This window comes from Anas platyrhynchos, chromosome 33 (assembly GCF_047663525.1).
Source record: "Anas platyrhynchos isolate ZD024472 breed Pekin duck chromosome 33, IASCAAS_PekinDuck_T2T, whole genome shotgun sequence".
Lineage (NCBI taxonomy): Eukaryota > Metazoa > Chordata > Aves > Anseriformes > Anatidae > Anas > Anas platyrhynchos.
In genome coordinates, this window is record NC_092618.1 from 7,003,948 (window position 1) to 7,142,106 (window position 138,159).

A 138,159-nucleotide genomic window follows, 5' to 3' on the forward strand; every position below is an offset into this window, starting at 1 on the left:
CCCTGCCAAGAGGAGGGGACAGAGGGTCTCCTTCCCAAGGCTGTGCTGCTACCTCCCAACCTCTGCTGCTCCGCAGGCCTCTGGGGAAGCTCTCGCCGTGACTGCAGAGTTTCTGCGATGCAAGGAGCTGAAGCGCTTGGCCCAGACAGAACAGACGTGGAGGATCGGGGAGTGCTTGGTAAGGACCCAACTTGGTTTGCCCCAGCTGGGCAAACGTGCCCGGCCAGAGCCCGCTGCCTGCAGCCGCATCCTCGCTCCCTTCCTGCCAGCACAGAGCCCCAGGGGGCTCTTCTGCAGGCCCCTCTGCCCTCCCTGCCCCCAGGATGCTGGAGGAGACCCTGGAGAGGGTGTGCAAGCCCCGTGACCCTGCGTTCTCTCTCTCTCCAGCTGCAGCAGGACAGAGGCAGAGTAGAAGAATACCTGCAGCAGAGCCAGCCCTACCTGCAGGCCACTCAGACCGACTTGCGACTTGAGGCCGTCAGATTCATTGGTGAGCCCAGCCCCTGGGTCCCTCTTGGGGCAGTCTTTGGCAGCCCCAGGCACTGCCCTGTTGCCCCCAGAGCCCCCCGACTGGGCCCTTGCTCCAGGGTGCAGGAGGGGGCACAGCCTGGCTGGCCAGGCCAGGGGCTGCGCTGCTGGGAGCGTGCTGGGGAGCGGGGCTCTGATGGGGTCTCTGTGTCTAGGTCTTGCTGCGCGCTACTGCGAGGACCAGAGCGAGGAGAAGCTGAATGAAATCCTCAGAGGTGAGTGAGGGCAGTGGGGGGTGTGCTAGGGCTGGGGGGACAGCGGCAGAGGCCCCCGTGCCTTGCCCTGCTCCAGGGAAATGCTTCGGGGCGGAGGAGCAATGCAGCCATAGGAACGAGGGAGAGGAGACGGGGTAGCCTGTGGTGTCAGGGAATGGCCTCCCAGCCTGGAGCTGGGCAGTGCCGCTGAAAGGGTTGAGTGTCCCTGAGGAAGAGTCAGGGGAAAGGGTGACAGTAAGGCTGACAGAAGGTGGGAGCCTGTTGTAGAGCACGCAACCAGGACGAAGAGGGAGATGAGACAGCCTACAAGCAGCTAGGAGCAGGGTCACGATTGCTAGCCCTTGCTCTCATGGGGAAGCACAATAGCGAGAGGAAAGAGTCCAGGAGATTCCTGGAGTGTGTGAATCCTCCCAAGGGATGGAGGCAGGTGGTGAGGGAACCAGCTTGTGAAGGTGCCCCACTTGACCTGTGGTGCGCAGGTGGGGAAGGACTGGTGGCTGCATTTGGGACATTGCTGAGCAGCAGCTTTCAACGGATTCCTTTGTCCCTCTTGCTCCTCCTGGCCTGGGGAAGAGTCAAGTGGGGCTGGCATGGTCTGCAGGGGATGCCTGGGGATCTCTGCAACGAGTGGGTTTTCATCTCTGCTCTTCTTTCTTTTGCAGTCCTCCGGCCTTCAGAGAAAGACCCGGAACCCATGGTCCGTTCCGGGGCAGTTGAAACCACCGTGATGCTGACGTCAAGGCATACCGCAACGTCAGGACGGAGATTTCCACTGCCGTGTTGCCGCTAGCCCCGCAGCAGTCCTCAAAAGAGCAATATATATATTTAATAGAACTAGGTTGTTGTCTCGTTATTCCAGCAGCTCCTTCACAGTGACTCGGTGCCATGACGCTGAGCTAACTTGGAGGCCACCATGGACGTCTTTTCCCTGGGCCCGGTGACTGCATGGTGCCTACTCAATCAGTGAAAGAGTCACAGAACCCTTGCGCTTGGAAAAGGGCCTTCAGCTCAAGTCCAAGCGTCAGCTAACACCACCAGGCCCACCACAAAACCACGGCCCTTAGCGCCAAGTCCACGCATTTCTTTAATAGCTCCAGGCCTGGGACTCCAGCAGTGCCCTGGGCAGCCGGTTCCACCCTTTGCATGAAGAAATTCTTCCTGACATCCCATCCTGTGAGTCCACCTGTGGTAGGTGCGCCCAGGTAGAAGAACTGCTCAGCCTCCTGGCAGAGCTTCGGGAGGAGGTGGGCAGGCTGAGGAGCACCAGGGAGTCGGAGAAGGTTGAACTGTACTGTGCCAGCCCTGGGACAGATGCGTCAGGCAGACACAGCAGAGGAAATGGAGGATCCCCTACCCTCTGGCCATCAGGCAGAAGGAGTGCATCTCAGTGACGAAGGGATGGAAGTTTAGATCTGCTCGGGGCAGCAGGCGGACCCCTCCTTGCCTACCTCACCTTCCTTTCAGGTGCCCTGAAACAACAGACTCTGGAAGTAATGGACACACAAACGATGATGTGCATGAAGGTCCATCCAGGTTGGAGGGGTTTTCTAGGGCAAGTCAGCCTTCCCCAGTATCACGACCACCTCCATCAAGAAGAAGAGAAGGGTTACTGTCATAAGTGACTCCCTTCTGAGCAGAACAGAGGGCCGCATATGCCGGCCTGACCCAACCCATGGAGAAGTCTGCTGTCTCCCAGGAGATCAGGGTAAAAGGTGTTTCTGGAGAGCTCACTCGCCTCGTAAGGCCCTCTGAGCATCATCCATTATTGTTCTGTCCCCGGGGTTTTTCGGGGCCCGGTGGCAGTGCCGTCCCCTCTGTGTCCCCCTTCGCGCAGGTGACACCTCGGTGCTGGCCGGGCTGTACGGCCCCGCGGAGGTGCGGGGCTCAAAGGAGAGCCCCGAGAGGGCGACGCTGGAGGTGCTGCTGCGCCCCAAGTTGTGGCTGCCAGGTGGGGGCCGCCTGGGGGGGGGGGGGGGCTCGGGAGGGAGATGGGGTCGGGGCCAGGCTCCGAGGGGCGTGGGGGGGGCCGAGGGGGTGGGGTCCGGGAGTGCTCTGAGGGGTCTGGGGGTGCTCAGGGGGATCCTGAGGAACAGGGGGGAAACGGGGGGAGCCCTGAGGGGGGGCTATAGGGGTTTATGGGGCTCCTGAGGTGCTCAGAGGGCTCCGGGGGTGCTCAGAGGGGTTTGGGGATGCTCAGGGGGATCCTGAGGGGACAGGAAGGTAACAGGGGGAGCCCTGAGGAGGGCTACGGGGGGGCTTAGGGGGCTCTGGGGATGCTCGGAGGGGTTTGGGGGTGCTCAGGGGGATCCTGAGGGGTGGGGGGGTAATGGGGGGAACCCTGAGAGGGTCTTCGGGGGTGTTCAGGGGGCTCTGGGGGTGCTCAGAGAGCTCCGGGGGTGGTCAAAGGGCTCCCGAGGGATGTGGGGGTGCAGGGGGGAGTCCTGAGGAGGGCTCTGGGGGTGCTCAGGGGGCTCCTGAGGGGCAGGGGGTGTAATGGGGGGAGCCCTGAGGAGGGCTTTGGGGACTCTGGGAATGCTCAGAGGGGTCTGGGGGTGCTCAGAGGGCTTCAGGGGTGGTCAAAGAGCTCCCAAGGGATGCGGGAGTGCAGGGGAGAGCCCTAAGGAGGGCTCTGGGGGTGCTCAGAAGGGTCTGGGGGTGCTCAGGGGGCTCCCGAGGGACGTGGGGGCACCGGGGGGAGGGCCTGAGGAGAGCTCCAGAGGGGAGCCCCCTCCTTGGGGGCTATTTTGTGACACTTTGGGGACACTCTGGGGATAATTTGGGGACAATCTGGAGGCACATTGGGGACACCTTGGGGGCTATTTGGGGACACACCTTGGGAGCTATTTGGGGACACCCTGGGGACAATATGGGGACACTCTGGGGACGCACCTTGCAGGCCCTTGGTGACGTAGTGGACGTCGATGTTGTCACCTGTTGTCACCCTGTGCCCCCCCCTCACCGGCGTGCAGCCCCCACTTGCAAAAGAGGCTGCGCTGGGGGAAGCCGCTGGCCCCCACCAGCTGCCTGATGACGTGCAGCTCCGCCATGCCCTGCGGGGACACGGGGGGGGGGGGACATGGGGACACACACACACGGTGTCACCCCACCCCAGAGGGGGGGTCCATGTCCCCCCCCAGGGGTTTCTGCACCCCCTCCAAGGAGCTCCCCACCCCCTTGCACTGCACATCCCAAGCCCATCGCAGCCCCCCCCACCCTCTTGTTCCCCCAATTGCCCCGTCTGACCCCCCCAATTGCCCTGTCTGACCCCCCCTATTGCCCCACGCCCCCCCCACTGCACCCCCGCCCCCCCTTTTACATCCCCTTACTCCCTTCTCCCCCCATTGCCCCCCCAATTGCCCCATCACCAATTATTACCCCCCCAGTCCCCCAATTGCCCCCTACAGACCCCCCAAATTGCCCCCCATCCCAAATAATTACCCCACCAGCACCCCCAATCGCCCCCACCCCAATAATTACCCCAACCAGTCCTCCAATTTCCCCCATCCCCACTAATTACCCCCTCCAGCCCCCCTCATTAACCCCCACCCCCAATTGCCCCCCCAGAACCCCCTTCCCAACCAGGACCCCCCCCCAGCAGTACCCCCCCCTGTCCCAAAAAGACCCTTTTCCCCGGGCCCCTTCCCCGCGTCTCCATCCTGCACCAGTCCCGAGACCCCCAAGTACCGGGGCTGGTGGAGTTGGGGGGAGGGGCGTCGGTCTTGGGGGTGCTCGGTGCTCCCCTGTGTCCCCCCCGCGGGGGGGGGGCTCAGCACTGCACCCCGTAGCGCTCGAAGTGGCCCAGGATGACGCCGAGCTCCAGGCGCACGGTGCCGGCGGCCCCGGTGCGCAGCCGAATGCGGTCGCCGTAACCGGGGTCGGGGGTAAGCGGTTGGGGGCCCCCCCCCCCCCAGCCAAAATTGGCTCAGGCGCTCCCGCCAGGTCCCCTGGGGCCGCCAGGTGACGCAGGTCAGCGCGTGGCACCCCGGGGTGCTGGGGATCTGGCAGGAGCTGAAGCCCATCAGCTCGCTATGCCCCAGGGAGCCCTGGTGCCACACCTCGAGGTGCAGCTTGGGTCAGCCTGGGGGGGGCGACAAAAGGGAGGGGACAGGTTGGGGACACTTTGGGGACACCTTGGCGGCTATTTGGGGACACTTTGCAGACACCTTGGGGGCACCTTGGGGACACTCTGGGGACGCACCTTGCAGGCCCTTGGTGGCGTAGTGGATGTCGATGTTGTCACCCGTTATGACCCTGTGCCCCCCTCACTGGCGTGCAGCCCCCACTTGCAGAAGAGGCGGCACTGCAAGTATATATAATCCTCTATACCTAGAGGATTGGTTATCTACTTTGATCAATCAAATTTGATGTATGTGATGCTGCTGGGGATGATTAGTATACATTGTGTGGAACAATGAGTTGGGTGAAATATTCTAGATATGGGAGTCCAATAATTGCTAAAAACTTGTTTATAAATCTTGCAGAGAATATTGTGAAAGCATTCTCTTCTGGTTCAATTGGCCTTGGCCAAATCTGAAAACAAGACACGGATTAATGATACTCAAAAGAAGATGAGGGATTGTGATATATGGAGTGGTAATTCGTGTGGAGAAAATGGTTGATATTAATAAAGAAGGGGGAGATTTGGGAGTGTGGCCATGGGGCTTGGAAAGCCCTGTGGTTGAGATAAAATTAGACCCTTAACGAGGAGGCCATCAGGAATGTAAAAGAGTTTAGAGGGAACCAAGAAGGGTGATTCAGGAGACTCCATGCAGGCTTGGGTTTCTTGTTCTCCAGCCAGTAAGGCATGGAAGCTCCTGGGTGTTTGCTGTTGTTGTTACATTCAAAGTTGTTTGAGCAATGAAAAGTTGTTTTGAAAAGAACTGCTGTGGAGAGAAGGGGATAAGAGGGGAGCCTGCCCTCAAGAAAGAAGAAGAAAAAAAGGCAACACGATGAAGTTACATCAATAAAGAAGCAGGAAAAAGAAGTGAAGAGGAACAGGCTGGCAGAATGGAGACCAGGACGGGAACAGGCATTTTGATTGCCTCATGAAGATAGGTTCGGCCAAACTCAGCAAACTGCTCAGAGAAGCTCGTACTGGAAACAGGCGCGCCAGAGCTGGAGAGAAGCTCGAGCTGAGAGAAGCGGAGCCAGCACACAACTGCCCCTCGCTGCTAAGCAGCTGCGCATTATGGGGAATCATACGTCCTTAGGAACAAAGACTGTCCTGGTCACCTCACAGCTTATTCTCCTTATTAACAATCGGACAGTTTATGATCCTGAAACATGGGACCAAACTGAGGTCAAGGTGTGGGACTCTGCAACTAGAAACGACAAGGTTGCAGTGGGATTGCTCGGCACCTGGCGAGCAGTCTCTGAGGCCTTAAAGAGCCCTGTGGGACCACAGTCAGAAACGTGTGGTTTGCCAGACTGTGAGGGAGCTGCGGGCTCCTTTACTGCTCCTTCTGCCACGCCATCGGCCCCTCTGCTGCTACAGCCATCGAAGGCTTTTGCTGTTACGCCCATGGTGACCTGGATGTGCCTTTTGGCCCAGGCCCTATGGCCTTGAGAAGGAGCTGGATATGCTTGTCTTCGATTTGGGAAGAACGGGATCCATAGGGCCTGAGGACCGAGTTGCTTGACAACATAAAGCAAGACATATTGTTCAAAAGGAATGGAAAACGGAGACTTGTTAGTAATCAGGAAAAGGAGTGGAAAATGGAGACAGTTGAGTCGTGGAACTTGGAGGATTGTTTGTTACCTTTCCTGATTGTACGTATGTATAGGCATACTTGGGTTTAGTATGTAAAGCAATGTTCTGTATATTTAGAATGTTTGATGTTCGTGTGTGCGTGCTGGTGGAGCGTAGACTCCCCGCACACCCAGCGCTGTTTACTTGCCTTTTATACCTTTTATAGCTTTTATACCTTTTAGAAATATTTGTTTTATAAATATTACAAAGTTCAGATTGAGTTGAGACCTCATGTATAACAAGGGGAAGAGCAGAGCTAAGAGCAGAGCTGAGCGCCTCCAGCCCCCATTTCTCGCCCCCACCCCACACAAAACAGCACCGGGGGGGGGGTGGTCCCAGAAAAGCTAGGGGCTGCTGGGGGGAGTCGAGGTGCTCTAGGGCAGGCGCAGAGGGAGCAGAGCAGCCCCTGAACCCCTCAGGGGGCCGATCCGGACCCTGTCCCGGTTACCCCAGAGCCAAACCAGCAGCCAAGCCCTCAGGCCCACCCCAGTGCTGGTGGAGACCCCAAAAACGAGGGGTCCAGACCCCTCCTGTCTCACAGGAGACCCCACACAAGACCTCAAAGACATCCCCTTTTGGGGACAATTCCACCTCTCTTGGCAAAACTTCCCACTTTTTGTAAACAACTCCCACTTTTTGGGAATGACTCCCCTTATTTAGGTAACAATGCCACCTTTTTGGGGAAAATTCCCCCGTTTTTGGGGAACAACTCCCCCCTTTTGGTAATAATTCCCCGTTTTTTGGCAACAATTGCTCCCTTTGTGGGAAAAACTCCCCCCTTTGGAGAAAAAATCTCAATTTTGGAGAAAAACTCCCCCTTTTTGGGGAAAAAATTTCCCCAAAAAGGGGGAATTGTTCCTAAAAGTATGTTGTTGTTACCCAGAAAGAGGGAGTTTTTCCCCCAAACAGGGGAATTTTCCCAAAAAAGGGGGAAATTTCCCCAAACAAGGGAATATTTTCCCCAAATGGGGAGTTGTTTCCCAAAAAGGGGAATTGGTCCCAAATAATAAATTAAATGTTAAGTTACAAAAGTTCACAGGCCATGAGATTAGAAATAAATCCCTTCTCGAGCTAAAAGATCTCTTTTTTTTTTTTTTTTTCAGGAGCGGCCTCCCTGAATCTAAATAATCCTCTCACAGGCAGAACAGAGTGTGTCCGTTCTAACTCTTTATCAGATGTGGAAAAAGAGATCGAGATGACCAGTGCCTAAAAAAAAGAGGCACTCTCTTTTTAAGGCAGACTGATCAGCACAACACATTTTATCTGTTCTTAAGCACAAGCAACTCTAAGATAAATGGGTTCAAGGATCTTCAATGTGAAGAGTGAATATCCAGCGTATACCGGGAACACCTGACTTGGACCATGGACGCCTCACGCAGATTTCGGAGGAATTCGGACAACTCAGAAATCATCTTTTACAGGAAGAGACCAGAGAATTTGACTCAGTGTAAAACTGGCACAGGCAGAAATCTCCCCAGTTACAGATGCTCAAGCGCATTAGTTAAAAAGAGATTAGAGTGTGACTAGAGAGAAGTCTCAAACTCTTGTTATATACTTAAATTTCTCTCCAAGGATGGAACAACCACTATCACCGTGCATGACTGGCTGTAGAGGGAGAGAGCAAGTGAAAGACTTAGAAAAGCACCTTCCCTTCATAGTCCTCCCACTCCCAAAATGGTTCTCAAGGAAAACTACTGACAGACTAAAGTTAACTGCTTTGAAAGGGCTGTGTGGGTGGACCCGTTGTCTTCAAGTTCAAGCTTTTTCCTGCAGAAACTGCCAACAATTATGCCAAATACAACAATGGTTTTGCAAGATGGATAAACGTCTTCCAGACTGAAAGGGAGAAGTCGTACTGTTGTTGTTGTCTGTGCACAGACACCTAAGCAGTAAAGAGCAATGCTAAACAACCACGATATCCCAGAACACACAAATACTGCGTAACAGTGACAGAAAGCGCTAGAATTCAAAACAAAAAGCGGCTGGTGGCGAAAGTGGGGTGGCTGGCGGGCAGCCTGCGATGGCAACCGATTGCGTTGCCCTTCACGGGCACCAGGCCTTGCAGCTGCCCCTGAGCAGCTCCTCTGGGAAGGATCCAGCGCTGAAGCATCTCACAGTGCTGGGAGCTCCCTTCACATCAGCCACGCTAATGCTGAAATTCCTCCTGTCCTGCTCCCTGCCAGGCATCCAGCCAGGTGCGGGAGCACTCCATTTGCCTCTTCCAAGCCATGGTGGAGGATGTGCTGCGGCAAAGGAAGAAGGAAATGAAGAGGACAGTGCACAGGAGCCTTCTCCCACTCTACTTTCACATGAGAGACCAGAGTGAGAGCGTAGCAAAGGTACAGATCTCAGAGCTGAGCAGTTATGTGGGCAAGGGTGTGCTGATGCCACAGGGTTGCTCTGGGGGATCACAGAATTTCTAGGTTGGAAGAGACCTCAAGATCATCGAGTCCAGCCTCTGATCTCTGGCTGTGATCTCTGGGATCTCTCTCATTGTGAGCTGCCTCCGATAGTGGCAGTCCCGTGGCCTTGCCTTGGCCACTGAACCCAGTGCACGCTGTCCGAGCCACGGCTGCACTCGCGTCAGGCAGCACCCTGGGGTGTCACCAAGTGACGTCACAATGGGTGCCCACCCAGCCCAGGCGCGTGTCACAGTGGCACCCATTGTGACGTCACTTGGTGACACCCCAGGGCTCCGCCTTATAAGAGCGCAGCCGTGGCTCGGACCCTCAGTGTCGGTGCACGGCAGTGACGGACAGGGCAGGAGCACAGGGCCTTCGAGGAGTCCCCGAGCATAGCCCACGTCCCACAATGCCGCAACCGCCCGCCCGGAGGAGCCGCCGGTTTCTATCTGAGAACTCTCCCACTCCAGAGGCTGCTTCTGAAGGGGATGAGGAGGGAGGCATGCCCCCCAGGCAGCCCAGGCTGGCCTGGCAGGAGACCTGGTCTTCTAGGGGCAGCAACCGGCCAGCAGAGGACAGCTTGCTGGCAGTGGAAAGAACCCCAGTTGAGGCCTTTTTGCCGGAAGAGGACAGCAGCCCGGCAGACGCCATTGCTCAGGCAGCGGGCAGCAGCCAGGTAGAGGAGAGCCAGGACGACGTACAGTGGCTGGATCCCAGTGAGTCAGGGTCTTCGGGATGGGGTGGGGAGGGTTGGGGACACAGAGACCCCTGCCTGACTCCAGGACTCCTTCCCTGGGTAAAGCGGCGCTTGGGCTGACGGGGCCGAGCTTCCTCCGCAGCACCACAGAATGCCAGGACGCTTTGGGCTGGGGGGGACCTCGGCGATCACGATGCTTCCCCCCAGCCCAGGCTGCCCAAAGCCCACCCAGCCTGGCCGTGGGCAGTGCCAGGGAGGGGGCACCGCAGCCTGCGCCAAGGCCTCACTGCCCTGGGCGTGAAGGAGAGAAATCCCTGCCTGTCCGAAAGAAACCTGCCCTCTTTGAGGTTAAGGCCGTCACCCCTTGTCCTGTCGCTGCAGTCCATGATGAAGATCCCCCCCCAGCTTTCCTGGAGGCCCCTTTGGGCACTGGGAGGCCGCAGCGAGGTCCCCCCGCAGCCTTCTCCAGGCTCCACAAGCCCAGCTCCCTCAGCCTCTCTTCCCAGTGGAGCTGCTGCAGCCTCTGGGCATCCCCACGGCCTCCCCACGGCCTTCTGGGGCTGGGGCCCTTCCTCTCCTCACCCCTGCATTCAGCCCCTCTCTGCAGCACTCTTTGCTTTCCTCCTTTCCAGGTAAGGCATGGAAACTGTGCAGAGACAAGGCCGTGGAATTCATCAGGGCGTATGTCAGAGGCACAGAAAAGGTAATGGCAGCCGCTTGCATCACAGCTGTGCTCCTGGCGCTGCCCTCCAGGGGTCCCACACAGCCCCAGACCCCTCAAGGCTTTGGTCCTGCTGGCCGTGGGTGTCCCCCTAATGCTCTGTTGGTGTCTTTGTGGCTGCCAGGACGACGAGGAGCAGAAGATGCTGTTCCTCAGCAAAATCTGCGATCTGTGCACATGTGTCACAGAGAGGGGTGTGCCGATGAACTTGCATGGCTTCTGCAGCAAACATAAGCTGGTGGAGAACATCATGGTGAGAGGATGCGCAGCGGGTTGGGGAAGGGGCAAGGCCCCCCGGCACCAGCCCCCTGGGAGGCGAGGGCTGGGGCAGCGCTGGCTCTGCTGCTGCTGGGTGCCGGCGGCTCCAAGGTCTCATCCTGCTTGTGCTCTGCAGGCGCTGCTGGAAAAGGAGCCCATGGACAGCTTGCGCACAGCATTCCGGCAGAAGGCCATGGAGACTGTCGCCCTCCTCAGGTGCGTGCCCAGCCCCTGGTGGCAATGTCCTGGTGGCCCTGAAGCTGGCAGGGAGGCTGCCCGTCCCTCCCAGGGATGCCTGGCCAAGGGAGGTCCGTGTCCTCCTTCATAAGCCTCGAGGCACTGCGTCCAACAGGCTCCTCTCTCTCTTTTCTTCAGCAACACCATACCAACAGCACTGTGTGGCAAAAAGGAGAGTCTCCTAAACATGTGCTGCAAGAGCATCTTCTTTCTGCCTCCGGAGTCGGATGTGCCAGAGACAGGAGTGCTCTACGCCAAGGTATGTGCTGGGTGAGGTACCAGCACCCCCAGTCCTGCTGAGCTGCTGCCTTGCTTCCCCGTGCTGACACAACCAGAGACCAGTGCAGGGCCGGGGCCCAGATTTGCTTTCCCAGCCTCGCCCCTTCCCCGACCTGATCTTGTGCTGCAGGAGGTCTGCACACAGCAGCTTTTTAGCCCCAAAGCCACCCCTGAACTCCCGAGGGGCTCAGAGCCAGCTCCTGGGGGTGAGGAGGGCCACAGAAATAATTCGATGCTCTTCTGTCCTCCCTGCAGACTATGAAAGCCATGGACACCATGCTGGAGGGCTTCGTACGCAACTGTGCCAACACCAGTGTCAGCATAGAGTTGGAGAATATGTTGAAGGTTTGGCATTTGCAAAGAATTTCCAAAGAATCCTCTCAGGTCTCATTTGCAGACCACTGTCAACCCAGCAACTTCTCTCCTCACAGGTGATGCTGGACTTTGCTGTCTCCAAAGACTCAGCTGTGCGTGAGAGCGCTGTGAGGAGGATTGAGAGGCTGGGTGATTTCATCATCAGTTATTTTGTGAGCGAGGTAAGGCACAAGGAACCCTCCACCCTTTCCTGCATCCCAGAGCATCCTGCCACTCAGGGGTGCCTGTGAGGCAAGCCTCGATGCACGTGAGTGCCTCAGAACCGTGAATCGAGGGTCTTCGTCCCTCCTTCGCCCCTGCTCTTCCCTCCCCAGGCCCTGCTATCTCAGGGGCTGGCTCTGCCTCCACTAAGCCCTTTGTCTCTCCTCCCTTCCTCACCCAGATCACAGATGACTATGAAAACTATAGCGATGATGAGCCCACAGAGCTCTACATCCCCATCCTGGGACAGCTGCTGGGCATCCTCTTCATTTTCACCAGTGACAAAGATTCCATCAGATTCACAGCTTTAGAAACTCTTTCTCACATATACAAAATCATCAGAAAAGGAAGAGGTAAGAAGGTGTGGTGGGCAGCGTCCGTCTGCACACAAACATCTACTGATTTGTCTACTTGTTTTCCCCGAGTTTAGTGGGGACTGTTAGTGTTAGGTTAGAGGTTGGACTCGATGATCTTGAGGTCTCTTCCAACCTAGACATTCTGTGATTCTGTGAGTATTGTGAAGGATTGTTTTTGTGCTTGGTGGAGGCTGCCCACGGAATTCTGCCAGGTTCCCTGGCCTCCTCTGCTCCTCACAGAAGCTTCCCGCAGCATTCTGGCTATCGTTTTCCGCAGAAGCTAGACGCTCACCTGCCGTCCAGGAGCAGTTCTCTGCTGCTGTCCTTCCCAACCCTCCCCAGATCACCTACCACGCTGTTTTGTGGTGTCCCCCAGTCTAAGCCATCGATCGATGAGCACTTCCCAAACGGCATCTTCCCCGAGGAGTGAACAGCAGAGCCAGCCGTGCATCACCAGGGATGGTGACGCCCTCCAGAATGCTCCCTGACTGTTTGCTCCCTGCCGTCTTAAAGGCAGGTGTCAGGGGGCTTCCTGCACATCCTGACCCCGAGCAGAAGGGGGTCTGTGACACGCTGCTACCCCCACGGCACCCAACGCCATTGCTTCTCCTCCTTCTGCATCATCCCTGAGGTCCCTCTTGCTCCCAGCACTCCTCACCTTGTGCTTTACATCCCTGCCCACCACTCTCCTCGCCGTGGGTCTGAGCCTCCCTCCTCAGCCATTCCTAGTGAAAGTGCTTTTCACCATTTGGCAAGCTTGTTGGCAAAGATGCTCTTCCCTACTGACTCTTCGCTGTTGCCCCCTGTTTAGAATGCATATTGAGAGAGGACATGCTATATTATGCAGTGAGACACAAGAAATTGGAGTATGCAAAACTTCCATTTTCTACAACATCAACTCCGTGTGAAATTGCCAAGGTAATGAGCTCTGGCTTTGCTGGGGATCTTGTCCGCAGCATCAGCAGGCATCTCGTGTGAGCAAAGGGGTCCAGAACCGGTGGGGCTGGCACGGCCTCACTCGCCCTGCTGAGAGGGTTCCTCTTGTCCCCAGGCTGGGGCTATGCGAAGGCTGCTCCCCTGTGTCCCGGCAGCAGCTCCACCCTCCTGGCCACCAGCAAGCCCTGGTTACCTGCAGGGCCAGCACTCTGGCCCCATATGCCCCATCCTCACCCCTTCCCCCGAGGGCCCTCTCTCCAGAGCTGCCCTTGCTGCTCAGCTAAGCAGCACCCTTGGGACACTCAGTGAGGCATGTCTTCGCTCCTCCTTCTTCCCACAGGGGTTTGGAGGACATCTCTTCCCTGATGAGAGGCTGGACATCATCCTCACAGCCCTTGAAGCTTTACAAGACTCCAGCATCCATGACAAGCAGGGGGCCTGCAGCGTGCTGGACGCAGCCTTGGAGGACCCTTTCTACTGGCTGAAAGATGTAAGTGGCCTGTGGCCATGGCCCTGCCCTTGAGCTCTTCCAGGCGTGGTTCCTCTCTCCTTCCCTGCCTCCCTCCCTGCCTCCCTCGCACATCGGGGTCTCTTGGGCTCCAGAAGCCACCTGAAGCCAGCAGAGAGCAATGGAAGGGGCCAAAGTTTGATTGGCAGCTGTGACAATGGCTGCTGTCTGCTGGCAACACCATTCCCACTTTGTCCCCCAAGGTGCCAAAGACCATGGAGTGCATCAGGAGAAACCTGGGCAGCATCCACACGGCATTGGCGCGGCAGTGCCTGGACTCCCTGCTTCTCCAGATGACCAAAAAGATGTCCAGGGAAGAAGTCAAGAACCTGCTGCAGTTCTCTCCGCCACGTGACAGGTCCTGGCCTTAACATCCTTGAGGGCTTGTTCCGTGTTGGGAGATGCACCTGGAGACTCTCTGCTTGCCACACCAATGGCAAAGAGCAGGACATCCCCAAGGAGCACAGCCCTCCTTCCCACCAATGTGTTCCAGCCCTACTGGGCCAGCCAGGGCTGCAGCAGCCCAGCTGTCCAAGGCAGCCCAGAGTCCCCCTGCCCCCAGGGAACACCAGCTCAGCCCCCTCCTGCCTGCCCAGGCTGGGCCCTCAGTGCTCCCCAAGTCACAGGGGCTGCAGTACAGCCTGGGTCCTCCGGGGCTGGCCCAGTTTGTGGCCCTGCGGCTGAGGCAGCCTCACTGACAGAGTATTCTGGGCTTGCAGCACTGACCTGGCCATGTGGGAGGTGATCCTGGCCATGCCGCAGACCTTGGAGAGGGTTTTAAACATCATGATGCAAGACTTGCCGCTGCGCAACTGGTGCACCGAAGTCACCAAAGACACCTGCATCCGTCGCTTGGCTGTGAGTTCCCAGATGAAACCTTGCTCACAGCAGGGCTACGTGTGCCCCTTCAGGCACACAGGCACAGCCCTGTGCCCATCTACCCCCAAACTGCCAGCTCCCGCAGGACGTACGGACACATGGTCCCTGGGGCCGGCAAGCCCCCGTAGCTCCCCGCGCCTGGTGCCTCTTTGGTGCCAGCTGGCGCTGCCCCATCCCTGCCCAAAGGTGGGAGAAGAAGAGGCTGCAGGGAGCCCTGCAGGCCCTGCCAGGCTCTCACTGCTCTTTCTTGCAGATGCTGGCCCAGAATCACATTTCTGAGGAGGACTTTGTTAACCCAGTGCACCTCCAGAGCTACCTGAGGCACCCAAGACCAATGATGCGCTTTTTGGTTCTGAAAGGGCTCTGCACCGTGTCAGAGAGCCCTGAGAAGGTGAGCGGGCCATCGTCAAGCAAAGCCATGTTGGCAGCCTGGGGCTTTGCTCTTCTGCCCTCCCGTCCCTCCCCGCTGCCAGGAAGCAAGGCAGGAGGCTGGTGCTCAGGAACCAGAGCCCTTTGCCCAGGGTGGTCTCTCACTGCCTCACGGAAGGGAAATGGTGTCTTTCCTACAGGCAAGGGAAATTCAGGTCTTGCTGCCAGACATCCTGGAGGCCCTGCAGGACACCAACACACACGTGGTGCTGAAGGCCCTGCTTGTGCTGAAAAACGTGATGGCTCATGTGGAGAGGAGGAAGGCCAGTGGCCCGGCTCTGCAGCTGGCTGAGAAGCTCCTGCCATTCTTTGACCACGTAAGTGTGCTGCGGGAGCCCGAGCCCTCAGCTGGGCCCCCTGTAACGAGGGCTGCCCTTCAGCCCGGCCCTGTGGGCAGCACTCAGGCAGGGCCTTCCCAGTCTCCTCGTCAGCCCAGGCGCTGGGGAGCTCTGCTTGGGCATGGCTGGTGCGGCTGGTGGCGAAAGTGGGGTGGCTGGCGGGCAGCCTGCGATGGCAACCGATTGCGTTGCCCTTCACGGGCACCAGGCCTTGCAGCTGCCCCTGAGCAGCTCCTCTGGGAAGGATCCAGCGCTGAAGCATCTCACAGTGCTGGGAGCTCCCTTCACATCGGCCATGCTAATGCTGAAATTCCTCCTGTCCTCCTCCCTGCCAGGAGTCCAGCCACATGCGGGAGCACTCCATCTGCCTCTTCCAAACCGTGGTGGAGGCTGTGCTGCGGCAAAGGAAGAAGGAAATGAAGAGGACAGTTCACAGGAGCCTTCTCCCACTCTACTTTCACATGAGAGACCAGAGTGAGAGCGTAGCAAAGGTACAGATCTCAGAGCTGAGCAGTTATGTGGGCAAGGGTGTGCTGATGCCACAGGGTTGCTCTGGGGGATCTCTGGCCGGCAGCATGAGCTGCCTCCGATGGTGGCTGTCCCGTGGCCTTGCCTTGGCCACTGAACCCAGTGCACACTGCCCCCCACCACAGCCTCCCATAACGCGCTGGGAAAGGCTCGCAGCCCTGCCAAGAGGAGGGGACAGAGGGTCTCCTTCCCAAGGCTGTGCTGCTACCTCCCAACCTCTGCTGCTCCGCAGGCCTCTGGGGAAGCTCTCGCCGTGACTGCAGAGTTTCTGCGATGCAAGGAGCTGAAGCGCTTGGCCCAGACAGAACAGACGTGGAGGATCGGGGAGTGCTTGGTAAGGACCCAACTTGGTTTGCCCCAGCTGGGCAAACGTGCCCGGCCAGAGCCCGCTGCCTGCAGCCGCATCCTCGCTCCCTTCCTGCCAGCACAGAGCCCCAGGGGGCTCTTCTGCAGGCCCCTCTGCCCTCCCTGCCCCCAGGATGCTGGAGGAGACCCTGGAGAGGGTGTGCAAGCCCCGTGACCCTGCGTTCTCTCTCTCTCCAGCTGCAGCAGGACAGAGGCAGAGTAGAAGAATACCTGCAGCAGAGCCAGCCCTACCTGCAGGCCACTCAGACCGACTTGCGACTTGAGGCCGTCAGATTCATTGGTGAGCCCAGCCCCTGGGTCCCTCTTGGGGCAGTCTTTGGCAGCCCCAGGCACTGCCCTGTTGCCCCCAGAGCCCCCCGACTGGGCCCTTGCTCCAGGGTGCAGGAGGGGGCACAGCCTGGCTGGCCAGGCCAGGGGCTGCGCTGCTGGGAGCGTGCTGGGGAGCGGGGCTCTGATGGGGTCTCTGTGTCTAGGTCTTGCTGCGCGCTACTGCGAGGACCAGAGCGAGGAGAAGCTGAATGAAATCCTCAGAGGTGAGTGAGGGCAGTGGGGGGTGTGCTAGGGCTGGGGGGACAGCGGCAGAGGCCCCCATGCCTTGCCCTGCTCCAGGGAAATGCTTCGGGGCGGAGGAGCAATGCAGCCATAGGAACGAGGGAGAGGAGACGGGGTAGCCTGTGGTGTCAGGGAATGGCCTCCCAGCCTGGAGCTGGGCAGTGCCGCTGAAAGGGTTGAGTGTCCCTGAGGAAGAGTCAGGGGAAAGGGTGACAGTAAGGCTGACAGAAGGTGGGAGCCTGTTGTAGAGCACGCAACCAGGACGAAGAGGGAGATGAGACAGCCTACAAGCAGCTAGGAGCAGGGTCACGATTGCTAGCCCTTGCTCTCATGGGGAAGCACAATAGCGAGAGGAAAGAGTCCAGGAGATTCCTGGAGTGTGTGAATCCTCCCAAGGGATGGAGGCAGGTGGTGAGGGAACCAGCTTGTGAAGGTGCCCCACTTGACCTGTGGTGCGCAGGTGGGGAAGGACTGGTGGCTGCATTTGGGACATTGCTGAGCAGCAGCTTTCAACGGATTCCTTTGTCCCTCTTGCTCCTTCTGGCCTGGGGAAGAGTCAAGTGGGGCTGGCATGGTCTGCAGGGGATGCCTGGGGATCTCTGCAACGAGTGGGTTTTCATCTCTGCTCTTCTTTCTTTTGCAGTCCTCCGGCCTTCAGAGAAAGACCCGGAACCCATGGTCCGTTCCGGGGCAGTTGAAACCACCGTGATGCTGACGTCAAGGCATACCGCAACGTCAGGACGGAGATTTCCACTGCCGTGTTGCCGCTAGCCCCGCAGCAGTCCTCAAAAGAGCAATATATATATTTAATAGAACTAGGTTGTTGTCTCGTTATTCCAGCAGCTCCTTCACAGTGACTCGGTGCCATGACGCTGAGCTAACTTGGAGGCCACCATGGACGTCTTTTCCCTGGGCCCGGTGACTGCATGGTGCCTACTCAATCAGTGAAAGAGTCACAGAACCCTTGCGCTTGGAAAAGGGCCTTCAGCTCAAGTCCAAGCGTCAGCTAACACCACCAGGCCCACCACAAAACCACGGCCCTTAGCGCCAAGTCCACGCATTTCTTTAATAGCTCCAGGCCTGGGACTCCAGCAGTGCCCTGGGCAGCCGGTTCCACCCTTTGCATGAAGAAATTCTTCCTGACATCCCATCCTGTGAGTCCACCTGTGGTAGGTGCGCCCAGGTAGAAGAACTGCTCAGCCTCCTGGCAGAGCTTCGGGAGGAGGTGGGCAGGCTGAGGAGCACCAGGGAGTCGGAGAAGGTTGAACTGTACTGTGCCAGCCCTGGGACAGATGCGTCAGGCAGACACAGCAGAGGAAATGGAGGATCCCCTACCCTCTGGCCATCAGGCAGAAGGAGTGCATCTCAGTGACGAAGGGATGGAAGTTTAGATCTGCTCGGGGCAGCAGGCGGACCCCTCCTTGCCTACCTCACCTTCCTTTCAGGTGCCCTGAAACAACAGACTCTGGAAGTAATGGACACACAAACAATGATGTGCATGAAGGTCCATCCAGGTTGGAGGGGTTTTCTAGGGCAAGTCAGCCTTCCCCAGTATCACGACCACCTCCATCAAGAAGAAGAGAAGGGTTACTGTCATAAGTGACTCCCTTCTGAGCAGAACAGAGGGCCGCATATGCCGGCCTGACCCAACCCATGGAGAAGTCTGCTGTCTCCCAGGAGATCAGGGTAAAAGGTGTTTCTGGAGAGCTCACTCGCCCCGTAAGGCCCTCTGAGCATCATCCATTATTGTTCTGTCCCCGGGGTTTTTCGGGGCCCGGTGGCAGTGCCGTCCCCTCTGTGTCCCCCTTCGCGCAGGTGACACCTCGGTGCTGGCCGGGCTGTACGGCCCCGCGGAGGTGCGGGGCTCAAAGGAGAGCCCCGAGAGGGCGACGCTGGAGGTGCTGCTGCGCCCCAAGTTGTGGCTGCCAGGTGGGGGCCGCCTGGGGGGGGGGGGGGGCTCGGGAGGGAGATGGGGTCGGGGCCAGGCTCCGAGGGGCGTGGGGGGGGCCGAGGGGGTGGGGTCCGGGAGTGCTCTGAGGGGTCTGGGGGTGCTCAGGGGGATCCTGAGGAACAGGGGGGAAACGGGGGGAGCCCTGAGGGGGGGCTATAGGGGTTTATGGGGCTCCTGAGGTGCTCAGAGGGCTCCGGGGGTGCTCAGAGGGGTTTGGGGATGCTCAGGGGGATCCTGAGGGGACAGGAAGGTAACAGGGGGAGCCCTGAGGAGGGCTACGGGGGGGCTTAGGGGGCTCTGGGGATGCTCGGAGGGGTTTGGGGGTGCTCAGGGGGATCCTGAGGGGTGGGGGGGTAATGGGGGGAACCCTGAGAGGGTCTTCGGGGGTGTTCAGGGGGCTCTGGGGGTGCTCAGAGAGCTCCGGGGGTGGTCAAAGGGCTCCCGAGGGATGTGGGGGTGCAGGGGGGAGTCCTGAGGAGGGCTCTGGGGGTGCTCAGGGGGCTCCTGAGGGGCAGGGGGTGTAATGGGGGGAGCCCTGAGGAGGGCTTTGGGGACTCTGGGAATGCTCAGAGGGGTCTGGGGGTGCTCAGAGGGCTTCAGGGGTGGTCAAAGAGCTCCCAAGGGATGCGGGAGTGCAGGGGAGAGCCCTAAGGAGGGCTCTGGGGGTGCTCAGAAGGGTCTGGGGGTGCTCAGGGGGCTCCCGAGGGACGTGGGGGCACCGGGGGGAGGGCCTGAGGAGAGCTCCAGAGGGGAGCCCCCTCCTTGGGGGCTATTTTGTGACACTTTGGGGACACTCTGGGGATAATTTGGGGACAATCTGGAGGCACATTGGGGACACCTTGGGGGCTATTTGGGGACACACCTTGGGAGCTATTTGGGGACACCCTGGGGACAATATGGGGACACTCTGGGGACGCACCTTGCAGGCCCTTGGTGACGTAGTGGACGTCGATGTTGTCACCTGTTGTCACCCTGTGCCCCCCCCTCACCGGCGTGCAGCCCCCACTTGCAAAAGAGGCTGCGCTGGGGGAAGCCGCTGGCCCCCACCAGCTGCCTGATGACGTGCAGCTCCGCCATGCCCTGCGGGGACACGGGGGGGGGGGGACATGGGGACACACACACACGGTGTCACCCCACCCCAGAGGGGGGGTCCATGTCCCCCCCCAGGGGTTTCTGCACCCCCTCCAAGGAGCTCCCCACCCCCTTGCACTGCACATCCCAAGCCCATCGCAGCCCCCCCCACCCTCTTGTTCCCCCAATTGCCCCGTCTGACCCCCCCAATTACCCTGTCTGACCCCCCCTATTGCCCCACGCCCCCCCCACTGCACCCCCGCCCCCCCTTTTACATCCCCTTACTCCCTTCTCCCCCCATTGCCCCCCCAATTGCCCCATCACCAATTATTACCCCCCCAGTCCCCCAATTGCCCCCTACAGACCCCCCAAATTGCCCCCCATCCCAAATAATTACCCCACCAGCACCCCCAATCGCCCCCACCCCAATAATTACCCCAACCAGTCCTCCAATTTCCCCCATCCCCACTAATTACCCCCTCCAGCCCCCCTCATTAACCCCCACCCCCAATTGCCCCCCCAGAACCCCCTTCCCAACCAGGACCCCCCCCCAGCAGTACCCCCCCCTGTCCCAAAAAGACCCTTTTCCCCGGGCCCCTTCCCCGCGTCTCCATCCTGCACCAGTCCCGAGACCCCCAAGTACCGGGGCTGGTGGAGTTGGGGGGAGGGGCGTCGGTCTTGGGGGTGCTCGGTGCTCCCCTGTGTCCCCCCCGCGGGGGGGGGGCTCAGCACTGCACCCCGTAGCGCTCGAAGTGGCCCAGGATGACGCCGAGCTCCAGGCGCACGGTGCCGGCGGCCCCGGTGCGCAGCCGAATGCGGTCGCCGTAACCGGGGTCGGGGGTAAGCGGTTGGGGGCCCCCCCCCCCCCAGCCAAAATTGGCTCAGGCGCTCCCGCCAGGTCCCCTGGGGCCGCCAGGTGACGCAGGTCAGCGCGTGGCACCCCGGGGTGCTGGGGATCTGGCAGGAGCTGAAGCCCATCAGCTCGCTATGCCCCAGGGAGCCCTGGTGCCACACCTCGAGGTGCAGCTTGGGTCAGCCTGGGGGGGGCGACAAAAGGGAGGGGACAGGTTGGGGACACTTTGGGGACACCTTGGCGGCTATTTGGGGACACTTTGCAGACACCTTGGGGGCACCTTGGGGACACTCTGGGGACGCACCTTGCAGGCCCTTGGTGGCGTAGTGGATGTCGATGTTGTCACCCGTTATGACCCTGTGCCCCCCTCACTGGCGTGCAGCCCCCACTTGCAGAAGAGGCGGCACTGCAAGTATATATAATCCTCTATACCTAGAGGATTGGTTATCTACTTTGATCAATCAAATTTGATGTATGTGATGCTGCTGGGGATGATTAGTATACATTGTGTGGAACAATGAGTTGGGTGAAATATTCTAGATATGGGGGTCCAATAATTGCTAAAAACTTGTTTATAAATCTTGCAGAGAATATTGTGAAAGCATTCTCTTCTGGTTCAATTGGCCTTGGCCAAATCTGAAAACAAGACACGGATTAATGATACTCAAAAGAAGATGAGGGATTGTGATATATGGAGTGGTAATTCGTGTGGAGAAAATGGTTGATATTAATAAAGAAGGGGGAGATTTGGGAGTGTGGCCATGGGGCTTGGAAAGCCCTGTGGTTGAGATAAAATTAGACCCTTAACGAGGAGGCCATCAGGAATGTAAAAGAGTTTAGAGGGAACCAAGAAGGGTGATTCAGGAGACTCCATGCAGGCTTGGGTTTCTTGTTCTCCAGCCAGTAAGGCATGGAAGCTCCTGGGTGTTTGCTGTTGTTGTTACATTCAAAGTTGTTTGAGCAATGAAAAGTTGTTTTGAAAAGAACTGCTGTGGAGAGAAGGGGATAAGAGGGGAGCCTGCCCTCAAGAAAGAAGAAGAAAAAAAGGCAACACGATGAAGTTACATCAATAAAGAAGCAGGAAAAAGAAGTGAAGAGGAACAGGCTGGCAGAATGGAGACCAGGACGGGAACAGGCATTTTGATTGCCTCATGAAGATAGGTTCGGCCAAACTCAGCAAACTGCTCAGAGAAGCTCGTACTGGAAACAGGCGCGCCAGAGCTGGAGAGAAGCTCGAGCTGAGAGAAGCGGAGCCAGCACACAACTGCCCCTCGCTGCTAAGCAGCTGCGCATTATGGGGAATCATACGTCCTTAGGAACAAAGACTGTCCTGGTCACCTCACAGCTTATTCTCCTTATTAACAATCGGACAGTTTATGATCCTGAAACATGGGACCAAACTGAGGTCAAGGTGTGGGACTCTGCAACTAGAAACGACAAGGTTGCAGTGGGATTGCTCGGCACCTGGCGAGCAGTCTCTGAGGCCTTAAAGAGCCCTGTGGGACCACAGTCAGAAACGTGTGGTTTGCCAGACTGTGAGGGAGCTGCGGGCTCCTTTACTGCTCCTTCTGCCACGCCATCGGCCCCTCTGCTGCTACAGCCATCGAAGGCTTTTGCTGTTACGCCCATGGTGACCTGGATGTGCCTTTTGGCCCAGGCCCTATGGCCTTGAGAAGGAGCTGGATATGCTTGTCTTCGATTTGGGAAGAACGGGATCCATAGGGCCTGAGGACCGAGTTGCTTGACAACATAAAGCAAGACATATTGTTCAAAAGGAATGGAAAACGGAGACTTGTTAGTAATCAGGAAAAGGAGTGGAAAATGGAGACAGTTGAGTCGTGGAACTTGGAGGATTGTTTGTTACCTTTCCTGATTGTACGTATGTATAGGCATACTTGGGTTTAGTATGTAAAGCAATGTTCTGTATATTTAGAATGTTTGATGTTCGTGTGTGCGTGCTGGTGGAGCGTAGACTCCCCGCACACCCAGCGCTGTTTACTTGCCTTTTATACCTTTTATAGCTTTTATACCTTTTAGAAATATTTGTTTTATAAATATTACAAAGTTCAGATTGAGTTGAGACCTCATGTATAACAAGGGGAAGAGCAGAGCTAAGAGCAGAGCTGAGCGCCTCCAGCCCCCATTTCTCGCCCCCACCCCACACAAAACAGCACCGGGGGGGGGGTGATCCCAGAAAAGCTAGGGGCTGCTGGGGGGAGTCGAGGTGCTCTAGGGCAGGCGCAGAGGGAGCAGAGCAGCCCCTGAACCCCTCAGGGGGCCGATCCGGACCCTGTCCCGGTTACCCCAGAGCCAAACCAGCAGCCAAGCCCTCAGGCCCACCCCAGTGCTGGTGGAGACCCCAAAAACGAGGGGTCCAGACCCCTCCTGTCTCACAGGAGACCCCACACAAGACCTCAAAGACATCCCCTTTTGGGGACAATTCCACCTCTCTTGGCAAAACTTCCCACTTTTTGTAAACAACTCCCACTTTTTGGGAATGACTCCCCTTATTTAGGTAACAATGCCACCTTTTTGGGGAAAATTCCCCCGTTTTTGGGGAACAACTCCCCCCTTTTGGTAATAATTCCCCGTTTTTTGGCAACAATTGCTCCCTTTGTGGGAAAAACTCCCCCCTTTGGAGAAAAAATCTCAATTTTGGAGAAAAACTCCCCCTTTTTGGGGAAAAAATTTCCCCAAAAAGGGGGAATTGTTCCTAAAAGTATGTTGTTGTTACCCAGAAAGAGGGAGTTTTTCCCCCAAACAGGGGAATTTTCCCAAAAAAGGGGGAAATTTCCCCAAACAAGGGAATATTTTCCCCAAATGGGGAGTTGTTTCCCAAAAAGGGGAATTGGTCCCAAATAATAAATTAAATGTTAAGTTACAAAAGTTCACAGGCCATGAGATTAGAAATAAATCCCTTCTCGAGCTAAAAGATCTCTTTTTTTTTTTTTTTTCAGGAGCGGCCTCCCTGAATCTAAATAATCCTCTCACAGGCAGAACAGAGTGTGTCCGTTCTAACTCTTTATCAGATGTGGAAAAAGAGATCGAGATGACCAGTGCCTAAAAAAAAGAGGCACTCTCTTTTTAAGGCAGACTGATCAGCACAACACATTTTATCTGTTCTTAAGCACAAGCAACTCTAAGATAAATGGGTTCAAGGATCTTCAATGTGAAGAGTGAATATCCAGCGTATACCGGGAACACCTGACTTGGACCATGGACGCCTCACGCAGATTTCGGAGGAATTCGGACAACTCAGAAATCATCTTTTACAGGAAGAGACCAGAGAATTTGACTCAGTGTAAAACTGGCACAGGCAGAAATCTCCCCAGTTACAGATGCTCAAGCGCATTAGTTAAAAAGAGATTAGAGTGTGACTAGAGAGAAGTCTCAAACTCTTGTTATATACTTAAATTTCTCTCCAAGGATGGAACAACCACTATCACCGTGCATGACTGGCTGTAGAGGGAGAGAGCAAGTGAAAGACTTAGAAAAGCACCTTCCCTTCATAGTCCTCCCACTCCCAAAATGGTTCTCAAGGAAAACTACTGACAGACTAAAGTTAACTGCTTTGAAAGGGCTGTGTGGGTGGACCCGTTGTCTTCAAGTTCAAGCTTTTTCCTGCAGAAACTGCCAACAATTATGCCAAATACAACAATGGTTTTGCAAGATGGATAAACGTCTTCCAGACTGAAAGGGAGAAGTCGTACTGTTGTTGTTGTCTGTGCACAGACACCTAAGCAGTAAAGAGCAATGCTAAACAACCACGATATCCCAGAACACACAAATACTGCGTAACAGTGACAGAAAGCGCTAGAATTCAAAACAAAAAGCGGCTGGTGGCGAAAGTGGGGTGGCTGGCGGGCAGCCTGCGATGGCAACCGATTGCGTTGCCCTTCACGGGCACCAGGCCTTGCAGCTGCCCCTGAGCAGCTCCTCTGGGAAGGATCCAGCGCTGAAGCATCTCACAGTGCTGGGAGCTCCCTTCACATCAGCCACGCTAATGCTGAAATTCCTCCTGTCCTGCTCCCTGCCAGGCATCCAGCCAGGTGCGGGAGCACTCCATTTGCCTCTTCCAAGCCATGGTGGAGGATGTGCTGCGGCAAAGGAAGAAGGAAATGAAGAGGACAGTGCACAGGAGCCTTCTCCCACTCTACTTTCACATGAGAGACCAGAGTGAGAGCGTAGCAAAGGTACAGATCTCAGAGCTGAGCAGTTATGTGGGCAAGGGTGTGCTGATGCCACAGGGTTGCTCTGGGGGATCACAGAATTTCTAGGTTGGAAGAGACCTCAAGATCATCGAGTCCAGCCTCTGATCTCTGGCTGTGATCTCTGGGATCTCTCTCATTGTGAGCTGCCTCCGATAGTGGCAGTCCCGTGGCCTTGCCTTGGCCACTGAACCCAGTGCACGCTGTCCGAGCCACGGCTGCACTCGCGTCAGGCAGCACCCTGGGGTGTCACCAAGTGACGTCACAATGGGTGCCCACCCAGCCCAGGCGCGTGTCACAGTGGCACCCATTGTGACGTCACTTGGTGACACCCCAGGGCTCCGCCTTATAAGAGCGCAGCCGTGGCTCGGACCCTCAGTGTCGGTGCACGGCAGTGACGGACAGGGCAGGAGCACAGGGCCTTCGAGGAGTCCCCGAGCATAGCCCACGTCCCACAATGCCGCAACCGCCCGCCCGGAGGAGCCGCCGGTTTCTATCTGAGAACTCTCCCACTCCAGAGGCTGCTTCTGAAGGGGATGAGGAGGGAGGCATGCCCCCCAGGCAGCCCAGGCTGGCCTGGCAGGAGACCTGGTCTTCTAGGGGCAGCAACCGGCCAGCAGAGGACAGCTTGCTGGCAGTGGAAAGAACCCCAGTTGAGGCCTTTTTGCCGGAAGAGGACAGCAGCCCGGCAGACGCCATTGCTCAGGCAGCGGGCAGCAGCCAGGTAGAGGAGAGCCAGGACGACGTACAGTGGCTGGATCCCAGTGAGTCAGGGTCTTCGGGATGGGGTGGGGAGGGTTGGGGACACAGAGACCCCTGCCTGACTCCAGGACTCCTTCCCTGGGTAAAGCGGCGCTTGGGCTGACGGGGCCGAGCTTCCTCCGCAGCACCACAGAATGCCAGGACGCTTTGGGCTGGGGGGGACCTCGGCGATCACGATGCTTCCCCCCAGCCCAGGCTGCCCAAAGCCCACCCAGCCTGGCCGTGGGCAGTGCCAGGGAGGGGGCACCGCAGCCTGCGCCAAGGCCTCACTGCCCTGGGCGTGAAGGAGAGAAATCCCTGCCTGTCCGAAAGAAACCTGCCCTCTTTGAGGTTAAGGCCGTCACCCCTTGTCCTGTCGCTGCAGTCCATGATGAAGATCCCCCCCCAGCTTTCCTGGAGGCCCCTTTGGGCACTGGGAGGCCGCAGCGAGGTCCCCCCGCAGCCTTCTCCAGGCTCCACAAGCCCAGCTCCCTCAGCCTCTCTTCCCAGTGGAGCTGCTGCAGCCTCTGGGCATCCCCACGGCCTCCCCACGGCCTTCTGGGGCTGGGGCCCTTCCTCTCCTCACCCCTGCATTCAGCCCCTCTCTGCAGCACTCTTTGCTTTCCTCCTTTCCAGGTAAGGCATGGAAACTGTGCAGAGACAAGGCCGTGGAATTCATCAGGGCGTATGTCAGAGGCACAGAAAAGGTAATGGCAGCCGCTTGCATCACAGCTGTGCTCCTGGCGCTGCCCTCCAGGGGTCCCACACAGCCCCAGACCCCTCAAGGCTTTGGTCCTGCTGGCCGTGGGTGTCCCCCTAATGCTCTGTTGGTGTCTTTGTGGCTGCCAGGACGACGAGGAGCAGAAGATGCTGTTCCTCAGCAAAATCTGCGATCTGTGCACATGTGTCACAGAGAGGGGTGTGCCGATGAACTTGCATGGCTTCTGCAGCAAACATAAGCTGGTGGAGAACATCATGGTGAGAGGATGCACAGCGGGTTGGGGAAGGGGCAAGGCCCCCCGGCACCAGCCCCCTGGGAGGCGAGGGCTGGGGCAGCGCTGGCTCTGCTGCTGCTGGGTGCCGGCGGCTCCAAGGTCTCATCCTGCTTGTGCTCTGCAGGCTCTGCTGGAAAAGGAGCCCATGGACAGCTTGCGCACAGCATTCCGGCAGAAGGCCATGGAGACTGTCGCCCTCCTCAGGTGCGTGCCCAGCCCCTGGTGGCAATGTCCTGGTGGCCCTGAAGCTGGCAGGGAGGCTGCCCGTCCCTCCCAGGGATGCCTGGCCAAGGGAGGTCCGTGTCCTCCTTCATAAGCCTCGAGGCACTGCGTCCAACAGGCTCCTCTCTCTCTTTTCTTCAGCAACACCATACCAACAGCACTGTGTGGCAAAAAGGAGAGTCTCCTAAACATGTGCTGCAAGAGCATCTTCTTTCTGCCTCCGGAGTCGGATGTGCCAGAGACAGGAGTGCTCTACGCCAAGGTATGTGCTGGGTGAGGTACCAGCACCCCCAGTCCTGCTGAGCTGCTGCCTTGCTTCCCCGTGCTGACACAACCAGAGACCAGTGCAGGGCCGGGGCCCAGATTTGCTTTCCCAGCCTCGCCCCTTCCCCGACCTGATCTTGTGCTGCAGGAGGTCTGCACACAGCAGCTTTTTAGCCCCAAAGCCACCCCTGAACTCCCGAGGGGCTCAGAGCCAGCTCCTGGGGGTGAGGAGGGCCACAGAAATAATTCGATGCTCTTCTGTCCTCCCTGCAGACTATGAAAGCCATGGACACCATGCTGGAGGGCTTCGTACGCAACTGTGCCAACACCAGTGTCAGCATAGAGTTGGAGAATATGTTGAAGGTTTGGCATTTGCAAAGAATTTCCAAAGAATCCTCTCAGGTCTCATTTGCAGACCACTGTCAACCCAGCAACTTCTCTCCTCACAGGTGATGCTGGACTTTGCTGTCTCCAAAGACTCAGCTGTGCGTGAGAGCGCTGTGAGGAGGATTGAGAGGCTGGGTGATTTCATCATCAGTTATTTTGTGAGCGAGGTAAGGCACAAGGAACCCTCCACCCTTTCCTGCATCCCAGAGCATCCTGCCACTCAGGGGTGCCTGTGAGGCAAGCCTCGATGCACGTGAGTGCCTCAGAACCGTGAATCGAGGGTCTTCGTCCCTCCTTCGCCCCTGCTCTTCCCTCCCCAGGCCCTGCTATCTCAGGGGCTGGCTCTGCCTCCACTAAGCCCTTTGTCTCTCCTCCCTTCCTCACCCAGATCACAGATGACTATGAAAACTATAGCGATGATGAGCCCACAGAGCTCTACATCCCCATCCTGGGACAGCTGCTGGGCATCCTCTTCATTTTCACCAGTGACAAAGATTCCATCAGATTCACAGCTTTAGAAACTCTTTCTCACATATACAAAATCATCAGAAAAGGAAGAGGTAAGAAGGTGTGGTGGGCAGCGTCCGTCTGCACACAAACATCTACTGATTTGTCTACTTGTTTTCCCCGAGTTTAGTGGGGACTGTTAGTGTTAGGTTAGAGGTTGGACTCGATGATCTTGAGGTCTCTTCCAACCTAGACATTCTGTGATTCTGTGAGTATTGTGAAGGATTGTTTTTGTGCTTGGTGGAGGCTGCCCACGGAATTCTGCCAGGTTCCCTGGCCTCCTCTGCTCCTCACAGCAGCTTCCCGCAGCATTCTGGCTATCGTTTTCCGCAGAAGCTAGACGCTCACCTGCCGTCCAGGAGCAGTTCTCTGCTGCTGTCCTTCCCAACCCTCCCCAGATCACCTACCACGCTGTTTTGTGGTGTCCCCCAGTCTAAGCCATCGATCGATGAGCACTTCCCAAACGGCATCTTCCCCGAGGAGTGAACAGCAGAGCCAGCCGTGCATCACCAGGGATGGTGACGCCCTCCAGAATGCTCCCTGACTGTTTGCTCCCTGCCGTCTTAAAGGCAGGTGTCAGGGGGCTTCCTGCACATCCTGACCCCGAGCAGAAGGGGGTCTGTGACACGCTGCTACCCCCACGGCACCCAACGCCATTGCTTCTCCTCCTTCTGCATCATCCCTGAGGTCCCTCTTGCTCCCAGCACTCCTCACCTTGTGCTTTACATCCCTGCCCACCACTCTCCTCGCCGTGGGTCTGAGCCTCCCTCCTCAGCCATTCCTAGTGAAAGTGCTTTTCACCATTTGGCAAGCTTGTTGGCAAAGATGCTCTTCCCTACTGACTCTTCGCTGTTGCCCCCTGTTTAGAATGCATATTGAGAGAGGACATGCTATATTATGCAGTGAGACACAAGAAATTGGAGTATGCAAAACTTCCATTTTCTACAACATCAACTCCGTGTGAAATTGCCAAGGTAATGAGCTCTGGCCTTGCTGGGGATCTTGTCCGCAGCATCAGCAGGCATCTCGTGTGAGCAAAGGGGTCCAGAACCGGTGGGGCTGGCACGGCCTCACTCGCCCTGCTGAGAGGGTTCCTCTTGTCCCCAGGCTGGGGCTATGCGAAGGCTGCTCCCCTGTGTCCCGGCAGCAGCTCCACCCTCCTGGCCACCAGCAAGCCCTGGTTACCTGCAGGGCCAGCACTCTGGCCCCATATGCCCCATCCTCACCCCTTCCCCCGAGGGCCCTCTCTCCAGAGCTGCCCTTGCTGCTCAGCTAAGCAGCACCCTTGGGACACTCAGTGAGGCATGTCTTCGCTCCTCCTTCTTCCCACAGGGGTTTGGAGGACATCTCTTCCCTGATGAGAGGCTGGACATCATCCTCACAGCCCTTGAAGCTTTACAAGACTCCAGCATCCATGACAAGCAGGGGGCCTGCAGCGTGCTGGACGCAGCCTTGGAGGACCCTTTCTACTGGCTGAAAGATGTAAGTGGCCTGTGGCCATGGCCCTGCCCTTGAGCTCTTCCAGGCGTGGTTCCTCTCTCCTTCCCTGCCTCCCTCCCTGCCTCCCTCGCACATCGGGGTCTCTTGGGCTCCAGAAGCCACCTGAAGCCAGCAGAGAGCAATGGAAGGGGCCAAAGTTTGATTGGCAGCTGTGACAATGGCTGCTGTCTGCTGGCAACACCATTCCCACTTTGTCCCCCAAGGTGCCAAAGACCATGGAGTGCATCAGGAGAAACCTGGGCAGCATCCACACGGCATTGGCACGGCAGTGCCTGGACTCCCTGCTTCTCCAGATGACCAAAAAGATGTCCAGGGAAGAAGTCAAGAACCTGCTGCAGTTCTCTCCGCCACGTGACAGGTCCTGGCCTTAACATCCTTGAGGGCTTGTTCCGTGTTGGGAGATGCACCTGGAGACTCTCTGCTTGCCACACCAATGGCAAAGAGCAGGACATCCCCAAGGAGCACAGCCCTCCTTCCCACCAATGTGTTCCAGCCCTACTGGGCCAGCCAGGGCTGCAGCAGCCCAGCTGTCCAAGGCAGCCCAGAGTCCCCCTGCCCCCAGGGAACACCAGCTCAGCCCCCTCCTGCCTGCCCAGGCTGGGCCCTCAGTGCTCCCCAAGTCACAGGGGCTGCAGTACAGCCTGGGTCCTCCGGGGCTGGCCCAGTTTGTGGCCCTGCGGCTGAGGCAGCCTCACTGACAGAGTATTCTGGGCTTGCAGCACTGACCTGGCCATGTGGGAGGTGATCCTGGCCATGCCGCAGACCTTGGAGAGGGTTTTAAACATCATGATGCAAGACTTGCCGCTGCGCAACTGGTGCACCGAAGTCACCAAAGACACCTGCATCCGTCGCTTGGCTGTGAGTTCCCAGATGAAACCTTGCTCACAGCAGGGCTACGTGTGCCCCTTCAGGCACACAGGCACAGCCCTGTGCCCATCTACCCCCAAACTGCCAGCTCCCGCAGGACGTACGGACACATGGTCCCTGGGGCCGGCAAGCCCCCGTAGCTCCCCGCGCCTGGTGCCTCTTTGGTGCCAGCTGGCGCTGCCCCATCCCTGCCCAAAGGTGGGAGAAGAAGAGGCTGCAGGGAGCCCTGCAGGCCCTGCCAGGCTCTCACTGCTCTTTCTTGCAGATGCTGGCCCAGAATCACATTTCTGAGGAGGACTTTGTTAACCCAGTGCACCTCCAGAGCTACCTGAGGCACCCAAGACCAATGATGCGCTTTTTGGTTCTGAAAGGGCTCTGCACCGTGTCAGAGAGCCCTGAGAAGGTGAGCGGGCCATCGTCAAGCAAAGCCATGTTGGCAGCCTGGGGCTTTGCTCTTCTGCCCTCCCGTCCCTCCCCGCTGCCAGGAAGCAAGGCAGGAGGCTGGTGCTCAGGAACCAGAGCCCTTTGCCCAGGGTGGTCTCTCACTGCCTCACGGAAGGGAAATGGTGTCTTTCCTACAGGCAAGGGAAATTCAGGTCTTGCTGCCAGACATCCTGGAGGCCCTGCAGGACACCAACACAGACGTGGTGCTGAAGGCCCTGCTTGTGCTGAAAAACGTGATGGCTCATGTGGAGAGGAGGAAGGCCAGTGGCCCGGCTCTGCAGCTGGCTGAGAAGCTCCTGCCATTCTTTGACCACGTAAGTGTGCTGCGGGAGCCCGAGCCCTCAGCTGGGCCCCCTGTAACGAGGGCTGCCCTTCAGCCCGGCCCTGTGGGCAGCACTCAGGCAGGGCCTTCCCAGTCTCCTCGTCAGCCCAGGCGCTGGGGAGCTCTGCTTGGGCATGGCTGGTGCGGCTGGTGGCGAAAGTGGGGTGGCTGGCGGGCAGCCTGCGATGGCAACCGATTGCGTTGCCCTTCACGGGCACCAGGCCTTGCAGCTGCCCCTGAGCAGCTCCTCTGGGAAGGATCCAGCGCTGAAGCATCTCACAGTGCTGGGAGCTCCCTTCACATCGGCCATGCTAATGCTGAAATTCCTCCTGTCCTCCTCCCTGCCAGGAGTCCAGCCACATGCGGGAGCACTCCATCTGCCTCTTCCAAACCGTGGTGGAGGCTGTGCTGCGGCAAAGGAAGAAGGAAATGAAGAGGACAGTTCACAGGAGCCTTCTCCCACTCTACTTTCACATGAGAGACCAGAGTGAGAGCGTAGCAAAGGTACAGATCTCAGAGCTGAGCAGTTATGTGGGCAAGGGTGTGCTGATGCCACAGGGTTGCTCTGGGGGATCTCTGGCCGGCAGCATGAGCTGCCTCCGATGGTGGCTGTCCCGTGGCCTTGCCTTGGCCACTGAACCCAGTGCACACTGCCCCCCACCACAGCCTCCCATAACGCGCTGGGAAAGGCTCGCAGCCCTGCCAAGAGGAGGGGACAGAGGGTCTCCTTCCCAAGGCTGTGCTGCTACCTCCCAACCTCTGCTGCTCCGCAGGCCTCTGGGGAAGCTCTCGCCGTGACTGCAGAGTTTCTGCGATGCAAGGAGCTGAAGCGCTTGGCCCAGACAGAACAGACGTGGAGGATCGGGGAGTGCTTGGTAAGGACCCAACTTGGTTTGCCCCAGCTGGGCAAACGTGCCCGGCCAGAGCCCGCTGCCTGCAGCCGCATCCTCGCTCCCTTCCTGCCAGCACAGAGCCCCAGGGGGCTCTTCTGCAGGCCCCTCTGCCCTCCCTGCCCCCAGGATGCTGGAGGAGACCCTGGAGAGGGTGTGCAAGCCCCGTGACCCTGCGTTCTCTCTCTCTCCAGCTGCAGCAGGACAGAGGCAGAGTAGAAGAATACCTGCAGCAGAGCCAGCCCTACCTGCAGGCCACTCAGACCGACTTGCGACTTGAGGCCGTCAGATTCATTGGTGAGCCCAGCCCCTGGGTCCCTCTTGGGGCAGTCTTTGGCAGCCCCAGGCACTGCCCTGTTGCCCCCAGAGCCCCCCGACTGGGCCCTTGCTCCAGGGTGCAGGAGGGGGCACAGCCTGGCTGGCCAGGCCAGGGGCTGCGCTGCTGGGAGCGTGCTGGGGAGCGGGGCTCTGATGGGGTCTCTGTGTCTAGGTCTTGCTGCGCGCTACTGCGAGGACCAGAGCGAGGAGAAGCTGAATGAAATCCTCAGAGGTGAGTGAGGGCAGTGGGGGGTGTGCTAGGGCTGGGGGGACAGCGGCAGAGGCCCCCGTGCCTTGCCCTGCTCCAGGGAAATGCTTCGGGGCGGAGGAGCAATGCAGCCATAGGAACGAGGGAGAGGAGACGGGGTAGCCTGTGGTGTCAGGGAATGGCCTCCCAGCCTGGAGCTGGGCAGTGCCGCTGAAAGGGTTGAGTGTCCCTGAGGAAGAGTCAGGGGAAAGGGTGACAGTAAGGCTGACAGAAGGTGGGAGCCTGTTGTAGAGCACGCAACCAGGACGAAGAGGGAGATGAGACAGCCTACAAGCAGCTAGGAGCAGGGTCACGATTGCTAGCCCTTGCTCTCATGGGGAAGCACAATAGCGAGAGGAAAGAGTCCAGGAGATTCCTGGAGTGTGTGAATCCTCCCAAGGGATGGAGGCAGGTGGTGAGGGAACCAGCTTGTGAAGGTGCCCCACTTGACCTGTGGTGCGCAGGTGGGGAAGGACTGGTGGCTGCATTTGGGACATTGCTGAGCAGCAGCTTTCAACGGATTCCTTTGTCCCTCTTGCTCCTCCTGGCCTGGGGAAGAGTCGAGTGGGGCTGGCATGGTCTGCAGGGGATGCCTGGGGATCTCTGCAACGAGTGGGTTTTCATCTCTGCTCTTCTTTCTTTTGCAGTCCTCCGGCCTTCAGAGAAAGACCCGGAACCCATGGTCCGTTCCGGGGCAGTTGAAACCACCGTGATGCTGACGTCAAGGCATACCGCAACGTCAGGACGGAGATTTCCACTGCCGTGTTGCCGCTAGCCCCGCAGCAGTCCTCAAAAGAGCAATATATATATTTAATAGAACTAGGTTGTTGTCTCGTTATTCCAGCAGCTCCTTCACAGTGACTCGGTGCCATGACGCTGAGCTAACTTGGAGGCCACCATGGACGTCTTTTCCCTGGGCCCGGTGACTGCATGGTGCCTACTCAATCAGTGAAAGAGTCACAGAACCCTTGCGCTTGGAAAAGGGCCTTCAGCTCAAGTCCAAGCGTCAGCTAACACCACCAGGCCCACCACAAAACCACGGCCCTTAGCGCCAAGTCCACGCATTTCTTTAATAGCTCCAGGCCTGGGACTCCAGCAGTGCCCTGGGCAGCCGGTTCCACCCTTTGCATGAAGAAATTCTTCCTGACATCCCATCCTGTGAGTCCACCTGTGGTAGGTGCGCCCAGGTAGAAGAACTGCTCAGCCTCCTGGCAGAGCTTCGGGAGGAGGTGGGCAGGCTGAGGAGCACCAGGGAGTCGGAGAAGGTTGAACTGTACTGTGCCAGCCCTGGGACAGATGCGTCAGGCAGACACAGCAGAGGAAATGGAGGATCCCCTACCCTCTGGCCATCAGGCAGAAGGAGTGCATCTCAGTGACGAAGGGATGGAAGTTTAGATCTGCTCGGGGCAGCAGGCGGACCCCTCCTTGCCTACCTCACCTTCCTTTCAGGTGCCCTGAAACAACAGACTCTGGAAGTAATGGACACACAAACGATGATGTGCATGAAGGTCCATCCAGGTTGGAGGGGTTTTCTAGGGCAAGTCAGCCTTCCCCAGTATCACGACCACCTCCATCAAGAAGAAGAGAAGGGTTACTGTCATAAGTGACTCCCTTCTGAGCAGAACAGAGGGCCGCATATGCCGGCCTGACCCAACCCATGGAGAAGTCTGCTGTCTCCCAGGAGATCAGGGTAAAAGGTGTTTCTGGAGAGCTCACTCGCCCCGTAAGGCCCTCTGAGCATCATCCATTATTGTTCTGTCCCCGGGGTTTTTCGGGGCCCGGTGGCAGTGCCGTCCCCTCTGTGTCCCCCTTCGCGCAGGTGACACCTCGGTGCTGGCCGGGCTGTACGGCCCCGCGGAGGTGCGGGGCTCAAAGGAGAGCCCCGAGAGGGCGACGCTGGAGGTGCTGCTGCGCCCCAAGTTGTGGCTGCCAGGTGGGGGCCGCCTGGGGGGGGGGGGGGGCTCGGGAGGGAGATGGGGTCGGGGCCAGGCTCCGAGGGGCGTGGGGGGGGCCGAGGGGGTGGGGTCCGGGAGTGCTCTGAGGGGTCTGGGGGTGCTCAGGGGGATCCTGAGGAACAGGGGGGAAACGGGGGGAGCCCTGAGGGGGGGCTATAGGGGTTTATGGGGCTCCTGAGGTGCTCAGAGGGCTCCGGGGGTGCTCAGAGGGGTTTGGGGATGCTCAGGGGGATCCTGAGGGGACAGGAAGGTAACAGGGGGAGCCCTGAGGAGGGCTACGGGGGGGCTTAGGGGGCTCTGGGGATGCTCGGAGGGGTTTGGGGGTGCTCAGGGGGATCCTGAGGGGTGGGGGGGTAATGGGGGGAACCCTGAGAGGGTCTTCGGGGGTGTTCAGGGGGCTCTGGGGGTGCTCAGAGAGCTCCGGGGGTGGTCAAAGGGCTCCCGAGGGATGTGGGGGTGCAGGGGGGAGTCCTGAGGAGGGCTCTGGGGGTGCTCAGGGGGCTCCTGAGGGGCAGGGGGTGTAATGGGGGGAGCCCTGAGGAGGGCTTTGGGGACTCTGGGAATGCTCAGAGGGGTCTGGGGGTGCTCAGAGGGCTTCAGGGGTGGTCAAAGAGCTCCCAAGGGATGCGGGAGTGCAGGGGAGAGCCCTAAGGAGGGCTCTGGGGGTGCTCAGAAGGGTCTGGGGGTGCTCAGGGGGCTCCCGAGGGACGTGGGGGCACCGGGGGGAGGGCCTGAGGAGAGCTCCAGAGGGGAGCCCCCTCCTTGGGGGCTATTTTGTGACACTTTGGGGACACTCTGGGGATAATTTGGGGACAATCTGGAGGCACATTGGGGACACCTTGGGGGCTATTTGGGGACACACCTTGGGAGCTATTTGGGGACACCCTGGGGACAATATGGGGACACTCTGGGGACGCACCTTGCAGGCCCTTGGTGACGTAGTGGACGTCGATGTTGTCACCTGTTGTCACCCTGTGCCCCCCCCTCACCGGCGTGCAGCCCCCACTTGCAAAAGAGGCTGCGCTGGGGGAAGCCGCTGGCCCCCACCAGCTGCCTGATGACGTGCAGCTCCGCCATGCCCTGCGGGGACACGGGGGGGGGGGGACATGGGGACACACACACACGGTGTCACCCCACCCCAGAGGGGGGGTCCATGTCCCCCCCCAGGGGTTTCTGCACCCCCTCCAAGGAGCTCCCCACCCCCTTGCACTGCACATCCCAAGCCCATCGCAGCCCCCCCCACCCTCTTGTTCCCCCAATTGCCCCGTCTGACCCCCCCAATTGCCCTGTCTGACCCCCCCTATTGCCCCACGCCCCCCCCACTGCACCCCCGCCCCCCCTTTTACATCCCCTTACTCCCTTCTCCCCCCATTGCCCCCCCAATTGCCCCATCACCAATTATTACCCCCCCAGTCCCCCAATTGCCCCCTACAGACCCCCCAAATTGCCCCCCATCCCAAATAATTACCCCACCAGCACCCCCAATCGCCCCCACCCCAATAATTACCCCAACCAGTCCTCCAATTTCCCCCATCCCCACTAATTACCCCCTCCAGCCCCCCTCATTAACCCCCACCCCCAATGGCCCCCCCAGAACCCCCTTCCCAACCAGGACCCCCCCCCAGCAGTACCCCCCCCTGTCCCAAAAAGACCCTTTTCCCCGGGCCCCTTCCCCGCGTCTCCATCCTGCACCAGTCCCGAGACCCCCAAGTACCGGGGCTGGTGGAGTTGGGGGGAGGGGCGTCGGTCTTGGGGGTGCTCGGTGCTCCCCTGTGTCCCCCCCGCGGGGGGGGGGCTCAGCACTGCACCCCGTAGCGCTCGAAGTGGCCCAGGATGACGCCGAGCTCCAGGCGCACGGTGCCGGCGGCCCCGGTGCGCAGCCGAATGCGGTCGCCGTAACCGGGGTCGGGGGTAAGCGGTTGGGGGCCCCCCCCCCCCCAGCCAAAATTGGCTCAGGCGCTCCCGCCAGGTCCCCTGGGGCCGCCAGGTGACGCAGGTCAGCGCGTGGCACCCCGGGGTGCTGGGGATCTGGCAGGAGCTGAAGCCCATCAGCTCGCTATGCCCCAGGGAGCCCTGGTGCCACACCTCGAGGTGCAGCTTGGGTCAGCCTGGGGGGGGCGACAAAAGGGAGGGGACAGGTTGGGGACACTTTGGGGACACCTTGGCGGCTATTTGGGGACACTTTGCAGACACCTTGGGGGCACCTTGGGGACACTCTGGGGACGCACCTTGCAGGCCCTTGGTGGCGTAGTGGATGTCGATGTTGTCACCCGTTATGACCCTGTGCCCCCCTCACTGGCGTGCAGCCCCCACTTGCAGAAGAGGCGGCACTGCAAGTATATATAATCCTCTATACCTAGAGGATTGGTTATCTACTTTGATCAATCAAATTTGATGTATGTGATGCTGCTGGGGATGATTAGTATACATTGTGTGGAACAATGAGTTGGGTGAAATATTCTAGATATGGGAGTCCAATAATTGCTAAAAACTTGTTTATAAATCTTGCAGAGAATATTGTGAAAGCATTCTCTTCTGGTTCAATTGGCCTTGGCCAAATCTGAAAACAAGACACGGATTAATGATACTCAAAAGAAGATGAGGGATTGTGATATATGGAGTGGTAATTCGTGTGGAGAAAATGGTTGATATTAATAAAGAAGGGGGAGATTTGGGAGTGTGGCCATGGGGCTTGGAAAGCCCTGTGGTTGAGATAAAATTAGACCCTTAACGAGGAGGCCATCAGGAATGTAAAAGAGTTTAGAGGGAACCAAGAAGGGTGATTCAGGAGACTCCATGCAGGCTTGGGTTTCTTGTTCTCCAGCCAGTAAGGCATGGAAGCTCCTGGGTGTTTGCTGTTGTTGTTACATTCAAAGTTGTTTGAGCAATGAAAAGTTGTTTTGAAAAGAACTGCTGTGGAGAGAAGGGGATAAGAGGGGAGCCTGCCCTCAAGAAAGAAGAAGAAAAAAAGGCAACACGATGAAGTTACATCAATAAAGAAGCAGGAAAAAGAAGTGAAGAGGAACAGGCTGGCAGAATGGAGACCAGGACGGGAACAGGCATTTTGATTGCCTCATGAAGATAGGTTCGGCCAAACTCAGCAAACTGCTCAGAGAAGCTCGTACTGGAAACAGGCGCGCCAGAGCTGGAGAGAAGCTCGAGCTGAGAGAAGCGGAGCCAGCACACAACTGCCCCTCGCTGCTAAGCAGCTGCGCATTATGGGGAATCATACGTCCTTAGGAACAAAGACTGTCCTGGTCACCTCACAGCTTATTCTCCTTATTAACAATCGGACAGTTTATGATCCTGAAACATGGGACCAAACTGAGGTCAAGGTGTGGGACTCTGCAACTAGAAACGACAAGGTTGCAGTGGGATTGCTCGGCACCTGGCGAGCAGTCTCTGAGGCCTTAAAGAGCCCTGTGGGACCACAGTCAGAAACGTGTGGTTTGCCAGACTGTGAGGGAGCTGCGGGCTCCTTTACTGCTCCTTCTGCCACGCCATCGGCCCCTCTGCTGCTACAGCCATCGAAGGCTTTTGCTGTTACGCCCATGGTGACCTGGATGTGCCTTTTGGCCCAGGCCCTATGGCCTTGAGAAGGAGCTGGATATGCTTGTCTTCGATTTGGGAAGAACGGGATCCATAGGGCCTGAGGACCGAGTTGCTTGACAACATAAAGCAAGACATATTGTTCAAAAGGAATGGAAAACGGAGACTTGTTAGTAATCAGGAAAAGGAGTGGAAAATGGAGACAGTTGAGTCGTGGAACTTGGAGGATTGTTTGTTACCTTTCCTGATTGTACGTATGTATAGGCATACTTGGGTTTAGTATGTAAAGCAATGTTCTGTATATTTAGAATGTTTGATGTTCGTGTGTGCGTGCTGGTGGAGCGTAGACTCCCCGCACACCCAGCGCTGTTTACTTGCCTTTTATACCTTTTATAGCTTTTATACCTTTTAGAAATATTTGTTTTATAAATATTACAAAGTTCAGATTGAGTTGAGACCTCATGTATAACAAGGGGAAGAGCAGAGCTAAGAGCAGAGCTGAGCGCCTCCAGCCCCCATTTCTCGCCCCCACCCCACACAAAACAGCACCGGGGGGGGGGTGGTCCCAGAAAAGCTAGGGGCTGCTGGGGGGAGTCGAGGTGCTCTAGGGCAGGCGCAGAGGGAGCAGAGCAGCCCCTGAACCCCTCAGGGGGCCGATCCGGACCCTGTCCCGGTTACCCCAGAGCCAAACCAGCAGCCAAGCCCTCAGGCCCACCCCAGTGCTGGTGGAGACCCCAAAAACGAGGGGTCCAGACCCCTCCTGTCTCACAGGAGACCCCACACAAGACCTCAAAGACATCCCCTTTTGGGGACAATTCCACCTCTCTTGGCAAAACTTCCCACTTTTTGTAAACAACTCCCACTTTTTGGGAATGACTCCCCTTATTTAGGTAACAATGCCACCTTTTTGGGGAAAATTCCCCCGTTTTTGGGGAACAACTCCCCCCTTTTGGTAATAATTCCCCGTTTTTTGGCAACAATTGCTCCCTTTGTGGGAAAAACTCCCCCCTTTGGAGAAAAAATCTCAATTTTGGAGAAAAACTCCCCCTTTTTGGGGAAAAAATTTCCCCAAAAAGGGGGAATTGTTCCTAAAAGTATGTTGTTGTTACCCAGAAAGAGGGAGTTTTTCCCCCAAACAGGGGAATTTTCCCAAAAAAGGGGGAAATTTCCCCAAACAAGGGAATATTTTCCCCAAATGGGGAGTTGTTTCCCAAAAAGGGGAATTGGTCCCAAATAATAAATTAAATGTTAAGTTACAAAAGTTCACAGGCCATGAGATTAGAAATAAATCCCTTCTCGAGCTAAAAGATCTCTTTTTTTTTTTTTTTTCAGGAGCGGCCTCCCTGAATCTAAATAATCCTCTCACAGGCAGAACAGAGTGTGTCCGTTCTAACTCTTTATCAGATGTGGAAAAAGAGATCGAGATGACCAGTGCCTAAAAAAAAGAGGCACTCTCTTTTTAAGGCAGACTGATCAGCACAACACATTTTATCTGTTCTTAAGCACAAGCAACTCTAAGATAAATGGGTTCAAGGATCTTCAATGTGAAGAGTGAATATCCAGCGTATACCGGGAACACCTGACTTGGACCATGGACGCCTCACGCAGATTTCGGAGGAATTCGGACAACTCAGAAATCATCTTTTACAGGAAGAGACCAGAGAATTTGACTCAGTGTAAAACTGGCACAGGCAGAAATCTCCCCAGTTACAGATGCTCAAGCGCATTAGTTAAAAAGAGATTAGAGTGTGACTAGAGAGAAGTCTCAAACTCTTGTTATATACTTAAATTTCTCTCCAAGGATGGAACAACCACTATCACCGTGCATGACTGGCTGTAGAGGGAGAGAGCAAGTGAAAGACTTAGAAAAGCACCTTCCCTTCATAGTCCTCCCACTCCCAAAATGGTTCTCAAGGAAAACTACTGACAGACTAAAGTTAACTGCTTTGAAAGGGCTGTGTGGGTGGACCCGTTGTCTTCAAGTTCAAGCTTTTTCCTGCAGAAACTGCCAACAATTATGCCAAATACAACAATGGTTTTGCAAGATGGATAAACGTCTTCCAGACTGAAAGGGAGAAGTCGTACTGTTGTTGTTGTCTGTGCACAGACACCTAAGCAGTAAAGAGCAATGCTAAACAACCACGATATCCCAGAACACACAAATACTGCGTAACAGTGACAGAAAGCGCTAGAATTCAAAACAAAAATTACCTCCACCAAATCGGTTTTGTCGTAGTCTTCTCTATGGTTGTAAATACACTGATTAATGACGCCATATACTTTTTCCAGGTGTTAAATGTCAAATCCCTTCGTTATCTTAGTGACAAAGCATAACAGTTTCTGAAGACAACAATGGAGCAAAACAACAACTTTAGAATAGTATAAGATCCTTTGAATACGCTCTATATGTTTTCAGAGGTTGAACAGTAACAATACAAGTGACAGCCTACTTTTTCTTACGCTATTAAATAAAATGTGACACTTCAGAGAACAGATTAAATATCCCATAAGATTTCAGCAGGGAAAATATGAGTTAATTTTTCATATTTCAGAGAAAGGAAAGGCTGAAATTTCGGACAATCTTTTACTACTAATCAATCACATCAACGGTTGTAATTGCAAGTCGACTGCTCCCAAAGCAGCAGGGAATGACACGATCCTCTTTGTAGGACAGCTGCTGCCACAGCAAAGCCACTGTTGCATTTCATTAGAGAAGCGTTGCAGCAGCGCGGGGCACTGTAAAAAGGCTGCAGATCTTGTAGATACAGCTGTGCCAGCTGGAAAAGGAAGCACCCTTAGGTGATTACCTTTACCCACGTGTGCCATGCCTACAACTCTGCTGGCAGAACAGATTGCTCAAACGCCCAGAGCAAAGGTGGATTAGTTTGCTCAGTCCTACCTTTAAATTCAGGGGTGGGTAAATAGCAAAGTGACTGCTTGTAGCAATCACCTCTCTCTCACACAGCCATTTCTATTACCAAAGATGCAGAGATGATAATCTCTGGCACAGCAACAGTGACAAGCTAGTGGCAGCACCTTCTTCCACTGCCACAGCTGTCCATTAGCAGTGTGAGCCTGCGAGTATGTAGCTTTAGGGAGCAGCCATACCAAATGGAAATACTACTGCCCCCTGGAAATAATGCTGCTATCATCTAATCAGCAAACTCTGCCTCCCTCGTGTATATATATACACACACACACACTATAAGAACTTCTAATGCTGCACTTTCAAGGAATTTCAGAAAAGTAGTCACTTCTCCATGGCTAGCTAGTTTACGTCAACCTGCTAACTTCAGGTTTAAAATCATCACTGCAAGAAATAAAGATCCTTTTCAGGTTCTTAATACATCAAAGCATGAAAAAAAAATCCCCAAATAAAAGCCCTCAAACCCATCATTAAAATTACAAATCATTAAATGATATCCATAATAGTGCTAGCAGGTTGTCAATGTGGTATTTTAAAATTCAGCAAGGCCTTTTATCTTAAAAATTAGGCAAAGAATCTGTCTCCTAAACTACAGATGACCAGAAGCAAATGGTAGCCTACAGAAATCTACACGAGGTATGGAAACTAAACAGTCACAGTGCATATGTCCTATTTGAGCATCAAAAAAAAAGCTGAAATTAGACATACTTTGAGCTCATAGCGATCCACGATAACTATGTAGTCTGTCTCTGTAGGAACTTGTACAGGGTTCTCATCACTTATCTGTTGCTGGTCTTCTTCCCAAGAATGTTCAGGAGTCACTGCTTGAAATGCCCAGGAATCTGGAAGGACACAAATTTCTTCAGTCAGGTTTCCTGTTTATCTAGAATACAGTCTCAGTGAAGTATCCTGTACCTGCAAAACAGTCTCTCTCTACAAATACAGAGACAGAATTGTTATCGTCTGCACTGAGAAATACTTGGCTTCTCCCTTCTTTCCAGCTAAAGCCACTGCTCCATAAAAAAACAGAAACTAAGACAAAAAAAAGCAAACAAAAATACCCACAAACAAACAAAAAGCACTAATGAAAAGGTTAATAGTGAAAAAAAATAGTCATGTTGCCAATTCAGGTTAGGGAACACATCTTAGAGTACAACATTAGGGCTTAAGTCTCCTATTCCACATGTTACTCTGGATCCACGCATCTTGAAGTGCTGCTTTTTCACCTAAGCTGCTCGTTATTGGAAAGCACCTCGTACAATAAAAGAGTGTCAGTGACTGCCTGCTTTCAGTTAGGTACCATTAGAAAAAAACACACTTTAGAATCAAAAAAACAGCACCTACAGAAACATGTGGGCTAGGCTTGCACAATTAGAGGAGCAACATCGTTATGGAATAAACTGTGTGATGATTTTTGAGAGCTGTAACAGAAAAAATAGAGTGAAATTGAAGGCTAAAGCTAATAAATAGTGCAATCCTCCTCAGCAAGAATAGGGTGCTAAAGGATCTGATGGACTTCTCCCTTACCATTTGAACTTGGATTTCCATTAGTTATAGTTCCCCATCTTGGTGTTGAATATCCACAAAGCTTAGCACTTTCCTTTTCAGTGTTAAGTTTAACTTGACATACGTCAGAAACATGTTTGTCCACAAACTCTTCTCCATCACTATTGTTTTGGTCATCTGTTGGTACTCTGTTCTCTGTATCGAATTGAGAACTCCTCTTTGCTGCAGCACGCGCACAGTTGTTCCTTCTGCGCTTTCTTTCTGACGCACCTACAAAGAGACAGCATAAAAAAATAATCCAAAACATAACCAAAAGAATTCTTTCTTCAAAATCCATTATCTTCATCTTACTCAACTGACAAGGAAAACAAAGGAACTGAGCTACCACTGCCTATATCCCTACATATGCTGAGAAAAGAGTTGAAAGTTAATGGGGTCAGTTTGCTATTAAGATTAAAAACAAGCAAACAAACCACACACACAGCTACGGAATTTCATTCACTAAACAGTCACTTTCAGGATTTTACATGCTGAGGATTCTTACTTTGGATGGGCAGCATTAATACAACGTGAGGTTATTTGACAAAGTCACTGTCTTACTACATGAACTAATACAGATGAACATCATAAAAGCCTCTGGAAATAAGCTCTCCTTCGAGTCTGGTATCAAGCTGAAGACTTCAAAAGCTGAATACGTGTTTGGAAGAGATTAATTAATGAGACAATTTTAAGGGAATATTCAAAGGAGAAAAAACATGAAGACTTATACCTCGTACGCTTCCTGATTTGGTAAACCTTTTGTGAAAAAACAAACTTTGTGGTTTTGCCCAACATTCGTAGTATTCATATAGTATTGCAAAAGGATATGGGTGGAGTCCATGGCAAAATTCCCACTCTCACTAGTTAGACTTCCCTCCTTCAACTGGGAATCACAGTATGAGGTAGCTAAGATTTTAGCATTTGGGGAAGGGAGGGGTGGAGTGGGGGTAAAAATGCCATTTTGCATAATTAAAAACTAGTTAAGTATTCAGAAACTGCCATCCACAACATTTTTTACCTCAAGAATTAGCAATTTAGGGGCGGCTAAATGTCAATTGGGCCATCAAAGTTGTTTTTGTTTGTTTGTTTGTTTGTTTTTTATGTTGTAAACCAACTTTCTTTGAACTTTAATTCATCACTATATTGAATGAATGACCTCTGGATTTCTCTCTCACATTTTGAAGTAAATTTGAAAACAAAATACCTCTGGCATAAAGAGCCAGGCATCAGAGACACCTGTTGCGCCTCAAGAACAGAGAAGGTATGAATGACAAGAGCAGCTGAATAAAATGCAACTTACCATTAGAAATGGGTGTACTGGCATCTACAGGTGCCGCTGTCATCTCCTCATTTTCATTACTCTCTTCCTCTGGTTTGTCGTCTTCAGTAGCAGGGTTCTGCTGTGGTGACTTGGAGTCGTCCCATGGAGACCACGCTGGAGAGGTGCGACCTTGCAATAAAGAATAGATACCAAAGATCTTCGTCGTGCATTTTCAGTTACAAATGCAGAGACAAGTCTTAAAATCCTTAGCGTTAAAGCACGTACCTCTTTTCTCACGAGATTCTTTAATTTGTTCACAAAGTCGTCCAAACTCTGTATCCATTTCGTTCCTCACCATTGAATATGCAGTGTCTTGCAAAACATAGGCTCTGTGACGATCTGAAATTTTACAGACTTTAACTGAATGTTGTCTACCAACCAATGAAACTGTTTTGATCACAGAAAAAAATTGCTTTCTTCATAGGTTGGTTCCAAAAGGTTATCTCAGTGAATATTTTCAGCATAACAACGTAGAAGTTAATTAAACAAAAGCACTAGTTCCTTGGGAACACTTATATCACAATTCCATGCCCAAGTAGCAAAATGGTAAAATAGTTACAATGTGGTAAGAGATGTTCTCTGTGGATGTCCAAAATCATCTAATCCATCTGAAGTCTACTGTTTGAACACAGCATTTATCCATCTATACGTTTGACCGATTTTTTAAACTAGGGCTAAAAAGCACATCCTCACCTGTAGATCTTTGATCCGGGTAGTACTCTAAGGCATTGTTACAGATTAGATCGATGTCCTTCAGATAGTCTCCTGCAGTGAGGTACTGGTGCGAGTCAATTTGAGTCAGAACTGTTAAAAGATCCATCGGCTCTTTAATCCTTGTGGCATAGTCAGGTACCTGCAGATCAAATACAAGCATTCAGAGGTTTTCTTAACCTTGCGCACTGTCTACCAAATTATTCTGAAAACTTTAAATAAACGACTTCCTAAAAACTCTGAACATTTGCGATGCATCAGAAGATGCTGAAATTAACCAGTTTGCTTCTCAAAAATGGAAGGGCTCTTTCAACTGGCATTAGAGCTGCTAGGAGAGGACAACAAGAGGTAGGGCGGTCAGAAGCACGTGCATGGTAGAGAAGAAACACTGAGGGTGGGAGATTCATTTCACTTTGCTTCAGAAAATCACAACAGTGAAAGCTGAGTAAGCCATCCGACATTCTCTTTGTTGTCGACATTGAGGAAAAGGTGCATGCATTGCACCTGTGAAGTACCTATTGCAGGCATCTACTTTAGAATGAGGTAACTGGGCCCAGAGGTGCCGAGTTCTTCCCTCAGACCGTAAGAGGAGCCTAATAACTAGTTCAGATGAGGACATACGTATCTGTCTGGATTTTTCACAGCTCAAGAACCTAGGAGAAAAGGGGAAGAAAAGCCAGTGGATGCCCACATGAAGAGGCCTTTGCTGATCCGCAGGTATATTCAAGTTACATCTGTCTTTGAAATATACGCCCCTAGTTTAGACTTATCTAATCAATTAAGGAGAAAAAGGGATCTAAGCAGCCAATTGGAGGAAAAAGAAAACACACTGCACTTATGGTTGATTCCTATTGAGGAGTTCCAGATGAAACAGAGAACAGGATCTCAAAACTTACTTTTACAAACGGCTGCTCCTATTCCTGTTCCCACAGGTACTGACAGTCCAATAAAGGGCTTTAGACTTCATTAAAGTAGTCCTGTAAATACTGTTTGTAATTATAAGGGAGGATCTCTGGGCTTTTCAGTGCTGTGACATGCCTACATACCAAAGCCTTTTCACGAGCAAACTGTGTTGGCATTTGGACTGGCTTTTTAGAATGAAACCAGGGCTTTCAGCGAATAATCCAATAAGAGACGTTTGAGAGTCAGCAGAAGTAAAAGCACTGCCTCTGCTTCTTGCAAAATCCTAATAGCGCAGCCCTAAAAACAAAGTTGAACCTTCCCCAAAACGCTGAGAAATACGAACGCTGAGAAGTTACAGACACACAGATCAGCACTAGTTTACCTTCTGTGGGTCAACGGGCTTTGCAAATTCCCTGAAACGTCTGTCAGTGGCAAGTCTGTGAGTAATGTCCCTCAAGAAAATTCTAAGTTCACGCAAGGTATCCTCCTCTTCCTCCTCCAGCATCCCTACTTCTTCCTCTTGTGGCTTCTGAGGCTCAGCTGGTGGTGCTACAGGCAGGACTTCCAATGTCCGATCAACTTCAATTAATCAGGAAAAATTAGCCAATTTACAGTACTCAAATTCAAGCATATGACAAATTACTGACAGAAAATGACCACCAAAGCAAATCCCAAAGAGCTAGTAACTTCGATAGGAAAGTTTTAGATGTACTTCTTATATCCTCCTCACCCGTTTTCTTTACAGGAGGCTTAGCCACTTGATTTAGAATTAGGTCCTCAAAAAAAGCTGCTCTCTCTGCCCTACCAGGCACCTCAATATTGCACACTTCTCCAAATTCCTTATTAAATAATTTTTGGATCTAAAGCAGAAGGAGGAAAGACATTTCAGATTTAAGGCCACAAAAACTCATCTTCTATTCCAAAAAGACGAGTACCTTTTAAAATTAATAATAACCTGAAGAACACAAACTGAAAAAAGTTATCTTCCTGGCCTTAAACGGCTACATTTTCACAGGCTGGCACGGCAAATTCAAATATCACCTTTAAGAATCACCTGTAGAATTAAAGCTCGGTGAAGGGATTGTACGCTACACTGATAAAGTAATGCCTTTCACCACATCCAACATCGCTTCCTTTGTATTTACTTGCCTTGCTGCATCCTTTACTTAGAACCTTTATGGCTATAGAGGGAAGAGAAAGGCTTCAGCAGACAAGTGAGGGCTTTTTGCTGAGTTTTTATTTCTCTACCAAAAGGTGTCTGAAGTAGCTAGTACCTCTACGTCTTCCTCCATTTTCAATTTCTAGTATTAAAAGGTAGGTAAGGAATTTCACTACTTATTTTAGAAGGAATTTAGAACCTGCACAAAAACTTCTGTGGGAACTCAAGCACTTTCAAAGCAGTTGATAATAAACACGTCTAGGTAAGACCCGTTCTCTTCCCCCAATAACTGAGACAAAATAATCAGAACGAGAACAGCGTGTTCCTGTTTTGGGCACCTTCCCTTAATGTAAACTCTCAGAAGTCAATGAAGTTCTGCATGTACTTTTTTTACTACAGTTTATTTAGGAATACAACTAGAATTCCATTCCAAAGTTACTTGAGCAGAAATTGGAACTCAGCTTTCCAGCTTGGAAAGCTTTGGCCTATATGAAGAAAGAAACTGATTTTTTTTTTTTTTTAATCAAAGTGTTTCAATTCTCTACTAAATTGCATTATTAGCAGTTTACCCAACATAGCATGGAATGACAGACTGTCAGAAGAAGTCTCTTCAGTAAAGACATCCTCTTGTCATTTCAAGCACTGCATATTCTTGACTGAACCACTTTGTAGCCACCGGAATTATTGTATTAATTTATTATTTGCATGCGTGAGAAGGGGGTGAAAGTCACTTGCTTGACTCAGAAAAAACTTTAAGCAGATGCTTTCACAGTATTCCTTTTCTCTAAGCAAATTTTAAGTGATTTGTTAGGGTGCCTGAGTAATAACAGTATGCATTTAACAGCACAGCATTTTGATGCTGGAAGCATTCAAAAATTACAAGAAACTGAAGAAATAGTAAGAAAAGTATTGAAAAACACCTCTTCTGGGAGATCTGAGTGACGTACATCAGACGTAGCAAGCAGCAAAACTGGCGAAAATGCTGGAATGTTACGTAGTAGAGTTAGAAAAGTAAGTTTCAAGGCAGGTCCAGCGTTGTCCCACCATAAATGGATATCTGGGACATAAATTATGCTTGGTGCTGTCTTCTGAGCATTTCGGATCAGCTAGTGAAAAGGAAAGCTTGGGTAAGAAAACTAAAACACGGAGAATAACCTGTTAATACATAGCTACATAGCCATCTGACTGCCCCATGAAATGAAACTATGTGAACAGAGTGGCAAGCATCCTTTCACATAAGGAATTTCTCTGGGCACCCTTTCAGATTATCAGTATTCGGAGAACTCTAGTCAGAAGATGGGAAGGATATATTCAGGCAGTGGCTAGACACCGTAGCTATATGGCCACAGCCACAATCAACGCATAACAAAGAAAGGAAATGTCCCTCTTTTGGGACACATCAGTATTCAGTAGTGTAACATGCCTGTTCTTACTTGTATAGCTCTCAAATGTTTCCACTAAAGGTAAAAATATTTTAAGGTAGTGATGCCAAACAGTAAAATGGATTTCCTGCCTAAAAGTAAAAACACCAAATCTGTTCATTTTTTCTAGCTAAAACCACATCAGCGTGTTAATGCTTTTATTGCACACACTGCAACAGCACAAGTTGTGTATGTCCGTGTGAAAACAAAATAAACAGAAGCCCCAAACCTTGGTTGCCTTACTAATATAATTTAAAAGAAGGCTACAAAAAGTAGCCGACATGCAGTCTGGTACAGAGCCATCTACTGGGAGCACACAGTCTTAGGAGGCAATGAGAACTACTTTCTGGATCCCAGGGAGATGAGCAGCATTTCTTTCCACAAAGAGATGTTCATTAGCAATACCGCCCAGCTTCCTGAGCTGCTAGCAACATCCTCACTGTAAAATTGGGTATGGAAAACGTGGACATGTACAACATCCAGATTGTTTGTGGTGCTGTCTAAAAGAAAAGGGGATTTTCAGACAGAAGCAAACATCCCAGCACATTAAAAGAAGGCCACCTCCATTACCAATGAATTTTGCTCACCTTACTTGCAACTCGATTGATCCTCTACATACAGTCAGTGAATCCGATGAGAATAAAAAGAAAAAAGGTACCTGTCCGCAGATTTCTTCTGGCGGTGCAATGTTTGTAAGCAGAACAGAAAGGTCCAGGGTGTGAACGGGAAACTTCTCCAAAGCGTGCAACACCACGGGTGCCACGTAAGAAACCTGGCCGTACCCTTCTTTTCCTACTATTAGCAGACGGGGCCGGCGTGATGTTGGTTCGCAGAAAGCACTCCTAGAACAAGAGTTAAGAAAACAAGCTTATAAATGAGGTGCTGAATAGACACACAGATGTTCCAAGTACTTTTCCTATAGATTTTCTTTTCCCTCCCCAAATAATCCCAATGGCAGTGGTACATTAAATACATGTAAGATTTCCAGTTAAGTTATTCAGTCATTCCAATTGTTTCATCTTCTTCCCTTGTGTTTCCTATTCTTTACTAAACCAAGACTGCAAATTAATATCCCTGCAATCTTGCCTTACTACTAGGAAATAAATTTGCAATGAGCATTTGTTTCCCCACTACAGTCAGGCTGTACCTTTGCTGGCTTAAATCAAAGATGCTAGAGACTTAGCCTTGCTCTAGAGGACAGAAAATCTTCTGGACAGCACAGCAATAGAAACTGAGAAAAATAACTGATCCAGCTGCGACAACATGATCTAACTTTCCAACCGTGGGCTTGCATGACTTCCATACTAAAATACCACAAGATTAACACAACTTGGTGGCTTAACAAATAAAGACACCATTCAAATTTTTCTCAAGGTGTTTTAACAAGCCATTTCTCAGTGTTCTTTCTACTACAAAATTCACTACTGGTTTAACAATCCTGGAAAACAGAAGGGCAAAAGGTGGCAACACAAACCCCTAAAGTTGGGGTACTTTTAGCTAAAAGGACAGATAGGACATGTATGCGGTCTTGAGTCTTTCAAAGAATGCCATGGATTAAGTCAACGTGTTCTGGTAGTCTACGGATCACTTTGGCTTAGGAAGAGAAGCCTGGGCATTTCAATTGGGTCATTCAGAGCAACTTCATTACAACTTTAGTCCCTTCACCCTTTCTTCTTGTGAATACCAAGCACCCCTTCTACACACTAACTTGATGTTACCCCTTCGTCTACCACCCCTCACACTTTTAACAGCTGGAACTGTTTACAAAGACTCATCAGACCTGAGAATTTAAACATAACAGGGATCTATCTTTCTTTACCTGCTGAAACAGAGGAGTTTTTTCTCCGGTCCGTCAGGCATTCCATCTTTGAATTCATCTCCGGAAACCAAGGATGCATCGTCATCACTGTTGAACATACCATCTTGTAAAATAGGATTTAAATGGTCTGAAAGGCAAAAGAGGTTTGTTAACTTCCCTGAATAGCCTTTGTCTCTTTCTCTTACATTAATACAGCTTCTAAATCAGTGCCAAAACCCTTTCTTCATTTGAGAGCACACACTGAAAGCTATTTCCTAGAGTTCATCCCACCACAGATCTAAGCAGATGGCACAAGGCCCTACAAAGCTGTACCAAGTCCCACTGATGTGTACGTATAAGGTACGCTACTCTTGGTGATTTTTTTCTCTCCCTTAGAATAAAGGAGCTTACGAACAATCTTTAGCAGAATTATAAAGAAGTGGATGCTGTGGTTATACCTTGCTGTCGGTCCTCCTTTAGCACTAGCTGTGCCTGCGGGAAGATCTTCTGCACAACTTGTAAAATATTCGCTACTGATCTTTTAAAAAGTGGCTTGAAAATGGGTGATAGTGCTTGTACGGGTGAAGCCTCGATCCTGTTTGATGCCGGAACAACCTTCTTCGGAGCCATGAAAAAGTCCTTTGCTTTTATTTTAATAGAATTAACGTCTAGTTGCAATTTCTCCCTACTTGCATAAATCTGAGGATAGCATCGGCGCAGAGAGCACAGAGCAGCTTCAGTACATAGGGATTTGATATCTGCACCACAGTATCCTAACAAACAAAAATCAAACGTTACATCAGTCAAGGCCCAGGTTTACAACATGCAACATTTAAAGAATTTGTCATGTCAAAACCAAACAGGTTAACAGGGAATTCAAAGTGCTACCGCTCTGCAGGGAAGTTTCATGTTGCTCACTGCCTGATATCCTGCGCTTATGCAGCTGAAGCAGACTCCTCATCAAAAACTATACTCTTGAGGCAGATGCCCCAGAACCATTTAATGTTCTCAGACAACAAGAGGAACGACAACAAAGAGTAAATAGATGAAAGCATCTAACTCTGATTGCTATGAAGGCGTGCCAGCTGCCTCGTTGACTAGTTGTGCAGCAAGGCACAAGAGCTTGGGTACTGCCTGGTACAAGCTAAGGTTCTTTACAACTTGGTCACAAGCAAGAATCCATTTTGGTTTCAGTCTTACCAAGGCATTTCTCAGCTAGTTCATCAAGCAACATGTCCGGTGGCTTAGGGGTCCAGTCACGAGTATGAATCTTGAAAATTTCTTTTCTAGCCTGGAAGCAAAATCATTGCATTTTAGCTTGTCTCAAGTTTTCCTTAGAAATACCAACAAGAAACAAACAAACAAAAAAACCAAAACAGTCCTCCCTCAAAAACCCTCATCTACTAATACGCTTTTCTTACTTGCTCAACTTTCAAGTATTTTACAGTTATTTAATATACACTCTGCATTGTCAACCAGGAAATTGAATATTTCTTATTTGTTACACTGGACTTTTTTCTAGGAACCTACAGTGAAAGAAAAGGCATTTATAGCTTCAATAACAAGTTTCCAAACTATGAGACCTAAGGACCCAGAGGAAAATACTGCAATGAAAAATTTATCCAGAAACATTTCTTTGTTGTCCAAAAAACTTCTCTAAAATTTAACAAGCTTTCATTGTGACAGTCTCATTACTTCATCACATTTGCTTTTCAGGCAGTAAATTCACAGAAAGCACTTCTGGCACAATGTTTCAAATTGCTACAATTACTATAAAGAAGAAAATAATTATGACTCAAACTACTACCACTGATCCGGGGCACAATCAAATGCACACACGTCCCCTATTCATTCAGAAGTGAAGGATTGAGACCAAAAACACAACTTCATGATGAAAGGGCCCAAGTGGACTAAATAATTAAGCAAACAGGTACAACTTTGGGAATGAAAGGTTTGATTACAGAACTAACTACTTGGTGGTATCATCTTGACCATATATATTCAGTACCAGATTTGCCCTCCACGGAACAACGCAGTGTCTCCACATATCACTCTCTTGTTCAAGTTGTCAATTTTTTTTTCCTATAAAGTTGGACTTTGCCATGGTAGCGCTAACGTTGAATTTCAGTTCTCACCTCTTTATTTGGCAAGTTGAAGAGGAACTCTCTGTCAAAGCGTCCTGGTCTTCATAAAGCAGGATCTATAGAATCCAGTCTGTTGGTAGCTCCGATTACCACGATCTCCCCTCTGTTAACTATGCCGTCCAGAAGCGTCAGAAGAGTTGAAACAATGGAACTAATAGAAAAATATAATTTTTACTTACTGGTTCAGTAAATTTTGTCACATTCCATATGACTTTTTTCCATGAGTAGTCAAAAAGGACAAGCTTTTTAAGGACAAGACTCATTTTAAGACATAAACAATAGGTAAGTTAACACAGACCACAAGCTGATATCAGGCTTAGTAAACTGGTTTCAACTATCATTTAGAAGCACCTGTTTTGGCATTGAGTTACAAGTTTTCAGGATAAATTAATGTGTTCACAGTAAATTAAACAGGTCATCATCCTTTTTTTTTTTCATTCCCCAAAGATCAAGCAGATTTTATGTAGGTGCAAAACTGTAATACCTATGAATGTGGTCTTGTTTACTAGAGCGCACAGGAGCGAGACCATCTATCTCGTCAAAGAAAATAATTGAAGGTCGCATCTGATAGGCCTAGCACAAAAACACAGAGTAAAACACCATTATCTAAAGGAAAAATACACAAAAACATCATGGTTGGAATGTCATCTAAACTAGATTTTTCACTTCAGCCTCTGGGACCTCTACTGATAGAGCTACTGGAGTATCTGGCATGACTAACAGAAGACAGCAGTCTGTGTCAACCCACTGTATCCGGGTGACAGGAAGCAAATCGTTCCAGTAGTTCCTACAGCTGACATTCACAGCAGAAACACTGGCATTTCCATTTCAGTGGGAAAAAAAAAAAATAACAAAATACAAAAAAAGCAAGTTCTACTTAAAAACGTTGACCACAGAAAATAATGGTTTCAACTCTGACAGAACACACTGTGCATTTCAACCTTACCTGTTCAAATAACACACGAAGTTGGCGTTCTGATTCCCCCACGTATTTTCTCATGCAGTCCGAAGCACTTCTCATAAAAAATGTTATTTTTCTGTCACTTCGGCTATATTCATTGGCAAGTGCACGAGCAACTAGTGTTTTCCCTGTTCCTGGGGGGCCATAAAATAGACAGCCTCTGCAATAAAAAAAGATCCAGATAGGAAAAAAAAAACATCATGATGAGTACCTCCTACAACCATCATCTCTAGAACAAGCGTCTTTCCTAACCAAAACACATCATGTACAAGACAGCAGTAATAGCTGAAGTGTGGGTAGAGTCAGAACAGATAGAAGTTCTGCATTTTTACAACGTTTCACAAGAAAATTCATTTTTTTCACCCAAAGAAATGAATAAGGGGGTAACTCAAGTGTATAAAACCTTCAAAAGAGAGCATACTGTCCCAGAAGGACACTTCCAAAACTGCTGACAAACAGTTTGATCACAGCAAACCAGAGCCAAACAGGCAAACTTCAGCACAGAATCTGAGAATGGGCTGAATGGTGAATCACCACTTCATTCTTCAGTGATAAACTGCATATTCTTGCTTTCACAATATGCAGAATCTGATAGTAAAGCATTTAATGCTCCTCTCAAAAGCATTAAGTTACTGGGTTTGGTCTCTCAGACCATCTATTGCTGATGGCACGTGAGGAAGCCTAAAGCCGGAAGGAAAAGCGATGCCTTAGCACTCAGAGGGAAAAAAAAAGAAAACAAAAGTAGGCAGGAAAAACAATTGGGCTTCCAGGCAACATATTACAATTGACTTCCACTAGATAATCCCTTCTTGCCTACAAACTAATCAAGCTGACTTGTACATAAAACTGAGAACAAAACCACTCCAACCCAACTAACCCAACTTTTTAAAGACACCAGACGGTAAAACTTAAAATTTTAAGACGTTGCTTATATTTTTAACCTACAAATATTCTGGATTCTATCCATTTTTAAGAAACCACTTTTTGCCACTACTAAAACAAACGTTCACCGCTGCCAAAATGTTGAAGCATGGAAGCATATTGATACCTTAATTGAACTTTCTCCTGAAAACAGCTGACTTACGATTTATCACTTTAATGAGTTACCCTGGGGACTGAATATTGAACCGCTGAAAAACTTCTGGATACAGGAGGGGAAAAATCACCATCTCTTTCAAAGCTGCGATGTGTTTGGAAAGACCACCCACATTCTCAAATCCAATCTAAAGAGAAATTCAACACAACAGAGTTTGTATGTTAAAGAAAGCAGCAACCTAGATCAAGGTTTCATCAGAAATTATCTCAGCACAACGGAAACATTCTGGGCAATTTTTGAAGTTGCTTTAGAGAAAACCATCAACAAAGGTAGTTGTAGATGGCACACTGAGATCTTTCATAATCCCTGGAAACACTCGCTGACACGATGATTAGTTTAAGACTTACCGCACTATCTATTTGCATTGCATCTCCCTGACTTCTGCCAACTTTCTTCTGATCCCTCTGAACTCTCTTTAGGTCCTGTTTCTGAAGTTTCACTCAAAAAGTCCTGATTTGAATTAAGGAGAAGTTATAGGGCTTCTTTTTCTTTAAGATGCAACTTGAAGATTTTTGTTTTTCATAATAATGCCAAGCAAATGTAAAAAACATTAATTAATATACAGAAGACCTAATTAATTGACATAAACTCACACAGTTAAATTTAGATAAACTTAAACATGGCTAAATATTCATTTGAAGGAGATTCATCCCTCCCCTGTTCTCTAATGACAGCAACCTTCTTGGAGATGTGCTCTCGCTGTCCTCACTGCTCTCACCACTCTCCTCCGTATCACATGTGCTAAGCAAGGGAGATGAGCAAGAGGGTGTAGAATCACTGATGTCATCTGCATGTCTCTGTCTGCAAGCAAGCATATAAACCAGAAAGTTAAAAAGAAAATAGAGCAGATACTAAGTAACACCAAAAATTAAGGGAATTCTATCTCAAAATTTATTCTGAGATCTATTTTCCAGTCCATTGTACTCCTTAGCAATCTGATTTCAAAGGCCATGACATGATTTTCCTCGTGACAACTGTCTGCTTTCAAGAATGCTCAACAAAATATCTGGCAATCAACAGCATTCTCTACGCACTAACTGCTTACAGAATCCAAGAAGCCTTTATCACCACTAAGGCAATTTATGATTTCATTTAGATCTTTTATTGTTTAAGGTTAACTTCATATAGAAACATTAGTTGATTCCAAACAGAAACTAGAGTCAGTATTTGAGTGATAACTTTTTTTTTTTTTTTAATCCAACAAAACTTCCATAAAGCCTCTCCCTCTAAATCGAATAAAATTATTTTTGGTTTTAAGAAAATAATTTGTATCCTTCAAGATTAAATAGTGTGACTAAGATTTTTAAGGGGGGATTCTGGCTTCAGTTCCAGAACCAAAGAATTTCAGTTACAGAAACTCAGACACTACCTCCATAATCATCTTATCAGCGACCCACAAATATTGGATTTAAAAAAGAAACCAACTTAAAAGTATCCACCTCCTGCCCTCCAAATATTTCTTTCCTCTCTATCCTCAGACTACCAAAGTACCGATCATAAACTTACTCTGTAATTACCACTAAACTGAAAACCCTTTGAAGCATTATGCAGTAAGGAGACTGACAGCTCTACGGATAAGTAAGAGCTATCACTAGCCATACACCAACCTGGCACGTCTTCTACATTTTTGTGACCCAGCATTTTCAAGTGACTCTTTCTGTCTGACAGAACAGGGCTGGCCCGAGTTAGTCCTCTCTCGATCTCTTTGTCTTACTGAAAGGAAAGAATTTAGAATAATGATACAGATACATTTAAGAGAGGAGGAAATCAAAAGATAAAGAAAATGCCACGTGTTTCACTCATCCCTAATTCCAGAAGAATTTTTAACCGTTTTTGCTTTTCATCAGTGCATGGTACAAGTGGAAAACTACGCCCTTTTTAAAGGTGAACTGAAAATCACAAGAGCAAGACTATGAAGTGTGATTAATTACTGTCATATCAAGGATACATAGCACTAAGTACGCCAAACAGCAAAGAAATACAATGGGCACAGGACACACGTGTCTGATAAAAACAGCGAAGTTCATGTGCAGAATGAAGGTACAGAACTGAAACAGAACTGTGTGCGCAAACACATGTATTTGCATTGAAAAAAATTATCTCACTTATGTGCAAGAAATAAGGTTTTAAGAGAAACTGTGCGTTCAACCTACTTTCCATAGGAGCTTGGTAGCGGTCAACAGGTTTCCTCCGTCGAAGGTTGTAACGCCTTGGAACATCTTCACCGTCATTTTCTTTGTTCTCACTTCCTCTTGCTGTTTGTACTGTACCACAAAATGACACCGAATCGTTAAGTACTTTTGCAAATTATATGAAATCCAAAATGCATTACACAGATGCCTGTAAGTTTTATTATTATCATTATTTTAATGACACAGTGGATCCTGCAAAACCTTAAGATGAATTTATGCAAGTCACGTTTCAGAAATCACAAATCCTAGCAGATGAGCATGCATCTAGACATTGTCTGTCCTCTCTGAAACTGCTGATGGACTTGTCGTCAGCCTCAGTGTTTAACAACAGGCAAAATTCTGTCATATTGCTTAGCTAAGATGCAGATCTTCTGAAAACAGCTATTTCAGAAAGTCACTTCTTAGTTTGAGAAAGTGTTTAATGGAAAGGGTTTTAATAATCTGTAGTGCTAAGACTAAGCACAGTAATCTAAGTCCAAGTCTAGCTCTGCCACAAATTCTGTGAGCAATAATGGGCCAGACACAGGCTTGAAGCTCACCAATGAGAAAACAATGCCAAATGCACATAAGCTTAGGCCATTAGCTTCTGTCAAGTAACCTGAAGTTGTTTCATGAAAGATGGTAAAAAACACAAAAACCAGAGTGCAATTATCTACTGGGTTCTGGTGAATATCCTCTCACGTTAACAGCAGGACACCGAGGAAGGAACGTACATACTCCGTTCACCTACCTGTTGGCCAAAAGGACTTATCTTTTTTTCTTGGAAAGCACCGCCCTCTTTGGTTTTTATTTTTTAACCCCAAAGGTTGCATTGCTTTCTGAATGCAAGGTAGGTGCCATGGGGTATACAGACAGCACACGGAAAACTGAGCGATCAGTAAATGAGTTTGTGATCACTACCATCTCCAGTCCTTGGTGTTCCAACACTTCTATCACAAAAGCATGAATTTCTCTGCTTTATTGCTCCACTAACCCTTTCCTTTGTTCCAGTAACTTCCTTTGTAACAACACTGACACTTTCCTCACTCTTTTCTGGCGTATTTTTCATTATAAAAGTATATTCTAGCTCTTTCCTGATTTAAAATTGTAGTTTGCATTTTGATCATCAATTAATTGCCCCGGGCTCATTTCCCATTCAACGTGCTATTTAAAATTCCTCTCTACAAGCCTCTACTGCACAGCTCCCTGAAACCCACACACTTTAACCAAGCTTCTCCCTCTAGACTGGCCCCCGCCTTGTATTCAAGCTACTCTTATTCAGACTTTGAGCTAATGTTTTCCTAACTAAACCTCCAAAGGAGTCAACTCTGCTTCTCCCTTACTAGTCCATGGCCCAGCCATTCTTCCTCCGAAGAACTTCCCTCGGGTTCCCACCTGCCACTGTGCATCTCTCTGCTCCTCTGGGCCTCTGAAGGGAGGAGCAAAGTATTTTCTGGGGCTCAGCCTCCTGTCACTGTCTCTCTGAGCTCCTTTGCAGGTGTGCAGGTGAGCTCTCTCACATAATCTAACTTGTCAGCTCATCTACTGCAACACCCTTTTCGGTCCTTAAGTACAGTCTTGCCCTGTTCTGATCTGTTTAGAAAGCTCCTACGAGGATGATCTAATTTACTGCCTTAATCACAACTAACATTCTTCTTAAAAACTGTAAGTTTTCCCATCACTTCCAAGTTAATATGGCCTTTCGTGGCTTAACCTCATTCCACAAATCACTGAGTACCCAGATGACAGCTCCTAATTACAGGCCCTGACAGCAGCTTACGGCGACTGCCTCCTAAACGCAGAAACGCACAACGCTATCCTCCCTCCTGCTGAGCTTCACGCTTGGGAGGAGCTTTTCATAAACATCTGGCAGCCTATCTACCTTGCTTCCTGAAAATTCTTGCTGTGCTGCTCAAAACCATGAAAACTGTCACGCTCCTGCTGTAGCGGTATCACCGTTTCGCATGCTGAGTAATAGCAATGCTGTCCATTTCTTTCCATTCCCACCTGTCTACAACCATCTGTTGCCTTTTATCTTGTAAGCAGTTTGGAAAAGCGCTGTTGTTTTTGGTGTTTTTTTTTTTTTTTTACCTGTTCTGAGCTCACTACAGTACAGCCCTAGAGCTCATACTAAGGCTTGTGAAGTCAATAGCAACACAGAATTTTTACAGAAGACAAATACCCTGTAGATTAGCTTCTTTCAATTGTTTAAGGCTTTTGGTTAGAACAGAGTAAAGAAAACTTAAAACCAGAACTCACCAACCTCATCTGGACTGCCAGGTCCAGTTCTTTCAAAGTCTGACTTCACTCAGGTGAAGATATCAAGGTTCTCCTAATTCCAAGCAGCAAGAAAGATCGGTCACAAACGTGCAGAAAAACAGACGTGCATACACGTACATCCACTGACAGACACGTCTGTCTGTTGATGCTTACACAGTAACATTATCGAGGCACCCCGTATACACACAAAAAATAAATTATTGCACAAGAGGAGAGAATGGGAATATGATTGCGTGCACCCACAATCAGCAACAAGAGTTTCTGCTCTAAACCAGGGCTCAGTACATGCAGTGGTTAAATACTTGCCCAGATACACAACTGAGTGCATTAGTTAATCAGAGGTTAATAACCTACAGCGTGACAGAACCAAGGAAAAAGAACTACCTTTCTAGCAGACATACCAAAAGAAATCATACAGGCGTGTGAGAGATGCTAATAAAAAGTACTGTGGACAATTCTGGATTCATTTCACAGCCCTGGGCAACCAGCTCTAGGTGTCCCTGCTTGAGCAGGGGAGGGTTGGACCAGGTGACCTCCAGAGGCCCCTTCTAACCTCAACCATTCTGTGATTTGAGAGAAAAAAAAGGGAATTCAGAGCTAAACTAAAAGCTATGAAAGTAGGTTATCGGGAAGTTTTAAAATGATGTGCCTATCATTCAAAAGAACAGTAATTTAATAAAATAGTTGAATTTAATAGAGCAAAACTAAGACAGAGGAAGTATGATTGCTGCATACAACTTTAACAGGGGTTCCTCTAGAGACAGGGGTTTATTTAAGCTCTCAGGCAAGGCCAGCACACAAACAAATATACATAAAGTAGCCATCAGTTCATTCAGCTGGAAATTTGAAAGGCTTCAAGTTCCTGAAAACTCTGGGAGCAGTTTGCAACCAAGGAAGAATTCTAAAATGCAAGTTAGGTCAATTAAAGAAAACAGCTCCATTTGCCTGTAACAGATGATTAAAGCTACATGATACTGGAGATTCTTTGTGAGCTCTCAGGAAAAAAAACGTTAACAGGAATCAAAATTCGAGTGAGTGACCAACACAGGAAGCTATGCACTGCCTTTTGTTAAGCTTTCCAAGTAAGTGCGTTCCTGAGCATGACGAGAAATATGATTTAGGAGTTAAGGAGAAAAAGCTAAACAGCTTAAACTGCCAAGCTGATGGAAAGCACCAGTCTTTTTGCATATTCAGTCCCCCAGGCAGAGCTTTTAGTAACATTTGGAGTAAAAACCCAAGTCCGAAACAGCTGTTTGTAAACAGCGTCCATTCAAAAAGCAGAAGGCAATTCAGAAACTGGAGTGGAAGACATGCATTTCAGCATCTCCCCGTTATCCCACATCTTCTGCAGAAGATGCTTCCTCCACTCTGAAAAGATATCTGGAGCACAACCCTATCAGTAAGACATGAAGATATAACCAGAGAGCAAGACCAAATGGTAGTTTAGACCACACTATTCTTTGGAAGGAAGTTATTTCAGTTCAATTAAAATTACAACTAAGTTACTTCCCTACGTGAAATACTCTACAAAAATGGCAAACTGACAGAGTATTTGCTCTGTCATTTGTACCTCAACATCTTCCCAACATCTTTGGCATCTACGCATCTGCTCCATTTCATCCATTTTTTGTAGCACAACTTCCGCAGTACTAAGATACAAACTTGACATGTAAGAGCAAAGTTAGGTATGTATGAAAAAAATAAAACAGCACACACAATCAATAAGAGATTTTAATGTAGTATGCACAAAGCAAAAGTCATTGACACTTAGCCAAGACTTTAGACATTACCAAAAAATTAGGTCAAATCTTTAGTTTTGATAGAGATTTAAGAACAAGCTTTTGAGGATTTGCAAACATACGCTGTTTTCAGGTTTATTTTCCCCTCTTACTGAGCACATTTAAAATATATATATATTTAAATGCAGGAGGAAAATAAGAATTCTGACATCCTAGTAAGATGATATAAAAAAATTATGTCAACTTTTAATCCTACTTAAGTTGCTCTGCACAGTAGCATTAAGTCATTTTTTGTTAACCAAGGAAAGGCTGTTTGTTCTTCTCTACATGAGAATCTAAGTTTCGTGTTGTAGAAAATGATGAAATGAAAGGAAAGCAAATTCTGAAGCAGAAAACAATTTTGGCTTCAGAAACAGAAATAAACCATGGACAGAAATGCAGAATCGCTAGGACTACTTTGCTTTGACTGTATCAAACCGTCCTCAGTTTCTTAACCAAGCATTACATTCACTTTTGTGAGTATGGAACAAAAAGTTCATTAAAAATGACGGCACTTCTGATGCTAAGAAAACTGCCAAATGGGGAAAACTCAACAAATTGAACTCTCAATGCCAGGAGCAGCCATACCTCTTTGCTGTCAAAAAAAAGAGCAAGTCAAGGCCAACATCATGCCATAGTGCAAAGGCTTGCTAAGAAAGATCATTTTAAGAGGTCTGCAAGAAAAGATGACTTACTTTGTTATAAGTTTGTCAAATAGAATGGACGAGTTAGTAGTAGAGTACCGACTGCGTTGGACTCTACAGCTGCGGCGCAGCTCCAAGTCCCTGTTTTCTCCATGGACTCGTCTCATAGTTTTTGCACCAGCTCTACTCCTCAATGTTCTGGTGACTGAAACGTGGAAAAAGTATTTTGAAACAGTCAAGATGGGATTCTCCTTATTTCACCATTGCTCTTGTAAAATGTAAACAAACAAAAAAGGCACCCTAAAGTGGATTGATTTTTCTTTAAATTTCAGATCAGAAGTTGTTGACACAACCGCTGCATTACACTTATTTATCGCTCTGCACGTTTAAACTGTCTACTTAAAAACTGTGACCTGTAGAGAAATTTTAAAGAGACTGAAAGCTAGCCAGACAAAAACAAACACACAACTTTTGTTCCATGCAGGAGGGAAATTTACTCCAGTTATTTCTGTCTTGGAAAAGTGAGAACAATCAACACCTTTCTCTAAGGTGTTTTCACTCCATTCATGTCAAACTGTATCTAACAGTGCTCAAAAAAAACACTATTACATTGCAAGCCTCTTCCTAAGAGGTGTATGTTTTATTACTCTGTTTATGCATGCAGCACTTTCATTTCCTGCATTATGATCTAACAGCTCAAGGAGGTAAGAATCGTTTCAAGAGAAACACCCAAACACCAGATAACTCAAACTCGTGCTTTTTAGAAAAAAGCCTGCCCATTGTTTACCGTACAGCACCCTTTGGCACAGGTTTGTTGCTTGCACTGTCATTAAAAGAGCCAAGAGGACAAGGGGAAGGGAAGAGCTACACCACTGTGGTGGTAGGATCACAGCTAAGGTTTAGTTTTGTGGTTGCCACCTATAAAACTAAGTTTAAACTTACCAAGTATCAATTTACTTTGCACAATTAGAACAGTTTGCTTTGTGCCTACGAAGCTGCAATTCACACTGCTCCCTCCCCAAGGAATTCATAAAATCTCCTATTTGCACCTACCTCTCTTCACAGAAAAGTCACTGATGAGTGAATTCAGCTGACTACAGAAGGCTTTGGGGCCAAATGAAAGCGATGGAGTGACCAAGTGCCATCCTCTTCAGTAACCAGCATAAATCGGTATCCCGGGGAGTTACAGCCACTTACCTGTGTTATATTCTTTTTTTTGTTCCAATTTCGGCTTTCTCAACTGCCTACATTAAGAAAGAGGACAGGGGAGAGAAGGGAGAAGAGACTTTTTGTATTAGACCCATCAAGGATGGGAAATTTCACCATGTTTACAAGCCAGTGCTCCATGGTATACAAAGAGAAGCCTGTAGGCCTCACGGAGGATCCAGATCCCAAGTCTGCTGTGTACCATATACATGCGGTTCTGTATGTACCCACATTTCCTAGCTTGCTCATGTTGAATTCTCAAATTTATGAGCAATAGCACCCAAGTGGAAAAGATACATGTCCTGGTTTCAGTTAGGACAGTTAGTTCTCCTAGTAGCGGGTACGTTGCTATGTTTTGGCTTAGGATGTGTAAAAGGATGTTTAGAAGAGTGCTGATACCACCCCGATGTTTCAATTGCTGCAGAGCAGTACTTACAACAAGCCAAGGACCTTTCGGTGTCTCACTGTCCTACTAGCGATCAGAATTGGCACACAGCAACAGCTGCAAGGGGACAGATTCAGGATGGCCGACCCCAACTGGCCAAAGAATTCCATGCACACAGAAATCACACACACAATTTCTAGGTTGGAAGAGACCTCAAGATCATCGAGTCCAACCTCTGACCTAACGCTAACAGTCCCCACTAAACCATATCCCTAAGCTCTACATCTAAACGTCTTTTGAAGACTTCCAGGGATGGTGACTCCACCACCTCCCTGGGCAGCCCGTTCCAGTGCCTAACAACCCTTTCGGTAAAGAAGTTCTTCCTAACTGTAATACACAATAAATGTTTGTTCATTGTCTTTTGTAAAAACAAGGAGTTCTGTTTGAGGAACAGGAGTGGTGAAAACTCCCTGCTGAAGTAAGGAGCTGTATAATGCTTAGCTAGACACTATGAAAATTCCTTTGCTTAATGTAACAAAAAAAAAGAACCCTCTCCCCTTTTCTCCTTCTGCATCTCAGTTGCCTCTTTTGTTCAAAAAACACTGCTGCAAAGCTCATGTAACCATCTCCTGATAAGTTGTTAAACTAGTGTATCAACATCTTGCCTTCCTGTCTCACGCTGGGCCAACATGACCAAATAAAGAAAGAAGTTGAACCACAACGCCGAGGAAGACTACGGCCTTCATCTTCACGACCACCAGAGGGACAGAGACGACCCCCTAGCAACAGTGCGCACAGTCGCAGAACATACCCGGACGTGCTGCGTAATCCTGAAATCACCAAGATATAAAAAGGGACCCTGGCGGGGGTGAGGTGCGCGCCGTTGGCGGAGCCGAGACTCCCCGGCCGCCCAGCGCTGTTTTGCTTGCTGTTGCTTACTCAATAACTTCCTTTCTATTATTAATGCAATGCTCTCCGAAAATTAATTAAGGGGGCAACTTATAACAAATTTGGTGCCGTGACTCGGATGAAGGCAATCTGATTGAAAGACCTTCGGAGGGGGCGCCCCGCTGATTTCAGCGGCCTTCGCTAGGACTACTTTCATTCAAATCCTTCACCGACGAACCCTAAATTCGGCAGCAAGCAAATAAAGCCGGCAACCCCTAGTAATCTTTGTGCACGAAGACCGAACGAAGACTCAGGAGTGAGTAAGTATAGGCCGGTGATCCGTTCGGTTGGGGTTGGGTATCCTGGAGCGTAGCGTTGTGAGACGTCCAATTGCGGACGAAGCGAGTGCGGACCCCTCGGTAGTGCAGTTCCCACATCCCGCGAGGGACTGGGCCACGAAAAGGGGGAAGCGATTTGTGTGTGTGTGTGTGAAGGCCCTCCAGAAGATGGGACAGAAGAGTAAGCCTTCTGGTCCCATGGGCAGGGTAACGTCTGATGTTAGGTTACCCTGGGATTAATGATTAAAAATTGGCAGGATTCCCCTTTTAGGCGGGGAAGCAATAAAGTAAAAATGATACATTATTGTGTTGAAGTTTGGGGTGGTAAACAGATTCGAGGAGACCACCTTTACTGGCCCGTATTTGGGTCCTTTGAAGATTGGGTTTGCCAGGCCCTAAATATTTATGTAAACTCAAAGGAACCTTTTAGTTTGGAAGAAAGTGAATATGCACATTTGTGGATCAGCTCAGAAACTCGAGCCAATTTATATCTTCTAAAAGAAAAAGGAGGGAATGGGAGGCACAAGAAAAACCGAAAATTAGAGATCCCAGCCCCACTGCCTCCCTATATTTCACCACCACCATCTGCAGCCCCTCTGACTCCCGGGCTTCCTAATCCGCAACCCCAGGGAGACTGATAGCGACTCTGACTCTAGCGTTCAGGGACCAGTGACTAGGAATATGTGGCTGTCCCCATTAACTCTGGGGACGTCCGAGATTTTAAGAAAGACAGGAGGAGGGTAAGCGAGCTTTAATGGCAACTGGCACAATGTTTCCAGCTGCTGAGGAATAATTCTAACTGGAATAATAACTGTACATTGCATATTGTATATATAAAAGCCCGGGCATTTTTGTTAAAGTGTTCTTTTATACCTGTGTTAATATGTAAATATGTAAATATAAGAACTGCCATTGAGGTGTATGTTTAAGGGAACAAAATTTTCCCAGGCATATTATCGGCTCATCAGGTTTAAATGTTCCCAGTGTAATTGTCTACAGGCAGTTAATTTACAGTGGTCTGATTTTACTTGTGTATCTATATATTGTGGATTTTGGAGGGATTGGGATTGACTAGTAAAGAGCTTCTAGGAAAACGGTGGAATATTAACCACTGTAGATTACAATAGGAAAAGTTCAAAGCAAAGAAATCCCGAGGAAAAGCCCCCTAGGATGTATACTAACACATTGGAGGGATATAGTGGGATGAGAGGGTACAGAGAGTAAAAGAACCCTTATCAAATATTGTAATCAGTGGTGGCCACTTTATAAACTAGAGGATGGAGCGGAGTGGCTCCTAAATGGAACTACTAATTATAACACCATATTACAGTTAACGTTGTTTTTGTGGAAAGAAGGAAAACAGGATGAAATGTTGTATATTGATGTTGTTTCAGCATCTTGGAGGGAAAAGGTACGGAATTAAGTTGGCCCCTGACTGAGCCTTTGATGTCGGCATTAGAAAAGTAAAGGCTAGAGAAAGATAAAGGAAGTGTTCAAAGGTTTGTTGAAAGTGTTAAAGGTATTCGAAGTTGAATGAGCAGGGAAAGGTGATGTAGGCATTATCTAAGTAACAGTCTAGAAGTTTTGGTATATTTGCATATTTGCTGTGGTGTTTGTTCAGTTTCCCAAGCATCGGGGAGGGGGGAACAGCCTGCTCCACCAGGGGCCTCTCCAGCGGCCGCAGGGGGGCTTCGGCTCCAGCGCCTGGAGCGCCTCCTCCCCCTCCTTCTGCACTGACTTTGGTGTCTGCAGGGGGGGTTTCTTGCTCTCCAAACTGCTGTTGAGCAGCAGGTTTTTGTTTGTTTGTTTGTTTGTTTGTTTGGATTGGCTCTGGGCAGCAGTGGGCCCCTTTAGGGCCAGATGAAATTGTCCCTTATCTACCACGGGGAGGTTTCTGTTTTTTGTTTTTGTTTTTTTTTTTTCACGGGGGCTGCCACTGCAGTTTCCCATCCCCACACCCGTCACACCCCCCCCATACCTTGCCATCAAACCCAATATACTGGGGCAGCTAAGTGATTACTGACTTGTAAAGTATCAGGGATTAAATTAACTAATGAAACCCTAAATGTGATGGGGGTAGAAGGGACTGGGATAACAGTGCCACTTTTGGGGGATACCAAGCTGAGACTAGGGGATAAAATGATCACTGGGCAATTATTGTATGTATCCAAGGCAGAGACTAACTTGTTGGGAAGGGATTTGATGATTAAATTGGGCATTCAACTAGTAAATTGTTAGACTGGAATAACAGTGTTATTAATGGAGTGCTCTCTGGCCCTGAGAGCAAACATACATGTATATTCACCTCTGACTGGAAAGACCCTGAAATGGGGGCGGAAGCAACAATATAGGTGGACAGTTTTACCTCAGAAGTTTACAGGGCCACCTATCTATTTGGGTAAATTCTAAAAAAGATTTTGGAGCAATTACAACCTCCCAAGGAGGTATTAATGTTACAAATATGTGGATCATTTTAAGGAAAATTGATACTCCCTGATGGGAGAGAAATGCTGAATAAAGTGATAATGAGGCAAATATTAACTGTTTTACATCAGAAGAGTCATTGGGAGGTGCAAGCAATGTGTGATGTTGTTCTAAGAAAGCATGTCTGTGTAGGAGAATATACTTTAGAGAAGCACACATGCAGAGGATGTACTATATGTCAAAAGGTAAATAAAAAGGTCTTCTGTAACCTATCTAGAGGGGGACGGGAGCCAGGGCTTTGACCTTTCCAAAGTATACAGGTAGACTTTACTGAGTTACTTGTTTGTCCTAATTGACCACGTGACTGAATGGGTGTAAAGCTTTACTGCAAGGGTTAAAGCAGGCCTTAGAGATTGAGTGGGATTTTCACAGCCCCTGGCACCCCTCCTCTTCTGGAAAGGTAGAGCGAATGAATGGTGAAATGAAGAAACAACTAACAAAACTTGTGCTGGAAACTAAGGCTTCTTGGGTAAAATGCTTACCCCTTGCACTGTTAAACATATGGACACAGCCCAGAACTGATGTAGGAATTTCTCCTTTTGAAATGCTATATGGTATGCCCTACGACTTGGAATTGCCACTTGATCACCCTCAATTCTAATTAAGACTTGGAAAGAGACTGCTTTAACACCACGATGGGGAAGGCCCCTATGTTGTTTTGCTTACCACAGAAACGGCTGTTCGAACTACGGAGAAAGGATGGACGCATGCCAGCTGTGTGAAAGGACCAATCCGGGAAGGTAAATGGGAGGCAGCTCCAGGCCCTGACGACTTGAAGCTGACACTAAGACGGACTCGGTAAGTATTGTATATTATCTGTGTATCGTGGGAAGGGGAGGAGGCCCTGTTTCAAAGGCTCCCTAGTAGGTTCCCCTGAAGAACACTGCTGCTGCCAAGAAGAACCGATACCTTGTAGTTCGCTGCAACCGAACTGACAAGCGAGGCAGAGAAGTGAAAACGGTGGGGGACTGAGGGGCCGACAATTTAGATGGGCTCCGACCACCTCCTACGATACATGGGAGTCAGTATCATCGCTTTGGTCAGCTATGGGTCTGCGCATCCCCATCAGCCTTTTAAGTGGAGCTTGATCAGATGGGAGGATTAATTCATCATCCAGCAAACAACGACAGCAGGTGCTCCCAGTTTCCGCATCACATTATGTGACCTGGTGTCAGTGCAGCCATGCTTTAACCGATCAGGATTTTATTTCTGCCCAAGTTCTAACCCAGAAAAGGGGTGCTGTAAATGCCCGAACGTGTATTATCGTGCATACTGGGGGTGTGAAACCATTTCTACGGACTGGACACTCAGGGCTGGTCGGGATAAATTTTTACAAGTGGGATATGGGCCACAAGGTTGTAACCAACAAGCAGATCCCCGTTACAGGTGGCGAGGGCATGGTATAGGGTATACAGGAACCTTCCACGGAAATAAAGAAATTTGCAAGGTTCTATATATAAATATAACAAACTTGGATGATACTAGCTGGGTACTAGGAAAAATGTGAGGTGTCAGATTTTACAAACACAGAACAGATAGGGGAGGACTCGTACTAATAAAAAGGAGGATGCCGATAGGCCCCAGGCAGTAGGACCAAATGAGGTATTGTCAGAAAGTGTCCAGGGAATCCAGCCTGTGGAAAATACTACAGTGCCAACCCTCGGCAGCCCTACGAGCTCAGGTAAAGCCGAGAATGATAACATAGCTGAGAATAACATATGGGGGGGTCGTGAATGCCAGCTACCAATTATTAAACAAAACAAACCCAAATGTAACAAAACATTGTTGATTATGCTTTAGTATAAGGCCTTCATATTATGATGCTATCGGGAATCCTGGGGAGCCCTCCCGCACAAATGAGAACAACCCTCTACAATGCAGTTGGGGAAAAGACATAAGGGTAACACTAACACAAGTCACTGGAGGTGGTAGGTGTGTGTGCATGGTTCCTAGTGGGAAGTGTCACCTATGTAATATCATGGAGAATGGAAAACAATCAGCCGAGTGGTTAATCCCAGCCAACAACGCTAGGTGTGTTTGTGTGTGAGTGGGCATAACTCCTTGTCTATCACTAAAACTCTTTAATGCGTCTTGTGATTTTTGTATACAGGTGATAATTATACCAAGGATTCTATACCACCCTGAGGATTGTATGTATATCCAGCACACAGTGGCAAGGCATCATCTGGAAAGACGGGAACGGTTCACGGCTCTAACTTTGGCCACCCTAATAATCCTGGGAGGAGCTGGAGTGGGGACCAGGGTAGCCTCATTGGTTAAACAAAATCAAGAATTTACTTCCTTATGCATTGCTGTGGATGAGGACCTGACCCAAATTGAACAATCCATCTCGGCCCTGGAAAATCTATCAGGCCGTTTTCAGAGGTAGTGTTACAAAATCGTAGGGGATTAGATTTGGTATTTTTTACAACAGGACGGGCTGTGTGCAGCCCTGAAAGAGGAGTGCTATATGTATACTGATCACACTGGAGTGGTAAGAAATACAATGGCAAGACCCAGGGAAGGGTTGGAAAAAAAAAAAAAAGGAAACAGGAGAATGAAGCCCGACGGAGCTGGTATGAATCTTGGTTTAATTATTCACCTTAGCTTACTACTTTATTATCAACAATAACAGGACCTTTGTTGTTATTAATAATAGCACTAACTTTTGGACCATGTATTTTTAATAAATTGATTGCGATTGTAAAGGGATGTTTAGAAGCGGCACACTTAATGCTCATACATGCCAAATACGAGCCAATAAGTACCAGCGAAGGAATCGAGGAAACATTAGTTCTTAGTAGCCAGGCATTGCAGAGCTTCAATGAACAAAATGAGTAACTAAAAGAAAAAGGAGGGATTGTAATACACAATAAATGTTTGTTCATTGTCTTTTGTAAAAACAAGGAGTTCCGCTTGAGGAGCGGGAGTTGCGAAGGCTAAATGGTAGCCTACAGAAATCTACACGAGGTATGGAAACTAAACAGTCACAGTGCATATGTCCTATTTGAGCATCAAAAAAAAAGCTGAAATTAGACAGACTTTGAGCTCATAGCGATCCACGATAACTATGTAGTCTGTCTCTGTAGGAACTTGTACAGGGTTCTCATCACTTATCTGTTGCTGGTCTTCTTCCCAAGAATGTTCAGGAGTCACTGCTTGAAATGCCCAAGAATCTGGAAGGACACAAATTTCTTCAGTCAGGTTTCCTGTTTATCTAGAATACAGTCTCAGTGAAGGATCCTGTACCTGCAAAACAGTCTCTCTCTACAAATACAGAGACAGAATTGTTATCGTCTGCACTGAGAAATACTTGGCTTCTCCCTTCTTTCCAGCTAAAGCCACTGCTCCATAAAAAACAGAAACTAAGACAAAAAAAAGCAAACAAAAATACCCACAAACAAACAAAAAGCACTAATGAAAAGGTTAATAGTGAAAAAAAAATAGTCATGTTGCCAATTCAGGTTAGGGAACACATCTTAGAGTACAACATTAGGGCTTAAGTCTCCTATTCCACATGTTACTCTGGATCCACGCATCTTGAAGTGCTGCTTTTTCACCTAAGCTGCTCGTTATTGGAAAGCACCTCGTACAATAAAAGAGTGTCAGTGACTGCTGGCTTTCAGTTAGGTACCATTAGAAAAAAACACACTTTAGAATCAAAAAAACAGCACCTACAGAAACGTGGGCTAGGCTTGCACAATTAGAGGAGCAACATCATTATGGAATAAACTGTGTGATGATTTTTGAGAGCTGTAACAGAAAAAATAGAGTGAAATTGAAGGCTAAAGCTAATAAATAGTGCAATCCTCCTCAGCAAGAATAGGGTGCTAAAGGATCTGATGGACTTCTCCCTTACCATTTGAACTTGGATTTCCATTAGTTATAGTTCCCCATCTTGGTGTTGAATATCCACAAAGCTTAGCACTTTCCTTTTCAGTGTTAAGTTTAACTTGACATATGTCAGAAACATGTTTGTCCACAAACTCTTCTCCATCACTATTGTTTTGGTCATCTGTTGGTACTCTGTTCTCTGTATCGAATTGAGAACTCCTCTTTGCTGCAGCATGCGCACAGTTGTTCCTTCTGCGCTTTCTTTCTGACGCACCTACAAAGAGACAGCATAAAAAATAATCCAAAACATAACCAAAAGAATTCTTTCTTCAAAATCTATTATCTTCATCTTACTCAACTGACAAGGAAAACAAAGGAACTGAGCTACCACTGCCTATATCCCTACATATGCTGAGAAAAGAGTTGAAAGTTAATGGGGTCAGTTTGCTATTAAGATTAAAAACAAGCAAACAAACCACACACACAGCTACGGAATTTCATTCACTAAACAGTCACTTTCAGGATTTTACATGCTGAGGATTCTTACTTTGGATGGGCAGCATTAATACAACGTGAGGTTATTTGACAAAGTCACTGTCTTACTCCATGAACTAATACAGATGAACATCATAAAAGCCTCTGGAAATAAGCTCTCCTTCGAGTCTGGTATCAAGCTGAAGACTTCAAAAGCTGAATACGTGTTTGGAAGAGATTAATTAATGAGACAATTTTAAGGGAATATTCAAAGGAGAAAAAACATGAAGACTTATACCTCGTACGCTTCCTGATTTGGTAAACCTTTTGTGAAAAAACAAACTTTGTGGTTTTGCCCAACGTTCGTAGTATTCATATAGTATTGCAAAAGGATATGGGTGGAGTCCATGGCAAAATTCCCACTCTCACTAGTTAGACTTCCCTCCTTCAACTGGGAATCACAGTATGAGGTAGCTAAGGTTTTAGCATTTGGGGAAGGGAGGGGTGGAGTGGGGGTAAAAATGCCATTTTGCATAATTAAAAACTAGTTAAGTATTCAGAAACTGCCATCCACAACATTTTTTACCTCAAGAATTAGCAATTTAGGGGCGGCTAAATGTCAATTGGGCCATCAAAGTTGTTTTTGTTTGTTTGTTTGTTTGTTTGTTTTTTATGTTGTAAACCAACTTTCTTTGAACTTTAATTCATCGCTATATTGAATGAATGACCTCTGGATTTCTCTCTCACATTTTGAAGTAAATTTGAAAACAAAATACTTCTGGCATAAAGAGCCAGGCATCAGAGACAACTGTTGCGCCTCAAGAACAGAGAAGGTATGAATGACAAGAGCAGCTGAATAAAATGCAACTTACCATTAGAAATGGGTGTACTGGCATCTACAGGTGCCGCTGTCATCTCCTCATTTTCATTACTCTCTTCCTCTGGTTTGTCGTCTTCAGTAGCAGGGTTCTGCTGTGGTGACTTGGAGTCGTCCCATGGAGACCACGCTGGAGAGGTGCGACCTTGCAATAAAGAATAGATACCAAAGATCTTTGTCGTGCATTTTCAGTTACAAATGCAGAGACAAGTCTTAAAATCCTTAGCGTTAAAGCACGTACCTCTTTTCTCACGAGATTCTTTAATTTGTTCACAAAGTCGTCCAAACTCTGTATCCATTTCGTTCCTCACCATTGAATATGCAGTGTCTTGCAAAACATAGGCTCTGTGACGATCTGAAATTTTACAGACTTTAACTGAATGTTGTCTACCAACCAATGAAACTGTTTTGATCACAGAAAAAAATTGCTTTCTTCATAGGTTGGTTCCGAAAGGTTATCTCAGTGAATATTTTCAGCATAACAACATAGAAGTTAATTAAAACAAAAGCACTAGTTCCTTGGGAACACTTATATCACAATTCCATGCCCAAGCAGCAAAATGGTAAAATATTTACAATGTGGTAAGAGATGTTCTCTGTGGATGTCCAAAATCATCTAATCCATCTGAAGTCTACTGTCTGAACACAGCATTTATCCATCTATACGTTTGACCGATTTTTTAAACTAGGGCTAAAAAGCACATCCTCACCTGTAGATCTTTGATCCGGGTAGTACTCTAAGGCATTGTTACAGATTAGATCGATGTCCTTCAGATAGTCTCCTGCAGTGAGGTACTGGTGCGAGTCAGTTTGAGTCAGAACTGTTAAAAGATCCATCGGCTCTTTAATCCTTGTGGCATAGTCAGGTACCTGCAGATCAAATACAAGCATTCAGAGGTTTTCTTAACCTTGCACACTGTCTACCAAAATTACTCTGAAAACTTTAAATAAATGACTTCCTAAAAACCCTGAACATTTGCGATGCATCGGAAGATGCTGAAATTAACCAGTTTGCTTCTCAAAAATGGAAGGGCTCTTTCAACTGGCATTAGAGCTGCTAGGAGAGGACAACAAGAAGTAGGGCGGTCAGAAGCACGTGCATGGTAGAGAAGAAACACTGAGGGTGGGAGATTCATTTCACTTTGCTTCAGAAAATCACAACAGTGAAAGCTGAGTAAGCCATCCGACATTCTCTTTGTTGTCGACATTGAGGAAAAGGTGCATGCATTGCACCTGTGAAGTACCTATTGCAGGCATCTACTTTAGAATGAGGTAACTGGGCCCAGAGGTGCCGAGTTCTTCCCTCAGACCGTAAGAGGAGCCTAATAACTAGTTCAGATGAGGACATATGTATCTGTCTGGATTTTTCACAGCTCAAGAACCTAGGAGAAAAGGGGAAGAAAAGCCAGTGGATGCCCACATGAAGAAGCCTTTGCTGATCCGCAGGTATATTCAAGTTATATCTGTCTTTGAAATATACGCCCCTAGTTTAGGCTTATCTAATCAATTAAGGAGAAAAAGGGATCTAAGCAGCCAATTGGAGGAAAAAGAAAACACACTGCACTTATGGTTGATTCCTATTGAGGAGTTCCAGATGAAACAGAGAACAGGATCTCAAAACTTACTTTTACAAACGGCTGCTCCTATTCCTGTTCCCACAGGTACTGACAGTCCAATAAAGGGCTTTAGACTTCATTAAAGTAGTCCTGTAAATACTGTTTGTAATTATAAGGAAAGATCTCTGGGCTTTTCAGTGCTGTGACATGCCTACATATCAAAGCCTTTTCACGAGCAAACTGTGTTGGCATTTGGACTGGCTTTTTAGAATGAAACCAGGGCTTTCAGCGAATAATCCAATAAGAGACGTTTGAGAGTCAGCAGAAGTAAAAGCACTGCCTCTGCTTCTTGCAAAATCCTAATAGTGCAGCCCTAAAAACAAAGTTGAACCTTCCCCAAAACGCTGAGAAATACGAACACTGAGAAGTTACAGACACACACAGATCAGCACTAGTTTACCTTCTGTGGGTCAACGGGCTTTGCAAATTCCCTGAAACGTCTGTCAGTGGCAAGTCTGTGAGTAATGTCCCTCAAGAAAATTCTAAGTTCACGCAACGTATCCTCCTCTTCCTCCTCCAGCATCCCTACTTCTTCCTCTTGTGGCTTCTGAGGCTCAGCTGGTGGTGCTACAGGCAGGACTTCCAACGTCCGATCAACTTCAATTAATCAGGAAAAATTAGCCAATTTACAGTACTCAAATTCAAGCATATGACAAATTACTGACAGAAAATGACCACCAAAGCAAATCCCAAAGAGCTAGTAACTTCGATAGGAAAGTTTAAGATGTACTTCTTATATCCTCCTCACCTGTTTTCTTTACAGGAGGCTTAGCCACTTGATTTAGAATTAGGTCCTCAAAAAAAGCTGCTCTCTCTGCCCTACCAGGCACCTCAATATTGCACACTTCTCCAAATTCCTTATTAAATAATTTTTGGATCTAAAGCAGAAGGAGGAAAGACATTTCAGATTTAAGGCCACAAAAACTCATCTTCTATTCCAAAAAGACGAGTACCTTTTAAAATTAATAATAACCTGAAGAACACAAACTGAAAAAAGTTATCTTCCTGGCCTTAAAAGGCTACATTTTCACAGGCTGGCACGGCAAATTCAAATATCACCTTTAAGAATCACCTGTAGAATTAAAGCTCGGTGAAGGGATTGTATGCTACACTGATAAAGTAATGGCTTTCACCACATCCAACATCGCTTCCTTTGTATTTACTTGCCTTGCTGCATCCTTTACTTAGAACCTTTATGGCTATAGAGGGAAGAGAAAGGCTTCAGCAGACAAGTGAGGGCTTTTTGCTGACTTTTTATTTCTCTACCAAAAGGTGTCTGAAGTAGCTAGTACCTCTACGTCTTCCTCCATTTTCAATTTCTAGTATTAAAAGGTAGGTAAGGAATTTCACTACTTATTTTAGAAGGAATTTAGAACCTGCACAAAAACTTCTGTGGGAACTCAAGCACTTTCAAAGCAGTTGATAATAAACACGTCTAGGTAAGACCCGTTCTCTTCCCCCAGTAACTGAGACAAAATAATCAGAACGAGAACAGCGTGTTCCTGTTTTGGGCACCTTCCCTTAATGTAAACTCTCAGAAGTCAATGAAGTTCTGCATGTACTTTTACTACAGTTTATTTAGGAATACAACTAGAATTCCATTCCAAAGTTACTTGAGCAGAAATTGGAACTCAGCTTTCCAGCTTGGAAAGCTTTGGCCTATATGAAGAAAGAAACTGCTTTTTTTTTTTTTTTTAATCAAAGTGTTTCAATTCTCTACTAAATTGCATTATTAGCAGTTTACCCAACATAGCATGGAATGGCAAACTGTCAGAAGAAGTCTCTTCAGTAAAGACATCCTCTTGTCATTTCAAGCACTGCATATTCTTGACTGAACCACTTTGTAGCCACCGGAATTATTGTATTAATTTATTATTTGCATGCGTGAGAAGGGGGTGAAAGTCACTTGCTTGACTCAGAAAAAACTTTAAGCAGATGCTTTCACAGTATTCTTTTTCTCTAAGCAAATTTTAAGTGATTTGTTAGGGTGCCTGAGTAATAACAGTATGCATTTAACAGCACAGCATTTTGATGCTGAAAGCATTCATAAATTACAAGAAACTGAAGAAATAGTAAGAAAAGTATTGACAAATACCTCTTCTGGGAGATCTGAGTGACGTACATCAGACGTAGCAAGCAACAAAACTGGTGAAAATGCTGGAATGTTACGTAGTAGAGTTAGAAAAGTAAGTTTCAAGGCAGGTCCAGCGTTGTCCCACCATAAATGGATATCTGGGACATAAATTATGCTTGGTGCTGTCTTCTGAGCATTTCGGATCAGCTAGTGAAAAGGAAAGCTTGGGTAAGAAAACTAAAACACGGAGAATAACCTGTTAATACATAGCTACATAGCCATCTGACTGCCCCATGAAATGAAACTATGTGAACAGAGTGGCAAGCATCCTTTCACATAAGGAATTTCTCTGGGCACCCTTTCAGATTATCAGTATTCGGAGAACTCTAGTCAGAAGATGGGAAGGATATATTCAGGCAGTGGCTAGACACCGTAGCTATATGGCCACAGCCACAATCAACGCATAACAAAGAAAGGAAATGTCCCTCTTTTGGGACACATCAGTATTCAGTAGTGTAACATGTCTGTCCTTACTTGTATAGCTCTCAAATGTTTCCACTAAAGGTAAAAATATTTTAAGGTAGTGATGCCAAACAATAAAATGGATTTCCTGCCTAAAAGTAAGAACACCAAATCTGTTTATTTTTTCTAGTTCAAACCACATCAGCGTGTTAATGCTTTTATTGCACACACTGCAACAGCACAAGTTGTGTATGTCCGTGTGAAAACAAAATAAACAGAAGCTCCAAACCTTGGTTGCCTTACTAATATAATTTAAAAGAAGGCTACAAAAAGTAGCCGACATGCAGTCTGGTACAGAGCCATCTACTGGGAGCACACAGTCTTAGGAGGCAATGAGAACTACTTTCTGGATCCCAGGGAGATGAGCAGCATTTCTTTCCACAAAGAGATGTTCATTAGCAACACCGCCCAGCTTCCTGAGCTGCTAGCAACATCCTCACTGTAAAATTGGGTATGGAAAATGTGGACATGTACAACATCCAGATTGTTTGTGGTGCTGTCTAAAAGAAAAGGGGATTTTCAGACAGAAGCAAACATCCCAGCACATTAAAACAAGGCCACCTCCATTACCAATGAATTTTGCTCACCTTACTTGCAACTCGACTGATCCTCTACATACAGTCAGTGAATCCGATGAGAATAAAAAGAAAAAAGGTACCTGTCCGCAGATTTCTTCTGGCGGTGCAACGTTTGTAAGCAGAACAGAAAGGTCCAGGGTGTGAACGGGAAACTTCTCCAAAGCGTGCAACACCGCGGGTGCCACGTAAGAAACCTGGCCGTACCCTTCTTTTCCTACTATTAGCAGACGGGGCCGGCGTGATGTTGGTTCGCAGAAAGCACTCCTAGAACAAGAGTTAAGAAAACAAGCTTATAAATGAGGTGCTGAATAGACACACAGATGTTCCAAGTACTTTTCCTATAGATTTTCTTTTCCCTCCCCAAATAATCCCAGTGGCAGTGGTACATTAAATACATGTAAGATTTCCAGTTAAGTTATTCAGTCATTCCAATTGTTTCATCTTCTTCCCTTGTGTTTCCTATTCTTTACTAAACCAAGACTGCAAATTAATATCCCTGCAATCTTGCTTTACTACTAGGAAATAAATTTGCAATGAGCATTTGTTTCCCCACTACAATCAGGCTGTACCTTTGCTGGCTTAAATCAAAGATGCTAGAGACTTAGCCTTGCTCTAGAGGACAGAAAATCTTCTGGACAGCACAGCAATAGAAACTGAGAAAAATAACTGATCCAGCTGCGACAACATGATCTAACTTTCCAACCGTGGGCTTGCATGACTTCCATACTAAAATACCACAAGATTAACACAACTTGGTGGCTTAACAAATAAAGACACCATTCAAATTTTTCTCAAGGTGTTTTAACAAGCCATTTCTCAGTGTTCTTTCTACTACAAAATTCACTACTGGTTTAACAATCCTGGAAAACAGAAGGGCAAAAGGTGGCAACACAAACCCATAAAGTTGGGGTACTTTTAGCTAAAAGGACAGATAGGACATGTATGCGGTCTTGAGTCTTTCAAAGAATGCCATGGATTAAGTCAACGTGTTCTGGTAGTCTACGGATCACTTTGGCTTAGGAAGAGAAGCCTGGGCTTTTCAATTGGGTCATTCAGAGCAACTTCATTACAACTTTAGTCCCTTCACCCTTTCTTCTTGTGAATACCAAGCACCCCTTCTACACACTAACTTGATGTTACCCCTTCGTCTACCACCCCTCACACTTTTAACAGCTGGAACTGTTTACAAAGGCTCATCAGACCTGAGAATTTAAACATAACAGGGATCTATCTTTCTTTACCTGCTGAAACAGAGGAGTTTTTTCTCTGGTCCGTCAGGCATTCCATCTTTGAATTCATCTCCGGAAACCAAGGATGCATCGTCATCACTGTCGAACATACCATCTTGTAAAATAGGATTTAAATGGTCTGAAAGGCAAAAGAGGTTTGTTAACTTCCCTGAATAGCCTTTGTCTCTTTCTCTTACATTAATACAGCTTCTAAATCAGTGCCAAAACCCTTTCTTCATTTGAGAGCACACACTGAAAGCTATTTCCTAGAGTTCATCCCACCACAGATCTAAGCAGATGGCACAAGGCCCTACAAAGCTGTACCAAGTCCCACTGCTGTGTACATATAAGGTACGCTACTCTTGGTGATTTTTTTCTCTCCCTTAGAATAAAGGAGCTTACGAACAATCTTTAGCAGAATTATAAAGAAGTGGATGCTGTGGTTATACCTTGCTGTCGGTCCTCCTTTAGCACTAGCTGTGCCTGCGGGAAGATCTTCTGCACAACTTGTAAAATATTCGCTACTGATCTTTTAAAAAGTGGCTTGAAAATGGGTGATAGTGCTTGTACGGGTGAAGCCTCGATCCTGTTTGATGCCGGAACAACCTTCTTCGGAGCCATGAAAAAGTCCTTTGCTTTTATTTTAATAGAATTAACGTCTAGTTGCAATTTCTCCCTACTTGCATAAATCTGAGGATAGCATCGGCGCAGAGAGCACAGAGCAGCTTCAGTACATAGGGATTTGATATCTGCACCACAGTATCCTAACAAACAAAAATCAAACGTTACATCAGTCAAGGCCCAGGTTTACAACATGCAACATTTAAAGAATTTGTCATGTCAAAACCAAACAGGTTAACAGGGAATTCAAAGTGCTACCGCTCTGCAGGGAAGTTTCATGTTGCTCACTGCCTGATATCCTGCGCTTATGCAGCTGAAGCAGACTCCTCATCAAAAACTATACTCTTGAGGCAGATGCCCCAGAACCATTTAATGTTCTCAGACAACAAGAGGAACGACAACAAAGAATAAATAGATGAAAGCATCTAACTCTGATTGCTATGAAGGCGTGCCAGCTGCCTCGTTGACTAGTTGTGCAGCAAGGCACAAGAGCTTGGGTACTGCCTGGTACAAGCTAAGGTTCTTTACAACTTGGTCACAAGCAAGAATCCATTTTGGTTTCAGTCTTACCAATGCATTTCTCAGCTAGTTCATCAAGCAACATGTCCGGTGGCTTAGGGGTCCAGTCACGAGTATGAATCTTGAAAATTTCTTTTCTAGCCTGGAAGCAAAATCATTGCATTTTAGCTTGTCTCAAGTTTTCCTTAGAAATACCAACAAGAAACAAACAAACAAAAAAACCAAAACAGTCCTCCCTCAAAAACCCTCATCTACTAATACGCTTTTCTTACTTGCTCAACTTTCAAGTATTTTACAGTTATTTAATATACACTCTGCATTGTCAACCAGGAAATTGAATATTTCTTATTTGTTACACTGGACTTTTTTCTAGGAACCTACAGTGAAAGAAAAGGCATTTATAGCTTCAATAACAAGTTTCCAAACTATGAGACCTAAGGACCCAGAGGAAAATACTGCAATGAAAAATTTATCCAGAAACATTTCTTTGTTGTCCAAAAAACTTCTCTAAAATTTAACAAGCTTTCATTGTGACAGTCTCATTACTTCATCACATTTGCTTTTCAGGCAGTAAATTCACAGAAAGCACTTCTGGCACAATGTTTCAAATTGCTACAATTACTATAAAGAAGAAAATAATTATGACTCAAACTACTACCACTGATCCGGGGCACAATCAAATGCACACACGTCCCCTATTCATTCATAAGTGAAGGATTGAGACCAAAAACACAACTTCATGATGAAAGCGCCCAAGTGGACTAAATAATTAAGCAAACAGGTACAACTTTGGGAATGAAAGGTTTGATTACAGAACTAACTACTTGGTGGTATCATCTTGACCATATATATTCAGTACCAGATTTGCCCTCCACGGAACAACGCAGTGTCTCCACATATCACTCTCTTGTTCAAGTTGTCAATTTTTTTTTCCTATAAAGTTGGACTTTGCCATGGTAGCGCTAACGTTGAATTTCAGTTCTCACCTCTTTATTTGGCAAGTTGAAGAGGAACTCTCTGTCAAAGCGTCCTGGTCTTCATAAAGCAGGATCTATAGAATCCAGTCTGTTGGTAGCTCCGATTACCACGATCTCCCCTCTGTTAACTATGCCGTCCAGAAGCGTCAGAAGAGTTGAAACAATGGAACTAATAGAAAAATATAATTTTTACTTACTGGTTCAGTAAATTTTGTCACATTCCATATGACTTTTTTCCATGAGTAGTCAAAAAGGACAAGCTTTTTAAGGACAAGACTCATTTTAAGACATAAACAATAGGTAAGTTAACACAGACCACAAGCTGATATCAGGCTTAGTAAACTGGTTTCAACTATCATTTAGAAGCACCTGTTTTGGCATTGAGTTACAAGTTTTCAGGATAAATTAATGTGTTCACAGTAAATTAAACAGGTCATCATCCTTTTTTTTTTTCATTCCCCAAAGATCAAGCAGATTTTATGTAGGTGCAAAACTGTAATACCTATGAATGTGGTCTTGTTTACTAGAGCGCACAGGAGCGAGACCATCTATCTCGTCAAAGAAAATAATTGAAGGTCGCATCTGATAGGCCTAGCACAAAAACACAGAGTAAAACACCATTATCTAAAGGAAAAATACACAAAAACATCATGGTTGGAATGTCATCTAAACTAGATTTTTCACTTCAGCCTCTGGGACCTCTACTGATAGAGCTACTGGAGTATCTGGCATGACTAACAGAAGACAGCAGTCTGTGTCAACCCACTGTATCCGGGTGACAGGAAGCAAATCGTTCCAGTAGTTCCTACAGCTGACATTCACAGCAGAAACACTGGCATTTCCATTTCAGTGGGAAAAAAAAAAAATAACAAAATACAAAAAAAGCAAGTTCTACTTAAAAACGTTGACCACAGAAAATAATGGTTTCAACTCTGACAGAACACACTGTGCATTTCAACCTTACCTGTTCAAATAACACACGAAGTTGGCGTTCTGATTCCCCCACGTATTTTCTCATGCAGTCCGAAGCACTTCTCATAAAAAATGTTATTTTTCTGTCACTTCGGCTATATTCATTGGCAAGTGCACGAGCAACTAGTGTTTTCCCTGTTCCTGGGGGGCCATAAAATAGACAGCCTCTGCAATAAAAAAAGATCCAGATAGGAAAAAAAAAACATCATGATGAGTACCTCCTACAACCATCATCTCTAGAACAAGCGTCTTTCCTAACCAAAACACATCATGTACAAGACAGCAGTAATAGCTGAAGTGTGGGTAGAGTCAGAACAGATAGAAGTTCTGCATTTTTACAACGTTTCACAAGAAAATTCATTTTTTTCACCCAAAGAAATGAATAAGGGGGTAACTCAAGTGTATAAAACCTTCAAAAGAGAGCATACTGTCCCAGAAGGACACTTCCAAAACTGCTGACAAACAGTTTGATCACAGCAAACCAGAGCCAAACAGGCAAACTTCAGCACAGAATCTGAGAATGGGCTGAATGGTGAATCACCACTTCATTCTTCAGTGATAAACTGCATATTCTTGCTTTCACAATATGCAGAATCTGATAGTAAAGCATTTAATGCTCCTCTCAAAAGCATTAAGTTACTGGGTTTGGTCTCTCAGACCATCTATTGCTGATGGCACGTGAGGAAGCCTAAAGCCGGAAGGAAAAGCGATGCCTTAGCACTCAGAGGGAAAAAAAAAGAAAACAAAAGTAGGCAGGAAAAACAATTGGGCTTCCAGGCAACATATTACAATTGACTTCCACTAGATAATCCCTTCTTGCCTACAAACTAATCAAGCTGACTTGTACATAAAACTGAGAACAAAACCACTCCAACCCAACTAACCCAACTTTTTAAAGACACCAGACGGTAAAACTTAAAATTTTAAGACGTTGCTTATATTTTTAACCTACAAATATTCTGGATTCTATCCATTTTTAAGAAACCACTTTTTGCCACTACTAAAACAAACGTTCACCGCTGCCAAAATGTTGAAGCATGGAAGCATATTGATACCTTAATTGAACTTTCTCCTGAAAACAGCTGACTTACGATTTATCACTTTAATGAGTTACCCTGGGGACTGAATATTGAACCGCTGAAAAACTTCTGGATACAGGAGGGGAAAAATCACCATCTCTTTCAAAGCTGCGATGTGTTTGGAAAGACCACCCACATTCTCAAATCCAATCTAAAGAGAAATTCAACACAACAGAGTTTGTATGCTAAAGAAAGCAGCAACCTAGATCAAGGTTTCATCAGAAATTATCTCAGCACAATGGAAACATTCTGGGCAATTTTTGAAGTTGCTTTAGAGAAAACCATCAACAAAGGTAGTTGTAGATGGCACACTGAGATCTTTCATAATCCCTGGAAACACTCGCTGACACGATGATTAGTTTAAGACTTACCGCACTATCTATTTGCATTGCATCTCCCTGACTTCTGCCAACTTTCTTCTGATCCCTCTGAACTCTCTTTAGGTCCTGTTTCTGAAGTTTCACTCAAAAAGTCCTGATTTGAATTAAGGAGAAGTTATAGGGCTTCTTTTTCTTTAAGATGCAACTTGAAGATTTTTGTTTTTCATAATAATGCCAAGCAAATGTAAAAAACATTAATTAATATACAGAAGACCTAATTAATTGACATAAACTCACACAGTTAAATTTAGATAAACTTAAACATGGCTAAATATTCATTTGAAGGAGATTCATCCCTCCCCTGTTCTCTAATGACAGCAACCTTCTTGGAGATGTGCTCTCGCTGTCCTCACTGCTCTCACCACTCTCCTCCGTATCACATGTGCTAAGCAAGGGAGATGAGCAAGAGGGTGTAGAATCACTGATGTCATCTGCATGTCTCTGTCTGCAAGCAAGCATATAAACCAGAAAGTTAAAAAGAAAATAGAGCAGATACTAAGTAACACCAAAAATTAAGGGAATTCTATCTCAAAATTTATTCTGAGATCTATTTTCCAGTCCATTGTACTCCTTAGCAATCTGATTTCAAAGGCCATGACATGATTTTCCTCGTGACAACTGTCTGCTTTCAAGAATGCTCAACAAAATATCTGGCAATCAACAGCATTCTCTACGCACTAACTGCTTACAGAATCCAAGAAGCCTTTATCACCACTAAGGCAATTTATGATTTCATTTAGATCTTTTATTGTTTAAGGTTAACTTCATATAGAAACATTAGTTGATTCCAAACAGAAACTAGAGTCAGTATTTGAGTGATAACTTTTTTTTTTTTTTAATCCAACAAAACTTCCATAAAGCCTCTCCCTCTAAATCGAATAAAATTATTTTTGGTTTTAAGAAAATAATTTGTATCCTTCAAGATTAAATAGTGTGACTAAGATTTTTAAGGGGGGATTCTGGCTTCAGTTCCAGAACCAAAGAATTTCAGTTACAGAAACTCAGACACTACCTCCATAATCATCTTATCAGCGACCCACAAATATTGGATTTAAAAAAGAAACCAACTTAAAAGTATCCACCTCCTGCCCTCCAAATATTTCTTTCCTCTCTATCCTCAGACTACCAAAGTACCGATCATAAACTTACTCTGTAATTACCACTAAACTGAAAACCCTTTGAAGCATTATGCAGTAAGGAGACTGACAGCTCTACGGATAAGTAAGAGCTATCACTAGCCATACACCAACCTGGCACGTCTTCTACATTTTTGTGACCCAGCATTTTCAAGTGACTCTTTCTGTCTGACAGAACAGGGCTGGCCCGAGTTAGTCCTCTCTCGATCTCTTTGTCTTACTGAAAGGAAAGAATTTAGAATAATGATACAGATACATTTAAGAGAGGAGGAAATCAAAAGATAAAGAAAATGCCACGTGTTTCACTCATCCCTAATTCCAGAAGAATTTTTAACCGTTTTTGCTTTTCATCAGTGCATGGTACAAGTGGAAAACTACGCCCTTTTTAAAGGTGAACTGAAAATCACAAGAGCAAGACTATGAAGTGTGATTAATTACTGTCATATCAAGGATACATAGCACTAAGTACGCCAAACAGCAAAGAAATACAATGGGCACAGGACACACGTGTCTGATAAAAACAGCGAAGTTCATGTGCAGAATGAAGGTACAGAACTGAAACAGAACTGTGTGCGCAAACACATGTATTTGCATTGAAAAAAATTATCTCACTTATGTGCAAGAAATAAGGTTTTAAGAGAAACTGTGCGTTCAACCTACTTTCCATAGGAGCTTGGTAGCGGTCAACAGGTTTCCTCCGTCGAAGGTTGTAACGCCTTGGAACATCTTCACCGTCATTTTCTTTGTTCTCACTTCCTCTTGCTGTTTGTACTGTACCACAAAATGACACCGAATCGTTAAGTACTTTTGCAAATTATATGAAATCCAAAATGCATTACACAGATGCCTGTAAGTTTTATTATTATCATTATTTTAATGACACAGTGGATCCTGCAAAACCTTAAGATGAATTTATGCAAGTCACGTTTCAGAAATCACAAATCCTAGCAGATGAGCATGCATCTAGACATTGTCTGTCCTCTCTGAAACTGCTGATGGACTTGTCGTCAGCCTCAGTGTTTAACAACAGGCAAAATTCTGTCATATTGCTTAGCTAAGATGCAGATCTTCTGAAAACAGCTATTTCAGAAAGTCACTTCTTAGTTTGAGAAAGTGTTTAATGGAAAGGGTTTTAATAATCTGTAGTGCTAAGACTAAGCACAGTAATCTAAGTCCAAGTCTAGCTCTGCCACAAATTCTGTGAGCAATAATGGGCCAGACACAGGCTTGAAGCTCACCAATGAGAAAACAATGCCAAATGCACATAAGCTTAGGCCATTAGCTTCTGTCAAGTAACCTGAAGTTGTTTCATGAAAGATGGTAAAAAACACAAAAACCAGAGTGCAATTATCTACTGGGTTCTGGTGAATATCCTCTCACGTTAACAGCAGGACACCGAGGAAGGAACGTACATACTCCGTTCACCTACCTGTTGGCCAAAAGGACTTATCTTTTTTTCTTGGAAAGCACCGCCCTCTTTGGTTTTTATTTTTTAACCCCAAAGGTTGCATTGCTTTCTGAATGCAAGGTAGGTGCCATGGGGTATACAGACAGCACACGGAAAACTGAGCGATCAGTAAATGAGTTTGTGATCACTACCATCTCCAGTCCTTGGTGTTCCAACACTTCTATCACAAAAGCATGAATTTCTCTGCTTTATTGCTCCACTAACCCTTTCCTTTGTTCCAGTAACTTCCTTTGTAACAACACTGACACTTTCCTCACTCTTTTCTGGTGTATTTTTCATTATAAAAGTATATTCTAGCTCTTTCCTGATTTAAAATTGTAGTTTGCATTTTGATCATCAATTAATTGCCCCGGGCTCATTTCCCATTCAACGTGCTATTTAAAATTCCTCTCTACAAGCCTCTACTGCACAGCTCCCTGAAACCCACACACTTTAACCAAGCTTCTCCCTCTAGACTGGCCCCCGCCTTGTATTCAAGCTACTCTTATTCAGACTTTGAGCTAATGTTTTCCTAACTAAACCTCCAAAGGAGTCAACTCTGCTTCTCCCTTACTAGTCCATGGCCCAGCCATTCTTCCTCCGAAGAACTTCCCTCGGGTTCCCACCTGCCACTGTGCATCTCTCTGCTCCTCTGGGCCTCTGAAGGGAGGAGCAAAGTATTTTCTGGGGCTCAGCCTCCTGTCACTGTCTCTCTGAGCTCCTTTGCAGGTGTGCAGGTGAGCTCTCTCACATAATCTAACTTGTCAGCTCATCTACTGCAACACCCTTTTCGGTCCTTAAGTACAGTCTTGCCCTGTTCTGATCTGTTTAGAAAGCTCCTACGAGGATGATCTAATTTACTGCCTTAATCACAACTAACATTCTTCTTAAAAACTGTAAGTTTTCCCATCACTTCCAAGTTAATATGGCCTTTCGTGGCTTAACCTCATTCCACAAGTCACTGAGTACCCAGATGACAGCTCCTAATTACAGGCCCTGACAGCAGCTTACGGCGACTGCCTCCTAAACGCAGAAACGCACAACGCTATCCTCCCTCCTGCTGAGCTTCACGCTTGGGAGGAGCTTTTCATAAACATCTGGCAGCCTATCTACCTTGCTTCCTGAAAATTCTTGCTGTGCTGCTCAAAACCATGAAAACTGTCACGCTCCTGCTGTAGCGGTATCACCGTTTCGCATGCTGAGTAATAGCAATGCTGTCCATTTCTTTCCATTCCCACCTGTCTACAACCATCTGTTGCCTTTTATCTTGTAAGCAGTTTGGAAAAGCGCTGTTGTTTTTGGTGTTTTTTTTTTTTTTTTACCTGTTCTGAGCTCACTACAGTACAGCCCTAGAGCTCATACTAAGGCTTGTGAAGTCAATAGCAACACAGAATTTTTACAGAAGACAAATACCCTGTAGATTAGCTTCTTTCAATTGTTTAAGGCTTTTGGTTAGAACAGAGTAAAGAAAACTTAAAACCAGAACTCACCAACCTCATCTGGACTGCCAGGTCCAGTTCTTTCAAAGTCTGACTTCACTCAGGTGAAGATATCAAGGTTCTCCTAATTCCAAGCAGCAAGAAAGATCGGTCACAAACGTGCAGAAAAACAGACGTGCATACACGTACATCCACTGACAGACACGTCTGTCTGTTGATGCTTACACAGTAACATTATCGAGGCACCCCGTATACACACAAAAAATAAATTATTGCACAAGAGGAGAGAATGGGAATATGATTGCGTGCACCCACAATCAGCAACAAGAGTTTCTGCTCTAAACCAGGGCTCAGTACATGCAGTGGTTAAATACTTGCCCAGATACACAACTGAGTGCATTAGTTAATCAGAGGTTAATAACCTACAGCGTGACAGAACCAAGGAAAAAGAACTACCTTTCTAGCAGACATACCAAAAGAAATCATACAGGCGTGTGAGAGATGCTAATAAAAAGTACTGTGGACAATTCTGGATTCATTTCACAGCCCTGGGCAACCAGCTCTAGGTGTCCCTGCTTGAGCAGGGGAGGGTTGGACCAGGTGACCTCCAGAGGCCCCTTCTAACCTCAACCATTCTGTGATTTGAGAGAAAAAAAAGGGAATTCAGAGCTAAACTAAAAGCTATGAAAGTAGGTTATCGGGAAGTTTTAAAATGATGTGCCTATCATTCAAAAGAACAGTAATTTAATAAAATAGTTGAATTTAATAGAGCAAAACTAAGACAGAGGAAGTATGATTGCTGCATACAACTTTAACAGGGGTTCCTCTAGAGACAGGGGTTTATTTAAGCTCTCAGGCAAGGCCAGCACACAAACAAATATACATAAAGTAGCCATCAGTTCATTCAGCTGGAAATTTGAAAGGCTTCAAGTTCCTGAAAACTCTGGGAGCAGTTTGCAACCAAGGAAGAATTCTAAAATGCAAGTTAGGTCAATTAAAGAAAACAGCTCCATTTGCCTGTAACAGATGATTAAAGCTACATGATACTGGAGATTCTTTGTGAGCTCTCAGGAAAAAAAACGTTAACAGGAATCAAAATTCGAGTGAGTGACCAACACAGGAAGCTATGCACTGCCTTTTGTTAAGCTTTCCAAGTAAGTGCGTTCCTGAGCATGACGAGAAATATGATTTAGGAGTTAAGGAGAAAAAGCTAAACAGCTTAAACTGCCAAGCTGATGGAAAGCACCAGTCTTTTTGCATATTCAGTCCCCCAGGCAGAGCTTTTAGTAACATTTGGAGTAAAAACCCAAGTCCGAAACAGCTGTTTGTAAACAGCGTCCATTCAAAAAGCAGAAGGCAATTCAGAAACTGGAGTGGAAGACATGCATTTCAGCATCTCCCCGTTATCCCACATCTTCTGCAGAAGATGCTTCCTCCACTCTGAAAAGATATCTGGAGCACAACCCTATCAGTAAGACATGAAGATATAACCAGAGAGCAAGACCAAATGGTAGTTTAGACCACACTATTCTTTGGAAGGAAGTTATTTCAGTTCAATTAAAATTACAACTAAGTTACTTCCCTACGTGAAATACTCTACAAAAATGGCAAACTGACAGAGTATTTGCTCTGTCATTTGTACCTCAACATCTTCCCAACATCTTTGGCATCTACGCATCTGCTCCATTTCATCCATTTTTTGTAGCACAACTTCCGCAGTACTAAGATACAAACTTGACATGTAAGAGCAAAGTTAGGTATGTATGAAAAAAATAAAACAGCACACACAATCAATAAGAGATTTTAATGTAGTATGCACAAAGCAAAAGTCATTGACACTTAGCCAAGACTTTAGACATTACCAAAAAATTAGGTCAAATCTTTAGTTTTGATAGAGATTTAAGAACAAGCTTTTGAGGATTTGCAAACATACGCTGTTTTCAGGTTTATTTTCCCCTCTTACTGAGCACATTTAAAATATATATATATTTAAATGCAGGAGGAAAATAAGAATTCTGACATCCTAGTAAGATGATATAAAAAAATTATGTCAACTTTTAATCCTACTTAAGTTGCTCTGCACAGTAGCATTAAGTCATTTTTTGTTAACCAAGGAAAGGCTGTTTGTTCTTCTCTACATGGGAATCTAAGTTTCGTGTTGTAGAAAATGATGAAATGAAAGGAAAGCAAATTCTGAAGCAGAAAACAATTTTGGCTTCAGAAACAGAAATAAACCATGGACAGAAATGCAGAATCGCTAGGACTACTTTGCTTTGACTGTATCAAACTGTCCTCAGTTTCTTAACCAAACATTACATTCACTTTTGTGAGTATGGAACAAAAAGTTCATTAAAAATGACGGCACTTCTGATGCTAAGAAAACTGCCAAATGGGGAAAACTCAACAAATTGAACTCTCAATGCCAGGAGCAGCCATACCTCTTTGCTGTCAAAAAAAAGAGCAAGTCAAGGCCAACATCATGCCATAGTGCAAAGGCTTGCTAAGAAAGATCATTTTAAGAGGTCTGCAAGAAAAGATGACTTACTTTGTTATAAGTTTGTCAAATAGAATGGACGAGTTAGTAGTAGAGTACCGACTGCGTTGGACTCTACAGCTGCGGCGCAGCTCCAAGTCCCTGTTTTCTCCATGGACTCGTCTCATAGTTTTTGCACCAGCTCTACTCCTCAATGTTCTGGTGACTGAAACGTGGAAAAAGTATTTTGAAACAGTCAAGATGGGATTCTCCTTATTTCACCATTGCTCTTGTAAAATGTAAACAAACAAAAAAGGCACCCTAAAGTGGATTGATTTTTCTTTAAATTTCAGATCAGAAGTTGTTGACACAACCGCTGCATTACACTTATTTATCGCTCTGCACGTTTAAACTGTCTACTTAAAAACTGTGACCTGTAGAGAAATTTTAAAGAGACTGAAAGCTAGCCAGACAAAAACAAACACACAACTTTTGTTCCATGCAGGAGGGAAATTTACTCCAGTTATTTCTGTCTTGGAAAAGTGAGAACAATCAACACCTTTCTCTAAGGTGTTTTCACTCCATTCATGTCAAACTGTATCTAACAGTGCTCAAAAAAAACACTATTACATTGCAAGCCTCTTCCTAAGAGGTGTATGTTTTATTACTCTGTTTATGCATGCAGCACTTTCATTTCCTGCATTATGATCTAACAGCTCAAGGAGGTAAGAATCGTTTCAAGAGAAACACCCAAACACCAGATAACTCAAACTCGTGCTTTTTAGAAAAAAGCCTGCCCATTGTTTACCGTACAGCACCCTTTGGCACAGGTTTGTTGCTTGCACTGTCATTAAAAGAACCAAGAGGACAAGGGGAAGGGAAGAGCTACACCACTGTGGTGGTAGGATCACAGCTAAGGTTTAGTTTTGTGGTTGCCACCTATAAAACTAAGTTTAAACTTACCAAGTATCAATTTACTTTGCACAATTAGAACAGTTTGCTTTGTGCCTACGAAGCTGCAATTCACACTGCTCCCTCCCCAAGGAATTCATAAAATCTCCTATTTGCACCTACCTCTCTTCACAGAAAAGTCACTGATGAGTGAATTCAGCTGACTACAGAAGGCTTTGGGGCCAAATGAAAGCGATGGAGTGACCAAGTGCCATCCTCTTCAGTAACCAGCATAAATCGGTATCCCGGGGAGTTACAGCCACTTACCTGTGTTATATTCTTTTTTTTGTTCCAATTTCGGCTTTCTCAACTGCCTACATTAAGAAAGAGGACAGGGGAGAGAAGGGAGAAGAGACTTTTTGTATTAGACCCATCAAGGATGGGAAATTTCACCATGTTTACAAGCCAGTGCTCCATGGTATACAAAGAGAAGCCTGTAGGCCTCACGGAGGATCCAGATCCCAAGTCTGCTGTGTACCATATACATGCGGTTCTGTATGTACCCACATTTCCTAGCTTGCTCATGTTGAATTCTCAAATTTATGAGCAATAGCACCCAAGTGGAAAAGATACATGTCCTGGTTTCAGTTAGGACAGTTAGTTCTCCTAGTAGCGGGTACGTTGCTATGTTTTGGCTTAGGATGTGTAAAAGGATGTTTAGAAGAGTGCTGATACCACCCCGATGTTTCAATTGCTGCAGAGCAGTACTTACAACAAGCCAAGGACCTTTCGGTGTCTCACTGTCCTACTAGCGATCAGAATTGGCACACAGCAACAGCTGCAAGGGGACAGATTCAGGATGGCCGACCCCAACTGGCCAAAGAATTCCATGCACACAGAAATCACACACACAATTTCTAGGTTGGAAGAGACCTCAAGATCATCGAGTCCAACCTCTGACCTAACGCTAACAGTCCCCACTAAACCATATCCCTAAGCTCTACATCTAAACGTCTTTTGAAGACTTCCAGGGATGGTGACTCCACCACCTCCCTGGGCAGCCCGTTCCAGTGCCTAACAACCCTTTCGGTAAAGAAGTTCTTCCTAACTGTAATACACAATAAATGTTTGTTCATTGTCTTTTGTAAAAACAAGGAGTTCTGTTTGAGGAACAGGAGTGGTGAAAACTCCCTGCTGAAGTAAGGAGCTGTATAATGCTTAGCTAGACACTATGAAAATTCCTTTGCTTAATGTAACAAAAAAAAAGAACCCTCTCCCCTTTTCTCCTTCTGCATCTCAGTTGCCTCTTTTGTTCAAAAAACACTGCTGCAAAGCTCATGTAACCATCTCCTGATAAGTTGTTAAACTAGTGTATCAACATCTTGCCTTCCTGTCTCACGCTGGGCCAACATGACCAAATAAAGAAAGAAGTTGAACCACAACGCCGAGGAAGACTACGGCCTTCATCTTCACGACCACCAGAGGGACAGAGACGACCCCCTAGCAACAGTGCGCACAGTCGCAGAACATACCCGGACGTGCTGCGTAATCCTGAAATCACCAAGATATAAAAAGGGACCCTGGCGGGGGTGAGGTGCGCGCCGTTGGCGGAGCCGAGACTCCCCGGCCGCCCAGCGCTGTTTTGCTTGCTGTTGCTTACTCAATAACTTCCTTTCTATTATTAATGCAATGCTCTCCGAAAATTAATTAAGGGGGCAACTTATAACAAATTTGGTGCCGTGACTCGGATGAAGGCAATCTGATTGAAAGACCTTCGGAGGGGGCGCCCCGCTGATTTCAGCGGCCTTCGCTAGGACTACTTTCATTCAAATCCTTCACCGACGAACCCTAAATTCGGCAGCAAGCAAATAAAGCCGGCAACCCCTAGTAATCTTTGTGCACGAAGACCGAACGAAGACTCAGGAGTGAGTAAGTATAGGCCGGTGATCCGTTCGGTTGGGGTTGGGTATCCTGGAGCGTAGCGTTGTGAGACGTCCAATTGCGGACGAAGCGAGTGCGGACCCCTCGGTAGTGCAGTTCCCACATCCCGCGAGGGACTGGGCCACGAAAAGGGGGAAGCGATTTGTGTGTGTGTGTGTGAAGGCCCTCCAGAAGATGGGACAGAAGAGTAAGCCTTCTGGTCCCATGGGCAGGGTAACGTCTGATGTTAGGTTACCCTGGGATTAATGATTAAAAATTGGCAGGATTCCCCTTTTAGGCGGGGAAGCAATAAAGTAAAAATGATACATTATTGTGTTGAAGTTTGGGGTGGTAAACAGATTCGAGGAGACCACCTTTACTGGCCCGTATTTGGGTCCTTTGAAGATTGGGTTTGCCAGGCCCTAAATATTTATGTAAACTCAAAGGAACCTTTTAGTTTGGAAGAAAGTGAATATGCACATTTGTGGATCAGCTCAGAAACTCGAGCCAATTTATATCTTCTAAAAGAAAAAGGAGGGAATGGGAGGCACAAGAAAAACCGAAAATTAGAGATCCCAGCCCCACTGCCTCCCTATATTTCACCACCACCATCTGCAGCCCCTCTGACTCCCGGGCTTCCTAATCCGCAACCCCAGGGAGACTGATAGCGACTCTGACTCTAGCGTTCAGGGACCAGTGACTAGGAATATGTGGCTGTCCCCATTAACTCTGGGGACGTCCGAGATTTTAAGAAAGACAGGAGGAGGGTAAGCGAGCTTTAATGGCAACTGGCACAATGTTTCCAGCTGCTGAGGAATAATTCTAACTGGAATAATAACTGTACATTGCATATTGTATATATAAAAGCCCGGGCATTTTTGTTAAAGTGTTCTTTTATACCTGTGTTAATATGTAAATATGTAAATATAAGAACTGCCATTGAGGTGTATGTTTAAGGGAACAAAATTTTCCCAGGCATATTATCGGCTCATCAGGTTTAAATGTTCCCAGTGTAATTGTCTACAGGCAGTTAATTTACAGTGGTCTGATTTTACTTGTGTATCTATATATTGTGGATTTTGGAGGGATTGGGATTGACTAGTAAAGAGCTTCTAGGAAAACGGTGGAATATTAACCACTGTAGATTACAATAGGAAAAGTTCAAAGCAAAGAAATCCCGAGGAAAAGCCCCCTAGGATGTATACTAACACATTGGAGGGATATAGTGGGATGAGAGGGTACAGAGAGTAAAAGAACCCTTATCAAATATTGTAATCAGTGGTGGCCACTTTATAAACTAGAGGATGGAGCGGAGTGGCTCCTAAATGGAACTACTAATTATAACACCATATTACAGTTAACGTTGTTTTTGTGGAAAGAAGGAAAACAGGATGAAATGTTGTATATTGATGTTGTTTCAGCATCTTGGAGGGAAAAGGTACGGAATTAAGTTGGCCCCTGACTGAGCCTTTGATGTCGGCATTAGAAAAGTAAAGGCTAGAGAAAGATAAAGGAAGTGTTCAAAGGTTTGTTGAAAGTGTTAAAGGTATTCGAAGTTGAATGAGCAGGGAAAGGTGATGTAGGCATTATCTAAGTAACAGTCTAGAAGTTTTGGTATATTTGCATATTTGCTGTGGTGTTTGTTCAGTTTCCCAAGCATCGGGGAGGGGGGAACAGCCTGCTCCACCAGGGGCCTCTCCAGCGGCCGCAGGGGGGCTTCGGCTCCAGCGCCTGGAGCGCCTCCTCCCCCTCCTTCTGCACTGACTTTGGTGTCTGCAGGGGGGGTTTCTTGCTCTCCAAACTGCTGTTGAGCAGCAGGTTTTTGTTTGTTTGTTTGTTTGTTTGTTTGGATTGGCTCTGGGCAGCAGTGGGCCCCTTTAGGGCCAGATGAAATTGTCCCTTATCTACCACGGGGAGGTTTCTGTTTTTTGTTTTTGTTTTTTTTTTTTTCACGGGGGCTGCCACTGCAGTTTCCCATCCCCACACCCGTCACACCCCCCCCATACCTTGCCATCAAACCCAATATACTGGGGCAGCTAAGTGATTACTGACTTGTAAAGTATCAGGGATTAAATTAACTAATGAAACCCTAAATGTGATGGGGGTAGAAGGGACTGGGATAACAGTGCCACTTTTGGGGGATACCAAGCTGAGACTAGGGGATAAAATGATCACTGGGCAATTATTGTATGTATCCAAGGCAGAGACTAACTTGTTGGGAAGGGATTTGATGATTAAATTGGGCATTCAACTAGTAAATTGTTAGACTGGAATAACAGTGTTATTAATGGAGTGCTCTCTGGCCCTGAGAGCAAACATACATGTATATTCACCTCTGACTGGAAAGACCCTGAAATGGGGGCGGAAGCAACAATATAGGTGGACAGTTTTACCTCAGAAGTTTACAGGGCCACCTATCTATTTGGGTAAATTCTAAAAAAGATTTTGGAGCAATTACAACCTCCCAAGGAGGTATTAATGTTACAAATATGTGGATCATTTTAAGGAAAATTGATACTCCCTGATGGGAGAGAAATGCTGAATAAAGTGATAATGAGGCAAATATTAACTGTTTTACATCAGAAGAGTCATTGGGAGGTGCAAGCAATGTGTGATGTTGTTCTAAGAAAGCATGTCTGTGTAGGAGAATATACTTTAGAGAAGCACACATGCAGAGGATGTACTATATGTCAAAAGGTAAATAAAAAGGTCTTCTGTAACCTATCTAGAGGGGGACGGGAGCCAGGGCTTTGACCTTTCCAAAGTATACAGGTAGACTTTACTGAGTTACTTGTTTGTCCTAATTGACCACGTGACTGAATGGGTGTAAAGCTTTACTGCAAGGGTTAAAGCAGGCCTTAGAGATTGAGTGGGATTTTCACAGCCCCTGGCACCCCTCCTCTTCTGGAAAGGTAGAGCGAATGAATGGTGAAATGAAGAAACAACTAACAAAACTTGTGCTGGAAACTAAGGCTTCTTGGGTAAAATGCTTACCCCTTGCACTGTTAAACATATGGACACAGCCCAGAACTGATGTAGGAATTTCTCCTTTTGAAATGCTATATGGTATGCCCTACGACTTGGAATTGCCACTTGATCACCCTCAATTCTAATTAAGACTTGGAAAGAGACTGCTTTAACACCACGATGGGGAAGGCCCCTATGTTGTTTTGCTTACCACAGAAACGGCTGTTCGAACTACGGAGAAAGGATGGACGCATGCCAGCTGTGTGAAAGGACCAATCCGGGAAGGTAAATGGGAGGCAGCTCCAGGCCCTGACGACTTGAAGCTGACACTAAGACGGACTCGGTAAGTATTGTATATTATCTGTGTATCGTGGGAAGGGGAGGAGGCCCTGTTTCAAAGGCTCCCTAGTAGGTTCCCCTGAAGAACACTGCTGCTGCCAAGAAGAACCGATACCTTGTAGTTCGCTGCAACCGAACTGACAAGCGAGGCAGAGAAGTGAAAACGGTGGGGGACTGAGGGGCCGACAATTTAGATGGGCTCCGACCACCTCCTACGATACATGGGAGTCAGTATCATCGCTTTGGTCAGCTATGGGTCTGCGCATCCCCATCAGCCTTTTAAGTGGAGCTTGATCAGATGGGAGGATTAATTCATCATCCAGCAAACAACGACAGCAGGTGCTCCCAGTTTCCGCATCACATTATGTGACCTGGTGTCAGTGCAGCCATGCTTTAACCGATCAGGATTTTATTTCTGCCCAAGTTCTAACCCAGAAAAGGGGTGCTGTAAATGCCCGAACGTGTATTATCGTGCATACTGGGGGTGTGAAACCATTTCTACGGACTGGACACTCAGGGCTGGTCGGGATAAATTTTTACAAGTGGGATATGGGCCACAAGGTTGTAACCAACAAGCAGATCCCCGTTACAGGTGGCGAGGGCATGGTATAGGGTATACAGGAACCTTCCACGGAAATAAAGAAATTTGCAAGGTTCTATATATAAATATAACAAACTTGGATGATACTAGCTGGGTACTAGGAAAAATGTGAGGTGTCAGATTTTACAAACACAGAACAGATAGGGGAGGACTCGTACTAATAAAAAGGAGGATGCCGATAGGCCCCAGGCAGTAGGACCAAATGAGGTATTGTCAGAAAGTGTCCAGGGAATCCAGCCTGTGGAAAATACTACAGTGCCAACCCTCGGCAGCCCTACGAGCTCAGGTAAAGCCGAGAATGATAACATAGCTGAGAATAACATATGGGGGGGTCGTGAATGCCAGCTACCAATTATTAAACAAAACAAACCCAAATGTAACAAAACATTGTTGATTATGCTTTAGTATAAGGCCTTCATATTATGATGCTATCGGGAATCCTGGGGAGCCCTCCCGCACAAATGAGAACAACCCTCTACAATGCAGTTGGGGAAAAGACATAAGGGTAACACTAACACAAGTCACTGGAGGTGGTAGGTGTGTGTGCATGGTTCCTAGTGGGAAGTGTCACCTATGTAATATCATGGAGAATGGAAAACAATCAGCCGAGTGGTTAATCCCAGCCAACAACGCTAGGTGTGTTTGTGTGTGAGTGGGCATAACTCCTTGTCTATCACTAAAACTCTTTAATGCGTCTTGTGATTTTTGTATACAGGTGATAATTATACCAAGGATTCTATACCACCCTGAGGATTGTATGTATATCCAGCACACAGTGGCAAGGCATCATCTGGAAAGACGGGAACGGTTCACGGCTCTAACTTTGGCCACCCTAATAATCCTGGGAGGAGCTGGAGTGGGGACCAGGGTAGCCTCATTGGTTAAACAAAATCAAGAATTTACTTCCTTATGCATTGCTGTGGACGAGGACCTGACCCAAATTGAACAATCCATCTCGGCCCTGGAAAATCTATCAGGCCGTTTTCAGAGGTAGTGTTACAAAATCGTAGGGGATTAGATTTGGTATTTTTTACAACAGGACGGGCTGTGTGCAGCCCTGAAAGAGGAGTGCTATATGTATACTGATCACACTGGAGTGGTAAGAAATACAATGGCAAGACCCAGGGAAGGGTTGGAAAAAAAAAAAAAAGGAAACAGGAGAATGAAGCCCGACGGAGCTGGTATGAATCTTGGTTTAATTATTCACCTTAGCTTACTACTTTATTATCAACAATAACAGGACCTTTGTTGTTATTAATAATAGCACTAACTTTTGGACCATGTATTTTTAATAAATTGATTGCGATTGTAAAGGGATGTTTAGAAGCGGCACACTTAATGCTCATACATGCCAAATACGAGCCAATAAGTACCAGCGAAGGAATCGAGGAAACATTAGTTCTTAGTAGCCAGGCATTGCAGAGCTTCAATGAACAAAATGAGTAACTAAAAGAAAAAGGAGGGATTGTAATACACAATAAATGTTTGTTCATTGTCTTTTGTAAAAACAAGGAGTTCCGCTTGAGGAGCGGGAGTTGCGAAGGCTCCCTGCTGAAGTAAGGAGCTGTATAATACTTGGCTAGACACTATGAAAATTCTTTTGCTTAATGTAACAAAAAAGAGAACCCCCTCCCCTTCTCTCCTTCTGCATCTCAGTTGCCTCTTTTGTTCAAAGACCCTGCTGCAAAGCTCATGTAACCATCTCCTGATAAGTTGTTAAACTAGTGTATCAACATCCTGCCTTCCTGTCTCACGCTGGGCCAACATGACCAACTAAAAAAAGAAGTTGAACCACAACGCCGAGGAAGACTACGGCCTTCATCTTCACGACCACCAGAGGGACAGAGACGACCCCCTAGCAACAGTGCACACAGTCGCAGAATATACCAGGATGTGCTGCGTAATCCCGGAATTACCAAGATATAAAAAGGGATGCTGGCGGGGGTGAGGTGCGTGCCGTTGGTGGAGCCGAGACTCCGCAGCCACCCAGCGCTGTTTTGCTTGCTGTTGCTTACTCAATAACTTCCTTTCTATTATTAATACAATGCTCTCCGAAAATTAATTAAGGGGGCAACTTATAACACTGGGGAGCTCTGCTTGGGCATGGCTGGTGTGGCTGGTGGCGAAAGTGGGGTGGCTGGCGGGCAGCCTGCGATGGCAACCGATTGCGTTGCCCTTCACGGGCACCAGGCCTTGCAGCTGCCCCTGAGCAGCTCCTCTGGGAAGGATCCAGCGCTGAAGCATCTCACAGTGCTGGGAGCTCCCTTCACATCGGCCACGCTAATGCTGAAATTCCTCCTGTCCTCCTCCCTGCCAGGCGTCCAGCCAGGTGCAGGAGCACTCCATCTGCCTCTTCCAAGCCGTGGTGGAGGCTGTGCTGCGGCAAAGGACGAAGAAAATGAAGAGGACGGTGCACAGGAGCCTTCTCCCACTCTACGTTCATATGAGAGACCAGAGTGAGAGCGTAGCAAAGGTACAGATCTCAGAGCTGAGCAGTTATGTGGGCAAGGGTGTGCTGATGCCACAGGGTTGCTCTGGGGGATCACAGAATTTCTAGGTTGGAAGAGACCTCAAGTTCATCGAGTCCAGCCTCTGATCTCTTGCTGTGATCTCTGGGATCTCTCTCATTGTGAGCTGCCTCCGATGGTGGCTGTCCCGTGGCCTTGCCTTGGCCACTGAACCCAGTGCACGCTGTCCGAGCCACGGCTGCGCTCGCGTCAGGCAGCACCCTGGGGTGTCACCAAGTGACGTCACAATGGGTGCCCACCCAGCCCAGGCGCGTGTCACAGTGGCACCCATTGTGACGTCACTTGGTGACACCCCAGGGCTCCGCCTTATAAGAGCGCAGCCGTGGCTCGGACCCTCAGTGTCGGTGCACGGCAGTGACGGACAGGGCAGGAGCACAGGGCCTTCGAGGAGTCCCCGAGCATAGCCCACGTCCCACAATGCCGCAACCGCCCGCCCAGAGGAGACGCCGGTTTATCCTTGTGAGCTCTCCCACTCCAGAGGCTGCTTCTGAAGGGGAGTCGCAGCTGCTGGATCCCAGTGAGTCTTAGGGATGCGGTGGGGAGGGTTGGGGACACAGAGACCGCAGCCTGACTCCAGGACTCCTTCCCTGGGTAAAGCGGCGCTTGGGCTGACGGGGCCGAGCTTCCTCCGCAGCACCACAGAATGCCAGGACGCTTTGGGCTGGGGGGGACCTCGGCGATCACGATGCTTCCCCCCAGCCCAGGCTGCCCAAAGCCCACCCAGCCTGGCCGTGGGCAGTGCCAGGGAGGGGGCACCGCAGCCTGCGCCAAGGCCTCACTGCCCTGGGCGTGAAGGAGAGAAATCCCTGCCTGTCCGAAAGAAACCTGCCCTCTTTGAGGTTAAGGCCGTCACCCCTTGTCCTGTCGCTGCAGTCCATGATGAAGATCCCCCCCCAGCTTTCCTGGAGGCCCCTTTGGGCACGGGGAGGCCGCAGCGAGGTCCCCCCGCAGCCTTCTCCAGGCTCCACAAGCCCAGCTCCCTCAGCCTCTCTTCCCAGCGGAGCTGCTGCAGCCTCTGGGCATCCCCGCGGCCTCCCCACGGCCTTCTGGGGCTGGGGCCCTTCCTCTCCTCACCCCTGCATTCAGCCCCTCTCTGCAGCACTCTTTGCTTTCCTCCTTTCCAGGTAAGGCATGGAAACTGTGCAGAGACAAGGCCGTGGAATTCATCAGGGCGTATGTCAGAGGCACAGAAAAGGTAATGGCAGCCGCTTGCATCACAGCTGTGCTCCTGGCGCTGCCCTCCAGGGGTCCCACACAGCCCCAGACCCCTCAAGGCTTTGGTCCTGCTGGCCGTGGGTGTCCCCCTAATGCTCTGTTGGTGTCTTTGTGGCTGCCAGGACGACGAGGAGCAGAAGATGCTGTTCCTCAGCAAAATCTGCGATCTGTGCACATGTGTCACAGAGAGGGGTGTGCCGATGAACTTGCATGGCTTCTGCAGCAAACATAAGCTGGTGGAGAACATCATGGTGAGAGGATGCGCAGCGGGTTGGGGAAGGGGCAAGGCCCCCCGGCACCAGCCCCCTGGGAGGCAAGGGCTGGGGCAGCGCTGGCTCTGCTGCTGCTGGGTGCCGGCGGCTCCAAGGTCTCATCCTGCTTGTGCTCTGCAGGCGCTGCTGGAAAAGGAGCCCGTGGACAGCTTGCGCACAGCATTCCGGCAGAAGGCCATGGAGACTGTCGCCCTCCTCAGGTGCGTGCCCAGCCCCTGGTGGCAATGTCCTGGTGGCCCTGAAGCTGGCAGGGAGGCTGCCCGTCCCTCCCAGGGATGCCTGGCCAAGGGAGGTCCGTGTCCTCCTTCATAAGCCTCGAGGCACTGCGTCCAACAGGCTCCTCTCTCTCTTTTCTTCAGCAAGACCGTGCCAATAGTACTGCATGGCAAAAAGGAGAGACTCCTGCGTGTGTGCTGTAAGAGCATCTTCTTTCTGCCTCCCAAGTCAGATGTGCCAGAGACAGAAAGAGCGCTCTTCACTGAGGTATGTGCTGGGTGAGGTACCGGCACCCCCAGTCCTGCTGAGCTGCTGCCTTGCTTCCCCGTGCTGACACAACCAGAGACCAGTGCAGGGCCGGGGCCCAGATTTGCTTTCCCAGCCTCGCCCCTTTCCCGACCTGATCTTGTGCTGCAGGAGGTCTGCACACAGTGGCTTTTTAGCCCCAAAGCCACCCCTGAACTTCAGAGGGGCTCAGAGCCAGCTCCTGGGGGTGAGGAGGGCCACAGAAATAATTCGATGCTCTTCTGTCCTCCCTGCAGACTGTGAAAGCCATGGACACCATGCTGGAGGGCTTCGTACGCAACTGTCCCAACACCAGTGTCAGCATAGAGTTGGAGAATATCTTGGAGGTTTGGCATTTGCAAAGAATTTCCAAAGAATCCTCTCAGGTCTCATTTGCAGACCACTGTCAACCCAGCAACTTCTCTCCTCGCAGGCGCTGCTGCACTTTGCCCACTCCAAAAACCCAGCTGTGTGTGAGAGAGCTGTGAGGATGATTGAGAGGCTGAGTGCTTTCATCCTCTTGTATTTTGAGGCCGAGGTAAGGCACAACGAACCCTTCACCCTTTCCTGCATCCCAGAGCATCCTGCCACTCAGGGGTGCCTGTGAGGCAAGCCTCGATGCACGTGAGTGCCTCAGAACCGTGAATCGAGGGTCTTCGTCCCTCCTTCGCCCCTGCTCTTCCCTTCCCAGGCCGTGCTCTCTCAGGGACCGGCTCTGCCTCCACTAAGCCCTTTGTCTCTCCTCCCTTCCTCACCCAGATCACAGATGACTATGAAAACTATAGCGATGATGATTCCAGAGAGCTCTACATCCCCATCCTGGGACAGCTGCTGGGCATCTTCTTCATTTTCACGGGTGACAAAATTTCCATCAGATTCACAGCTTTAGAAACTCTTTCTCACATATACAAAATCATCAGAAAAGGAAGAGGTAAGAAGGTGTGGTGGGCAGCGTCCGTCTGCACACAAACATCTACTGATTTGTCTACTTGTTTTCCCCGAGTTTAGTGGGGACTGTTAGTGTTAGGTTAGAGGTTGGACTCGATGATCTTGAGGTCTCTTCCAACCTAGAAATTCTGTGATTCTGTGAGTATTGTGAAGGATTGTTTTTGTGCTTGGTGGAGGCTGCCCACGGAATTCTGCCAGGTTCCCTGGCCTCCTCTGCTCCTCACAGCAGCTTCCCGCAGCATTCTGGCTATCGTTTTCTGCAGAAGCTAGACGCTCACCTGCCGTCCAGGAGCAGTTCTCTGCTGCTGTCCTTCCCAACCCTCCCCAGATCACCTACCACGCTGTTTTGTGGTGTCCCCCAGTCTAAGCCATCAATCGATGAGCACTTCCCAAACCGCATCTTCCCCGAGGAGTGAACAGCAGAGCCAGCCGTGCATCACCAGGGATGGTGACGCCCTCCAGAATGCTCCCTGACTGTTTGCTCCCTGCCGTCTTAAAGGCAGGTGTCAGGGGGCTTCCTGCACATCCTGACCCCGAGCAGAAGGGGGTCTGTGACACGCTGCTACCCCCACGGCACCCAACGCCATTGCTTCTCCTCCTTCTGCATCATCCCTGAGGTCCCTCTTGCTCCCAGCACTCCTCACCTTGTGCTTTACATCCCTGCCCACCACTCTCCTCGCCGTGGGTCTGAGCCTCCCTCCTCAGCCATTCCTAGTGAAAGTGCTTTTCACCATTTGGCAAGCTTGTTGGCAAAGATGCTCTTCCCTACTGACTCTTCGCTGTTTCCCCCTGTTTAGAATGCATATTGAGAGCGGACATGGTAAATTATGCAGTGAGACACAAGAAATTGGAGTATGCAAAACTTCCATTTTCTATACCATCAACTCCGTGTGAAATTGCCAAGGTAATGAGCTCTGGCCTTGCTGGGGATCTTGTCTGCAGCATCAGCAGGCATCTCGTGTGAGCAAAGGGGTCCAGAACCGGTGGGGCTGGCACGGCCTCACTCGCCCTGCTGAGAGGGTTCCTCTTGTCCCCAGGCTGTGGCTATGCGAAGGCTGCTCCCCTGTGTCCCGGCAGCAGCTCCAGCCCTCCTGGCCACCAGCAAGCCCTGGTTACCTGCAGGGCCAGCACTCTGGCCCCATATGCCCCATCCTCACCCCTTCCCCCGAGGGCCCTCTCTCCAGAGCTGCCCTTGCTGCTCAGCTAAGCAGCACCCTTGGGACACTCAGTGAGGCATGTCTTCACTCCTCCTTCTTCCCACAGGCGTTTGGAGGATACCTCTTCCCTGCTGAGAGGCTGCACATCATCCTCACAGCCCTGGAAGCTTTACAAGACTCCAGCATCCATGACAAGCAGGGGGCCTGCAGCGTGCTGGACGCAGCCTTGGAGGTCCCTTTCTACTGGCTGAAAGATGTAAGTGGCCTGTGGCCATGGCCCTGCCCTTGAGCTCTTCCAGGCGTGGTTCCTCTCTCCTTCCCTGCCTCCCTCCCTGCCTCCCTCGCACATCGGGGTCTCTTGGGCTCCAGAAGCCACCTGAAGCCAGCAGAGAGCAATGGAAGGGGCCAAAGTTTGAGTGGCAGCTGTGGCAATGGCTGCTGTCTGCTGGCAACACCATTCCCACTTTGTCCCCCAAGGTGCCAAAGATCATGGAGTGCATCAGGAGAAACCTGGGCAGCATCCACACGGCATCGGCGCGGCAGTGCCTGGACTCCCTGCTTCTCCAGATGACCAACATGATGCCCAGGGACGAAGCCAAGAACTTGCTGCAGTTCTCTCCGCCACGTGACAGGTCCTGGCCTTAACATCCTTGAGGGCTTGTTCCGCGTCGGGAGATGCACCTGGAGACTCTCTGCTTGCCACACCAATGGCAAAGGGCAGGACATCCCCAAGGAGCACAGCCCTCCTTCCCACCAATGTGTTCCAGCCCTACTGGGCCAGCCAGGGCTGCAGCAGCCCAGCTGTCCAAGGCAGCCCAGAGTCCCCCTGCCCCCAGGGAACACCAGCTCAGCCCCCTCCTGCCTGCCCAGGCTGGGCCCTCAGTGCTCCCCAAGTCACAGGGGCTGCAGGACAGCCTGGGTCCTCTGGGGCTGGCCCAGTTTGTGGCCCTGCGGCTGAGGCAGCCTCACTGACAGAGGATTCTGGGCTTGCAGCACTGACCTGGCCATGTGGGAGGTGATCCTGGCCATGCCGCAGACCTTGAAGAGGGTTTTAAACATCATGATGGAAGACTTGCCGCTCTGCCTGTGGTGCAAGGAAGTCACCAAAGACACCTGCATCCGTCGCTTGGCTGTGAGTTCCCAGATGAAACCTTGCTCCCAGCAGGGCTACGTGTGCCCCTTCAGGCACACAGGCACAGCCCTGTGCCCATCTACCCCCAAACTGCCAGCTCCCACAGGACATACGGACACATGGTCCCTGGGGCCGGCAAGCCCCCGTAGCTCCCCGCGCCTGGTGCCTCTTTGGTGCCAGCTGGCGCTGCCCCATCCCTGCCCAAAGGTGGGAGAAGAAGAGGCTGCAGGGAGCCCTGCAGGCCCTGCCAGGCTCTCACTGCTCTTTCTTGCAGATGCTGGGCCGGAATCACATTTTTTTGGAGGACTTTGGTAACCCAGTGCACCTCCAGAGCTACCTGAGGCACCCAAGCCCAGAGATGCGCTTGATGGTTCTGAAAGGGCTCTGCACCGTGTCAGAGAGCCCTGAGAAGGTGAGCGGGCCATCGTCAAGCAAAGCCATGTTGGCAGCCTGGGGCTTTGCTCTTCTGCCCTCCCGTCCCTCCCCGCTGCCAGGAAGCAAGGCAGGAGGCTGGTGCTCAGGAACCAGAGCCCTTTGCCCAGGGTGGTCTCTCACTGCCTCACGGAAGGGAAATGGTGTCTTTCCTACAGGCAAGGAAAATTCAGGTCGTGCTGCCAGACATCCTGGAGGCTCTGCAGGACACCAACACAGACATGGTGCTGAAGGCCCTGCTTGTGCTGAGAAACGTGATGGCTCATGTGGAGAGGAGGGAGGCCAGTGGCCCGGCTCTGCAGCTGGCTGAGAAGCTCCTGCCATTCTTTGACCGCGTAAGTGTGCTGCGGGAACCCGAGCCCTCAGCTGGGCCCCCTGTAACGAGGGCTGCCCTTCAGCCCGGCCCTGTGGGCAGCACTCAGGCAGGGCCTTCCCAGTCTCCTCGTCAGCCCAGGCGCTGGGGAGCTCTGCTTGGGCATGGCTGGTGCGGCTGGTGGCAAAAGTGGGGTGGCTGGCGGGCAGCCTGCGATGGCAACCGATTGCGTTGCCCTTCACGGGCACCAGGCCTTGCAGCTGCCCCTGAGCAGCTCCTCTGGGAAGGATCCAGCGCTGAAGCATCTCACAGTGCTGGGAGCTCCCTTCACATCGGCCACGCTAATGCTGAAATTCCTCCTGTCCTCCTCCCTGCCAGGCGTCCAGCCAGGTGCGGGAGCACTCCATCTGCCTCTTCCAAGCCGTGGTGGAGGCTGTGCTGTGGCAAAGGAAGAAGGAAATGAAGAGGACAGTTCACAGGAGCCTTCTCCCACTCTACTTTCACATGAGAGACCAGAGTGAGAGCGTAGCAAAGGTACAGATCTCAGAGCTGAGCAGTTATGTGGGCAAGGGTGTGCTGATGCCACAGGGTTGCTCTGGGGGATCACAGAATTTCTAGGTTGGAAGAGACCTCAAGATCATCGAGTCCGGCCTCTGATCTCTGGCTGTGATCTCTGGGATCTCTCTCATTGTGAGCTGCCTCCGATGGTGGCTGTCCCGTGGCCTTGCCTTGGCCACTGAACCCAGTGCACGCTGCCCCCCACCACAGCCTCCCATAACGCGCTGGGAAAGGCTCGCAGCCCTGCCAAAAGGAGGGGACAGAGGGTCTCCTTCCCAAGGCTGTGCTGCTACCTCCCAACCTCTGCTGCTCCGCAGGCCTCTGGGGAAGCTCTCGCTGTGGCTGCAGAGTTTCTGCGATGCAAGGAGCTCAAGCGCTTGGCCCAGACAGAACAGACGTGGAGGATCGAAGAGTTCTTGGTAAGGACCCACATTGGTTTGCCCCAGCTGGGCAAACGCGCCCGGCCAGAGCCCGCTGCCTGCAGCCGCATCCTCGCTCCCTTCCTGCCAGCACAGAGCCCCAGGGGGCTCTTCTGGAGGCCCCTCTGCCCTCCCTGCCCCCAGAATGCTGGAGGAGACCCTGGAGAGGGTGTGCAAGCCCCGTGACCCTGCGTTCTCTCTCTCTCCAGCTGCAGCAGGACAGAGGCAGAGTAGAAGAATACCTGCAGCAGAGCCAGCCCTACCTGCAGGACACTCAGACCCTTTTGCGACTTGAGGCCGTCAGATTCATTGGTGAGCCCAGCCCCTGGGTCCCTCTTGGGGCAGCCTTTGGCAGCCCCAGGCACTGCCCTGTTGCCCTCAGAGCCCCCCGACTGGGCCCTTGCTCCAGGGTGTAGGAGGGGGCACAGCCTGGCTGGCCAGGCCAGGGGCTGCGCTGCTGGGAGCGTTCTGGGGAGCGGGGCTCTGATGGGGTCTCTGTGTCTAGGTCTTGCTGCGCGCTACTGCGAGGACCAGAATGAGGAGAAGCTGAATGAAATCCTCAGCGGTGAGTGAGGGCAGTGTGGGGTGTGCTGGGGCTGGGGGGACAGCGGCAGAGGCCCCCGTGCCTTGCCCTGCTCCAGGGAAATGCTTCGGGGCGGAGGAGCAATGCAGCCATAGGAACGAGGGAGAGGAGACGGGGTAGCCTGTGGTGTCAGGGAATGGCCTCCCAGCCTGGAGCTGGGCAGTGCCGCTGAAAGGGTTGAGTGTCCCTGAGGAAGAGTCAGGGGAAAGGGCAGTAAGGCTGACAGAAGGTGGGAGCCTGTTGTAGAGCACGCAACCAGGACGAAGAGGGAGATGAGACAGCCTACAAGCAGCTAGGAGCAGGGTCACGATTGCTAGCCCTTGCTCTCATGGGGAAGCACAATAGCGAGAGGAAAGAGTCCAGGAGATTCCTGGAGTGTGTGAATCCTCCCAAGGGATGGAGGCAGGTGGTGAGGGAACCAGCTTGTGAAGGTGCCCCACTTGACCTGTGGTGCGCAGGTGGGGAAGGACTGGTGGCTGCATTTGGGACATTGCTGAGCAGCAGCTTTCAACGGATTCCTTTGTCCCTCCTGCTCCTCCTGGCCTGGGGAAGAGTCGAGTGGGGCTGGCATGCTCTGCAGGGGATGCCTGGGGATCTCTGCAAGGAGTGGGTTTTCATCTCTGCTCTTCTTTCTTTTGCAGTCCTCCAGCCTTCAGAGAAAGACCCGGAACCCATGGTCCGTTCCCTGGCAGTTCAAACCACCCTGATCCTGACGTCAAGGCATAAGGCAATGTCAGGACGGAGATTTCCACTGCCGTGTTGCCGCTAGCCCCGCAGCAGTCCTCAAAAGAGCAATATATATTTTAATAGAACTAGGTTGTTGTCTCGTTATTCCAGCAGCTCCTTCACAGTGACTCGGTGCCATGACGCTGAGCTAACTTGGAGGCCACCAAGGACCCTGAGAAGTTCCCTCTGTTCCCCTGAGAAGGCAACTTCCTTGTGAGGGGAACAGAGAGCCCTATTTGTTAGCCTGACCCTACCCGTAGGGAAGTCTGCTGCCTCCCTGGGGCTAGGGTCATGGACGTTGCCAGAAAGCTTCCCAACCTGGTTTTCCCCTCTGATTACTATCGTCTTTTGATAGTCCAGGCCGGCAGTGATAATACTGAAGATAGAAGCCTGAAGACTATCGAGCGGGACTTTAGGGGACTGGGTCGTCGAAGACGCTGGTCGCCGCTGGTGTCGTCGAAGAGCGGCCGCGGCTCCGCCATCCGCGGAGGGGCCGGGCCCGGGCCGCGGCGCTTGGGGGCTGCGGGGAGAGGACAGGGGGGGTCGGGGGAGGGGGGGGGCGCCGGGGGGTCCGCACCGAGCCCCGCCGCCGCTCCCGGGGGCTCCATGGCGCTTCCGCTTCCGGTCACGTGAGGAGCGCGGGAGGAAGCTGTTGGCGGAGCGGCGGGGCGGGGCCGGAAGTGGCGGTTGCCATGGGGATGGGCGCGCGGGGCCGTGACGTCAGCAAGGGTGTGATGTCAGCAAGGCCACCGTGCCACCAAGGTGATGACGTCACCAAGGCCACCACGTCACCAAAGCCATGATGGCAACCAAAGCCATGACGTCACCAAGGCCACCATGTCCCCAGGGCCACCACGTCCCCATAGCCCCCATGGCCCCATAGCCCCCATGGCCCCATATCCACCATGTCCCCAGCGCCATCTTATCCCCAAGGCCACCACATCCCCAAGGCCACACGGTGGCCGTGGTGGCCCTAGGGCTGTCCCTGAGGTGTCTTTATGGTTGGGGTCTTCATGGTTGGGGTCTCCATGGTTGGGGTTTAGATGGTTGGGGTCTTCATGGTTGGGATCTTCGTGGTTGGGGTCTTCGTGGTTGGGGTCTCCATTGGGGTGGTGTCTTTATGGTGGTTGGGTCTCCATGGTTGGGGTCTCCATGGTGGTTGGGTCTCCACTGGGGCGCGGTCTCCATTGGGGTGGGGTCTTCATGGTTGGGGTCTCCATGGTTGGGGTCTTCGTGGTCGGGGTCTCCATTGGGGTGGTGTCTTTATGGTGGTTGGGTCAGCATGGTTGGGGTCTCCATGGTGGTTGGGTCTCCACTGGGGCGGGGTCTTCATGGTGGCGGGGTCTTCATGGTTGGGGTCTTCGTGGTTAAGGTCTTCGTGGTTGGGGGACTTCATGGTTGGGGTCTCTATGGTGGTTGGGTTCTCCATGGTTGGGGTCTCCGTGGTTGGCGTCTCCATTGGGGTGGGGTCTTTATGGTGGTGTCTTTATGGTGGTTGGGGTCTTCATGGTTGGGGTCTCCATGGTGGTTGGGTCTCCATTGGGGTGGGGTCTTCATGGTGGCGGGGTCTTCATGGATGGGGTCACCATGGCGGATTGGGTCTTCATTGGGGGGGGGTCTCCATGGGGATCTCTCCATGGGGTGGGGGTCTCCACGGGGGGGTGGGGGTCTCTGACCGCTGTGTCCCCCCCCCCCAGCCTACCTGCTGCTGGGGGTGACGGCGGCGCTGCTGCTGCTGGCGGCCTTCCAGCAGCTGCTGGAGCTGCACGGGGTCAGCGCCGCGCTGCGCCCCCCCCCGGACCCCCCCGAGGAGGACGGGGGGCTGCTGGACGAGGGGGGGCAATAAACGGGGGGCTCGAAGCGCGACGGGCTCGCTGTGGTCACTGGGGGGGGTTGGGGGTCCCAGACACATGGGGGGCTCCCAGTCCCATTGGGGGGGGCAGACACATTGAGGGGGGGAGCAGATACATGGGGGGGGTCCCAGTCCCACTGGGGGGGGTCCCAAACCCATAGAGGGGTCCCAGTCCCAAGTAGGGGGGTCCAGACTCATGAGGGGGGGGTCCCATTTGGGGTCCCAGTCCCTGTGACACCACAGCCCCCCCCCCACCCGACCCTATTAGGATGAAAGAACTCCCCCCCCCCCAGCTCATTTTATAGAAAACCTTTATTCTGTAAAAATTGGGGGGGAAGTGAGGGGGGGCTCACATGGACGGGGGGGGAGGGAGCGGGGGGCCGGGCACCCCCATGGGCACCCCCAGGAGCCCCCCCCCCACCTCACCCCACAGCGGGCGGGGGGGGGATGCCGGACGGTGCCCCCCAGTGTCTCTCCATCCCCCCCCCCCACCAGCTCCGATATATACAGACAATAAATACAGGGCCCCCCCCCCCGGGATGGGGAGAGGGGGGCTCAGGCCGGGGGGCGCGCGGGGACGCAGCGGGGGAGTCCCTGCGCCGGGACAGAGCCGGGGGGGCAGAGGCAGCGGAAGGAGCCGGGGGTGTTGAGGCAGCGCCCCCCCCGGCACAGGGCGGCCTCCGAGCACTCGTCGAGGTCTGCGGGGAAAAGGGGGGGGTCAGGGGAGGTCGGGGAGGGGGATTAAGGGGGGTTGGGGGGGATTTGGGGTGGGATTGGGGTGGGATTGGGGGGTTTTGGGGGGATTGGGGGAGATTGGGGGGGGAATGGGGTGGGATTTGGGGTGGGATTGGGGGGGGGTTGGGGGGGATTGGGGTGGGATTGGGATTGGGGGGGATTGGGGTGGGATTGAGGGGGATTGGGATGGGATTGGGATGGGATTGGGGTGGGATTGGGGTGGGGTGGAATTGGGATTGTGTGGGTTTTGGGGTGGGATTGAGGGGGATGGGGATGGGATTGGGGTGGGATTTGGGGTGGGATTGGGATTGTGGGGGATTGGGGAGGGATTGGGGTGGGATTGGGATTGGGGGGGATTTGGGGGGGGGATTGGGGTGGGATTGGGGTTGGATTGGGATTGGGTAGGATTTGGGGTGGGATTGGGGTTGGGATTGGATTTGGGGTTAGACTGGGGTGGGGAGGGGTTGCGGATGGGATTGGGGTGAGATTTGGGATGGCATTGGGGTGGGATTAGGATGGGTTTGTGTTGGGATGGGAAGGGATTTGGGGTGGGACTGAGATTGGTTGGGATTTGGGGCGGGATTGGGATTTAGTTGGGATTTGGGGTGGGATTGGGATTGGATTTGGGGTCGGACTGGGGTGGGAAGGGGTTGCAGATGGGATTGGGGGGGGTGGGGATGGGATTGGGGTGGGATTGGGATTGGGGGTATGGAATGGGCATGGGATCGGGATTTGGGGTAGGATTGGGGTAGGATTGGGGTAGGATTTGGGGTTGGATTAGGGTGGGATTGGGGGTTGGATTAAAGTGGGATTGGGGATGGGATGGGGTGGGATTTGGGCTTGGACTGGGGTTTGGGATGGGATGGGATTGGGATGGGAACAGGCTGGGATTATGCCGGGATCAGGCCGGGATTGTGCCGGGATCAGGCCGGAATCAGGCCGAGATTAGGCCAGGATTAGGCCGGGATCAGGCCGGGATCAGGCCGGGATTAGGCCTGGATTATGCCAGATTAGGCCGGGATTAGGCCGGGATTATGAAGGAATTAGGACGGGATCAGGCCGGGATTATTCCGGGATCAGGCCGGGATTAGGGCGGATTAGGCCGGTATTATGCCGGGACTAGGCCGGATTAGGCCGGGATTAGGCCGGATTAGGACGGATTAGGATGGATTAGGACGGATTAGGCCGTATTATGCCAGGATTATGCCGGGACTAGGCCGGATTAGGCCGGATTAGGCCGGGATTATGCCGGGATTATGCCGGGATCAGGCCGGGATTATGCCGGGACTAGGCCGGGACTAGGCCGGATTAGGCCGGATTAGGCCGGATTAGGCCGGGATTAGGCCGTGTCTCACCCACGCAGGCCACGCGTGCCGCGTCCAGCCGGTAGCCGGGGTCGCAGGCGCAGGTGAAGCCCTGGGGCACCCGCATGCAGCGCCCGTGCTCGCAGCCGCTGAGCACCCCGCACAGCTCCGGCGGCAGCGCCTCGTCCCGGGGGTCTGCGGGGGGGGGTCCCCGTCAGCCCCCTCCCCATAAAAAAAACAAAATCCCCCCCCAAAACCCCTCAATCCCCCCCTCCCCCCCAAACTCACCGTCCTTGCTGGCTCGCCCCGGCCGCTCGGCCACGCCGTGGGGCTGGAAGAGCCACGGGGGGGGGTCCTGGGGGGCGCTGGGGGGGCTGCGGGGCCGGGAGGAGCGGGGGGGGCCCCGGCGGGACCCCTCGAAATCCTCCAAGTCCTCGTAGCGGGGGGGGGCGGCGTAAAGGGCGTCCCCGCGGGGGTCGTAGCCCCCCCCCAGCCCATAGGGGTCGTAGTCGGCGCGCAGCCCCGGGGGGGGCAGGCGGGGGCCCGGACCCCCAAAGGGGAGGGGGCCGTAGGGCAGCCCGTAGTGGGGGGGGTATTCGGGGCCGTATTCGTAGGGGGGGCCCAGCCCCGGGCCGGGGGGGCGCAGGACGTTGCAGAGGAACTCGAAGTCATCTGGGGGGGGGGAGAGAAAAAAAATGGGGGTGGGGTCCTAAAAATTGGGGATGCTAAGGGGGGGGGTGTAAAGAGGTGGGGGGGGCACTGTTATATGGGGGGTGCCCAAGGGGTCTCCATTAGGGGGGGGGCGTTGTGGGGTGGTGGGAGGGGTTCCCATTATTGGGGGGGGCAAAGGGGTCCCTGTTATGGGGGGGGTCCAAGGGGTCCCAATCATGGGGGGGGTGTCTAAGGGGGACCCACTCTGGGGGGTGCCCATGGGGTCCCCATTATGGGGGTCTGGGGGGGGTCCCTATTGCTGGGGTAGGAGGGGGGCAGGGTGGGGGTCCCCCTGTGTGGGGTCTTGGGGACATGGGGACATGGGGACATGGGTATAGGGGATGGGGGGGTCGTGGGCATGGGAGGGGGCATGGGGACGTGGGCATGGGGGGGGGGACAGGGACATGGGGGGACATGGGGACACAGGGATGTGAGGCTATAGGGCCTTAGGGACATGGGGACATGGGGACAAGGGGACACGGGGACATGGGGACAAGGGGCCGTAGGGGACAGGGGTGCATGGCAACATGAGGCTATGGGGCCACGTGGCTGTGGGGTCATAGGGACGTGGGGACATGGGGACACGGGGACATGGGGACGTAGGGGACACGGGGACATGGGGATGTGGGGACACGGGGCCATCGGGGACACGGCGGTGGCACCTGAGTGTCGCGCGGGGCACAGGGCGCAGTCCATGCCCCAGGCCTCGCCGTAGAGGCAGCAGCACTCGGTGTAGGTCGCCCGCCGGTCCAGCCGCGGGCGCCCGCACACCAGGTCGGGGCCGACCTCCTGCCAGCACACGGCCGGGTCCTCCTCTGGGGACGGGGGGACATGGGGACACGGTGACGGGGGGCGTGGGGAGGCGGGGAGGCGGCGGGGGATATGGGGACATGGGGATGTGGGGCGTGGGGCATGGGGATATGGGACACAGGGACATGGGGACATGGTAATGTGGGGACAGGGGACATGGGGACATGGGGACAGGGGGACGTGGAGACATGGGGAGGTGGCGTGGGACGTGGGGAGGCAACGGGGGACATGGGGACACAGGGACATGGGGACATGGAGACACGGGGACATGGGGACGTGGGACATGGGGACATGGGGATGTGAGATGCGGGGACGTGGGACATGGGGAGGTGACGTGGGATGTGGGGAGACAACAGGGGACACTGGGATAAAGGGACGTGGGACATGGGGACGTGGGGTATGGGGACACGGGGACACAGGGATACAGGGACATGGGGACATGGGACATGGGGATATGGTGACGGGGGGTGTGGGGACACGGAGAGGCAGCGTGAGACGTGGGGAGGCAACGGGGGACATGGGGACAGAGGGACACGGGGACATGGGGATATGGGACACAGGGACATGTGGACACAGTGACATGGGGACATGGGGACACGGGGACGCGGGGATATGGGGACACGGGGACACGGGGACATGGGGACACGGGGACATGGGGACATGGGGACACGGGGACATGGGGACACAGTGAGGTGGGGACATGGGGAGGTGATGTGGGATGTGGGGAGACAATGGGGGACACTGGGATGAAGGGATGTGGGACATGGGGACATGGGGACACGGGGACACGGTGACGTGGGACAGGGGGATGTGGGACATGGGGACACGGGGACACGGGGATATGGTGACGTGGGACAGGGGGATGTGGGACAAGGGGAGGCGACGTGGGACATGGGGACACGGGGACACGGGGATTTGGGGACATGGGGGATACAGCGCCATGGGGGTATGGGGACACAGGACGTGGGGACACGGTGACGTGGGACATCAGGATGTGGGACATGGGGACACGGGGGGGGCATCAGGGGACAGTGCCGGGACACGGGGATGGGGGGCCACGGGGACATAGGACAGGGATATGGGGACACGTGGGGATAGGGCGACACGGGGGGGGTGACGGTGACACGGGGGGGGTGACAGGGGGTGGCCTCACCCATGGCGCGGGTGTCGTTGGTGATGCAGCGGCGCTGGGAGCCGTCCAGCACCAGGGGGGGGGCGCAGGAGCAGAAGTAGGAGCCCACCGTGTTGACGCAGCGGCCCCCGATGCACGGCTCCGCGTCCTCGTCCTGGCACTCGTCGTTATCTGGGGGGGGGGCGGTGGTGGTCGGCAAGGGGGTGGGGGGAACGGGGGGGGGGGGCTGGAAGGGGGCTCGGGGGGCTGGAAGGGTGCTCGGGGGGCTGAGGGCAGGGTGCTTGGGGTGCGAGTAGGGTGCTCGGGGTGCAGACAGGGTGCAGGCAGGGTGCTGAGGGTGCAGGGAGGGTGCACTCAGGGCACAAGTTGGGTGCTCAGGGTGCAGGTATTGTGCAGGGAGGGTGCACTCAGAGCACAATTAGGGTGCTCAGGGTGCAGGTAGGGCACGCTCAGGGTGCTCAGGGTGCTGGCTGGGTGCTGGAAGGGTGTGGGCAGGGTGCTCAGGGTGTGAGCTGGGTGCAGGCAGGGTGCTCAGGGTGCAGTCAGGGTGCAAGTAGGGTGCTCAGGGTGCAGGTAGAGCGCACTCAGGGCACAAGTTGGGTGCTCAGGGTGCAAAGAGGGTGCTCAGGGTGCAAGTAGGGTGCACTCAGGGCATAAGTTGGGTGCTCAGGGTGCTGGCTGGGTGCTGGCAGGGTGCTCAGGGTGCAGGCAGGGTGCAAGTAGGGTGCTCAGGGTGCTGGCTGGGTGCTGGAAGGGTGTGGGCAGGGTGCTCTCAGGGTGTGAGCTGGGTGCAGGCAGGGTGCTCAGGGTGCTGGCGGGGTGCAAGTAGGGTGCTCAGGGTGCAGGTAGAGCGCACTCAGGGCACAAGTTGGGTGCTCAGGTTGCAAAGAGGGTGCTCAGGGTGCAGCCAGGGTGCACTCAGAGCACAATTAGGGTGCTCAGGGTGCAGGTAGAGCGCACTCAGGGCATAAGTTGGGTGCTCAGGGTGCAGACAGGGCACGCTCAGGGTGCTCAGGATGCAAGTTGGGTGCTCAGGGTGCTGGCTGGGTGCAGGCAGGGTGCTCAGGGTGCAGGTAGGGTGCTGGCAGGGCACAAGTTGGGTGCTCAGGGTGCAAAGAGGGTGCTCAGGGTGCAGCCAGGGTGCTCTTAGGGTGCTTTCTGGGTACAGGTTGTGTGCTCAGGGTGCAGGTAGGGAGCTCAGCGTGCTGGCTGGGTGCTCAGGGTGCTCTCAGGGTGCAAGTAGGGTGCAGGCAGGGTGCAAGTAGGGCGCACTCAGGGCACAATTAGGGTGCTCAGGGTGCAGGTAGGGCGCACTCAGGGTGCAGTCAGGGCACAAGTCGGGTGCTCAGGGTGCAAAGAGGGTGCTCAGGGTGCACTCAGGGCACAATTAGGGTGCTCAGGGTGCTCAGGGTGCAGGCAGGGTGCACCCAGGGCACAATTAGGGTGCTGAGGTCAGGGTGCTGGGGGTGCTGGGGGTGCTGGGGGTGCTGGCAGGGTGCTCAGGGTGCTGAGGGCAGGGTGCTCAAGGTGCAAGTAGGGTGCTCGGGGTGCACAGGGTGCTCTTAGGGTGCAGTCAGGGTGCAAGTAGGGTGCTCTCAGGGTGCAGGCAGGGTGCTCAGGGTGCTCAGGATGCAAGTAGGGTGCTCAGGGTGCAGGCAGGGTGCACCCAGGGCACAAGTAGGGTGCTGGGGGTGCTGAGGTCAGGGTGCTGGGGGTGCTGGGGGGGTGCTGGGGGGGTGCTGGGGGGGTGCTGGGGGTGCTGGGTGCTCACCCACGCACTGCAGGTGCTCCTGCTCGTAGTAGTAGCCGCTGGGGCAGTAGCAGCTGAAGCCGGGGGCGGCGTTGATGCAGACCCCCCCCCGGCACAGCTGCGGCGCGAACACCCGGCACTCGTCCACATCTGGGGGGTAAGGGGGTAAGGGGGGGGGCGACGTCAGGGGGAGGGTCCTCGGAATTGGGGGGGGCACCCCCGAAACGGGGGAGCCCCTATATAGGAGGGGAACCCCAAAATAGGGGGGGTATTGCCCCAAAATAGGCGGGATGCACCCAAAAGGGGAGGGGCGTAACCCCACAAAATAGGGGGGGCATCCCCAAATTGAGGGGGCACCCTGAAAAATGGGGACATCCCCAAAATGGGAGGGGTGAGTCCCCCAAATGGGGGCCATTCCCAAATTAGGGGGGGTGAGTCCCCAAAACGGGGGGCATCCCATAAATGGGGGAGCCCCAAAACAGGGGTGGCATCCCCAAAATGGGGGGGCATCCCCAACATTGGGGAACCGCTAAATACAGGGGGGAGCCCCTGAGTAGGGGGGGGAGTCCCTAAACGGAGGGAGCCCCAAATGGGGGGGGCCCCATCGCTGTGCCCCCCCCGCGGCCGCACTGACCTGCTGCTGAGCCCTGGGGCCCCGTGGTCTGGCCGGTCCCGTGGGGGCAGAGGGCTCGGTGCTCGGCTTGGGGGGGAGGACAGAGGTGTCACCCCCCCTGCACCTTGGCACCATCCTGACCCCATCCCCAGCCCATCCCCGTCCCCATCCACACCCCGATCCCAATCCCATCCCATCCCAGTCCTAATCCCTGGCAATACCCACCCCAATCCCAATCCCTTTACAATCCCATCCCCATCCCCATCCCAAATCCCATCACCACCCCAAACCCATCCCAATCCCTTCCCACCCCAATCCCAGTCCCATCCTCATCCCATCCCCATCCCATCCCCATTCCATCCCAGTCCCAATCCCAATCTATCTCAATCCCATCACCAACCCCATCCCAATTCCATCTCCACCCCCCCAATCCTATCCCAATCCCATCCCAATCCTAATCCTATCTCCATCCCAATCCCATCCCATCCCAGTCCTATCCCCATCCCTTCCCATCCCAATCCCAATCCCCCATCCCCAATCCCCATCCCCATCCCCATCCCCATCCCCAATTCCATCCCCAATCCCATCCCCATCCCCATCCCCAATCCCATCCCCAATCCCATCCCCATCCCCATCCCCAATCCCATCCCCATCCCCAATCCCATCCCCAATCCCAATCCCAATCCCCCATCCCCAATCCCCATCCCCATCCCCATCCCCATCCCCAATCCCATCCCCAATCCCAATCTCAATCCCCCATCCCCAATCCCCATCCCCATCCCCATCCCCATCCCCAATCCCATCCCCAATCCCATCCCCATCCCCATCCCCAATCCCATCCCCGTCCCCATCCCCATCCCCAATCCCAATCCCAATCCCCCATCCCCAATCCCATCCCCATCCCCATCCCCATCCCCAATCCCATCCCCAATCCCATCCCCAATCCCATCCCCATCCCCATCCCCAATCCCATCCCCAATCCCATCCCCAATCCCATCCTCAATCCCCATCCCCAATCCCAATCCCAATCCCCATCCCCAATCCCACTCCCACCCCAATCCCTTCCCACCCCACGCCATCCCCAATCCCCTCCCCCCCCCATAGTGTCCCCATGTCCCCACCGGTTCCAGGCGTGGGGCACGGCCTCGGGGGGGGGCAGCGGACCCCCCAGGCGCCCCCCACGCTGCAGCAGCACTGCTGCCGGCTGACGTTGGGCGCCAGCACCCCGCAGGCGGGGCTGAAGCATGCCGCCAAGCCCGGGGGGGCTTCCATGGCTCCGGGGGGGGCCGGAGGAGTGGGGTCGCTGGGGGGGGTCCCCCGCACGTCCCCGTCACCGGATCGAACTCGTGCCCCCCGTCGGGGCAGAGGCAGAGGAAGGAGCCGTCCACGTTCTCGCAGCGCGCCGCCCCGCACACCCCCGGCAGCGTCGCGCACTCGTCCACGTCTGGGGGGGAAACACGAAGGGGGGGGGGCTCAGTGTCACTCTGGGTGTCCCCCCCCTGCTGTCCCCGCTGTCCCCGTACCCTGGCAGTGGTGGCCGTGCCGGGCGGCCTCGTAGCCCTGGTGGCAGGCGCACTGGAAGGAGCCGGGGAGGTTGTGGCAGGCGGCGTGGGGGCCGCAGCGGGACCCCCCCTCGGCGCACTCGTCCTCGTCTGCAAGCGGGGAGGTGACGTTTTTTTGGGGGGAGGGGGCGGTGGGGACATTGGGGGGGGGAGCGTGGAGCCGTCCCCCAAAAGCTCAGCCCCATGGGGGGGTCCCCACTGTCCCCCAATGGTCCCTGCTCTCCGTCTCCATCCTGACCCCATGGAGAAGCCCCCCTGCACCTCGACCCCATTGGCTTGTCCCCAGTGGCCCCATTGGCTTGTCCCCAATGTCCCCCATCGTTTTGTCCCCATTATCTCCCGTGGTGTTGTCCCTGATGTCCCCTGCTGCCCATCCCCATCCTGACCCCATAGAGAAGTCCCCCTGCATCTCGACCCCATTGGCTTGTCCCCAGCATCCCCGTTGTTTTTTCCATGTCCCCCATAGCTTTGTCCCTATTGTGCCCCATTGGCTTGTCCCTGATGTCCCCCATGCCATGGCCCCTGCTGTCCGTCCCCCTCTGTGGTGGTTTTACTCAAGTGGGCAGCCAAGCTCCACCACAACCGCTCTCTCACTCCCCCTCTCCTCAGAAGGAGGGGGAGAAAATACAACACAGAGAACTCGAGGTTTGAGATGAGAAAGGTTTAATTAAAGGGAAAGGGAATGGGAAGGAGAAACAGATACAAAAGAAACAATCAGTCCGCGCGGAAGCACAGAGAGAGAGAAAAAAATTACTCTCTACTTCCCATCAGCGAGCGGTGTTCGGCCACGTCCTGGGAAGCAGGGCCTCAAACGCGTAGTGGTTGTTCAGGAGGAACAGCCCCCTCCCCCACGAGAGCCCCCCCTTTTATTGCTGAGTGTGACATCAGGTGTTATGGAATATCCCTTTGGTTGGTTTAGGTCAGCTGCCCCGGCAATGTCCCCTCCCCATCACTTGCCCACCCCCAGCCTGCTGGCTCTTGGGGGCTTAGGAGTCCTGATGCTGTGCCAGCACTACGCAGCAATAGACACAACACTGGAGTGATATCAGTGCTGTTCCAGCTACGAGTGCAGAGCACAGCACTGTGCGGGCTGCTGCAGGGAAAAGGTGACTCCAGCTCAGACAGACCCAACACAACTTCCACCCCTTATTCCATAACATTTGTGTCACAGTCAGGTACAGTTTAGTATATAGATGTTCTCATCACCATTGTTTTCTGTCCATTGAAGCATTTTTATGTCTGTACTTCTCTTTATTCTATAGGTCTTTTCCCAAAATGCTCATAAAAACTGTTGATGGTTTCAGCTTCATCTGTTAAAGTGGTCACTCAGGACATGCGAAGTTGGTTTTCTTGACACGAGCACCAGCTTAGCTCACATCACTGTTGCACTTGCCCGGTTCCTTGCAAAGTTGACCTGTCATTGGTTCTGCAGTGTCCTCCTACAACACATAACTTGGATAACAGATTAATTTTCTCCCAGTGTTAAATCTCCTTGTGGCACACACTTGATATCCCCATCTTTCTGCATTACCCACCAGGTGTACCCTGGTCCTTGGGCAAAGACAATCCCACGAGTGGGTTTGCCTTTTCCCATGGCAGGGGCAACCCACACTGCCTTCCCCATCCACTTCCCCACATGCACTACAGGGACTTTAGCTTCTCCCACAGTGTGTAGGGGTTTTGTTTTAGCAGGACCAGGACGGCTTTCAGACCCCCTGTTGTTAACTAGCCAAGTGGCCTCTGGTAGATTTATATCCCAATGTTTCCATGTCCCAGCACCCAATGCTCGCAGCATAGTTTTTAACAGTCCATTGTACCTCTCAACCTTCCCAGAGGCTTGTGGGTGATAAGGGATGTGGTACACCCATTCAATGCCATGTCTCTTGGCCCAGGAAGTGATCAAATTATTTCGGAAGTGACTCCCATTGTCGGACTCAATTCTTTCTGGTGTACCATGTCGCCACAACACTTGTCTTTCCAGGCCCAAGATAGTGTTTCGGGCCGTGGCATGGTTTACTGGATATGTTTCCAGCCACCCAGTAGTTGCTTCTACCATGGTGAGTATGTAACGTTTACCTTGGCGGGTTTGTGGAAGTGGTCCGATGTAGTCAATCTGCCAGGCCTCACCATAACGAAATCCAAGCCATCTCCCTCTATTCCAGGGAGACTTTACCCTCATGGCTCGTTTGATTGCAGCACAGGTCTCACACTGATGGGTAACCTGTGTGATGGCCTCAATGGTCAGGTCCACCCCTCGATCACGAGCCCATCTGTAAGTGGCATCCCTCCCCAGATGTCCTGATGTTTCATGGGCCCATCGAGCTACAAACAGCTCACCCTTACGTCCCCAGTCCAGGTCCACCTGAGCTATTTCAATTTTTGAAGCTCTGTCTACTTCTTCATTGTTCTGATGTTCTTCGGTAGCACGATTCTTAGGCATGTGGGCATCTACATGACGTACTTTAACATCCAGGTTTTCTACCCGAGCAGCAATATCTTGCCACAGGGTAGCAGCCCAGATAGGTTTACCTCTGCGCTGCCAGTTGTTCTGTTTCCATTGTTGCAGCCACCCCCACAGCGCATTTGCCACCATCCATGAGTCAGTATAGAGATATAGTACCGGCCACTTTTCTCTTTCAGCAATTTCTAGGGCCAGTTGTATAGCTTTCACTTCTGCATACTGACTCGACTCACCTTCCCCTTCCATGGCCTCCACAACTTGTCGTGTGGGACTCCACACAGCAGCTTTCCACTTCCGATGGCTCCCTACCACACGGCAGGATCCGTCAGTAAACAACGCATACTGCTTTCTGTCTTCTGGCAACTCATTGTATGGTGGTGCCTCTTCAGGACGAGTTACTTCTTCTGTTGGTGCTCCGAAATCCCTGCCCTCTGGCCAGTCCATAATCTCTTCCAGGATTCCTGGGCGGTTGGGTTTTCCCATTCGAGCCCGCTGTGTAATTAACGCTACCCATTTACTCCACGTAGCATCGGTTGCATGATGTGTAGTGGGGATTTTCTCTTTGAACATCCAATGTAACACAGGTAGCCGTGGGGCCAAGAGAAGTTGTGCTTCTGTACCAACAACTTCTGAAGCGGCTCGAATCCCCTCATATGCTGTTAATATTTCCTTTTCAGTTGGGGTGTAATTGGCTTCTGATCCTCGATAGCCCCGGCTCCAGAACCCCAAAGGTCGGCCTCGAGTTTCTCCTGGGGTCTTCTGCCAGAGGCTCCAGGTGAGCCCATGCTCCCCAGCTGCAGTGTACAGTATGTTTTGCACAGCTGGTCCAGTACGGACAGGCCCAAGGGCTACTGCACGAGCTATTTCTTGTTTGAGTTGTTCAAAGGCCTGTTGTTGCTCAGGGCCCCACTCAAACGAGTTCCTCTTCCGAGTTACTCGATATAGAGGACTCACAAGCTGACTATAACCGGGCACATGCATTCTCCAAAATCCCACAAGACCTAGGAAAGCTTGTGTTTCTTTTTTGCTAGTTGGCGGAGACATAACTGTTATTTTGTTGATCACATCCGTTGGAATGTGGCGACGTCCATCCTGCCATTTTACCCCCAAGAACTGGATTTCCTGTGCAGGTCCTTTGACCTTATTCTGTTTAATGGCAAAGCCAGCTTTCAAGAGAATTTGAATTATTTTCTTCCCTTTCTCAAAAACTTCTTCTGCTGTATTACCCCATACAATGATATCATCGATGTACTGCAGGTGTTCAGGAGCGTTCCCCTGTTCCAGTGTCGTCTGGATCAGTCCATGGCAAATGGTAGGGCTGTGTTTCCACCCCTGGGGCAGTCGATTCCAAGTATACTGAATGCCCCTCCAAGTGAAAGCAAATTGTGGCCTGCATGCTGCTGCTAGAGGGATAGAGAAAAATGCATTAGCAATATCGATTGTAGCATACCACTTGGCTGCCTTTGACTCTAGTTCGTACTGGAGTTCTAGCATGTCTGGCACTGCTGCACTTAGTGGTGGTGTGACTTCATTCAGGCCCCGATAGTCCACTGTTAGCCTCCACTCGCCATTGGACTTTCGCACTGGCCATATAGGACTGTTAAAAGGTGAATGAGTCTTGCTGATCACTCCTTGGCTCTCCAGATGGTGAACTAACTCATGGATAGGAATCAGGGAGTCTCGGTTGGTGCGATATTGCCGCCGGTGCACAGTTGTAGTCGCAATTGGCACTTGCTGTTCCTCAATCCTCAGCAGTCCTACAGCAGAAGGGTCTTGTGAGAGACCAGGCAGGGTAGACAGCTGCTTAATCTTCTCTGTGCTCAAGGCAGCTATGCCAAAAGCCCACCGGTACCCTTTTGGATCCTTGAAGTATCCTTTCCTGAGGTAGTCTATGCCGAGGATGCACGGAGCCTCTGGGCCAGTCACGATGGGGTGCTTTTGCCACTCCTTCCCAGTTAGACTCACTTCAGCTTCCAATATGGTTAGCTCTTGGGATCCCCCCGTCACTCCAGAGATAGAGATGGGTTCTGCCCCTTGGTGGCCTGATGGCATTAGGGTACACTGTGCGCCTGTGTCCACTAAAGCTTTATATTTTTGCGGTTCCGGTGTGCCAGGCCATCGAATCCACACAGTCCAGTAAATCCGGTTGTCCCTCTCCTCTACCTGGCCAGAGGCAGGGCCCCACTAGTCTTGGTCGGAGTATCTATCAATTAATTCTTCCAAATGTGAAGCAGAAGTCTCTTCGTCAGGGTCAGGAGTAATACTATTCCTTCTACTGCCTCTGGGGGACTGTTCAACAGAAACTGGAGCAGCAATCCTCTTAGGGGCCCTCTTTGTTGCTGCTGTATCTTTCCGTAGTTCACGTACCCGAGCAGCTAGGGCCGAGGTCGGTTCACCATCCCACTTCCTCATATCTTCCCCATGGTCATGTAAATAAAACCACAAGGTACCTCGCGGTGTGCGTCCTGGATTCTCCCTTGTTTGAGCCGGGGACTGCTGGCGCTTGATGGCCGAAAGATTTTTTTGTTTAGGTGAGGACGAAGCTATGTGTTCATCTAGCCGTTGGGACAATTTCTCCACAGCTGAAATGCAGCCCCGTACTGGGGCAGAGAGATTTTCTTCATATTTATGAAGTTGATTGGACACGGTGTCCACAGTTGGCCCCATCCCCTCATCCCAACCCATTACTGCCAGTGTGCTGGCATGTGTTAGGGGTGCCGCCCGTACAAACTTCCGCCACATGGATGTTGTGCATTGAACTTCATCGGGGTCTGTAGGTGTCTGGGCATTATTTAAATCACTATAAATCATCTCCAGCACAGCTAATTCCCGCAGCTGCTGGAGGCCCTGATCCATAGTGGTCCATTTGTTTACTTGGTAGACAATATCCTCTTTATGGGGATACCTTTCTTTCACAGCTGTTAGGATTCGCCTCCAGAGGCTGATAACTTGTGCCTCTCTTCCAATTACTCTATCAATGAGCCGTTCTCTGGAAAGGGATCCCAGCTGCTTGGCTTCATTGCCTTCTAGCTGTTGGGTATTGGCCCCACTATCCCAGCATCGAAGCAGCCAGGTGAGGATGTGCTCACCTGGATGGCGACTGAAGTCTTTTCGTAGTTCTCGCAGCTCACTCAAGGATAGAGACCGAGTAGTTTCTGATTCATCTATGATTTCAGTCTCTCCTTTGTGATGTTGCCATGATAACGCTGCTTTAGAGCTGCTTGCCTTTTCTTCTTCTCCCTCATCTGTAGGAGGAGCTTCTTCCCGTACTAAACGACCTGATCTCCGTTTCCACTGTTTCGTCTTTACTACAGGGGCGACTGATACCATAGATGGTCGGTCCTCTAGGGTGGTCACAGTTTGTGCTGTCTCATCGTCAAATTCAAGAACCTCCCTATTCCCTTGAGGGTGCTGGGCAATGTTAATTGATATTTGATAGGCGTAAGCCAGACCCCAGCAGAGTGCAGCAATCTGGTGGAGTTCTCTAGTATTGCCAGGGTCAGGGCATACGTCTTTCAAACATTGTACCAGTTTCCTTGGATTTTGTACTTGTTCAGGGGTGAAATTTAGAACCATTGGAGGAGAAAACCGTGATAGGTACCTGCCCAAATCCCCCCACACACCTTGCCACCCACAACTTTGTCTGGGGACAGGTCCTTGGATAATATTCTTAATAAATTGCTTTACCTTGGGGAAGAAGACAAACACAAAACCTAGTAATAGGAGGATAATATCTGACCAAGGGTATCCAAGATACTGAAAGGCTGCTGTAATTAGCCCACAGGGAGAAAAGTAGAAGGCACCACACCCGATATTATTCACTGATTGACTGCTAGGGGCAAAAAAGAAGGCGCTGTAATTCTTAATATTTTCAATAAGATAATCTCCAGGAGACCAGGAGGATAACCATGCCGGGCCTGAATACCAAACAAAACTGAAGGCCAGTATGTTACAGCACGACACGATAAAGAAAACAAGCACAGACTTCAACACTTTCTCCGATCGGATGTAAAGGAAAAAAGAAAACAGAGAGTAGGCTACATACAACATATCCACACAGAAAAGTATTGCCAGAAAACCGAACATTATGACTATCGATATGTTAGTTGTAAATACTTCAATCAATGCTATTGTTATCTCAACCCTCGAGCCCCACGTTGGGCGCCAAAAAGGACTGTGGTGGTTTTACTCAAGTGGGCAGCCAAGCTCCACCACAACCGCTCTCTCACTCCCCCTCTCCTCAGAAGGAGGGGGAGAAAATACAACACAGAGAACTCGAGGTTTGAGATGAGAAAGGTTTAATTAAAGGGAAAGGGAATGGGAAGGAGAAACAGATACAAAAGAAACAATCAGTCCGCGCGGAAGCACAGAGAGAGAGAAAAAAATTACTCTCTACTTCCCATCAGCGAGCGGTGTTCGGCCACGTCCTGGGAAGCAGGGCCTCAAACGCGTAGTGGTTGTTCAGGAGGAACAGCCCCCTCCCCCACGAGAGCCCCCCCTTTTATTGCTGAGTGTGACATCAGGTGTTATGGAATATCCCTTTGGTTGGTTTAGGTCAGCTGCCCCGGCAATGTCCCCTCCCCATCACTTGCCCACCCCCAGCCTGCTGGCTCTTGGGGGCTTAGGAGTCCTGATGCTGTGCCAGCACTACGCAGCAATAGACACAACACTGGAGTGATATCAGTGCTGTTCCAGCTACGAGTGCAGAGCACAGCACTGTGCGGGCTGCTGCAGGGAAAAGGTGACTCCAGCTCAGACAGACCCAACACACCCTCCTAACCCCATGGAGAAATCCCCCTGCCCCTAAACCCCATAGTGGTGTCCCCACTGTCCCCTAGGGCAGGGTCCCCTCAGCCTCTCCGTACCCCCATCCCCATCCCCGTGCCCCAGTCCCTGTCCCCATGGCCCCATCCCCGTCCCCATGGCCCCATCCCCGTCCCCATGGCCCTGTCCCCATCCCCATGGCCCCATCCCCATCCCCATGGCCCCATCCCCGTTCCCATGGCCCCATCCCCGTTCCCATGGCCCCATCCCCATCCCCATGGCCCCATCCCCGTCCCCATGGCCCCATCCCCATCCCCATGGCCCCGTCCCCGTTCCCATGGCCCCATCCCCATCCCCATGGCCCCATCCCCGTCCCCATGGCCCCATCCCCATCCCCATGGCCCCGTCCCCATCCCCATGGCCTCATCCCCGTCCCCATGGCCCCATCCCCATCCCCATGGCCCCGTCCCCATCCCCATGGCCTCATCCCCGTCCCCATGGCCCCATCCCCATCCCCATGGCCCCGTCCCCATCCCCATGGCCTCATCCCCGTCCCCATGGCCCCATCCCCATCCCCATGGCCCTGTCCCCGTCCCCATGGCCCCGTACCCTCACACCCCCCGCCGTCCTGGGGCCGGTAGCCGGGCTGGCAGGGGGGCACGCAGCGGTAGGATCCGGGCAAGTTCTTGCAGCGCTCAGCCCCACACAACTCGGCCCCGTGCTCCTGGCACTCGTCCACATCTGCGGGGACAGGGCCACCCTCGCCGCCAGCCCCAGGGTGGGGGGCACCCAAAATCCCCCCCCCCAACCCCCCAGCCCCTCACCATGGCACTGGGCCCGCTCGGCGTCGGTGCGGAAGCCGGCGGGGCAGTGGCACTCGAAGGCGCCGTCGGTGTTGGCGCAGCGGCCGCCCCGGCACACGTCCCTGCGCTGGCACTCGTCCACGTCTGGGGGGGGACACGGGGTGAGGACGGGGGGGACATGGGCACGGGGTGGACGTGGGTACAGCGGGGGGACACGGGGGCAGGGGGGATACGGGGAAAGAGGGGGACACAAGGGGCTGGTGGCACCCCGTGGTACCCGGATGCGTGGGTGGGTGGTGGAGGGGTGGGGTGGGATGGGATGGGACTGGGGTGGGATTGGGATTGGGATGGAAATGGGGATGGGGTGGAAAAGGGATGGGATGGGATTGGGGTGGGATTGGGATTGGGGTGGAAAAAGGGTAGGATGGGGATGGGATTGGGGTGGGATGGGGATGGGATTGGGATGGGGATGGGGACTGGGGTGGGAATGGGGATGGGATGGAGACAGAGATGGGATGGGGGTTGGGATTGGGGTGGGATGGGATGGGGACAGGGAGAGACATTGGGATGGGATAGGATGGGGATGGGATTGGGATGGGGATAGGATTGGGATTGGATGGGGACATGGATAGGCACGGGGATGGGACTGAGTAGATTAACTGGGACTAAAAAACCGCAACTGGAATAGAAACCACAATGAGAATGGGGACTGCAATGGGACCGGGATGGGTATGGGGACGGGGACAGGGACAGGGACAGGGACAGGGACCGGGACCATGCCGGGCTCTGACCAACGCATGCGGTGCCCTCGGGGGTGCTGGCATAGCCCTGGGCGCAGAGGCAGCTGTAGGAGCCCTCGGTGTTGAGGCACTCGCCGTGGGGGAAGCAGAAGTCGCCCTCCAGGCACTCGTTGACATCTGTGGGCAGATGGGGGCCGTGGGGGGGCCGTCGGGTGTGGGGGGGACACGGCACCATCCCCACGCCACCCCCACCACTCACCCGCGCATGGCGCGCCGCCGGCACCCACCCGGTATCCGCGCCGGCACTGGCAGTGGAAGGAGCCCTCGGTGTTACTGCAGCGGCCGTGGGGACCGCAGGGCGAGCCCGTGGCGCACTCGTCCACGTCTAGGGGGTGGCACAATTAAGGGTTGGCCCCCCCCTCGGGGGGACAGGGGGGACGTGGGGGGACGTGGGTACCTGCGCAGCGCCCGTGGCGCAGCTCGAAGCCGTCGCGGCACGGCCGGCACTGGAAGGAGCCCGGCGTGTTGGCGCACTCCTGGCCGGGGCAGGCCAGGTGGTTCTCGCACTCGTCGATGTCTGCGCGGCACGGAGAGGGGGCGGCGGTGGTGGCACCGCGGGGAGGGCGTGGGTGGTGGCACCACGGACGGGGACACCACGCATGGGGACACCACAGATGGGGACACCACGTATTGGGAGGTTATGGATGGGTTCACCATGGATGGGGACACCATGGATGGGGACACCACGCATGGGGACACCACGTATTGGGAGGTTATGGATGGGTTCACCATGGATGTTTAACCCCGTGGATGGCAACACTATGGCATGGTGACCCCATGGCTGCTGACCCCATAGATGTTGAGTTCTTGGATGGTGGCGTTATGGCACGGTGACCCCATGGATGGTGACCCAATGGATGGTGACCCCATGAACGATGACCCCATGGGTGTTGAACACGCAGATGGTGTCCCCATACCCTTGGTGTCCCCATACCCTTGGTGTCCCCACACCCCGGTGTCCCCACACCCAGTGTCCCCACACCCCGGTGTCCCCGCTCACCCTGGCACTGTCCCGTGGGCGTGCTGGCCTGGTAGCCGGCCGGGCAGACGCAGCGGTAGCCACCGGGCAAGTTCTCGCAGCGGCTCTGGGCGCAGGGCGAGGGGCTCTGGGCGCATTCATCCACATCTACGGGGACACGGCCACCTCAGCCCCATCCCCGTTGTCCCCATTGTCCCCCTCTGTCCCCCCCCCGTCCCTGCTGACCTTGGCAGTCGGTGCCGCCGGGGCCGGGCCGGTAGCCGGGGCCGCAGACGCAGCGGAAGCTCCCCACCGTGTTCTCGCAGCGGCCGGGGGCGCAGGGCCGGGGGCTGCGCCGGCACTCGTCCACGTCTGGGCAGGCGGGGGGACGGACGGCAATGGGGACAGACGGACGGACAGGAGCGGGGACGGATGGAGAAGTGGGTGGGAGGGAAGGGGGAGAGGGGAGTGGGGAGGTGGGTGCACGGGGAAATGGGGGCAGGGGGAAATGGGGGCACGGGGAGGTGGGGGCATGGAGAGATGGGTGGGTGCGTGGGGAAACGGGTGCATGGGGAAATGGGGGCAGGGGGAAATTGGGGCTTGGAGAGGTGGGTGCACGGGGAGGTGGGTGCACAAGGAAGTGGATAGATGGGGAAATGGGTGCACGGAGAAATGGGTGGGTACATGAGGAGGTGGGTGCATGGGGAAATAGGTGGGTGCATGGGGAGGTGGGCGCATGGGGAAATGGGTGCAGAAGGAAATGGGTGCGTGAGGAAATGGGTGCATGAGGAAATGGGTGGCTGCACGGGGAAATAGGTGCACAGGGAAACGGGTGAGTGCATGGGGAGGTGGGTGCATGGGGAAACAGGTGCACAGGGAGGTGGGTGCACAGGGAAATGGGCGCACGGGGAAATGAGTGCAGGGGGAGGTGGGTGCACGGGGACATGGGTGCCCAGGGAGGGGCCGGGCGCCGCTCACCGATGCAGTGGGTGCCCTGGGTGCTGAGCCAGAAGCCGGGGTGGCACAGGCAGGTGTAGCCGCCCTGGCGCGGGACGCAGCGCCCGGGGCCGCAGATCCGCGGGTTCCGCTCGCACACGCTGCCGGCGGCTGCAAGCGGGCACACGTGAGTAACACATGTGTGTGCAAACGGGCAGGCGTGCAGCTGTGCACACCTGTGCAAACATGCACGCATGCACACTGTGCACGTGTGCGCAATCAAGCATGCATGCAACTGTGGACATGTGTGCAAATAGGCATACAGGACACATGCACACGTGTAGGCGTGTGTAAGTAGGCATTGTGCACACGTGTGTAAGCAGGCATGCATGTAGCCGTGCACACGTGTGCAAATAGTCATGCATGCAAACCGTGCACACGTGCACAATATATTTAGCTGTGCATGCATGAGATGCACACGTGCTACTGCAGCTGCATGCAGCTGGGCAAGCCTGCAATGGTGTGCACACGTGTAACACGCACGTGTGTAACTGTGCACGCCTATAACTGTGCACAAATGAGACTGAATAAATGCAAATTGCACACATAACTGCTTGCACATGTAACTGAGCACATGTGCACATGCAACTGCACACATGCAGCCATGCAAGCATGCAACCATGCACAAGTGCACAGCCACATGCACACACGTGTGACCTTGCACGCCTGTGCTGAGATGTGTATGTGCAACGGCGCAGAGCGTAACCACACGTGCAAAAAATAAAATAAAATGCACGCACACAGCTGCACACAGTGCAACCCTGCGCACATCTGCAACCATGCATGCGTGCAACGGTGCACACACGTGTGCAGCCGTGCGCAAGTGCCCCAGCCCTACCTGGTGCCGGACCCTCCGGGCCGGGTGGCGTGGGGAGGGGTCCCAGCAGCCCCAGGGTGGGTCGAGGCACGATGACAACCTCGGGGGCTGGTGGTGGCACCTCGGGGATGCGCGGTGGCACCTCGGGGACGCGTTGTGGCACCTCGGGGACGTCTGGTGGCACCTCGGGGACACGTTGTGGCGCCTCAGGGACCCGCTGTGGAACCTTGGGGACATGTGGCACCTCAGGGACATGCGGTGGTGCCTCAGGGACACGTGGTGGCACATCAGGGACATGTGGTGACACCTCGGGGACACGTGGTGGTACCTCGGGGATGCGTTGTGGCACCTCGGGGACACGTGGTGGCACATCGGGGACCCGTGGTGGCACCTCGGGGACACGCGGTGGCACGTGTGGGACGCATGGTGGCACCTCGGGGACGCGTTGTGGCACCCTGGGGACCCGCGGTGGCACCTCGGGGACAGGCGGTGACCTGCTGGGGGGCGGCCGACCGGGGCGCCAGCGAGCTGTGGGGCAGAGCAATGGGGTGAGGGGGGGTCCTGGCAGCCGGGGGGGGTGGGGGGGGACAAAGCGGGGGGGACAAGGGGCTCACGGGCGGCGGTCCCAGCTGGGGAGGGGACACGGGGACGCCCCAGGGGGACACGGGGCAGGTCCTGGCCCAGGTAGCGGGTGTTGTAGCGCAGGTCGGAGGCCGAGTAGTGGTAGCCGGGGCCGGCGGGGCAGATCTCCTTGAACCCCTCTGCAATTGAAGGGGGGGGAGGGGGTGTCAAAATGGACCCCCCCCAAAAAAAATTACCCCCCTCCCCCCAAAAAAAACCCCCTCCAAAGGGTGAGCCCGTGGCTTTGGGTGCAAATCCCATGAAACGGAGGCTCCCCAAAGGGTTTTTGTTTTTTTTTGGGGGGGTCCGCCCTAAAGGGTTTTTTTTGGGGGGATCCCAAGGGGTTTGGGGGGTCCCGGGGGGGCTCACCGGAGCCGAAGGGGGGGCAGCGCTGGCACGCCGGCCCCCAGGCCTTGCCCACGCGGCTGCAGCAGCAGATCTGGCGGGTGATGTTGCGCAGGGTGGGCAGCGCGCAGCGCCCCTCCCGCAGCACGCGGTAACACGGCCCCCGCGCCTCCGAGATCACCTGGTGGGCTGGGGGGGGGGGGGCGGGGGGGTGGTACCGGTCACCCTAATCCCAATCCCAATCCCAATCCCAGTCCTAGTCCTGGTCCTAACCCCAATCCCAATCCCAACCCCAATTCCAATCCCAACCCCAATTCCAATCCCAATCCCAATCCCAATCCCAGTCCTAGTCCTGGTCCTAACCCCAATCCCAATCCCAACCCCAATTCCAATCCCAACCCCAATTCCAATCCCAATCCCAATCCCAATCCCAGTCCTAGTCCTGGTCCTAACCCCAATCCCAATCCCAACCCCAATTCCAATCCCAACCCCAAAACCCCAATCCCAATCCCAATCCCAATCCCAGTCCTAGTCCTGGTCCTAACCCCAATCCCATTTCATCCTGTTCCCATCCCAATCCCACCTCATCCTACTCCATCCCCATCCCACCCCAATCCTTTCCCCTTCCTCTTCCCTTCCCTATCCCCTCCCAATCCCAATCCCAATCCCAATCCCAATCCCATTTCAGACCACCCCCATCCCCATCCCATCCCCATCCCCTCCCAATCCCAACTCCAACTCCAATCCCAACCCCTACTCCCTCCTCACCCCATCCCCATCCACATCCCAACCACAATCCCAATCCCAACCCTAATCCCAATTCCAACCCCAATCCCAATCCCTACCACAATTCCAGGCCTTGCCCCAACCTCAACCCCAACCCCAATTCCAATTCCAATCCCAATCCCAGCCCCAGCCCCAGCCCCTGCCCCAACCCCAATCCCAATCCCAATCCCAATCCCAATCCCAACCCCAATCCCAATCCCAATCCCAATCCCAACCCCAACCTCACCCCCAATCCCAACCCCTACCCCAGCCCCAACCCCAATCCCAATCCCAATCCCAACCCCACCCATAATCCCAACCCCAACCTCATCCCTAATCCCACCCCCAACCCCAACCCCACCCCCAACCCCAAACCCAATCTCAACCCCAACCCAAACCTCACCTCCAATCCCAATCCCAATCCCACCCCCAATCCCATCCCGATCCCAACCCCAATCCCAATCCCAACCCCAACCCCAATCCCAGCCCCAACCCCAACCCCAACCCCAATCCCAATCCCAATCCCAACCCAAACCCCACCCATAATCCCAACCCCAACCCCACCCCCAACCCCACCCCCAATCCCATCCCGATCCCGATCCCACAGATGCAGCTGCTCCGGGACGAGTCCAGGATGAAGCCCTCGTGGCAGAGGCAGGCGAAGCTGCCCCGGGTGTTGGTGCAGAGCCCATTCTTGCAGAACCCCCCCTCCTGGCACTCATCCACATCTGGGGGGGGGACGCACACACACAGGGTGGGGGTCAGCACCCCAAAAACCCCCCATCCCCTTTTAACCCCCCCAAAAATAAATCTCCCCAAACTCACCCACGCAGGAGCCGTTGGCGCGGCGGAAACCTTTGGGGCAGGGGTGCTGCCCCACGGCGGGGGGGTTCGCTGCAAATGGGGGGGGTAGGGGGGGACAAAGTGAGCCCCCCCCCCACACCGCAGAACCCCCCCCAACCCCATAACCCCAAAAAAACCCCCGCTGCCTTACGGGGGTTGGCGTCGCAGGGCTGGCACTCGTGCACCCCCCAGGCCACGCCGGCCCCCCGGCAGCAGACGTCCTGGGTGCGCAGACCGGGCAGGGGCGAGCTGCACTGCACGGGGCGGGGGGGTCGGGGGGCGCCGGGACCCCCCCCGTGTCCCCATGTCCCCCCCCAGGTCCCCTTGTCCCCACCTGGATCCCCAGGTCCCCCTCCGTGTCCCCACCACGTCCCCAGCCCCACATCCTCGGCCACCTCCCCGTGCTCACGGTGCCATCCCCATGTCCCCACCCCAATGTCCCCATCCCCATGTCCCCATCCCCATCCCAATGTCCCCATCCCCATGTCCCCATCCCCACCCCAATGTCCCCATCCCCATCCCAATGTCCCCACCCCAATGTCCCCACCCCAATGTCCCCATCCCCATGTCCCCATCCCCACCCCAATGTCCCCATCCCCATCCCCATGTCCCCATCCCAATGTCCCCATCCCCATGTCCCCATCCCCACCCCAATGTCCCCATCCCATCCCAATGTCCCCACCCCAATGTCCCCACCCCAATGTCCCCATCCCCATGTCCCCATCCCCACCCCAATGTCCCCATCCCCATGTCCCCATCCCCACCCCAATGTCCCCATCCCCATCCCAATGTCCCCACCCCAATGTCCCCATCCCCATGTCCCCATCCCCACCCCAATGTCCCCATCCCATCCCAATGTCCCCACCCCAATGTCCCCACCCCAATGTCCCCATCCCCACCCCAATGTCCCCATCCCCATGTCCCCATCCCAATGTCCCCATCCCTGTCCCCATGTCCCCATCCCCGCCCCCAAGTCCCCATCCCCATCCCCATGTCCCCCATCTCCCCAGGCACAACTTGTGGCCATTTCCTCAAGTCCTATCATTAGTTATCTGAGAAAAGAGGCTGACCCCCTCCTCATCACAACCTCCCTTCAGGAAGTTGTAGAGTACAGTGAGGTCTCCCCTGAGCCTCCACTTCCGCAGACCAACCACCCCCAGCTCCCTCAGCCGCTCCTCACAGGACTTGTGCCCCAGGCCCTTCCCCAGCTTTGTAGCCCTGCTCTGGGCACACTCCAGGGCCTCGATGTCCTTCTGGTACTGAGGGGCCCAAAGCTGAGCACAGCACCTGAGGGGCGGCCTCACCATGTAATACACAAGAAATGTTTGTTCATTGTCTTTTGTATTATAAAAACAAGGAGTTCCGTTTGAGGAGCAGGAGTTGCAAAAGCTCCCTGCTGAAGTAAGGAGCTGGATAATACTTGGCTAGACACTATGAAAATTCTTTTGCTTAATGTAACAAAAAAGAGAACCCCCTCCCCTTCTCTCCTTCTGCATCTCAGTTGCCTCTTTCGTTCAAAGACCCTGCTGCAAAGCTCATGTAACCATCTCCTGATAAGTTGTTAAACTAGTGTATCAACATCCTGCCTTCCTGTCTCACGCTGGGCCAACATGACCAACTAAAAAAAGAAGTTGAACCACAACGCCGAGGAAGACTACGGCCTTCATCTTCACGACCACCAGAGGGACAGAGACGACCCCCTAGCAACAGTGCACACAGTCGCAGAATATACCAGGATGTGCTGCGTAATCCCGGAATTACCAAGATATAAAAAGGGACCCTGGGGGGGGTGAGGTGCGTGCCGTTGGTGGAGCCGAGACTCCGTTGCCGCCCAGCGCTGTTTTGCTTGCTGTTGCTTACTCAATAACTTCCTTTCTATTATTAATACAATGCTCTCTGAAAATTAATTAAGGGGGCAACTTATAACACTGGGGAGCTCTGCTTGGGCATGGCTGGTGCGGCTGGTGGCGAAAGTGGGGTGGCTGGCGGGCAGCCTGCGATGGCAACCGATTGCGTTGCCCTTCACGGGCACCAGGCCTTGCAGCTGCCCCTGAGCAGCTCCTCTGGGAAGGATCCAGCGCTGAAGCATCTCACAGTGCTGGGAGCTCCCTTCACATCGGCCACGCTAATGCTGAAATTCCTCCTGTCCTCCTCCCTGCCAGGCGTCCAGCCAGGTGCGGGAGCACTCCATCTGCCTCTTCCAAGCCGTGGTGGAGGCTGTGCTGCGGCAAAGGACAAAGAAAATGAAGAGGACGGTGCACAGGAGCCTTCTCCCACTCTACGTTCATATGAGAGACCAGAGTGAGAGCGTAGCAAAGGTACAGATCTCAGAGCTGAGCAGTTATGTGGGCAAGGGTGTGCTGATGCCACAGGGTTGCTCTGGGGGATCACAGAATTTCTAGGTTGGAAGAGACCTCAAGATCATCGAGTCCGGCCTCTGATCTCTTGCTGTGATCTCTGGGATCTCTCTCATTGTGAGCTGCCTCCGATGGTGGCTGTCCCGTGGCCTTGCCTTGGCCACTGAACCCAGTGCACGCTGCCCCCCACCACAGCCTCCCATAACGCGCTGGGAAAGGCTCGCAGCCCTGCCAAGAGGAGGGGACAGAGGGTCTCCTTCCCAAGGCTGTGGTGCCATCTCCCAACCTCTGCTGCTCCGCAGGCCTCTGGGGAAGCTCTCGCTGTGGCTGCAGAGTTTCTGCGATGCAAGGAGCTCAAGCGCTTGGCCCAGACAGAACAGACGTGGAGGATCGAAGAGTTCTTGGTAAGGACCCACATTGGTTTGCCCCAGCTGGGCAAACGCGCCCGGCCAGAGCCCGCTGCCTGCAGCCGCATCCTCGCTCCCTTCCTGCCAGCACAGAGCCCCAGGGGGCTCTTCTGGAGGCCCCTCTGCCCTCCCTGCCCCCAGAATGCTGGAGGAGACCCTGGAGAGGGTGTGCAAGCCCCGTGACCCTGCGTTCTCTCTCTCTCCAGCTGCAGCAGGACAGAGGCAGAGTAGAAGAATACCTGCAGCAGAGCCAGCCCTACCTGCAGGACACTCAGACCCTTTTGCGACTTGAGGCCGTCAGATTCATTGGTGAGCCCAGCCCCTGGGTCCCTCTTGGGGCAGCCTTTGGCAGCCCCAGGCACTGCCCTGTTGCCCTCAGAGCCCCCCGACTGGGCCCTTGCTCCAGGGTGCAGGAGGGGGCACAGCCTGGCTGGCCAGGCCAGGGGCTGCGCTGCTGGGAGCGTGCTGGGGAGCGGGGCTCTGATGGGGTCTCTGTGTCTAGGTCTTGCTGCGCGCTACTGCGAGGACCAGAATGAGGAGAAGCTGAATGAAATCCTCAGCGGTGAGTGAGGGCAGTGTGGGGTGTGCTGGGGCTGGGGGGACAGCGGCAGAGGCCCCCGTGCCTTGCCCTGCTCCAGGGAAATGCTTCGGGGCGGAGGAGCAATGCAGCCATAGGAACGAGGGAGAGGAGACGGGGTAGCCTGTGGTGTCAGGGAATGGCCTCCCAGCCTGGAGCTGGGCAGTGCCGCTGAAAGGGTTGAGTGTCCCTGAGGAAGAGTCAGGGGAAAGGGCAGTAAGGCTGACAGAAGGTGGGAGCCTGTTGTAGAGCACGCAACCAGGACGAAGAGGGAGATGAGACAGCCTACAAGCAGCTAGGAGCAGGGTCACGATTGCTAGCCCTTGCTCTCATGGGGAAGCACAATAGCGAGAGGAAAGAGTCCAGGAGATTCCTGGAGTGTGTGAATCCTCCCAAGGGATGGAGGCAGGTGGTGAGGGAACCAGCTTGTGAAGGTGCCCCACTTGACCTGTGGTGCGCAGGTGGGGAAGGACTGGTGGCTGCATTTGGGACATTGCTGAGCAGCAGCTTTCAACGGATTCCTTTGTCCCTCCTGCTCCTCCTGGCCTGGGGAAGAGTCGAGTGGGGCTGGCATGCTCTGCAGGGGATGCCTGGGGATCTCTGCAAGGAGTGGGTTTTCATCTCTGCTCTTCTTTCTTTTGCAGTCCTCCAGCCTTCAGAGAAAGACCCGGAACCCATGGTCCGTTCCCTGGCAGTTCAAACCATCCTGATCCTGATGTCAAGGCATAACGCAATGTCAGGACGGAGATTTCCACTGCCGTGTTGCCGCTAGCCCCGCAGCAGTCCTCAAAAGAGCAATATGTATTTTAATAGAACTAGGTTGTTGTCTCGTTATTCCAGCAGCTCCTTCACAGTGACTCGGTGCCATGACGCTGAGCTAACTTGGAGGCCACCAAGGACATCTTTTCCCTGGGCCCGGTGACTGCATGGCGCCTACTCAACCAGTGAAAGAGTCACAGAACCCTTGCGCTTGGAAAAGGGCCTTCAGCTCAAGTCCAAGCGTCAGCTAACACCACCAGGCCCACCACAAAACCACGGCCCTTAGCGCCAAGTCCACGCATTTCTTTAATAGCTCCAGGCCTGGGACTCCAGCAGTGCCCTGGGCAGCCGGTTCCACCCTTTGCATGAAGAAATTCTTCCTGACATCCCATCCTGTGAGTCCACCTGTGGTAGGTGCGCCCAGGTAGAAGAACTGCTCAGCCTCCTGGCAGAGCTTCGGGAGGAGGTGGGCAGGCTGAGGAGCACCAGGGAGTCGGAGAAGGTTGAACTGTACTGTGCCAGCCCTGGGACAGATGCATCAGGCAGACACAGCAGAGGAAATGGAGGATCCCCTAGCCTCTGGCCATCAGGCAGAAGGAGTGCATCTCAGTGACGAAGGGATGGAAGTTTAGACCTGCTCGGGGCAGCAGGCGAACCCCTCCTTGCCTACCTCACCTTCCTTTCAGGTGCCCTGAAACAACAGACTCTGGAAGTAATGGACACACAAACGATGATGTGCATGAAGGTCCATCCAGGTTGGAGGGGTTTTCTAGGGCAAGTCAGCCTTCCCCAGTATCACGACCACCTCCATCAAGAAGAAGAGAAGGGTTACTGTCATAAGTGACTCCCTTCTGAGCAGAACAGAGGGCCGCATATGCCGGCCTGACCCAACCCATGGAGAAGTCTGCTGCCTCCCAGGAGATCAGGGTAAAAGGTGTTTCTGGAAAGCTCGCTTGCCCCGTAAGGCCCTCTGAGCATCATCCATTATTGTTCTGTCCTGACAGAATCTTCTAAGTGGCACACCAAAATGGGAGGGAGTGTGCGCTAGCGAGATCCTTCGGCCTGCTCCATGCCACGCTGGGTACACTGGAGCACATTTGGAATGTTTCTGCACCGATGCACCCAGCATGAGGGACAAGCAGGAGGAGCTGGAAGCTTCAGCTCCATCCCAGAACAAGCGAGACTTGGTGTGCTGTGATGACGGGTATGGGCTCTTCAGGAAGGATAGGCAGGGCAGGCGAGGCAAGGGGCTGGCACAAGGACGTGGCCGAGAGCTTCTGGGTAAGGATTAAGGGAGAAACCAATCACTTGGATGTTGCAGTGGGTGTTTGCGATACCAATGAATTATTCGCTAAGGAACTAAGAGAGACCTCTCTTAGCTCAACTGCCCTTGTCCTGATGGGGGACTTCAACTTGCCAGACGTTAACTGGGAAGACCACACAGCTGATACAAGCAGGTCCAGGAGATTCCTCACACACCTTGATGACAACTCCTTGGTACAGCTACTGAGGGAGACAACAAGGAAAGGTGCCATCCTAGACCTGTTGCTTGTGTTATAAATGGCTCAGTCTTCAAAATAGGATTATAATCAAAGTTTACAATTTATTAAAGGAATAGAGGTAAGCAAACAGCGCTGGGTGCGCCGGGAGTCTCTGCTCCACCAGGACGCACACCAGTTACATCAAGCAGCTGACTTTTATGCTCCTAGGCTGATACATATTCATTACTACTTCTAAAAAAATGGGTTATTATAATTAGCATCCGGGATCCAAACCCTCCTACTGGAGCATGCGCATCAGTCTCTGGTGGTCCCCCTGGGGGTCTCTGGGGATCTTTCATGCTGAAGGCTCATAGTCTTCCTCTCAGTTTTTTTTTCTTGTCCTTCCCCTTTGTACTCCTTGGCAGCATGTCAAAAGCTTACACAGCGTTCCCTGCAAGTTTTGTCTTCTAGCCATCCTTCAGCTTCTTTCTTCTCCTTAATCTCCTGGCCGCCTGGCCAGATATCAGGGGCTTGCATAGTGTCCCATTCAGAAGTCATAACAGTTACTAGTTGTTAGCAGTTGTTCTGAAACCCCCAGACATCAGAGACTTCAAAGAAAGAACATACAAACACAAATAGCTCTCTATTGACACTTCACATTTAAAAATCTTTGGCGATTGGAGGAAAACTGCCAGTACGCCTGCTTTTGGCAGGGGGGTTGGACCCAATGATCTCTTGAGGTCCCTTCCAACCCCTCCAATTCTGTGAACTTTGGACACGGGGAGGGCAGAGTTCAGGCTGCTCAGGGAACTAGTTCGGAAGATCCCCTGAGAAGCTGTTTTGGAAGGTATCGGGGTCCATCTTTTTAAGCACGACCTCCTAAGAGCACAGGAGCAGGCGATTCCAAAATGTTGGAAGTCAAGCAGGCGGGGCAGGAGGCCAGCTTGGCTGAGCAGGGATCTTCTTCTAGAGCTTAAGTGCAAAAAGAAAGCGTGTGGCCACTGGAAGCGAGGTCGTGTGACATGGCAGGGCTACAGAGGTGCTGTTTGCCTCTGTCAGGAGAAAATTGGTGCAGGCAAAGCTCAGGGGTGACGCTGGCTAGTAGTGTGGGCGACAACGCAGATATATACATTAATATGTGTATTGAAGATGTGAACTGCTAAAGGAGGGCTAGAGGAAACATTGGTCCGTTACTTGCTGTGGATGGTCACCTCACAAACACAGACATAGGCGAAGCAGAGCCATTTAATGCCTTTTTTGCCTCTGTCTTCAAGAGCAATGTTGGGCTCTGGGACCCAAGGGGCCCAGAGTTGGGGGGCCATGAGTGCGGTAACAAAAACCTCCTAGCCAAACCCACACTGGATGCATATGAGTCTACGGGGCCTGAGGGGATTCATTCCAGGGTTCTCAGAGGGCCGACTAATGTCCTTGTGAGACCTCTCTCAATTATTTTTCAATGGTCTTGGGAGCCCAGAGAGGTCCAAGTTGACTGTAGGCTGGCAATCATTGTGACAGGTTTCAAGAAGGGCAAGAAAGAAGAGCCCAATAATTACAGACCCGCCAGTCTCTCTTCAGAGCCTAGTAAAAATACGGAGAAACTCTTCTGGGCATTACTGAAGAACACCGGAAAGACAACGCAGTTGTTGATCACAGCCCACCCAGGTTCATGAGGGGAAAGTCCTGTTTAACAAACTTAATTTCCTTTTATGACAACATCACCCGTCTAGTTGAGCAAGGGATGCCAGGTTTTGGATTTCCATCAAGTTTTCAGTACTGTTTCTCTCAGTATCCTTCTGGACAAAATGTCCATTGTACAGCTAGATAAATACATGCGGTTTAGGGTGAAAAGTTGGCTGATGGGTTGGGCTCAAGGGGTTACAGAAATGGGGTTGCATCAGGCTGTTGACCAGTCCCTAGTGGGGTTCCCCAGGGTTCCACTTAGGGCCAGCAGAAGAGGCTGGAGAGCAGCCTTGCAGAAAGGGATCTGGGGGTTTTGGTCGACAGCAAGTTGAATACGTGTCAGAATTCAGCCTGGAGGAGAGTGAGGGGAGGCCTCCTGGCGGCCTGCAGCTCCCTCACGAGGGGAGCAGAGGGGCAGTGTGGCATTTAGGGGTGTAGCCGATTAACCGTTACGGGTCTGGTCAGATTCAGGGTCCTGAACTATCACAATCACGGATTCACCA

At 51.2% G+C, this 138,159-nt stretch overlaps 8 protein-coding genes and 2 long non-coding RNA genes across 16 annotated transcripts in view; 4 read left to right on the forward strand and 6 right to left on the reverse strand.

The window, feature by feature from the left end:
- The window catches only part of LOC140000198 (maestro heat-like repeat-containing protein family member 7), an 8,630-nt gene extending 6,757 nt beyond the window's left edge, over window positions 1–1,873 (forward strand). Inside the window, exons 15-18 of the mRNA XM_072029994.1 lie at window positions 77–178; window positions 388–490; window positions 684–743; window positions 1,406–1,873. Coding sequence (XP_071886095.1) covers window positions 77–178; window positions 388–490; window positions 684–743; window positions 1,406–1,533 — 393 coding nt within the window. The 3' untranslated portion in view covers window positions 1,534–1,873. The remainder of the gene's footprint in view (window positions 1–76; window positions 179–387; window positions 491–683; window positions 744–1,405) is intronic.
- A 7,430-nt stretch (window positions 1,874–9,303) lies between these two features.
- On the forward strand, window positions 9,304–17,665 carry LOC140000199 (uncharacterized). Its single transcript, XM_072029995.1, has 16 exons — window positions 9,304–9,610; window positions 10,224–10,294; window positions 10,437–10,565; window positions 10,707–10,790; window positions 11,844–12,015; window positions 12,830–12,936; window positions 13,295–13,444; window positions 13,666–13,820; window positions 14,182–14,320; window positions 14,595–14,732; window positions 14,911–15,087; window positions 15,444–15,599; window positions 15,869–15,970; window positions 16,180–16,282; window positions 16,476–16,535; window positions 17,198–17,665. Exons 1-16 carry the CDS (start codon window positions 9,304–9,306, stop codon window positions 17,323–17,325), a joined length of 2,178 nt encoding a protein of 725 aa, XP_071886096.1. The 3' UTR covers window positions 17,326–17,665.
- Window positions 17,666–25,133: 7,468 nt separating this feature from the next.
- On the forward strand, window positions 25,134–27,456 carry LOC140000340 (maestro heat-like repeat-containing protein family member 1). Its single transcript, XM_072030194.1, has 6 exons — window positions 25,134–25,401; window positions 26,015–26,085; window positions 26,228–26,356; window positions 26,498–26,577; window positions 26,737–26,857; window positions 27,133–27,456. Exons 1-6 carry the CDS (start codon window positions 25,188–25,190, stop codon window positions 27,310–27,312), a joined length of 795 nt encoding a protein of 264 aa, XP_071886295.1. The 5' UTR covers window positions 25,134–25,187; the 3' UTR covers window positions 27,313–27,456.
- Window positions 27,457–29,374: 1,918 nt separating this feature from the next.
- LOC139998595 (maestro heat-like repeat-containing protein family member 7) lies at window positions 29,375–33,456 on the forward strand. Its single transcript, XM_072030185.1, has 9 exons — window positions 29,375–29,611; window positions 29,973–30,111; window positions 30,386–30,523; window positions 30,702–30,878; window positions 31,235–31,390; window positions 31,660–31,761; window positions 31,971–32,073; window positions 32,267–32,326; window positions 32,989–33,456. The coding sequence occupies exons 1-9, from the start codon at window positions 29,469–29,471 to the stop codon at window positions 33,114–33,116; spliced, it is 1,146 nt and encodes a 381-aa protein (XP_071886286.1). The 5' UTR covers window positions 29,375–29,468; the 3' UTR covers window positions 33,117–33,456.
- Window positions 33,457–39,226: 5,770 nt separating this feature from the next.
- Window positions 39,227–48,672, reverse strand: LOC140000344 (ATPase family AAA domain-containing protein 2-like). Its single transcript, XM_072030205.1, has 9 exons — window positions 48,490–48,672; window positions 45,634–45,830; window positions 44,331–44,490; window positions 43,863–43,976; window positions 43,617–43,766; window positions 42,299–42,547; window positions 41,480–41,613; window positions 40,057–40,185; window positions 39,227–39,486 (listed from the first exon to the last, which is right to left on the reverse strand). Exons 2-8 carry the CDS (start codon window positions 45,754–45,756, stop codon window positions 40,138–40,140), a joined length of 978 nt encoding a protein of 325 aa, XP_071886306.1. The 5' UTR covers window positions 45,757–45,830; window positions 48,490–48,672; the 3' UTR covers window positions 39,227–39,486; window positions 40,057–40,137.
- LOC140000345 (ATPase family AAA domain-containing protein 2-like) lies at window positions 46,956–50,690 on the reverse strand. The gene is made up of 3 exons (XM_072030206.1): window positions 50,088–50,690; window positions 49,651–49,777; window positions 46,956–48,673 (listed from the first exon to the last, which is right to left on the reverse strand). The coding sequence occupies exons 1-3, from the start codon at window positions 50,257–50,259 to the stop codon at window positions 48,415–48,417; spliced, it is 558 nt and encodes a 185-aa protein (XP_071886307.1). The 5' UTR covers window positions 50,260–50,690; the 3' UTR covers window positions 46,956–48,414.
- A 3,511-nt stretch (window positions 50,691–54,201) lies between these two features.
- On the reverse strand, window positions 54,202–67,782 carry LOC140000359 (uncharacterized). 6 transcript variants are annotated; one of them, XR_011805499.1, is made up of 7 exons: window positions 61,757–67,782; window positions 60,755–60,908; window positions 58,265–59,942; window positions 55,984–56,094; window positions 55,438–55,543; window positions 54,509–54,631; window positions 54,202–54,280 (listed from the first exon to the last, which is right to left on the reverse strand). It is a non-coding gene; the product is annotated as an uncharacterized lncRNA (long non-coding RNA). The 6 variants fall into 6 exon arrangements; XR_011805498.1 differs by having other exon boundaries at window positions 54,217–54,631; window positions 58,265–58,333; window positions 59,852–59,942; XR_011805500.1 differs by having other exon boundaries at window positions 54,217–54,631; window positions 58,261–58,333; window positions 59,852–59,942.
- A 1,169-nt stretch (window positions 67,783–68,951) lies between these two features.
- On the reverse strand, window positions 68,952–79,508 carry LOC140000339 (ATPase family AAA domain-containing protein 2-like). 2 transcript variants are annotated; one of them, XM_072030191.1, is made up of 12 exons: window positions 79,335–79,508; window positions 78,400–78,490; window positions 77,658–77,972; window positions 77,221–77,347; window positions 76,060–76,243; window positions 74,901–75,086; window positions 73,206–73,402; window positions 71,900–72,059; window positions 71,431–71,544; window positions 71,185–71,334; window positions 69,864–70,112; window positions 68,952–69,180 (listed from the first exon to the last, which is right to left on the reverse strand). In XM_072030191.1, exons 7-12 carry the CDS (start codon window positions 73,326–73,328, stop codon window positions 69,008–69,010), a joined length of 969 nt encoding a protein of 322 aa, XP_071886292.1. In that variant the 5' UTR covers window positions 73,329–73,402; window positions 74,901–75,086; window positions 76,060–76,243; window positions 77,221–77,347; window positions 77,658–77,972; window positions 78,400–78,490; window positions 79,335–79,508; the 3' UTR covers window positions 68,952–69,007. The 2 variants fall into 2 exon arrangements, with proteins under 2 accessions (XP_071886292.1, XP_071886293.1); XM_072030192.1 differs by lacking the exons at window positions 74,901–75,086; window positions 76,060–76,243; window positions 77,221–77,347; ... (1 more) ...; window positions 78,400–78,490; window positions 79,335–79,508 and adding an exon at window positions 73,554–74,465.
- A 2,102-nt stretch (window positions 79,509–81,610) lies between these two features.
- On the reverse strand, window positions 81,611–84,333 carry LOC140000360 (uncharacterized). The gene is made up of 3 exons (XR_011805502.1): window positions 83,553–84,333; window positions 83,007–83,112; window positions 81,611–82,201 (listed from the first exon to the last, which is right to left on the reverse strand). It is a non-coding gene; the product is annotated as an uncharacterized lncRNA (long non-coding RNA).
- Window positions 84,334–107,899: 23,566 nt separating this feature from the next.
- On the reverse strand, window positions 107,900–130,284 carry LOC140000200 (latent-transforming growth factor beta-binding protein 4-like; the record flags this gene model as incomplete). Its single annotated transcript, XM_072029996.1, is given in 23 exon segments — window positions 107,900–108,303; window positions 109,696–109,839; window positions 109,933–110,316; window positions 111,018–111,168; window positions 112,209–112,468; window positions 114,069–114,197; window positions 114,682–114,747; window positions 115,782–115,934; window positions 115,937–116,104; window positions 116,184–116,312; window positions 124,057–124,188; window positions 124,272–124,394; window positions 125,042–125,167; window positions 125,250–125,375; window positions 125,448–125,567; window positions 126,051–126,176; window positions 126,255–126,380; window positions 126,987–127,115; window positions 127,843–128,080; window positions 128,150–128,349; window positions 128,436–128,582; window positions 128,812–128,976; window positions 130,158–130,284. Coding segments are annotated over 23 exon segments (3,612 nt in total), but the record flags the coding sequence as incomplete, so codon positions are not given.
- Window positions 130,285–138,159: the final 7,875 nt, after the last annotated feature.

Bases quoted from the DNA above. Each gene is read 5' to 3' on its own strand.
- LOC140000199 (XM_072029995.1), top strand. From the start codon at position 9,304: ATGCCGCAACCGCCCGCCCGGAGGAGCCGCCGGTTTCTATCTGAGAAC. The intron at 14,321-14,594 runs GTGAGTTCCCAG...TCTTTCTTGCAG, and splicing joins CCTGCATCCGTCGCTTGGCT to ATGCTGGCCCAGAATCACAT. The intron at 15,088-15,443 runs GTAAGTGTGCTG...CCTCCCTGCCAG, and splicing joins TCCTGCCATTCTTTGACCAC to GAGTCCAGCCACATGCGGGA.
- LOC140000340 (XM_072030194.1), top strand. From the start codon at position 25,188: ATGCCCCCCAGGCAGCCCAGGCTGGCCTGGCAGGAGACCTGGTCTTCT. The intron at 26,086-26,227 runs GTAATGGCAGCC...TGTGGCTGCCAG, and splicing joins ATGTCAGAGGCACAGAAAAG to GACGACGAGGAGCAGAAGAT. The intron at 26,357-26,497 runs GTGAGAGGATGC...TGTGCTCTGCAG, and splicing joins AGCTGGTGGAGAACATCATG to GCTCTGCTGGAAAAGGAGCC.
- LOC139998595 (XM_072030185.1), top strand. From the start codon at position 29,469: ATGGAGTGCATCAGGAGAAACCTGGGCAGCATCCACACGGCATTGGCA. The intron at 30,879-31,234 runs GTAAGTGTGCTG...CCTCCCTGCCAG, and splicing joins TCCTGCCATTCTTTGACCAC to GAGTCCAGCCACATGCGGGA. The intron at 32,074-32,266 runs GTGAGCCCAGCC...CTCTGTGTCTAG, and splicing joins TGAGGCCGTCAGATTCATTG to GTCTTGCTGCGCGCTACTGC.
- LOC140000344 (XM_072030205.1), bottom strand. From the start codon at position 45,756: ATGCTGGAGGAGGAAGAGGAGGATACCTTGCGTGAACTTAGAATTTTC. The intron at 42,548-43,616 runs GTAAGTTGCATT...GTCTCTTTGTAG, and splicing joins CAGTACACCCATTTCTAATG to GTGCGTCAGAAAGAAAGCGC. The intron at 41,614-42,298 runs GTAAGGGAGAAG...GTGTCCTTCCAG, and splicing joins TGGAAATCCAAGTTCAAATG to ATTCCTGGGCATTTCAAGCA.
- LOC140000345 (XM_072030206.1), bottom strand. From the start codon at position 50,259: ATGGCTCCGAAGAAGGTTGTTCCGGCATCAAACAGGATCGAGGCTTCA. The intron at 49,778-50,087 runs GTATAACCACAG...TTTGCCTTTCAG, and splicing joins AAAGGAGGACCGACAGCAAG to ACCATTTAAATCCTATTTTA. The intron at 48,674-49,650 runs GTAAAGAAAGAT...CTCTTGTTCTAG, and splicing joins AAACTCCTCTGTTTCAGCAG to GAGTGCTTTCTGCGAACCAA.
- LOC140000339 (XM_072030191.1), bottom strand. From the start codon at position 73,328: ATGCTGGAGGAGGAAGAGGAGGATACGTTGCGTGAACTTAGAATTTTC. The intron at 71,335-71,430 runs GTACGTGCTTTA...CTTTATTGCAAG, and splicing joins AGAATCTCGTGAGAAAAGAG to GTCGCACCTCTCCAGCGTGG. The intron at 70,113-71,184 runs GTAAGTTGCATT...GTCTCTTTGTAG, and splicing joins CAGTACACCCATTTCTAATG to GTGCGTCAGAAAGAAAGCGC.